General features: G+C 42.1%; 2 protein-coding genes across 7 annotated transcripts; both read right to left on the bottom strand.

Moving 5' to 3' along the window:
- Window positions 1-27,116: 27,116 nt before the first annotated feature.
- On the bottom strand, window positions 27,117-81,286 carry ebf1a (EBF transcription factor 1a). 5 transcript variants are annotated; one of them, XM_026189112.2, is made up of 17 exons: window positions 80,387-81,286; window positions 79,308-79,464; window positions 77,998-78,061; window positions 77,237-77,292; window positions 75,734-75,807; window positions 74,217-74,285; window positions 51,512-51,593; window positions 49,480-49,621; window positions 46,979-47,109; window positions 44,884-45,010; window positions 37,759-37,847; window positions 34,369-34,434; window positions 33,627-33,789; window positions 31,891-32,070; window positions 30,087-30,284; window positions 29,776-29,844; window positions 27,913-28,579 (listed from the first exon to the last, which is right to left on the bottom strand). In XM_026189112.2, the coding sequence occupies exons 1-16, from the start codon at window positions 80,518-80,520 to the stop codon at window positions 29,777-29,779; spliced, it is 1,800 nt and encodes a 599-aa protein (XP_026044897.1). In that variant the 5' UTR covers window positions 80,521-81,286; the 3' UTR covers window positions 27,913-28,579; window position 29,776. The 5 variants fall into 5 exon arrangements, with proteins under 5 accessions (XP_026044925.1, XP_026044916.1, XP_026044897.1 ...); XM_026189121.2 differs by having other exon boundaries at window positions 28,056-28,582; XM_026189140.2 differs by lacking the exon at window positions 29,776-29,844 and having other exon boundaries at window positions 27,117-28,579.
- An 8,228-nt stretch (window positions 81,287-89,514) lies between these two features.
- Window positions 89,515-92,888, bottom strand: il12ba (interleukin 12Ba). 2 transcript variants are annotated; one of them, XM_026179961.2, is made up of 9 exons: window positions 92,837-92,888; window positions 92,103-92,186; window positions 91,523-91,607; window positions 91,146-91,433; window positions 90,953-91,055; window positions 90,451-90,680; window positions 90,201-90,364; window positions 89,930-90,051; window positions 89,515-89,686 (listed from the first exon to the last, which is right to left on the bottom strand). In XM_026179961.2, the coding sequence occupies exons 3-9, from the start codon at window positions 91,605-91,607 to the stop codon at window positions 89,635-89,637; spliced, it is 1,044 nt and encodes a 347-aa protein (XP_026035746.1). In that variant the 5' UTR covers window positions 92,103-92,186; window positions 92,837-92,888; the 3' UTR covers window positions 89,515-89,634. The 2 variants fall into 2 exon arrangements, with proteins under 2 accessions (XP_026035746.1, XP_026035727.1); XM_026179942.2 differs by having other exon boundaries at window positions 92,103-92,225; window positions 92,837-92,871.
- Window positions 92,889-144,179: the final 51,291 nt, after the last annotated feature.

Here is a 144,179-nt window from a genome sequence, read left to right as displayed (position 1 = left end):
TCAAATAGGTCAAGGTTACAGCGAAAACAAAAGTTAGTCGATTAGCAGTCGAGGTGCAACATTCCTAATTTGTATGCTAATCTGGCGGATCATCATATCATGTAGGTACTGCCTGCGATTCTACATCTGCACGCACTCATTTAATTATCCAAACACAATTCACAAAAGTCATTGGAAACAAACCAAACCAAAATAAAATAATTTGCATATATTTAAAAGAGCAGATAAACTCCCTTGGGGTTGGTTAATATTTCAGAGGCATAATAATAATATGCAAAATCATTCACATTTCATCCAGCACCAAAACAAAGTGGCTTTGTCGATGTAATTAGGGTGTTTTAGAGTTGAATCACCCTGGCAAATGACCATGTTTTTCTCTCTGGGAGACCAGTGTGTGAATGTATCTAAGCCCCCCCCCCCTTCCCAAATATATGTGTTTGTGTGCGAGTGTGCGTTTGCACGTTGTATTGTCAACGCTCCTCTGTGCGCACGCAGTCTTAGAAAAGGATTGATTAAAGAGAGAGTGTCTGTCTCAGAGCAGTTAATGAGGTTTAGTCCCATGAGCTGCGAGGTTTGGGTGTGTTTGAGTGCACGCACATGTGTGTTTGCGTGTGCACATGTAGACCTAGTGGAAGACGTTGTTAATTGGCTAAGACTTACTTTCAGCAGGGGGATAGTCAAGGGCACAGTGCCTCCACATTTGTGGAGTGCCATTTGTAGAACACAATGATACATTCTCTTTCTATATTCGCTTTTTTTTTTTTTTTTTGAGGGAGTGATTAGTCAGGAGCATGAAAAATATGATTACAACGAAACCTGGAATTTTTTATGCTTATATTTCGTTTAAATTTCCAGATTAAAAAAAATCTCTTTAAAAAAAGTAAAGAAAAGAAACTGACAGAAGAAATGATATTTGCTGTTTGATCTGAAGAAGGAAGAAGGAAATTCATTTACTTTACTCTCTGGGGACATGCAGAAGAAGAAGAAAAAGAAGAGGAGAGGAAGAAGGAGAAGAATAAAAGGAAGAAAAAAGAAGCAGAAGAGGACGAAAAAGAAGAAGGAAGAGGCAAATAAAAAATAAATAAAAAATATATAAAAAAGAAAAAAAAACAGACATGGAGAGAGGTAAAGGAAGAGAGATATTCCACAAAGCACAAGATGGATACAATCTCACCTGCTCTGGTCTCCACGCAGACCTGTCCGTCTACATGTATATACAGACCTGTATGTTCTTTTGCAGTGCTACACACAGCTCGTCTCAAACAGCAGGAAGCATCTATGCTTTCATGTGGAGCACAGCCCAAAGTAGAGCAAGATCACAATGTGTGTGCATTTCTGTGTATATGTGTGTGCGCATGCATGCATGCACGCATGTGTGTGTGTGTGTGTGAAATCCAGGCTTTTCCCCCCTTGGGACCTGCACAAACACACTTCCCATCTTCCCTTTGAGTTCCACATTCAAAGGTTCCACTCGTTCAACTGTCAATCATTCTCTCAGCCAATCAAGGCCCTTCGTTCTCAGTCTGTTTATAGATCAAGGGTGGTTTAAGCGTATGTATGTGATGTGACTGGAATTTTTACCATGACTAATACTAATACTGTAAATATTCATTTTTTTTCTGCACATCACCCGTGGTGTCAATCAAAATCAACGCTATTGTGCCTATACTGTGAGGGCACTGAAAGTCTACAACAATGTTTATGACTGCAAGGTCCTGGACCAGGTGTTGGTGCTAGAGTTAGTTTCGAAAATGCATAATGGGATCTGGACCAAAGAAGGAAAAGGTCCTAAAGTTGGATAAATGTAAGAAAATAAGTTCACTGATAGGTTTAGAAAGAAACAGACATTTCTTTTAAAAGTGTGTGTGCATATGCGTGTATTTGTGTTATCAAAAGAGATTCAGCATTGTATAGATGTGTTATAGGGTTATCGCAACCCAGATATGTCACGCCTAATTAAGTGGCTAAGAGTACAGGAAAAAAAGGGGTGAAAAAAACCTACAAATTGCTGTGAAATGTACATTTAGAATAGATCTGTAAGTGTGAGTAGACTGCATCACACAGCATCTGGTCCTCATGCTATAAGAAACTGAGAAGAAAAGAGGATGAGACAAGCAAACAGACGGAGCATCAGGTGACAGCAGGCGTTATCAGACCTCACCTCTGATTACTGTCTATTATGAGGCAACAATAGTTTCCTGTGGGGCATGCTAACGACCTGAGTGTATCAGCAACGTGGGAAATTAACCCAGAGTCTGCTTTATGTCAGGAGGGAAACGGACAAAAGCGGAGTGTGAGAACAAAGAGTCATTCCCATACCTGTTATTTATTGACAGGCAGCTGCCATATGTCCATCTTCACCTACACTGTGTGTGAATGAATGGTGGTTAGGATTGAGATTAAGCCGCCAACAGAGGGCAGCAGAGGGCTTCAGAGCCAACATATCCCTCAGAGGCCAGGCCAAAGAAGCTCTGCTTCATGGTGAATCAGACTGTTTAGATCTGCATGCCATCTCCAAAATGTCCACTAAACAGTCATTTTACATGAAATGCAAATGATTTAGTTAATATTTGCATGTAAAGCAACGATAAAACCACCTCAGAGCTGCCACGGTGAGATACTTGTTTGTTTTTGTCAACTTTTTTATTTTTTTCCCCAGCTGAAATAAGGTGGGAGTGAGGTTTGAACTGCGGGGCACTGGTAATGGCGGAGCGAGTGTTCTACAGCACGTCTCAGCGAGAAACTAGCTCGATCTATTCACACTACATGCAGAGCCGTGGCCTCCAGGCTTGAGTTCCTGCTTCGGTAATGACTCTGTTCCCCTGTGGAATGTAGAACATTGTCTTTCCTCAAATGAGGGAAGCACACAGTCTCTTTGCACACATGCGCACACACAAACACGCACACAAGCATGCGCTTCAATATGCATGAAACACAAGCTTGTAAACATATACAGGCAAAACAGTGCACACTTGCATGTAAGTATACATAAAAATGCATACTTGCACCCACACATGGCCCCCACCCGCCTGTCTCCCTGTTTCCAGAAACATTGATTGGACCTCTTCTCTCAGGTTTGCTTGTCTCTTCCATGGTCAATCAGCGGGTTTATACACCACATTGTGTGGCAGCCTGTATTGCTCTTTCTCCCTCTTCGTTACCGATCAGAGAAAATCCCACTCTAAGCAGGCGCAATGCACATTCATACAATTTTAATGACTCTTAAATTAACCATCATATTTTTTTTGCTCCACTCCTTCACTGACTAAATCGCTTAATATGCATCAACGCTGGCCTCACTTGTGGGCTTGGCGTGACATTTTTATAATTCCTTAGCACAGGCATTGTGTTTATTTATGAGTGTGTAGGCTTTTTTGGCTGATAAATGGCACAATTAAACAGTGCTCAGACACTCGAGCAGGCGTTTCAGGCTGCTGACAGATTTTTAGTGTCCTCTTCTTTGGCTAACGATGAAAGTAAATAATGTCTTAACGAGGTTGCTGGAGCAGTTGTTTGAGGATTCATTTTATCTTTTACATTCGCTTTGAGCAGGAGTGGTTGAACACAACACAAAAGCAAGGTTCACAGCCTAGATTTTACACTTTGAACATGATTTAGTAGCTTGTTAACAAATTCCTTTACAATTATTACCAAGGTTACAAATGGGAATTGAAATCATTTTTGGATTTTTTAGGACTGTTTTTGGAGTAAGCAGACTGATGACATTATTCATGCCGTCTTCCAGTGACTACAGACCCAACTACTATTTTTGCTGTATTTTTCAGCTTTAAATATCACTTTTTATTTGCATAAATAATAGGACAGCAGGTTCAAATAAGACATACAACAGCAATGTTAAGCTGCAGTACGCCAGGCGCCATGGAACTTGAATCTTCCGACTTCCTGTATGCATTATTCAAGGGCTTCTATTGGCTGCTGTGGGTTTAGTGATGAAAGCAGCCTGACGCAATAGTCGGCAACAGTGTTTTACAGTATTGTTTTACAAACTATTGTAAGGCAGGGTTAGAACAAGGGAGAATATTAGCCAGGCCCTGGGAGGAGGGAAGCTTTATGAGCCCTCTGAGGCTGGTTGGGGAGCGCCTGGGCTCCTGTGCAGTTAAGCAGTAGGCTACAGCTCTACAAGCTGCCCCTACATTTACAGAATGCCCTTGGACGGAGGATGTGTGCGAAAGGAAAAAAGTGTGGGGCATGCATGCTCATGGGCTAATGAGTGCATGTGTTAATGCCTGTGTGTGTTTGTGTGCACATGTGAATGTGCACGGACGAGATGTTGTTGGGTTGAGTCAGTCTCCAGAGGGAAAGAGAAGGACAAATGCTCCTTAAAAATAGCCCCTGGGCAGCTGGTGTACACAGTCTATCAGCAGTCCGTCCCTGGGGCCAAGGAGGGAGGGAGGGGGAGATGGAGAGAGAGAGAGTGAGAAAAAGAGAGAGAGATGGGATAGATGTAAGAGAGAGAGAAGAAATGTGGAAAATAGGGTTGAATATGAGTGGAATGCAAAAAGAGAAAGAAATATTTTTTTATTATATATATATATAATGGTAAAAAAAATAAACTCTCCACTCAAAAAGGGAAGAAGATAGTAACCCCCCCCCCCCCCCCCAAAAAAAAACAAAAAACAAAAACAAGAAGTAAAAGTCAAGAAGAAAGAGGAAACACACTGATAGTCAGCAGAAAAGAGAAGGTAAAAGATGAAGAGTGGCTCCCAGTCCTAGTTGTGAATGCTCTAGAGGTCACAGTGGAGGGATAGGGTTTTAGAGAGAGCAGATTTGTCCCCAGACGTCTTTAGTTACTAATATACCAGAGAGTGGTGCGCTAAATCGCTCCCAGTCGGCAGGAATAGAGATCTTTGAGACCCACTGAGACCCTTTATGGAAATAACTCTACCCCATTTGCTCTCAATAACTCGCCGTAGCAGTGTACATGTGCACGCTGGTAGGTGTGGGTGGTGTGTATTTGAATCGAAGGTGCTCATTGAGCATTTGCGTGCATAATTTTAATGGACATGCACATAATGGATAGATGGTTTTTACAACTGTTCAATCTACTGGGAGCAACAAAGTCATCAAGCCATTAGATATTTATGGCATTGGAATGGATTCTTTTGGCTGCACTGTGTGTGTTTTTTTGTGATCGCAGATATGGCATTAGTGCATACCAGAAAAATTAGATTTAAACCCAGCAATAAGAAAAAGATTCTCAGAAGGAATTTTTGGGAGAATATAGTTTGCAGCATGTAACTGGAAGGGTTCGTGGGTGTATTTTTAACTTTAAATGAGAAATAAAGAGCTGGAAGTCATTCTATAGATGCCTGAAGGATCTCACACTCTCACAGTATCATCAACACACCAATTAGAGCCACAGACTGGGAAAGGATCAATGCGATTCCGAGTGTGTGTGTGTGTGGGTGGGTGGATGGTGTGTGTGTGTGTGCACAGATAGATGTGTTTCGTTAGTTCCTTCACTGAGCTAATTGAGCTGTTTCTCCTCAACAGTTGGGAGCTCTTAGGCTGCGGACAGATGCCCTTGGGCACAAGGTGTGTGTGTTTGTATGGGTTTGTGTGGATCTGTGTATTTGCCACAGTGAGCATGTGTTCCATCCTGCCATAGTGATTGCAAAAGTTTGTTGCTGCATGCCAAAATGAAAACTTGTGTGTGATATGTGTGTGTGTGGCATGCAGGCTGTTGGTCTGTCAGTGGCGTATTTAGCGGTCTCCAGGCATCATTAGTACTCTGACTGTCACATCAGCCAGTCTTAGTTGAGCTCTTTATAAACCTTTGTTTGGAATACTCCGGCCACATGTGCGCCACTGCGACTGATGAGCCCTGAGCGGGTGCTGATGGAGGGTGCGTGTGTGTGTGCGTGGAAGCGGGGTGGTGATGGAGCAAAGCCGTCCTGACAGAGATGTTACCCAGCAGTGGGATCCTGTGGCCCCCGCCCCCTCTCTTTGTACACATATACACACAGGAATTCTCACACACACTACCATCACCTACTCAAAAAACCTGGCTTCCAATGCCACCATTAGGGTCATGTTTAACTTGAAAGATAAGGATATACTTTGTTTATTCCAGGAAAAGGACAGTTGACCATTCCTCACATACAGGAAATACGGCTAATATGCAATCCGCACGGGGCAGCAATATTCAGGTTATGCCACAGCAGTGCTGGAAAAGTAATTTTATTTATATGTAATGGGCAAATTAATTTGGTATTTTTTCTATGTTTTTCTGAATATAGACATTTCAAGTTGCAGCACACTTTTAAGTGCACTTTTAGATATAATCATAAAAGCATTACATTGAGGCTAACAATCTATTTGAAAATGTTAAAATTCACAAGTCAAAAGCCTCGGCGGGTCTCTGTTCATCAGCTTCTGCAGGTGGTGCCAGATCCAGCAATTTGAACAACTTTCTGAAACAGACGAGCCCACATCCGTTCTCACGTTACGGAGCAATTGACAGGGTATGAGGAGGCATGAAAGTAAAAGCAAGCATAGTATTTCTCTCTCATTCTTATTTTTCACAACTTACTTTTTGTGTGTGTGTGTGTGTGTGTGTGTCTGCAACTTCGTAAATTGCAGACACAGAGAGAGAGAGACTTCTTCACATCACCCATAACGAGCCACACAAAGTCCCATCTTTGAATGTGGCTGCACGAAATAGGTACATTTTTGGCTCTGAGTGTTGTTGGAAAATACATTATAGTACATCTGAATTAGTTTCAAGAAAACCACATCGTTATTGTTGGCATTATTTTATATATTTTTTTTCTTTTCCATGAAAAGACTTTAATCTGTCTCTCAATACTTTCCATCACAACTTCTCTGCTTTGCCTATGGTTTTCAAAGCAAATTTCTTTCTTTCTAAGAGTTAAGATATTAATTTTTACTGTCATACAGCTGACTAATATATTTTCTTATAAAGCAAACATGGTCACTGTAGCGTTTGCACGAGTTGTCTAAAATGGAGTTAAACAGTGCATTTGTTGAAGACTATTTTCATCTTTAGATAAGGCATCTTTGATCTTTTGTGTTGAGGTGGCTTCTTCTTTGACATATATGGATATGGATAGAGGTTCTTATCCAGAAATATCACCTTTTATTTGTGCCAAGCAGATCCTCTGTTAGTGTGACCAAAAATCTTTGACCTTTATTCATAAATGTCTGTTCTTAGCCTGGATTCTTCATCTCATGTTCTTTTTCAGACAGTAAAAGTTTTCTCCTGGCTTTTGTGCTATGTAAAATAGATTAGTGTAATCTCTGTCTGACTGTAGCCACCTTCACAGTTGCAAAAGTTATCTCCTGTGGCTCCTGTGATGACATGCAGGCTCATTGGGCTTGAAATCTGTGTAGCTTTTTTCCCCATCATTTGATTGTGTATGCCAACTGCATACACATATGTAATAGAATAAATTTTAAAAATCAGCAGAATTGATTGATTGATTGAATCTTTATTTTGAACATGTTGAAAAAGTATAAAAAAAATAGAATTAAAAGAGACAAATGAACAAAGCAAACAAAAGGAAAACAAGCAACCACAACTCCAAATAACGTCCATGTTCAAAAAGGAGCAGGAAGAAGCATAAGCTTATTTAATCCCACCCCTTTTCCACTATCTAGTATCAATAGACTACAGAAATACCTCCTTGCAATTACATTATATGTTATGTGTAATTTATTTATTTATTTTTTAAATATATACACATATATGTTTCTATCTATCCATACATACGTATATACACACATACGCACATATACACATTTTCAATAACCCCATTAACACCTCAAGGATACACAGCCTACAATTATATATATATATATATATACCCATACCAACAAACCCGTGCATGCGCACACACATGAAAATATTAGACAAGAACACCCTATCAAATCTCTACCATTTCCCTGTACCCTGTAAAAACCATATCCTTAAACCGCTTTTTAAACTGCGCCATGCTTGGACATTGCTTCATATCTTTACTTAGTCTGTTCCACAGCTTCACTCCACACACAGAGATGCAAAAACTTTTTAATGTTGTACGGATACGAGGATGTTTTAAATTTAATTCCCCCCTCAAATTGTATCCCCGTTACCTTTTAGAAAACAATTTTTAAAATATTGTCAGGAAGCAGGTTATTTATTGCTTTATATATAATTTGTGCTGTGAGAAAATGAACCAGATCTGTGAATTTTAGAATTTTTGATTTTAAGAATAGTGGATTTGTATGATCTCTGTAACCAGTTTTATGGATTATCCTTATGGCCCTTTTTTGTAATATAAAGATTGATGATAGCGAACATTTGTAAGTATTGCCCCAAACCTCTGCACAGTAATTCAAATACGGTGCAATCAGGGAACAATAGAGAATGTGGAGTGATTTGTGGTCCAGAATGTGTTTTACTTTACTCAAGATTGAGACACTTCTTAAAATTTTGTTATGTATATGATTTATATGAGACTTCCAGTTTAATTTATCATCTATAATCACACCAAGAAACTTATGTTCAAGTACTCTTTCAATTTCCACACCATCTACATGAATCTGCACTTGTGCATTTCTAAGGGAATTCCCAAATAAGATAATTTTAGTTTTACTTAGATTTAGCGATAGTTTGTTCCTGTTTAACCATTTTTTAATTTTGCACATTTCTGAAGTAATTGTATCCAGCAGCTCCTTTAGATTCCCCCCAGAACAAAAAATATTTGTGTCATCTGCAAATAATACTAATTTTAATATATCAGATGCCTTACAAATATCATTTATATAAATAATAAATAATTTTGGACCCAGTACAGAGCCTTGTGGAACACCACAAGCAATGTCCAAGCATGATGAGGAATGGACACCCAGCTTCACAAATTGTTTCCGGTCACTTAAATAATTTTTCACCCATTGCAGTACAACCCCCCTAATCCCATACCGTTCCAGTTTATTAATTAATATGTCATGATTGATTGTGTCGAATGCTTTCTTGAGATCCAGAAATACTCCAGCTGCATACTGTTTCTGATCTATAGCATTCGTAATCTCCTCAATTGATTCGATTAATGCCAGAGATGTTGATCTTTTTGATCTGAATCCATATTGACTGTCAGAGAGTAATTTATATTTATCTAAGAATTTGTCTAATCGTTTATTAAACAGGTTTTCTAGGATTTTGGAGAATTGTGGTAGTAAAGAAACAGGCCTGTAATTTGTGAAGTGGCGTTTATCCCCGGTTTTATACAGCGGCACAACTTTAGCTATTTTCATTTTGTTTGGCACTTTTCCCGTCTGAAATGATAAGTTGCAAATATATGTTAGAGGTCCTACAATTCCTTCAATGACCTTCTTGACGATTTTCATGTCAATATCATTACAATCAGTGGATGTTTTATATTTACACATGTGTACAATGTCAATTATTTCTTTTTCCTCCACTGATGTGAGGAACATTGAGTTAGGGTTCCTATCAATCAGGTTTTCACTACATTCTACTGATGGCAGTGACTCAGGAATTTGTTCTGCCAGTTTTGGTCCAATATTTACAAAATAATGATTAAAGCTGTTGACCTTATCAGCAGTGTTTTCCATAATATTGCCATTATCGATAAAGTATTGTGGATAACTTTGTTGTCCAGAATTATTTTTAATGATACCGTTTAAAACATCCCATATTCCTTTCATATTATGTTTATTGTTGTTCAATATTTTACTATAATACTCCTTTCTACATACACGTATAATATTGGTCAACTTATTTTTGTATTTTTTATATTTATTTTCAGCATCTTTTGTTCTTTGTTTTAGGTATTCCCTATAGAGTGTATTTTTCTTTTTACATGCATTTTGTAAACCCTTAGTGAGCTATGGTCTATCTGAATATTTGTGCTTTCTGTTGTATTTTATTGTTGGACAGTTTTTATCGTACAACTCCATGAATATTCTTAAAAATATGCCATATGCAATATCAATATCAGCTTCTTTGTACACATTGTCCCAGTCCTGATTTAATAGATCGTTCTTAAATGCAGTCATAGTTTCTTCCGTCCTTACACGTCTGTATCTCAGTTGTTCTTCATGCTGATTTTTCTTATAATTAGTGTCATAAACTGCAAAAACTGGTAGGTGATCACTGATGTCATTAATTAATAATCCGCTCACAATGTTGTTTTCCATATTGTTAGTGAAAATATTGTCAAATAAGGTGGCACAATGTGGTGTAATTCTGCTAGGCCTGGTTATTTTAGGATGTAAACTCAAACTGTACATAGTGTTTAGGAATTCGTCGCTCATTTTATGCTTTTTTGGATTCAACAGGTCAATATTAAAATCACCACAGATAAACATAACTTTTTGATTTGTTTTAGAGAATATTTCCTCTATGAAGTCATTAAATACTTGAATACTAGAGCCAGGTGTTCTATATATACAGCTAATTATTACATTTTTTTCTTTTTCCTTATAAATTTCAATTGTTATACATTCTAGTAAATTGTCAATTACAGTTGTCATACTTTCTACCACCTTGTAGTTTAGGTTTTTATCCACATACACAGCTACTCCCCCTCCACTCTTGTTCCTTCTATTTACAAAATTCACTTCATATCCCTCCAGTCCAAAGTCCATTCCTTTCTCCGCATTGATCCATGTTTCAGAAATGGCAATAATTCCAAATGGATTTGTCAACTCATTTAGATATTCCTTTATATTGTTGAAGTTGGCATACAGACTTCTGCTATTAAAATGGATTATTGATAATTTATTTTCCGTGTTGTTGGTGTGCTTAAACTGTTCATCAGTGAAGTAGCAGCAGTTACAGCTGATGTTGTAGAAGAAATTATTTTCCGGGTCTATATCCTTTTCTAAGTCTAGAACATTATGGTCTGTGTATCGAAATGTTCTCAGTTCCAGATTATCATAAGGAGAATTCCAATGAGTTATGTTGATATTGTTGCCGGATGCAGATGAAGTTCTTTTGGACTGTGCCATGTGTTGTGTTGTGTGTCACGTCACATGTGTATTCATACCTCCAGAGTAAGTTGACCTCAGTATTTGTCCAGCTCTTCCATATTTCTGATGACCAACACTTTGGCTTGTTCCGGTGTTCCATTGAGTTTAATGAATACTTTGCAGTTGGTGGTCCATGTATTTTGAATTTTTCCCTGTTTCTTCAAGTAACGTGCTTTCCTGGCAATGTCCGCATTTCTTTTTATCAGATGTTCGTTCATGAAGACATCGGATCCTTTCAGTTTCTTTCCTTGTTTTAACAGTGCTGTTTTCTGTTTTCTGTTTGCAAATCTCACAATGATGGCTGGTTTGTCACTGTCATTTTTTCGGGGTAGAGGGTGGCAAGCCTCAATGTTGTTATAATCCACTTCCACACCTTTGGACCGTAGAAAGGTAACCACTTGATGCTCCGTGGAGTTGACATCTTCCTCTCCTGGCCCTCCTACATTGTCAGTGGCGACCGCCCGGGCGTATGACCGGGGTTTGATGCGAAGCCCCGTGATGATAACATCGTTCATCCGGGTGTACTGCTCCAAATCCGCCACTCTGTTCTCCAGGTACGCCAGCCGCCGATCCTTCTCGGCGTTCTGGATGCGGAGAGCCTTAACTTCCTCGACCAGGTCCAGGATGGCTTTCTGCTGCAGTTTGACAGTAGAAATCTCCTCTGTCATAAACTCCAGCGACTTCTTAATATCGTCTCCTTCCTCGGCTGACAGAACTTTTTTCGGGCCCATGCTGAGAGACGCTCTTGTAGCTTTGCCGTGACGACCGGCTAGCTAGTTGATGCTAGCGTCCTTCCTCTCACTCACCGCTACGGTTCAAAAACATCAACTTATGAGTTTTCGAGAGGTCGCAAATGACGAGCCACCACAGGTTTAGTGCGCTGATCTTCAAAAAAGTCTCGAAAGTTAGAAAGACGTCCTTTAACCCATTCACCCAGTGAAGCAGTGGGTGAATTTTCGACTTAAATGACACTTTGTACACTTCTTTTGTTCTGACACGAAAACATAGTTCCTTATTTTACCAGTGAAACTGACTAGTCAGAATTAAATCAAAGAAATGTCTGTATTCGTCACAATAAAGAAAAAATGCCACCCAGTCCAACAGTGTGGCCCATTATTGTCTTATTGATCATTTCTGTTTGCGTGGGACAGCGGAATAAACAGTGTTGATTACACAGACCAATACTGTTACTACAGTTCATTGCAATGTGGAATTCAGTAGTGCATCACTTCAGTGTGAAAAGGACTTTAATGAGTGCTTTATTTTTAATACTCAATTGCATTTTGCTGCAACCACTTCTGCACTTTTATCAGCATGCTTTGAAAATGCAGGACTTTAAATTGTGTAGAGCAGAGCATTAAACTGTAGTGCTGCGAGCAATTAAAGGATCTGCCTTCTTGCGATAAAAATGTACGAGACATGTAAGCAGCCGTGGAATCAACAAGTAGCCGATGTTATTTCCACGGAAACTTCTCTGCCGCATAGCTGGTGCTAGTCGTCTCTCCTCACTGCGGCAGCTGCCTGTGATGGTTATCTCTCATTCATTTTTAAACAAACACAAACGCGCACACACGCACACACACGCGCACACGCCCACACCCAACGCACGTTTGCACGGTTGCACACGTTCGCGCACACGAACGCGATTGTTCTTCTTCTCCCTCTTTCTTTTTTCGAGAACACAACTTCCAGCTTAACTTCCAGCAGAAGTGTGCCACTCCCTAGTCCTTCAGCACAAGTCATCACTTTGAGCTGCTCGGGAATACAGTCTAACTTTCTAGTACAAGACTAGTCGTTGAGTTTTTCTCCAGGGAGCACTGCTATATACCTTATACTCACTTTACAGGACTTCCATATCAGTGGAAGGCATCTCTCTGTGAAAGAACTGAGGTAGGAGTTGGGATAAAGCTATTTGATGTTTTGTAGCAAACGTATCTGAGGTAATGGATACTGTGTGAAAGGGTACGGCTGCGTGAGTGAAGTGACAAAGTTAGTTTGGGCCTTACAGATTTTTTTAAAATCCCCCCGGATCGCTCAAACTGCCCCCTTGTACACTCACCGCTCTACTGATTGTGTGTGTTTATGTGTCAGATGATCGGTACCTGGGCTAACAGAGAGGAGTCCCTCCGGTCCTTCTGTGGAGCTTCTCGGGTCTGGTCAGTTAACCTCCATCTCTCTCTTTGATCGCTACGGCTCAGACGACCCTCAGGGAAAACACAGCACACTCAAACCTGGATCAGACTTGTGTTAGCAGAGACGCACACACACACACACACATATCCACAGCAGACAAGCAGATTGACAGAAGAAAAACTTGTGCATATGCCAATGCATACACCCCCCCTCAACCAAACACACACACATACACTTTGCCGCACAGTCAGACCAAGGGGTAATGCTATACAGCCAGTGTCAGTGAGAGCAGGGTACTTAAGGTGCTATTACACTCCCATTACCTCTACTCTCATGTGCAATCAGAGAGAGGTGATGGCCTGTATTCTGGCAACACACACCCTGTTTCTCCTTCTGACAGCTGTGTGGACAGAAGCCGGAGGCGCTGGGCTGCAGGATCCTAAGTAAGGTAAAGTGAGAAGATTTAATCTGATGGGTGGGTGTCGAATCTAGTAGGTAGGAGAGAAGGAACGCACCGGGTAGCAGCGGGGCTAAAGTGGATAAAGCTGATACTCCGGTTTGCAGATGATCATGACGGATATGCAGAGTTTCATGTGTTTGTGAGTCTCTTGTAATGAAAGGCATGAAAAGAAAACATCTTCAACCCCACCACCCCCACCCGCCCCCATTTTATACCTGTTTTTTGTGCCCTCTCTCTCTATCTTTCTCACACACACACACACACACACACACACACACACACACACACACACACACACACACACACACACACTCTCTCTCTCTCAGCTGGCCCCAGATAGTTTTGCTCTTCCCCCAACTCCTCTGGGACCTCTTCTCTGTGTCGTTAATCAGAGCTCCTCAGCTCAGCTTCTCTCTCTCTTTCCCTCTCCTTTTTTCTTTCTTTCCAACCAACACACACACTTGTTCGTGCACAGAGACACACACACATACACGCAGCCTTACAGTCTATCCCCCCACCCCTTCCCCCGTGCATCCTCAGCCCCATCCATCATAAAACAGCAGTGGGAAGGTGGGGTTGTGTGTAAGTGCAAGTGTGTGAAAGTATGCGCTTCAGGTTGTGCGTGCGTGTGTGTTGGCTCATACGTGTGCACACTATAGGCACACATCTCAGCAAAAATGAATTGAGACTTTACAAGAAGAAAAGCAATTAGGCCAGGGCTTTGCCCTATCATTCACTGGCTAATGTATCAGAAGCTGAGTGAATATTATTAACGGACGGGGAGGGTTAGGCTGTGTGGGTTTTACAGCCAGAAGGTAGGACAAGAAAAGACTAATGATTGTGATGAAGTAACCCTGAGTTGAAGGGTTTTAATCACTCGCAGGCTTTGTGGCTTCACAGTTGACATGCTCTTTATGATAACTGCACGGCTCCCAGCTCCCAGTCTCTGCCATCCACCAAACGCTAGTGGGAAAGAATCAAATGAGCCATTATCGAACACGGGCAAGGCATGGCTGAGTACAATGAAACAAGATTACTCATTCATCAGGACGTGTGACTGAGAGCCGTTGAGATGAGGGAGCATAGAGAAAACAATTCATGAGTTGGAAAAATGGCAAAAAGAAAAAAGTACCATGAACAGAGGACAAAGAGACAAGAGGAGGAAGAGGGCACGGGAGACAAAAAGTGCATATGAAGAGAGAGGGGTGAGTGAGGTGGAGCACTGATGGACAGAGTCAAGAAGGAGCAGGCAGAGGAGTGAGAGTAGGTGAAGGAGCAGCGTTGGGTCAATGATGCATAGAGGCAAACCATTTGCACCTCAGCAGCAACTGAGCAGAGTGCTCTTGACTTCTCTGTGTGTGTGTGTGTGTGTGTGCGTGCGTGCGTGCGTGCGTGTGTGTGTGTGTGTGTGTGTGTGTGTGTGTGTGTGTGTGTGTGTGTGTGTGTGACATGGGTCGGGGGAAACTGGGTTCAGATCTAGGATAGGTCATGCTGTAATGGTGCCTTTTTTAACAGCATTTCTGTTTCACATCTCCACCAACGCTCTTAAATGTCATGCATTTTAAAAAGTCGGGTCTCCGCGGGTCACGCTGACATTGATGTGTGTGCTTTCTTCAAACAGGAACCTTCCTCTCTGTGATTTAAAGCAACATCTTGCGCTCTCTAGTTACGTTTGTTGACATCACTCAGCTCTTAACAGCAAATGTGATATGATAACTCAATCAGGCAAGTCGCTAAATATTGAGATAAGCCCATAGTGACCCTGAAGAAAAAATATGAGGCCAATCTGTTCCAGCTTGTTTCTGTGTTACAGTCACAATTACTGGAGATTACAGCCAAATCACTTCCACATGGACTCGATGAAAACTTTACAATCTCTCCCACAATACACGATGAGGTGACTTTGTTTGGACTTAAACCAATAGAGGAAAGCAGAGAAGGGCTGCAGGAAGTAAAGTGGAGAGAGCCTTAGAGCGCTGATGAGAGGGGGGTGGGGGTGGAGATTTGAGGAATAGGTGGAGGACTTTTGCAAAGAGCTTATTTTTGAACCATCATGCAACCATCAGTTTCTCTCCCAAGAATTTCTGTTCCAAAATCTGTCAAATTGGAAACAAATGTTGCGGGTGAGACCGCACGAAGATAAAAAACATTCTTGTTGTTTCACAATCCACCACCAGAAAAAGAGCTGGCTCAGAGGATGAATAAAAGAATGAGCAAGCAAAGTAAAAAAAAAAAAAAAAAAATCAAAATCAGCTTCAACATCACAGCAAGCAGAAGAGTGCTCCAAGACATACCCTTTAAAAATATATTTGTATTTAAAAAGAAAACAGAGAGGCACAATGAGGGACTGCACAGAAATTACAGGGGGTCGGATAAGTATCTTTTTGTACTTTGATGGAGACCAAGAGTCATAACTCTAAGGGATGTATGGGATCGTTTTTTTTCTCATTCTACTTACATTTACTGTTTATTTTATCCTTGTCTTGGGAGAGTCTTCAAGAAGATACACATTAAATGGCCCTTGAGTGTATTTAGCCATATGCCATGACTAATCATAATTGTAACAGACATTTTTCATTGCACTCCTAGAACAATATGAGATCCATGATGGTTCAGTATGGAGTGCTAATTGTTTCCAAATATGCAGTGCTCCATATGCTGCATGATCACCATTTTGATTATGTAGCACAAGGGAAGTAGCTGTCAACTAATTTTCAGCCAGTGATGACAAGCAGGGTGCACCCAAATGCACAATTCTACAGACTAGGTTAGAATTTGCAATTTGTATGAAGTAAAAGCACATGGAAAGGGACATGGCTGATCAGTTTCATTTGGCAAGCAAAACCAAAAAGAGCAAGCAGAGGCAAAAACCAGGAGACAAAACAGGGGCAAGTACATGGAAAGATTAGATGATCTCACAGAGGACATGGGGGGAAAAACTTATATACACGGAGAAGACAATTAGATGAAGGTAAAGAACATCAGATGGATGCAAGTACTCCTGGTACTAGAATAAGAGACAAGAATGAGTAACCAAATAAATATAAACAAAATATGCAAGGACAATACACAAAGCAAGCCTTAACTTAAGAATTCTGATGGGTTCTCTCTTATGCCCTTTCCAATAGATACTTACCAGTTTTCAATTTTTTTTGCAGCACTGAGATCAACAAGTTTTTCTACTGCCTGCTTGAGTTTTTCTTTAAAAAACTTCACACATCCTTCTCCGTCATGATTCCTTCCACCTTGTTGAGATTTCCAGTTCCAGATGGACAGAAGCATCCCCACAGCATAATACTCCCACCACCGTGTTCCACGGTGGGGATGGTGTTTTGGGGTTGTACGTCACTCCCTTCTTTTTCCAAACATAAGCAGCAACTCTGTGGCACAAAAAGTTGTAGTTTTGTCTCATCTGACCAGAGGACACAATTCCAGCATCCATAATGATTCTCCGGGTTGTCCTTAGCATACTTCAATCGGCCTGAAAGTGTCTTTTCTGCAAAAGTTAAAATATTTATTAGGGTGCAACCTCTCAGTGCATTGGTGTGCACGCTTCTAGTAATTGCCTTCTTTGAGACAGTTCCCAGCTTGGCTAAGTCATTCACTAGTGCCTTGGCACTTGTTATGGAGTCTTTAGATATATCCTTCACTAGCTTTTGTTCCACAGTCTTTGAAATCTTTCACTTCCTACCTCAGGTTTGAGTGAGGAGTGAGAAGTGAGAAGCCACACAGTACAGAATACTGTGTGGCTTCTAACTCCAGTTCTTGACACTCGCTGCGATAACTTTGTACATCCATCTCCTGCTTGGAGAGCATCAACAATTCTTTTTCTGAAGTCTAATCTGATTTCTTGCTTTCTCATGTTACAGCTCAAACTCTTGCTGGAATTTTTACACTGTGTGTAAATTGGAAGATAAACCTCTGTTTTAACATGATTTTACAAGGTATGAGCATTACAAAGTTAAAGCACATCACTGCTCATAGTATGTTTAGGAGTGTTATGTTGAAATTCCCTTGCGCTGTTAAAAAAGCATTTGGAAAGATTTTTGACAGAAACTTTAAATTACATAAGGGGTCTAATAATTCTGTCCCTCTCTATACCTACGAAGAATTCAACCACCAACGGTTTAGTGTTTGATTTAGCTGTGTTAAGGCTAGGAACACCTAATTTAAGACATACGTGAAACGATTTTGGTGAAATATTGTGATAGTGACTTTTCCGGTGTGAAAAAGCCCCCCCCCCCCCCCCCCCCCAAAAAAAATTAAAATCTACAAGGTGTAATCAAGGGGATCAGTGATGTGTGAAGAGATTTAACTGATAAAGGTACACTACCCAGACAGCAGAGTGATGTAATGCTGAAATATAACTGCTGTGTGGGTAGTGGTAGCCGCTATGAGCAGAAATATGTGCTTACCAATTGAGAAGAGGTCGTTTCTTGTTTGCTTAGCAGTGCTCTATGTTCCAACTGTCTCTGGGTGACCCACACACACAGCGACTCTAGCATTAATGTAGCGTTCTCAGCAGTAAGACATCAGGGTAACGTCACTAATCACTGGTTGTTCTCTGTCTTAATGATCTGACATTAAGTAGCATGAACTTTGTTTTCTCGCTGAAAAGATGTAGCATCGATTTAGCTTACCGCTGCTTTAGCCACGTCCTACTGCACTCCAAGCAATGTTCGTAAGACGCACTTGTATCTCGCCCAAACCGTGGTCTATTGTATGTTTTAAAATGTATCAAGCATTTCTATTTCCTACTAAATAGAATAAAGTGACCCACCAGTGACCACCCGGTCAGCTGGTGGGTAACAGGCATCTCTGAAAACGTTAGAGCACTTATGTGATGTCTTGATGAATCAAGCAGATATTAGAGGTTTACACAGCACCACTCTCGCATGAAAATATCTGAAAAGTTTATTTTGTGACCCAGAAAGAGTAATATTTCAAACTCTGCCACTCTGTGTTCCTCCGCCACTGCCTTGTTTGAGTTTTGGACGAAATGGATTCTGGGATATTGCATTTCGTCATTTCGAGCTGATTGGAGACCAAAACAGCCAATCAGATTTTTCAGTCAGTCTGTGATTGGCTGGTTTTGTGGCACAAATATAACGGTATACATAAAGAGTTGAGCGCGCATGGGCAGAAATGTTGAGAGCGCGAGCAACACATTGCGGGCGAGCGCAAATATAAAAACTGAGCGAGAGGGGCTGCTATTGTGTGTGTGTATGGATAATAGCAAACACTGAAAAACATTTTCTGCATGCAGGAATGAATTTTGTTCACTCATATTCAGCTTTTCTTTGCTCAAAATAAATTTCTCCTCAAAATGCAACACTTACACCTGCAAACTTTTTTTTACGCGCGCTCAGAATAGTGGCACAAAAATAACGCCATAGTTTTTGGCATTACGTTATCCACCTACACTACTCATGCCCCAAACAATCTCCAAGCTACCCCATTGCATCCTGGGTGGGGTCAGAAAAGCGGAGGCAAGCAACGCAGCCTTGACTTCTTGCCAACAAGCAAGCTACATTAGCACTACCGAATCTCTCGCTATGTGGGTCACACAAAGAGGTAGAACATAGGCAAAGCTAAATGACCTCTTCCCAGTGAACAAACACACGTCTCCGCTACATAGTGGCTACCTCAACCCACACAGTATATATATACAGCAAGTTGCTGCGCTGTGCTTTATTCTGTAACGCTGACATTATGGTGATGGAGGGTGCAGTCTGGGTAAGTAAAATAAATTTTCTATCTTAAAAAAACAAGTTTTAAAGTTGGTCGTAGTACCTGATACCAGTGCTGTTTGTCCATGTCTCAGGATAACTGTTTGTTTTAATATTTTAGTGGTAGCTGCATTTTTTTCTTTCTTTAAAAAAAGTTTTTATTTTAGAAAACTCTTTCCAACTTTACCAAAGACTGCAACTCCCTGTTTCAAACATTAGACAACTCCATTATTTATTTTGGTGTTTTAAAATCTTGCTCTTTAATCTTTGCTGTCTTTGCTGCAAGGAGAGAAAGTGGTGAAAATAAAAGCTAAGATTGCAAGCTATTTTGTTTTGAATCTAAACGGTCTGTTCATAATAGAGTTTGAGGGGTCATGCAAACTGAGCGAGTTTTCCAGAAGAAAGAGCAAAATGAAAGGGCACTGGGAGATGTTCCCAAAACACGGAAGAAACCAGAGACGACGAGTGAGTGTTAACCGATCTGAATGTAGCCTCAAGGTGCTAGCTAAATCTGGTAAGCAGCCTTCTTTCTACACATCCCCTGATTTTTGATGTTTTCATTTTCACATTTGAGAAGCTTGGGAATTTATCAAAGTTTAAGCAGCTCTGTCAAAAAATACCAAATTATTTATATATATATATATATATATATATATATATATATATATATATATATATATTTTTTTTTTTTTTTCCCAACCAATATGTAGAAGTATTCCACAAGACCTCTGAACACACATTAAAAATGGAAAAGCACCATTTTAACTTTTACATATACCTGTTGTAATCATTGCAAATAATGTTGCTATACAATTTCGAGATATTAGCAATAGTTAAGCATTTTTCTCTTACTTGAGAGGAGGATCCAAAAGAAAATTAAAAGTAGCAGCAACAGTGGTGGGCCTGGGCTTTTCACAAAGTGAAACATAAAGATCACCCCTCTCCTGACTCGAGTCGTTTTTGAATTGTCTCAAAGTCAGTGAAAGGAAGGGGGCAATTGTTTAAGTCATTTCTCGTTTTCCTCTTTTCCTCCATAACGTGATCTTGTTGAAATGTCCTCTTTGTCCACAGCAGCTCCTTGGTAAAACAATCCACGGTAAAGTCAGAGCGTGTGGTCGTTAACTTCCCCTGGCATAGCAGCCTTGCTTTTATAGGTGGCAAAAGCTACTAATCCTTCAGTCCAATATTTACTTAGTCCAAGTTATGCTTTCCTGGACCCTAGCTATGCATCTCTCCTGCTCCCTGCTTATATATTCTTGGCCCTTGATGTATTCCTGGCTCAGGAAACAACTTTTAGTGCCCCGCAAGGGCTGAGTGAGAATTGACAGTGTGTGCCAGAGTGAGAGCGAGAGGTAGGGGGCCTGTTTTAGTTCCACTGTGTTTGTAAGGTCACTCAGAGTACATCTGTATGGAGTGGGAACTCACTCGCTTTCACTGTCACAACCACTCACAACAGCCATCTGTAATGCTGTTATGTGGAGCACTGTGTCCCTTTGTCCCTTAAACACGCGCACGCACACACATGCGGCACGCAATCGCGCAAGAGGGCACGCGCGTGTAAGCAGGCACACATTCGAACCCGAGCTCGCACTCTGGCGACGTAGCCTTTCACACGACAACAAATGAACCAGTGCAAACACACATTAACATAATGCTAAGCTGTAATTGCGAGAGCATGTGTTTCTAATGAATAAGTTGTTTTAGGGGTTTTATTCCGCTCAGGCTGTCAAACAATTCGCCCGTGTTTTGAAATATAATTGTGGGGACTGTAAGAGTTTCGAAACCAAACCAAAACATTGCCGCGATCCCGGTTTCTAATGTTTCTAATTTGTTAAAATATGCTGAGTGAATGACAAAAGTAGAAGTCGGACCTGCCAAGAAAAACATATCAGAGGCTGGGCCATGTGGAAATACAGAGACTCTTTTAGAAACATGATCAATGTAACCTTTGTTACAGGAAGGGGAGGGAGAGAGAGAGAGAAGACGTGGAGAGGAGTGTGGGAGGCGAGGAGACAACATACAGAAACAGTAGGTTCACGCTTGTGTACATGTTTATTTATCACCATTGCCACAGTACTGTGCATATAGTTGGGACAAGCTCAGAAATTAAAGTGGACAGTCTCGTTGTGCGTATGTGCCACATACTGATGCGAGCGCTTTCCTGTGGTGAACAGATGATTTTCCGTGTGGACAGGATATGTTAGAAGGTCGTTTTCACAATGCAGAGAGGAAGAAGAGAGAGGAATTTGAGTGTTTACAGATGGAAAGTATATCTTCTACTTCTCATTTATGCTTCTTCAGTTCCAGTCCGAGGAGGAGGAGGGGGAAAGGATGTGTATCCCTCCCTCCTCATCCCACACTTCTTACCCAAAACTAACATACAGCCTGGAAGTGGGCTGAAGAGTGGATGTATAAGTGTGTGTGTTGGTAAAGTGGGGAGAGCAAATTTCATATGGCTGCAGAGCATCTTTTTTTTTCTCTTTTCCCCCCCTGCTGCTCCCTGCTTCTCTTTCGCTCTCCTCTCCTCCTCACGTATCTGTTCCTCCGAAGAATAACATACAAACCCTCTGTGAAAGGATTCATGGTTTATTAAACCAGAGGTCCTTTTCCTGTTTCAACACTGAGAAGAAAAAATAAATACCACAGTTTGTTTTCTCTCCCTCTAGCTTAGTCCTCTATCTATCTCTCTATCTATTTTCATGCATTTTTCCCCTTCTACCTTCCTGGTTGTGTCCATCAATCTTTAAACTTTGCTTTGAGAATATTTTACCCTGAACTTTCCGTGCTCTGGTGACGTGTCTACTTCTTGTTTCGAGTCTTTTTCATCTCCTGGGCACCAATCAGCCACACGGACCATTAAAGTGGAGTGTGTGACCGCTGAATGGGTCCCACTAGTTTACACCCCGTGTCTGCTCAGTCACTGTGGGTGTGTTACAATGAGGACAGACTAGGATAACTCAGGGTAATGTATTGTCCTGGCCGTGCACCCTGACAGTTCCCCCTGCCAGTGCCTGGTCATTCATTACTGCTAATTTGACATGTTTACGGACCCCCCTCCTAACATTACATACTTAAGGCAATCGACTGACCTTAAATGGAAACACCTACAGCCGCGCGGCGTATCAATACCAGATGAGGATGTTTGTATCTGTGTGCTGGGTGTGTGTGTGTGTGTGTGTACCTGTGATGCAGCCAGTGCATCAATACTGAGTTAGCGGTTAATCTCAAGGAGCAGGTAAGTTATGTCTGCAGAGACAGGCTCCAGCATTACCTGAGTAAGTGTCCTTAATGCAGCTAAGAGGTGAACAATTCAGAATAATGCAGGAAGTTTGTGTGTGTTTAAGGTAGGAGGGAAGGGAGGGAGGTGTGTGTTTGAGTGTGTGTGAAGGGAAAGGTGAGAGATTAGACCTCTAAGAGGCCATATCTGTTTTGATTTCAATCACACTCTCTCTAATTTCCCCTCTCTGTTTGTGTTTTTTTACACATTCAGCACTTAAATACAGTGTTTTGTCATTAAACGGCCAATCTTGCGTTCGTCTCTCACTGATACACAACATTAATCACCAATTAGCTTGTCCTGTGACTGGCCACCTCTCTCATTACAATATGATAGAATATAATGGTACTTAATGATGCTTAGGAAACATAATTAAATGAGTGAGCTGTAGAACATGTGGAAGAACCGCGGTGCATCAATCAAAGACGACCCTGTCAATCCAGCGCTCGCCGAATGTGTGCGCCTGGAAAAACAGAGGGGTGTGTGTGGCGTGCCGAAACCGCTGGCCTCTATCATGACCTCATTAGGGAGAAATGAAGGGTGGACGTGTCCCCATCACAAGATACCATTGGTGCTTCAAAGTGTGAATGACATTAACGTGTGACTGTCTATGCGTGTGGGTGAATGTCAGCTGGTCTATCTATCTGACTGCACCGGAACAGATGAGGGGGGTGTACAAAAAAAAAAGGGCCATCTCTCTGAGGTATCTGTTTCTAGCTCTAATTAGCATGTGAATAAATGGAATAAATAATCTATATTATTTATGGATTTGCTTTTATCATTAATCAACATAACAAAAAGCTCGTCTAATGCGCTCGCTGTAGTCGCCACTGTACTGTCAGCTGGAGGGGGGAGAAAGAGGGAGAGGGAAAGCAGGAGGAGGAGGGTGGTGGTGGTGTTGGAGGGGCAAATAGCTTATCTTTTGTTTTGGTTTTTTGCTTTTTTTTTTTTTTTCATTTTAGTAGAACAATAAAGATAAGTGTTCTACATGCTTGCTTAACACACACAGTTCGCCGGCCTCCTCCCCTCTTCCCTCTCTGTGTGCCGCCAGTGGTGAAATCCATCTCTCTATCTCTATCTCTCTAACATCCATTACATACCCCAGCCCCTCACCTCCCTACTCATTAGGCCAACGCACAGTAAATTAGCAGCAGCAATTACAGGGAATATAAAGCACGGGCTCTGCTGGGCTCCCTCTGACAGGTACCACACAGATCATAGACAGACACCCACAGTCATCGGGATAATTACTGTGGGAAACGACCACACACCCTCGCAAGCGGGCGCGCAAAACCCGACTGTGAGTACACACTTGTTCGAGGTGTGCTCAAATATGGCAGGCGTGTTCGTGCGCATGCAGGAAGGTGCGCACACGCTCAGTAAGTAAGGCCGGGGATGGCTCTCGCTTCCCGTTGCCTCTCTGCGTCTTTCAATGATGTCCATTGTGACTATTTTCCAACACAGAATATTATTAATATTCATCCCTCCTCTCCTTGTGTTTTGTTCGCTGTCTAAGCCTTGCCTCCATTCTGAATATCCCCCTACACACACACTCACATCCTCTCTCCTTTCCATTTCTTTCCTTTCCTCTTCTTTATCCGAGATCCCCATGGGGACTCCTGTTTTTCTTTCAAATACATCTCTCCGCTCTTCCTCCCTTCATGTGTCCATGCAGGGAGGAGAATGAGAAAAAAGAAGGAGGTGGAGTAGGAGAGCGAGGAATGTGTGCATTAATATATTTCATTAGGGTACTAGTAGCACAGAAGCTCCTGAACAGCACCTCTCTTGATGTGCGAGGGCTCTGCCGGCTCTATCCAGTGGAGTAGTTCTCCAGGAATAGCGTCTTTAATGTTACGTCTCCAGAGGGCTGAGGTCTGCTGGCTCCACGCTGCCCTCGGCCTCCCACTCCTATTGTCCTCCTCCCACACTGACCAGTCTATCTGGGGCCTGAAAAGCAGCTGGAAATAAAGAGCAAAATGCGTTCACCTTTTGTCTATGTGTATTTATGATTTATGAGTGTGTGCGTGTTTCAGTGTGTGTAGGTGTGTATATGTGCTGCACTGCAAGCTACATTTAGGGGAAGCCGAATCCCTCGGTGCAACGCGGCATTGGTGCTCGGCTTGCTAATCAAAAACATTAGGCTCCAGGATTCATTTTCCTCGGGACTAAGTGTGCAACCTCCATAATTCAATATCCCACCTCTTACTGCTAAATCATGCACGCCGCCACCCACTTTACTGTTTGTCAGCAAACTATCAACTCTGTTATTAGACTTAGTAGAGAGAGGAAAAAAAGACTGTGTGTTGTTATGAACCTTTAGGCAATTAGGGAGGCAAACACACACAAGCGCACGCAGTGTTTACGAGCCCTTATTTCATCAGTACTTCCAGGTCGTCTTGCTTTCCCCCCTCACCGCCCCTTGGTGTTGCGGAAGCCTCCAGTTACCGAGGAGACCCTGGAATACTTTGAGGTCAGCAGAATCCTGGGATCCGCTGTTTTCACGAGCTAATCCAATCGCAGCCTTCTAAATTAGATATGCAAAAAATAAAAAAGAAATTAATTTTCTGCTGATGACCGGGTATGCAAATGATGACTCAATTATGGTGGGCTGGTGCCTTTGCAATTAATAACCTTGGAATCATCATTAACTAATATGTTTAGGAGGAAACTTGTCAGGCTAACCATGTTCACCATGCCATCAGTAATGTATTAATGAATTAGATTCATTAGTGAAAGGAGCCGAGCAGGGGAAAGGATGCAGGCCTGTTTCTGACCTGTGGAATAAGCCGTAGCCGTTCCTCCTCTATTCTTAGTCAGCTGCCTGTCAGCTAATTGGAGAAGGCATTTTCAGTGAAAAAAAAAAAAAGCCCAGAGAAAACCGGTAACATAAAATAAATCAGGAATGAGGCATATTTTGAAATAAAAGGACACCTGACAAAGTCACAGACAAGAGGTAACTTTAATTCAACATTGTGAGATTCCAAAAGTTATCTTACAGCTCAATTTTCATCAAAAACAATAACAATCTATACAGTAGATTTTTTTTCTTCCCTTATATCATAGAGCTGTTCAGTGTATTTGCAGTCAAAGACAAACAGAGGAAAAAATAGACACCAGCTATTTGGTTTGCATCTTCTTCTTTTTTTGTTGTTTGTTACCTAAATACAAAAACTTTGTCACCCATTACTGATACTCATATTTGGGATGGAACTTTTGCTTACAAAGATGCCATTGTATGACAACAGACCTCTGTAGTTCATTTGAAACAGATATGCTGCGGCCCCTCCCGCCCTGGCCCAGACCGGCACAGGCACACAAGTGCCTGAAAAACACTCGTCTGTCAGCAGGCGCCTCTGTTAAAACTGTCCTTTCTACCCCCTTAACAAAACCAGGCTCTAGAAAAGAAAAAGCAGAGAGAGAAAAAGCCCTATTCTCTGTCCAGCAACAGCTTGAAGACACACGGCAGACACGAAAAAAAAGAAAAAAAAAAGACTACAGAAATGTCTGATGGGCCAAGGAGCTCCCTTTTGTGGTTCATCACATGTTCTTTTTAGTCTTGTTTAGCTTGAAATGAAGCTGTATTGTCCAAAGGCCAATACAGACGGTGAAGGACTGGGGGCTGGGTTGACTGTCGGATACTGGAGTCAGACCTACGACTCTGTGTAGAGATTAAAATTGTGCTGTGGCAGCGCTTGTCTTCACTGTGCGCCCCTCTGTACTACAATAAAAACAGCCATGTGTTGTCGTACTGTTGTGATCCTGTGGTTGATGAGAAATGTCACTATCATGCTGCCAAAATCATTAAAAAAAAGCTACATAATTGCTACAAAAAGTGTTTCTCCGAACGTGCAGGAAGCACAGCTGAGAAAGGCCGCTCCGACTTGTCCTTCAAAGCGTGCCATTGCTGCAGTATTATAGTACATCGGGGTGTGTGTGTGATTGTTGAATTATGGCTCTTTGTATTCTAGTCTGGCTTTACCACCAAACAGAGTGGGTTTGTGCTTTGTCCCCAAGTTCTCATGAATTCCTCTGTGGCAACAGACAATTGTGGTGAGGGTAGAAAAACTGTACACATGATTGAATGAAGAATGGGTTTGCATTGTTAAGGCATCTAGACTGCTGGTAAAGATTACAGTGACAGAAATAAAAGAAAGAGTATATAGATACAGTATGTAAGCAGGCATAAATAACATAGGGAAGAACAGAGGAGGAGGAGGAAGAGGAGGGAGGCAAAAAAGAGGAACACAAAGAAAGAAAAACAGAGCAATTTGTTTGTTCTCTTGGTTTTCCACACACATAAAGAAAGAGTCACTCAAGAGAAGAACCCATGCATATTATCAGTTCAAGAACAGTATCAATCTGAAAGCCTCAGAGTTCAAACAAAAAGATATAGATTTACAGTATATATTAATGTGTGTTTATATTCTTAAAAAATCTACTTCAACGAAATACTCTGAATAGGATGCTACTTTTTTTGCCGTACAATAAACATTTTCATAAGGAAAAAAAAAAGATTTTTTTATTAACTTACAAATAATACAAAAATAGACAATGGCATGTTTTGAATCAACAAACAGAAGCATGGCATACTGATGCAAAACAACATACAAAAAACAAAAAGGAACAAAGATTTTAAAAAAAAGTCACATTTAAATAGTGAGAGACAACAGCAAATAATGAAACGAAACACTGCGAAAAGTGTTCACTTACTGTATTAAACTTACACAACACAACTAAACGAGGGTGAGAGTCAATGTACAAATACAAGGGATAAATACATTATTTATAGGGTATTTTACAGGGATCCCCTTTTTGTATCCAAACCCATGTTTCTCATGTTTAGCAAATGAGATATTGACAAGACGCAGTAAATCTATCTTCTGTACTGAGAAGCTGCCTTAAGACATTTAATGTTTACATTTCAAACTAGAGCTATCGCAAAAAAAAGAGTAAAGAAGTGAAAAAAACCCCAAAATGAACATTTTTTTTATATATACAAAAATATATCACATATATCACGCATTTATTCTAATTTGATATTTGCTAGGCTCCTTCAGTTACAGTGCTGGCTGGACGCACACACATCCTCTGGCTTTTCAAGTCTTCACTAAAAACCTCGTCAGTTTTGGCTAAATTCTCATCGTCACCTTGTCTTCACATGTCAAGCAGAAAAAGCATATTGCAAACAGCTCTATCCTCACAGTTTTATTAAAATTCAAACAAACCAACCAAAATGAGAGAGAGAGAGATTTAAAAAAATAAAATAAAATAAAAGCAAGGCGTGATGTTTAAACAGCTTGGGGCAGTTTTGCTAGACAATTTTTAAGATTTATTGGAAAATTAGCAGCAAAATCAATGGTTGATTTTCTATTTTTTTCTGTGTTGCTGAACTTTTTTTTTCCTTCTCCATTTGGCCACTGTGTCGCTCTGCGGTTTTAGAGAGGCGGAAACGGTAAGGAAAGCTCCTTTGTTTGTGACTGAAGTTATTGTAAACTTCATGGCCAAACCAACACTTCGCTGTTGTTTGTGCGAGTTATGGATTGCAAGGCGGCGTGGGGGCCTCCAGTAATCAAACCCAAACCTTACAGGCATAAACACAAAGATAAATAAATGCTCTTTTCATGAGGTCAGTGTCACACTGTGGGCAAACTATCAGTCTCTATACACTCCATCCAACATGGTGTCAGAGAAGCTACACTATTTCAACCAAGAGGGAAATAACATCACAAAAGGTTCATATTGTCCCCTTTTTCTTTCTCTCCTATCGCCTTCAGATGAAATCCCAATGGAAAGGCCTGAGTTTAACAGAGTCCTGCGTCTTTATCTTGACTTCCTTCACTTTAGCTCTGCAGCATAACAGAGACTCACCAGACTCCGCTACTGTCTTTTTTTTCCTCTCAACATTCCCAAATCTCCAGCTATCCCAGATCCTCTACATGGGTGGAACGATCATCCCGGGAATCGCTGCTTTGTGGGAAAAGAGGGGGAGGTAGAAGGAGTGAATGGGAGATTGAGGGGTAAAGAAAGAGAGAGAAAGGTCAGTCATGTGATTGCTGGGTTTCATCTGTCATCACAACAGTCACATAACAGCAATGTGCTCCAGCATCTGGCGAACAAAGACGACTCTCCCTCATTATCTCTTCATTCCGAGGCCCCAGGAATCAAAACATTTCCCTCCGCCGCTGCCGCTGACTTGGCCGCGCATCGACAACATTGTTCAGCTTCTCACAGGCCTCCTAAACAGCTTCATGCAAGAGCTGCCGCTGTTAATTGTTAACAGCTACATGGTGCAAGCCTATTATGTGCATTATGGAGAATGACTCAAACGAGAGGGTGGGGAGAGTATGAACTGATGTGGAATGACAGAGGTGATGAAAATTAGGCTCAAACATGGAAATGAAATCCATGAGATATACTCACATCTTTACCTCCGTATAGCACCAACTATTGCACCTCCGCCTCCCCACAAGCCACCTCCCCCCATCACTCCTTCCCTCTATCCTGTTTTTTTTTCTTACACAGAAACCATCACAGATATAAATTTTTCATATAACATATTGGCTCCTTATTGATTTCCCCCACTCTTCAATCCACTAATTCCCAGGTTATTTCCTAAGTGTCTCCCACTTGTTGGGATTAACAGAATGGTGTGTGCATGTGTGTGTGTGTGTGTGTGCGCGTGTCAGTGTGATCAGAGCATAGTGGCCATTGGCCCTTAGGTCACAGTGGTCAGAGCTCATCAACGCCGACGAAGGAAGTGAGGAAGTGCTTAGCTTGGGGCTCTGATAAAGATTCCCATCCATCATTTCTCTCTCTCAGGATCTCAGCACCATACAACATCCTGCCCAGACGAACAGACCCCGTGCCGCATTCGATGGAAATGAGAGAACAGAGTGACCCGTGGTGGCATAACGACCTCCCTTCACACCCTCCCCCCGCAGACGCACCAACTAGAGGACGGGCAGGAAGCAGGAAGTGAAAACAGGAAATATAACACATATGGGGTAGCATGATGACTATCTGACAAGTCAAGAGTGACAAATAAAAACAGAAACGAGAAGGAAGGGCAGGGCAGGATGGTGCAAATGAGCGGTCTGGGATAGCGTGGAGTGGAAAGCCAAAACAGAGAAAGAGAAAAATGAAAGCGAGGAGTAACATACTTCAGGAGAAGGCCAGGCCCTGCAGAGAGCTGGCTGATGAGTACTTGCTAGAGTCCACAAAAGACTGATCTACGGTGAGGAAGGAGAGTGGAGGGAGGGCCAAGAAAGGGGGGGAAAAAAGGAGTGGAGGAAGAAAAAGGAAAATCGAAGGAGTAAAAGTGAGACGTTATCATAGGAGGTGAGGAAAAGCAGGATTAAAGCTTGAGGGTGAACAATTCCTAGCAAATATTTTTACTAAAACTTTTTACTGTGCTCATACTGCAAATTTCAAATTCATCAGCAAGTTAGCGTGAGGCTACTTAGCGGCTTACCTTGCAGGCTGTTAGCATTAGCGCTGGTGCACGTGGGAGGAGGGGAATTCTGGGGTCGGACAACGGGGGCAAATGCGCTCTTCTGCTTGACGGCTGCAGACACCATGTTAGCTGGAGAGAAGGAGAAGATGCCAGAGGAGCTGCTGCAGTTGGAGGGCAGGCTGGTCGACGACGCCATCGTCGGGCTGGACGGGACGACTGAGGGAAAGAGAGAGAGATGGGCAGGAGAGGGTGTTTTAGGAAGGGGCGTCATAGGTGTATGTCAGGGAAGAAGGACAGGAAGGGACGACGATGGCAGAAAGGGGGTTAGAGAGAGGGCCGAGGGCAGAGGACAGGCAGATGGGACGAACAGAAGGGGACTGGTCAATGGATGATGGCAGGAGGGGTGACATGTTGTTTTCAGATCAACTGGCTCAGACTTGTTTTGCTACCTGTTGTGCTGTTAAGCAATTATTTGGCAAAGAGATTTTCCATATCTTACACAAAAATGTGTTTAGTTGGAAAATGCTGAAAATGGCCTGAGGTCGTTTTTCCCCCCTTCTGATCAATCTGTTTTGATGACTCATCCTGTGCTCAGGGGATGATAAACATCTCCTCAGCAACTTTAGGTACTGTAACCTGTAATGTGTTTTCAGGGCAACTTACAAACAAAGCTCCCACACATCTACTTTATCACAGATATTTATGCTAGAGGTTTTAACCAACAAGGTTTAAAAAATTAGAATACATAAGCAATATGCTTGCCCACTGGCTCTTTGCATTTTAACTGCACATTAGGCATCATTCACCACCTTAAAAGCACTCTAAACAGTTGTTAACCATATGTCATGTAATTTAAGGGCTAGATGTGGATTTGTACTTTTGGGACATCCCCTCTGGAACGGTGGATTGAAGATTTCAAATGCAAGATAGAGAAACTTTTTGAACATATTCATATCTAAAAGAGCTTCTCAGTGCTTCTGAAATGAAATCAAAAGCTTTGTACAAGATAGCCGTTAGCTGGATTTACTGTGGCCACTGTAATTCACCCTCATGAGAGGCACACACAGCCAAATGACCCAACTCTTCACAATCCAAATCATGTCCTCTGACATCATCCCATCCATCCACTTCTCTCGGGTTTGTCTTTTGTCTGCTAATACACTAAGAGCATTTCCCCCTTCAGTGATTTTACAATCAGCTGAGCCGTATTTCACCTGCCCTGTGATATCTGCTTCTGCCTTTATTGTTGTTATTATCCAACACTTAGCTTTTATGGCTCTTCCTGACAAATCCTTGCAATAAAGTCATAATCCATTTATGAAGGGGCCTAACTAATCAATTAATGAAAATTGGACCTACAAAGGCAGGCCGAGGGGCCATTGATTGAAAGTGTCTATGTGGGGCCGATGAGCCTGTTAAAATACTTGTTAACACCCAGGAATCAAAGAGCTGAAATGGAATTGCTTCTCTAGCAATTAGTTTATTGATTTAATCAAGAGTCTTTAATGTAGAGGGTGAGTGTGTGTGAGCAGAGGTGGTGTGTGTGTGTGTGTGTGTGTGTGTGTGTGTGTGCACGTGTGTGTCGAGGAGGTGTTGGGACGTGCTAGGTGATCTCCTCCCCTGGCCAATAAAGCGGGGATTTGTGTTTGACTCTGCTCTTAAAGAAACAGATGAGCCAGCTGAACTGAAATACTTTCTCCTGTCGTGTCGATTCTTGTTTCCTGCCGTGCTTCTCAGTTCCTCTCAGAGATGTCTTCTGTCATTTACAAAATGCTGATCCCCACCCAAACTTTCAGCTCTAGTATGCACTGTATTTACTCACTAGCATAGGGCGAGTTGCCTGCAGATCCATTGAGGAAGTTGGGTGAGGTGCCCAAGGTTGCCATGCCAGAGTTAGCGTAGCCATTCATGCTAGTGGAGACAGAGCTGTAGCTACTCTGCTGGGGAGTAGAGCTGGGGACATAACCATGAGGGGACACACTGCTTGTACTCCTACTGAAACCTAAAGACAGAGAAAGAAAGGGGGATGGAGAGTGTTAGAGGTATAGCAGATGGCAGGCATACCAAAACAAGAAAGCCTACATGCAGCTGCTGCCAAATGCTCCTTTTTTCATACTAATGGACATAGCATTACAAGCCAGAAGAAATGTTTTGCTTTTTCTTAGAAAAATCTTAGACAGCATATGGGAGAGAAAAAAAGCAATGAACAGAGTGGAGGAAGAATGATATGAGAGGGATATAGCCGCACCCCCCCTCCAACGCCTGAAACAAGAGGACTATCACCCTGCTGGCTCCTCTTCAGAATTAGATATATTGATAAGGCAATTAACGGTAAAAGGCCTTGGCGGCTCTCTTGTAATTTACAAAGAATGAAGCTAGTATTTCTGACAGGACCTTTCATGCTTTACAGGGGCAGTGAACAGAAGGAGAACAATGTAAAATGGAAGACTATAAATACACACTGATCAGCTACAACACTAAAACCGCTGACGGGCAAAGTGAAAATCATTGTTTCACTGCAGTGTTTTGCTGTGAAGCCTCGGGTACTGCCATTCATGTGACGTGGTAACGCCCACCTGCACATTGCCCTGCACGACGGTGTGCCCTGCCTGCACATGAATGGTGCCCAATCTGTTCACCCGGCCTTCAAACTCTACAGGATTCAGGAACATCCCTCATACACGGATGCATCACTCCACATCACAAACTGCCAACATCCCAGTACCAGACACTACAGGGCACCCATGGGTCAGAGCTGCTTTGAAGACACAAAGTGAGCCTACACAATATCTATACAATATACAACATGATAACATAGGTGGGGGAAAAATGGCTGGAACTGAACATCTGAAATTTCCACTCTCTAGTGTGGGGATGTCAAAACGGATTTTACTGAGGTGATTCTGGCTCCCGGGCTTTATGTTTGACACCCCTGCTCTAGTGTAACAAAGGCTACTCATCACAAGTATTGTCTCACTTCTTCATCACTCTGCTCCTCCCTGATTAAGTTTACATTTTCATCTAATATGAGGGTGAAACAAACGATAGGTTAAAAATGTTTCCGGATGAAAATGAAGGGCAGAGGAAGCGCCTTGGAATTATTGAGATGCATCCAGAGGCTGGTCCATCCACTCTCCTCTGGTTCCCCCGATACATGTGATGAATCACCACTGACTGCACCCACATCTCTCTCTGTCAGACAGGGGCCGACCCCAGTCTAATATACACACCCCTAGGACCCACTCATATTTCTCCATCGTACTCCATCCACGGCTTTCTTTTTCTCCATTCTTCACTCTCTCACCATCTTTCTTTCAAGTTTTCCCCGTTTCTTACTGTCACCTCTCCTCCTCCTGTCCTCCTTTTTCACACTTTCTTATTTGCTCCATGCTCTTAAATCACTATCTCTAAATTTCCCACATGAAAAATAAAATGCCAGTTGCCCCCCCCCCCCCCCCCCCCACCCTGCTGTCATCCCTAAATGGACAACAGCAAATAAACATTTTTTCCTTTTCCCATGACAATAGGCCAGAATTGTTTCCTGGTGTGTTTGCTCACCCTGATTGGCTGTTTGTGCCACCTCTGACCCGGTGAAAGAGTTTACTGCCATCATGCCAGCATGAACAGAGCTGCTGCCAAGACTGGCTAGCTGGTTGTGCCCTCTTGGGACTGTTGTATAGAGGGCCTCCGCGATATCCGCTGCTCGTTTCAGAATCATCTCCTGACGATGAGGAAGGAACAAAAAAAAAAAAAAAGAGTGGTGGTCAGTAACAGAGAAGAAAAGAGAAGAGAAGAGGGAAAATATACCCTTGATGTTGGCTTTGTAGCCTGATAAGAATGCTAGATCTCCACTCAAGATACTGCACATGTAAATCTAGCAGAGCTGAGTGGTTTTTATCAGTTGTCGCTGGGAGTGGTGGGATTGGTTCAGTAAATGGAGGAAAGGCTCATTAAACAGACACATCAGATCTTTAGCCTGCCTCTTCCTCCCTGTTTTGGGTTTCCATTCTTCCTCCTTCAGACTCAAGCCTTAATGCCACTCCTCCTCTTCAACTGCCTTCTGCATTCCCTCTAATCTCATCTCCACCCTCTGCATTGATAAAAAGCTCTAACATAGTCTAGCGTGCATGTTTGTGGGTCCCAGATCTTGCGCGAACACGGCAGGGTGCTACATCGCCAGCAGAGATAAGCGCCTTTGATGCTGCCACTTGGCCCAAACCACAAACAAATAATAATGTCTAATAAGAGATATTGCTGTTTGTGTTTTTGTCTGTGTGTGTGTGTGTAAGAGAGAGTTTACCTGGTTATTGTGAGGCATCCCGTACAAGGCCTCCACCAGATCTGCCGCTCTCTTTAAAATCACCTCCTGCAATCAAGCGCAGACAGAGGAAGGGGGATTGATCACAAGTGTGGCGGCTCAAAGAGTTCAGTCACTTTTATTACATTTCACTCCTTGCATTATGCTGTGAATGCAGAACAGAGAGAGTGTGAGGGAGAGGAAAGGGGTAGACAGAGGAAGGGAGAGGAAGAGAAATGGGCCCATCCCAGCACTTTGTTACTAGCTGGGCAGTTTGGGAGAGCAGAGGGAAGATACTGTTATCTGTGAATAAAACATGAGCCTATATCTCTCTATCAGTCAACTATCTTCCACATCTTCTCACTCTCTCTCTCTCCTCTGTCGCTGATGGATCACGAACCCGCCGCACATGATCACGCATCAATCTCATTTAACACAACATATCATCAGGTTGACGGCTATACAACTCTCCTCGTCAGCCGGGACACACCCGTCTCCTGCCCTGTATTAACCCTGGTAATGATCCGAGTGAATAGCCCTGTATCCACTTTGTGTGATAAATGTAGAACATCATTGCTCAGGTGAAAACCGCCGAGTGGAATTTCCCACATCAAACATTTATCCTAACGCAGCTTCTCCGCACTCATTTTCCACCGCTTACAACCCTTTCCCTCCTCTCTCTGTCTCTATTCTTTTTTCCTCCCTGAGTGTATGAGTGTGTGACTCCAGGCAGTCTTTATATATATATGTGTGTGTGTGTGTGTGTGTGTGTGTGTGATGTCGACACCTACAGTCCTACAAAACCCTTTTTAAAAGTTAATGTGCCGGGGCCAGGATATATGCTGGAGGCGCGACAACCAGAAAATTGCAGCCCCCTCCCCTCCAACCTTCTCCTCGTTTCTTTCTCTTCCACTCGCGCACACTCACGCTGTGCGTTATACTCTCCTGAGTGTATCCCTCGCTGTGAACAAGCCCCGGAGCATGTGTGCTCTCTGTTCCGTGACACGCCGCCTTTCAATCAGACCTCATATTGCACACACACGCAAACACACACGAGTGTAACCGCACACGCAGCCATGCACATGTGGAGGCTGTCGAGCACGCCCAGGACATGACGAGAGGGTCAGCAAAGCAATAAAGATTGTAGAGCGCTGTCCGAGGTGCTAAATTCACTCAATAATGGGAGCGCTGCCTCTGTGTTAACCTCCCATTACTAGCACTATCTGGGGGAGGCAGAAAAGGAGGCGAGGGGAGGAGGAGGGTGAGAGCTGGGAAGAGGGGAGACCAGAAAGGAGGCCTGTTTGAGGTGATTGAGAGATGTAGAGGCCCTAGGAAGGTAAGTGGTTCTTTAGTATGTATGCACTGCTCCTCGCTTCCTTCTCTCTGCTTTTCCTCGACGCCCCATGCCTCCCAGGGATTGCTAGATAGTTAGATGGATGGATGAAGGAAAAAGAGAGGAGGAGGAAAAGAAAGCGGGGGAGGAGGGGAAATGAAGGAAGTGCGAGGCATTAGGACATGAACAGATCTGCAGTTGGAGTGTAACGGTGTTCCGGGAGCACTCGTGCAACATCAGTCTCTTTATTTAATTTTTTTTTTGCCCCTCTCTGCACCAGCCATTCTGCTCGTTCTCCTTAGGTCTATTATGTGCGTGCATCTCCTCATTTATAATTCACTCTCCCCTCACCTGAGCCTCCGAACTACTTTCACTTGCCCCCCCCCTTTAATCACTCTCTCATGCTCCTGTGCCCTGTCTGTACCTATCAGTCTCGTTAGCGAAGGGATCTGTCCAGTAGCTAAACGCGATTAGGCAGCGCTCCAGAGTCATTCTGATAAACAGATAAATGTGGTTAGCGCCATGCTGCCTCCCTAGCCCTGCTGCTGTAAGGGGAGACCATTTCCTGGGCGCAGGGTCTCTTCCCGTAAAGTCAGGCCCACAGAGACGTCAACAGGAAGGGGAACCTGATCCAGAGCAGAGCCTGGCCTCGTCTGGCAGGGCGGTCACTCATTAGCCAGCCCCAGACCCCCAGCCACACCGCAGCCTTAGCTAAACACCCTGCAGTCTGGCTACCCAGCAGTCCCCGCTCAGTCTGACTGCCTGACTATTCTACAGCACAGTATGGGGCTGTTTTCAGCTGGATCACTGGATCATTATCGCAACATACAGAGATAGAACAGGGGTTGGTATATATCCTGCCTATTCTCTGCACGCTGTATGTGTATTGGGGGTGGGGCGGGTTCGTCAAAGTGCCAATATATTGGAATATATTATAGTCCCAGTCAGTTGAATCTAGTTTAAAGACCCACCAAAGAACAGCCACACAGAGGCTTGTGCCAAGGTAGCTTTGAATGGACATTTGTAGCTCAAGAAGTTGCCAGCATATGCCCCTCTCCTGCCCCTCTCTAATGATTGAGGCCAACAGTTGAGAGAGAAGCGTGGTCAACAAACTGTTATTACCTCAATAAAGGCACAAATCAATAGAGCTGAAATGAACAACCAGGCCTGCCAGCTACCGCTGTTCATTTAGAAGTGAAAGAGACACCGCCAAGCGAGGGAGAAAGAGGAGGAGAGGAAAAGAGATGGATGGATACAAAGATATTTGGAGAGATACGGGGGGTTGATAGGCTAAAGACCAGAACTCACCGGGACAACTCTTGTATCCACCAGACATGACACACAGTGAGGACAAGTGATTTCTCTATCTTCCTTCTGCATCTACCTGTGCTCTCCATCTCTGCCTGGTGGTGACTTCCCTCCACTGAGTGTGTGTGTGCGTGCACATGAAGGCATAGAGAAGTCTGTGTGCATTTCTGTGTGTGTGTGTGTGCTGCATTGTGGATAAGTGTGTGTGTTGGAAGTAATAAAGTCCACCCGGGGTTGACTTCGATCCACTGACCCAGCAGGAGGTAAGACTGGACAGCTATGATGGATCACCTAACCTGCTTCTGCCTCTCTCTTCCTCTCTCTCTCCCCTCAACCTCCTTTCCTCTCTCTCTCTCTCTCCCTCTCTTTTCCTCTCTCCATCTATCCCCTTTCCTCTTCCCACTTTGCCAGTCCAAATGACCTTATACTCAGTGGAAGGATGAATAGAGTCGCTTGTGCATTCATTGCACAAATAAAGTGTTTGTTTGAACAGAAAATGACCATGAACATGTGGTTAAATGTTTATGTGCATAGTGCATAGTGTCATGTATGGCCTACTGTCTATAGCGCATGGTTTGTTCCTCTGTCTAAGAGGTCATGCTGTCCTTGTGCCATGTATATCCTACGTACTATGAAACTCAAGAGGTTTTCAATACATCTTTGTACCAGTGTTACCAAGACAGATTCTTGTGAATTTATTGTGCTTGGCAACTAGTGTGAGCAGACACATGAGAGGAGCAGAGGCACTGTACCTTAGGTAATCTCTCTTGATCTCCAGGGTGTCTGGGAATGACCTTCTGTAACCTCTGGAAGCCGTAGTCTATGGTTGGCTCGTTCAGCGCTGAGCAGGAAGTGGAGGGAAGCAGGCAGAGAGAGAAAAAAAACATTTACAGCTTGATCCTTAATGATGAAAACACCTAATGTTCAAAAGCACCAGAGAAGGTACGGCGGGAGAAGCAAGTGACAGCAGACATAACTGAATCCATGAATATTTCAACATTAAACTAACCACGCTGAAAAATGTGGGTTTTCTCTATTAGGTCTGGTGTGTGTCTTTGTTTGCCTGTGATGTAATGAATCTCTCTCTGTCGCCCGCTTTGGTGGTTAATAAAAAGACTGTCAGGAATCAGGGAAAGTGAATGTGTGTGTGTGTCCTGTGGTCTTGCGTTGATCAGCGACTAATATAAGCAATTACAGAGCTTGGTTCCAATATAACAAAGGCTTGATCGCTCCAGGGAACAAGCTAAACACACACACACACACACACACACACACACACACACACACACACACACACACACACACAGTCAGATCATCCAGGCAGCAGGGAGAAAGCACTCTCTGCATGCTGTGGTCGTGCTTCGGTAATTGAATATGAGAAGGTTTACCATGAATATTTAAACATTAGAATAAATACAATGAAGATCTGAGGCTTATAGTACAAACACTTCAGAGGAGGATTGTTGGATAAGTGCTCTCTCCACATAATTCATTCCTAATGTACTGTCTCTCCCTCTCCTGTCTTTGCGGGCTGCCTCGGGGAGTCAGGGCACAGTCTTGACAACTTTCCTGCGCTACAGCCTTTAAGACGCTGCTTCCGGACAGAGTTTGAAACAGTAAATGTGCGCTTGTATGGAAGAAAAAGAAAAGGCGCCATTGCACGTGAGAATCGCCTGTATGCGTCTGTGCCGTCCGTCTGTTTCCCCTGTGGGTCGCAGCTTGGACGTTTCCTGGGGGCTGATGCCCTGCTCGCCTCACATCTGAGCAGCCAGGCTGACTAGGCGGCCCCCAGAAAAAAGGCCCCTAGAGGCTATGAGTACAAGCTGTCCTGCTGGACCTCCAGTGACTTCACCACGGCTCCTCCTGAGCCCGCCCGCTCAAACACACGGACCGAAAAAAACAGCGTGCGGGAGCGAGAATGGGTGATGCTCTGTTTTGGCAACACAAATGTATTTGGACAGCTCTCCCAGTGGAGTGTTCCAGCGATCCATAAGAGTGAATGAAAGGAAAGGTGAATAGCTAGAAGCAAAGACAGCAAAGAGATGGAAAAGTCGAAGTAGAGATGCCAGAGGCTGGCTCAGCTTACAGAGAATGACACACATTACAGGGCCAGCTGGTTTGCTGATAAAATAAGCCAAAACAATGAGGCGATCACATGCAACAAATAAAGTATGAATTATTTCCGAGGACAAATATTTGACATTACTTCCCTATTCTCTGATCTCTCTAAAGCTTTAAGGAGGATTTGCCCTGGATTAGGCCTTCAGTCTGAGGAAGGGATTGTTCCGACAACATCCTCTCTTTCGTCTCAGAGGCTTTTGTTTTTATGATGAATTTTTTATCAGTTCCCCACAATGTGCCAAATGAGCCTCGAGTGAACAATAGCATAAAAACCCAAGACATACATAGATACCCCTATTACAAATAAAGAGACAATTTTGGTAATTGAGAGAGGAAGTGATATTGTCTCTGCTCGTTTTCAAGGACCATAAACCAGAAGACGAGTATGTGGGGGACAACGCACATCACTAACTATCTGCCTGTGCCTCTTTGGGGATTGTCTTATTTTTTTTATGCCCTTATATCCATGCTCAATATCTCACATTTTACACCAAGAATTAATGCTAGAAGAAGAAAAAAAAAAGAAAAAACAACTTTCCAAGTTGGAAAGAGGAGTGGTGCGCTGCTGCCCTCCAGGATTCCAAGCACACTCTCCTATTCAGGTATATTTATAATCCTTAGCTGTCGCTCTCCAGAAGAGCAAATCAAAGCCAGTAAAACATAACTGCCATAAATAAATGAATAGATGAGCAACAGCTCTGGACTGGAGGGATTCACCTAGCAATCACCCACATCAGATCAGATCAATGCTCATGGAAATTTCATGAAGCCTAGAATCCACATCGCTTCATATTTCACTATAATAACCCACAGAGCCGCAGGGGGAGTGTGTACGAAGGGGTGGGTGGGTGGGGGTTTCGGATGGATGTTTGGGGTGCAAAGAGTAGAAGGTCGAGTGGGGAGGGGGGGGGGATCAGGGATAATTGAGAGGTCAGAAGAGTGGAGTTGTCCTGGAAACACAGAGCAGGAGGAGGGGAGAACAACAGCCAGCGTCCAGTTGCCCTGTCTTCTTCTCCTTCTGTGTCACAACACTGTGAGTGTGAGGAGGTGAGTGGGTAGTGTACTTGCAGGGTTAGGTAATTGGCTCTGAGGCTTGATGTTAACACCTTAACAGGCCCTCAGACAGCGGGTAAGGAGCTGATCATATCACAACCTTCTGTTTCTCTCTCTCTCCTCCTCGCTCCTTACTCCTTCGTCTCCCCCTTCCCTCGTCTCCCCCCACCCCTGCCCGCACAGCTCCCCCCCGTCCTTCCCTCCCCTCTGCAGTCTCCAGTGCTCAGGTGTGATCTCATAACCGCTGCCTGGCGATCGATGCCGCCAGTGGCAGGGGGTTCAATAGCCCTGAATTACGGCTTCATTTCTGCTCACCCCCACCACGCCCCACCCTCTTCACACACACACACACACACACACACACACACACACACACATGAGAGCTCCCCGTCCCCCCACCTCCAACACCACCTCTCTCACACATACACGCACAGCACCCCCACCAACTACTCACAATCCAGATCAATACCTTACAATCTAATTTTTATCCATTTTTCCATAAACCCTGAGATTGCGTTTATTTGCAGAATCCGACAAGCTAAATAAAGCAACGCTTGAACATGTCAGGGAGACTAATGCATGGCTGGAAATTCATACACAGAAAACAGATGAGTAGAGCTTTTTGCTCCTAAAGGAGAGGAGAGGCTGAGCCTGAGAGAGGGCTGGAAGGAGGGAAAGAATGTGTGTGTGTGTTTGGGTGTGTGTGTGTGCAGAGAGATTCTACAAATCAATGGAGGTGTGGATACTACTACAACCTAAGCTCTAATTATCTGTTGCAAAAAAAAAAAAGAAGTGCATGTCGACAGTTAACAATACCTGACAGCATGGCTTCTCGCTGGGAGAATGCAAATTCTGAAAAATCCAGATGAAAAGTGTGCGCTTGAATTAAGATATAAGAAAACACGAGAAATCATTTCCTCCGGTGAGCGCCGCTCATTTCGGCGGGGAACAAAATAATCTACATTCGAAATTCATTTACATCATCATCATGGAGCAGATGCTCCCGTAATAAGAACGGAGCATGCTAAAGAGGCAAGACAAGCCACATGGTGCAGAAAATTAATCTCAATCTCAAATAGAGGTGTGAATTTCCTCGCAGTTAAGACTGCGTGCCGTAAACGGGAATGTATGCAGCTATCTCAGCTGGCCTTGTCTCCAGCTGTAGACCAGCCGTTTTAATCAACAGCAGGCATCCCGCCCAGGCTCAATAAAAGACAGCATTCACAAACAGGAGCAAGACAAGTAATTGACCAGCTCGTGGCTGCACCCCACTTTTATTGCCAGATGACTTCGTGCCACATTCGTGCATCTGTGTGATGTGCGAACGTGCTCATGCGTGCGGCGATCCACGTGTGTATATGAATGTAGACTACGTCTGTCTATGTTAATGTTAAGTTTGTTTATGCAGCAACATGTGCGGGAGATTTTCCCGCTGATTATCATGCACGCGTCTCCAAAATTATGATATCAACACAACCAGGATCACATATACTTAGGAATTTAAAGCACTCTGGTGATTTGTAATTAAAGCAGTGCTTCTCAGTGTGCATCACCAGCAGATTTCACCACAGTTCGGGACAGTTTAATTAGAGCTAGCACTAACTTTAAACTGCAGACTCTTGTTTGCAGCACTTACCTGTGTCACACTTTTACAATACAGTGTCTGCACTGTATAAAATGAGAGACAACTGACAGTCCTAAAACTAATTTGGAACACACAGGCAGGCGTGCAGAGACGGAGAGAGATGTCAGCAGCAGCTGGTTTAAATTCTGCTCTTGACTTTTGTCTTTTCTCCCCCCCTCACTGTTCCCGCGCCTCTTTGCCGCAACTGAGTGATGTTTCCTACACACCTAATCTGCACTGAGCGCTGAAAAACTACCCCTAATGTTTGTGCGTGCGCGGATGCGTGTCACCGTGCGCGGTGCCAGCCTTAATGTGAGCCAGCAGAGCCTTTTAATATCAGCAGAAGCTGTAGTGGAAGCACTAAGCAGACAAGGCTGCATACTGAGGAGGGAGGGATTGCCTTTTGAACGACAAGGGTGATTCATCAACTCCCCCAATCTATGGCCGGCATCCTTGTGTCGCACAAACACACACACATGAGTACAGGTACACACACATAGGCCGCACTGGTTGGGTATTATCATTTTATGTTGCATGGCAAAAAGAAAAGAGAGAGCTTCCTTGATGAATGTTACAAAGACAGCAATCTAGTAAAAGGTGATACACAACCAAACATGGAGATGCATTTGTACAGGGGGGGTGGGGGGGTTGACCTGATAATGAGAGAGAGGGAGAGAGAGCAGAGGAAAGTGAGGGAGATTAGGGAAAGCTCTCAGCCCCAAAGGTGGGTAAGGCAGAGGGCAGAGAGAGGAACAGAAGGGGGATAAGGGGATAAAAAGACAGAGGAAGAGCAGGGAATTAAAAAAAACATTCTTCTATTCTTATCAGTGGATAGCTTAATTGCCTTTGATGAGTCTAATTGGAGCTTTCTGAAGTCTAATGGCACAGGAGTCCTCAGAGACGGCAGAGGACACATTACTGTAATAGCTTCTCTTCGAATTTTCTCTGCACCAAAAGTTCTCGTCTCTTCTTTTTTTTTCATTTTGGTGGTGGCTGGTTCTAGAGTATCGATAATGATGCAGAGAAGGGCGGAGGGGATAAACCTATAGGTAGGGCTATGTGGGTAGGTTTGTGTGTGTGTGTCGGGTATGTTTGCAAAGCAGCAGTAGCAGCAGTATCGGGTATGTGTTGACTTAATTAGGTCTGTGAGCTGCTCGCTTTCCTCTCCTCAGCAGAAGTTGATTAGCAATGCCAGCTGTCCCCAATGTAATTCAGAGCGTGCATGTGTGTGTGATCGCGCATGCACATGTAATATAGGAGTATATGCATGTCTGTGAGTGTGGGGATGTGTTGATGTGTGTGTATGTGCCGGCTGCCAGCTGCCACGCAGCGCTGCCAATCCTCCATGATTAGTACCCACTGGCAACTGGGCTCAAACTGGTGCCAAACAGACCCAGGAGGGCAACATGGCCCATGGTAATCCTCCATCCCTCGCTCCCATCTTTCTCCTCTCTCCTCTTTCTCATCCACCTCTCTCTCTCTCCACTCACATCGATTGCTTTTCTGCTCCAAATGCCCTGCTCATCCTCCCCTTCTTTTTTTTTCTTTTTTCCCGCCGCTAAATGTGAGCAGGTTTCCTCCTCACTGGGAGAAAGTAAAATGACAAAAACCTATATTTGAGACGTACAATTGCCCACGGGGGTGGCTGGAATGAAGTGTGTGAAAAGTAGAACTGGGGTCTGTGCCTCGACACACTTGACTCTGTCACCGCCAGCTCTTGGCACGCGGCACCGTGGCGCATGCGCTCGGCACCCAGCGGATGACCTCTTGCTACCTCTCACCTGTTGAGATTCTTCTATGCGCCTCCACGGAAGCCGAGCATGGAAGGACAGAAAGCGGGGAAAGAATGAATTTGTTCAAAGAAGCCGAGTTTTGAATAAGTGAATGTGACAAGGTGAAAGATTGGAGGACTAGGAAGCGATAGGGCGTTTATGCATGCGGTTGCCACATGTCTGGCACATTAAAAGGCTGCGTATACACATATGCACACCTACACACACTTATACAAACACACACACGCATAGCTCTATGGGTTTGGCAGAGTGTGGGCTGTTGGACAGCTCTGGCATGGCAAAGGCTGCCCACCCATCTGCCCTGTGTCTTAGTAATGCAGTTACTTGTCAGCGTGCATGTGTGCACTTGGACTATGTTCACACTTACGTGCAAACAAACACAGGCATCCTATTGCAGTCTTCCCCACAAGAACACAAAACACAGTCATAGCTGTGACGCATAGGAACACACAAGATGCAGGAAACGCTAGCAATGTGACGCACGCGCGCTTTCTCTCAATTGTGATTTTGTCAAATGTTGGTAATTCCAGCCGGGGCTTACGGCCTAAGTCTATCAGTGGTTGAGATTACAGACAGATTTATGTGATTCACAGTCTCCCAGAGGACCTGTGGCCTTGCATTGGTTAATCACAGCTTCACATTCACTCTCTCTGTGCCGCTCTTCTCGCGGCGCCTTTTTCACTCTGCACCAGCGTGCTCTGATGTAACACTCGAGCTATTCATGCCCCTGTGCTGACCATCAAAAAAATAAAGTAAATAAATAAATAAATATCACACACTCCACACGGACCTCTTCCTTTCTGAATCGCGTCTTCGACAGGGTCAATTCTCAATAATCCCACCAATCAAAAGGTTAATCCTCCTCCTGACCTTCACCTGCTTCATAAAAGAGGGCAAATGCTTTTCCTCCTCTGATCAGCAGGCTTTTTCCACTGAATTATTGAGTTCTGTTATTGAATTTTAAGTTGCTTAGCATGCACATTTTTCACCAGAAACCGTCCAGAGAAATGACAGCTTATAAACTGAAAGACAAAACTTTAGGAATACAGATATATATATATATATATATATATATATATATATATATATATATATATATATATATATATATATATATATATATATATATATATAACAATAAAGTGAGATTTTTATAAAACTTAAAGTCAGCGTGTGAAGATTTTGATGTGCTTATAGCTGTCAATTTCTTCTACATGAGTTGTATGTAGAATTGAGAGAAACTGGGAGAAAAGCCAGCAGATTGGTAAATGTTAGTGTAAAGGTACCTGTGTAGATGAAGCGTCCAGGTGTGCCTTTGCAGAACTGTTTGGATTTGTAGGAGAGTGTGACTTCCACCACCCCGGGGATGTGTCTGGGTGGAGTCTGGACGCGGATGGCATGGGGGGTGATGAGCTACAGGAAAAGTAGAAAGGCCAGGCAGATTAATGTGATGATACTTCATATCTAAACATGTGCACCGGTGGGGGTGGGGGTATTCTCGGCTCATCTCGGACCTTTCCTCTGCAGCTTTGACTTTTTTTCTTTGTATAATCGGCCTGAAAATGATGCGCTTGGCTACGAGCCCTCAGGTGGCCTCGTAGCCTAAGGCAATGTCACTGTGAGGCTTGGGATGGTTATCGGTGCTGACATGGACTCTGTAAGAGGGGTTCAAAAGCAGTTATCTGTTTATGAATAAAACACACTTTTCCTCTGCGTACGCCTATTGAACAATGCGAGTTAATGTATAATGCGCCTGCCCCTGTCTCCGTGTCTGTCAGCTGAAGCTGCCGTTAGTCACATTAAAGCACAATTGTGTCTTAAACAGGCTCACTTAGTGCAGCTGATGAGCCCGCTCGCCACGCACGTGTGTTCACGCTGAAGGGTCTTTGAAGGAAAACGGTAACAAGACAAAACACAGATGAGACCTCGCTGAGTGCTTGTTTCCTGCACGCTGTAGTGAACGAGCACTCAAAACTAGCAGTGCTCAAAAGCTATCACTGCTGCTGCCAGCGCTTTGTGTATGTGCGCATGTATGTGTGCATCTGTGTGTGTGTGTTGTTCTAGCTGTCCTTTTCATTGCTCACTTAGCTAGGCTTTCATTCTAGCATTGTTTGGCCCCACTCACCTCTCAGCGAGATAATATAGGAGCTTTTTATAGAATTATTCCTTTACTAAAGAGAAAGCTGTTTAGCTGCGCTGCTCACTGACCTTCAATTTCACACATAGACTCCATTTACATTTTAGTCATGTAGCAGATGCTCCTTACAAAGGGATTCATACTGTACGATGTGAATATATTTCAAGACGGAAGATAGCAACGTATTAAAAGACAGGAAGAGAGGTGAATAGCAATATGACAGAAGTGAGAGCTGACAGAGAGAAATGCAACAATAGGCTTCTATTGAGATTGTTAAGTATTTCTAATATGCATTTATAGCCCTGCAAACAGTTATTTCTTATAGTATCATTTATTAATCATGACTGCGATTTCAATTAAAAAGCATTTCCAAAAATGCTGGTACTTTGTGTGAAATGCAAACAAAAACAGAATGCTGTGCTTTCCCATTCATTTAAACCCTATAATAATGTAGGAATTGCATAAACATGTGATATGATTTGTTGGAACTAAAAGGATTTACTTTGCTTTGTTGAAAAAAAATCTCAAATTTTAGATTTTTTTAACACCAGCAACACGTTTTAGAAAAGTTGGGATAGGGACATGTTTACCAATGTGTTGCATCACCTTTTCTTTTAACAACACGATGCAAGTGTTTGGGAACCGAGTAGTTGTGAAAGCCAAATGTTGTCCTGTTCTCGCTTGATGCAGGACTTCAGATGATCAGCACTGCTGAACATGACTCAACAACGACATATGCTTTGTTCTGTTCAAATAAAGGAAAATCGTTTTTTAAGGGTTCTGGTTTTTATCCGACAACAGCGTCACACACTGATCCATGTTTTCCTCCAGGTGATTTTTATTTATGTATTTGCCCAGCTTTTCCATATGCTGGAAACAACTTAACATGCCTCATTTTCAACATTTGATGTAGTTTTGGTGGAATTTAAATAAGGCTATTTGCAGATGGTTGCTCTCTGTTTAGTAATAGTGATTTCATGCAGTGTGGGTAACAAGGGTTTATCTGATTATATTATTTGTCCATAAAATAATTACAACATTATCAAAAGTGTGATGCTACAGTGTTACAAGTTTTTTTTGGCACTTTTAAATCACAATTATGTATTTAATCTAATGTAAAAATAATGGTTCCCAAATGAAGCATTTAAAAGACTGTTTGCCCACACTGGCTATATAAGAAGTGTACCAAGCCAATAAAAATAAAACAAACAAAACAACACAAATATGACTAAATTGTGACTAACCTCACTCCAGACCAGCATTGTCCCAAAGATGACCTGTAGGCCGTCAAAGAAGTTGTCCCCGATGATGATGACTGTTGCGCCCCCTGTGGTCCAGCCTTCACTAGGGCTGATGGCTTTGATGCTGGGGGTTGCTGGAAAAAAAAGAAAAAATATATATATAACAGATTAACTGCTATCCTAATGAAAGCCTAGAAGGTCTTTTGCTATTGGCAGCATGCACAGTCCTCTCTACTTTCCATCTCTCCCTCTCTTTAACACACATGCGCACACACATACACATATATCACCTATCGCCTCTCTCCCAGGGGTCGGGGGGCGAGTGAGGAATACTAATCAGAGTGATTATATTCGCCCCGTTATTAAACATCACCCCTGCCCCGCGTGTGAGGGTAGCGGCGGTGCACTTGTTTTATGACACGTGGCAAAGCGTGCGGGCGTGTAAATGTCAGGTGTGCTCAGTGTCTGATCAAAGGCCATGCGACCGGGGAACACAGCAGAGCCAACAGTAGCTCTGCCCTCTGAATACACTGCCTTCATTAGCCAAACACTTAGCTCTTGCTCAGCTGCCTGTTTCATATATCTGTGTAGTAGCCAGTGTCTCAGAGCACGACCACATGGACTCCTTCCAGCTTCTGCCCGGTACATTTGTAATGGGTTTTTCTAAGCTCCCAGTGTTTTCCTTCTAAGCATATTCTTCGCATCTTATGGGACAAAGTACGTGGGACCACAACAATAAACAGCATTTTCAATAACTGCCATTCAGTGTGCTTTTTGACCTTATCTCTTGGTGTTATGATTGCTGGGTGTGATTGAAGAAAAGAACAGCATTGGGAAAATACATGTTTATACGAGCTAAATCTCCTCTCCTTAACAGATATGCAGCTTGTCAGACATGCTGTAATTCTGTAAAGCGGCATAATCCACTTTAGACTAGGCTGACTTTTTTCCCTGCAGCCTAGCCTTTGCTCTTTGCCTGACTCCCTGTTCTGTTGATCCTCCCCAACAAGCTGGAATGATATTTAGCCCCCCGATACGCCTGCAGAGATCAGCGTTCACCAAGCAGCAATCTGTGGCCGTAATCATGGCCTAAGATGCCTCCTTTTCACAGCCGCTGATATTATGTGCGCTCGATGTGCATGTGTGTGTTTATGTGTGTATCTGTGTGTGTGTGGATTAACCAGATGGTGGAACGTGAATCCATGTGATAGGATTATACTTTGGGGTGTTCCTCGGTGCCATCTGTTCAACTCTATGCACTGCTCATCTATTACCGCCTGAAATGGGCCCCAAAGTTGCGCATCCTGCACACAAACTGAACCCACACCAGAAAGGGGGTGGGGGGGTGGGGGGAATGGGAAACTACTGTCCTCTTTTTAATGAAAAAAATTATTTCTCTATTCTTTACACTGTTGGGCACTTTCCCCCCATTCTTTCATCACATTTACATTTCTCCCTGTAACCTGTTCTGTTCCTTTTACTCCTCTTGTTCCTCCTTTTTAACTCCCATCACTGGGAAAACTGAAAATCAGAGGGGAAGAAATTCCCAAACAAATCTCTATAACACGAGAAACATCTGTTGGTGTCCTGTGTGGACTCTTCTTTATGTGCAAGATCCAAGCCTCGCTGACGTCTCCAATATGTCTCATCTTTGTGAACTTTTCTAATCATCTGTGAGACCAGTCGCAGGGACAAGTGGTCCACCTTGCCTCTGGAGAATAGTCATTAGAAAGACTTAACCATAACATTCAATCTTAATGCAATCTACTATAGGCCATCATGTAAATCCCCGCTTATTTTTTTGTCATTATCATCCCTGAGGTTGACTTTCCTCAAAGAAAAAAAAATATGTTTCTCTTATTCAATGTCTGGGAAATCGAAATGAGAAAATAACTGGATTAGGGACTTGGGAATCAGTGCAGGCTCCTAAATCATGTGCACATGTCATTATGAAGTATTAAAGGTTTGGGTTTGACTGTGCATGCGGGGGTGTGTATGTATGTGTGTGCAAGGGGCTTTTCAGTATGTGTATGGGTGTGTTTGAAAACCTGAGGGATGGGGAGTGATGGAGGGCTGGAGGATAAAAGCAGGTCTCCGAGGAAATAAAGCCAGTGTTGGCTTTAAGCAGAACAGACCTCATAAGACACATAGTGCTTATGCGAGGCAGAGTAGAAGGCCCAGAGGCAGAGACCTGAGGGGAGCAAGCCACAAGGGAGAGACAAGAGACTCACTAGCTACCACTCACTCCTCTCTTAGCTCGAGTTAGAAACCCTACAAGAGAGGAAAGTGAGAATCCAGGAGGAAACAGGAGAGAGATAAGAAAGAAAGGAGGTTGGAGGGGAGTGGAGTGGGAGACAGAGGAAGGGTTGAGTGTGGAGCCAGACAGGGGGGAAGGGGTTGAGAGAGGGAGGGAGAGGAGTGGAGTCATAGAGAGAGAAATAAAGTGAAGGAGACAAAGAAAGATGGGGAAGAGAGCCGAGGTGTTTTGTTCTCGCTTTAAATACCGTGTTCCAGGTAGGATGGCGTTCCTTCTGACGGGTCCAGCCTCCGAGCTCGGCGCCCGTGTTTTGAGTTATTGTGCACAAACATGTTGTCGGAGACGGCCAGAACGTGACCCTCCACGCTCACCGTAGTCGACACAACCACCTGAGAAAAAGGAAAACCAAAAGAAAGTGAGAAACAAGGTGTTAAAAACAACAACCAGCACCCTGTTGTGGCTGCTTACAAATCTTCAGTAATTGAACGCTGTCGTGATTACGCCGGACAAGCATTAGGAGTTCTTGCAAAATGCTATGTGGATTAACTTACTTTCACACTGAAGTAAACATGTTTATACTTCTTTTGTTATATCTACAATTTACCAAACACTTCATGAAGACTGGTTGATATATTTTCTAGGAATAAATGGGTTTTAACATATGAATCACTATTTTTGTAAAGTATATACATTTATTTTAAACATGTAAAAGAATAAAGCACAACTGACATGTATGAATATTAAAAAACCCAAATATATTAATCATCTGTATATAAGTAAGTCAAGTTTTATGCTTGAACGTGAGTAGGAAGAAGTATAAACTTATATGACCCTACTGCTCCTTCCTGTCTAATGAATGACAGCAATATCTTACTTTCACATGACCTGCCAGTCACCTGCGCTATACATACGTGTACCCTGAGATTCACTCCCACCCACACGCACACACGCTTACACACATTACATAATCTTTAACCTACGTTTAACAAATACTCCTATTTACATTATAATATTTATTCGTATAGTCTCACACGTTCATGGCTTTTAGGACTTGTTTTTTTTATGAACAGTATGTTTTACACTTTTTAAGTTTTACTTCTATTATTTGTTGTCCCAGAGGGGTTAATTTGACATTATTTTGCTTGCTTTACCATATCTGTGGTGCTTGTTTAGTAAAAAAAAAAACCCACTTTGGTCACTTAAGAAAATAGCTGGGAACACACAGTATGTGTTGGTGATGTATTAGCAAACCATAGCCTACATTTGCCTACTTACACATCCTGTAGATGTGGAGCACTCTCCTTTTAGCTATGGTTTGGTCTCCACCAACCTCTGAGAGAAATGGCGTGCTCTTTAGCTGCTAAATACCTCTCTACCTTTGCCAGCAGCTCTCTGCACTGGACACATGACACCAATGATCCGTAATAGAAATTCATAGGAGAATTCCTTGAATGCATATATGGGGGTTGTTCACATCTGGACATCTATTAGCCAGTTTAGATGCACAAATGCACGTGCAAAGTATTTTGTATTTTTATTATAACATGAAGAGTTAAAGTGTAACTTGTTAGGAAAACTTTTAAAAATCGATTCTGATTCACTGGTGATTCTACACATGCAACACTTATGTCCCTTTGAAATTAAAGTTATTGCTATTTCCTCATTCACTTAGAGAGGGGCTTCAAAATAACCACCAAATTTGTTGCCAAGATGGCTGCCAGTGGCGAGCCTTTCTTCCAGAAGGAACAGGAAGTGTGTGCACAGTGGATTCTCAGAGCTTTTTCCCTTAAAGGAGCCAGTGGCTGCCACCAAAAACAAAGCTGTGAGAGCAGTAGGAGTCATCCAAACCTGTAGAGTTGTCAAAGCAAAGAGCAGAAAGATGCTTTGAAGAGCTTTCAAATAGAAAGCTGGGTTTATCATTCCTAACGGGTTCACATCTACTTATCGTTTCATGAGGCATTTTGCAGCTTTGTTTGTGGCGTTTTCATATGTGGGTTTAGAACTGAACGTTCTTTTGTTGTGATGCTTTTCTCTGAGTCCTCAGGACATTTGTTTATTAATTCTTTTGTAACTTTCGAACATTTATGCTCTGTGGCTTCTGGACATTTTTACTAGAAAGAGATCTTTTGAATTCTTTCTGTTATTCTTTGAAGGGAAGGAGATTCTGCTGTGGTTGTGTGTGTAGCCTTAAAAGAAAGAAGAAGAAGAAGAAACAGACAGAAGTGTTACTCCTGTCCACTATAAACACTGAGCTAGGCATTCAGACAGTTATGTATCACCTGAAAACGCCTCATGTCTCGAGGGTTCCCTGCATTCTTCAGGCAGTTCTGGTTACACTTCAGGAAGAACTTGAGGAAGAACCTGCACGTGCAAGAGAAACAAACAGCAAGAGAACCGAATGAGCTGTTGCAACAGCACCTGTGAGTCACTGAAACAGTGCGAGCTCCCTTCAATAAAACACACAACACAAATAAAACAAATAAAAGAGCAGTGGCAGACAAGGCTCATACACTATCCCACCATCATCCATCAGTTGTTTATGACAAAGGCACTTTTCTATGTAAAAACAGCTCCGGGATATTGAGTAAGATGCTACCTTGTATATCCATCTCTTGGAGCTGCTGTCACAGCTTGCCATAAACTCACCAGGGCAGACGCAGACCCCCCCCCCCCCCCACCCCCCACAGCTGCACAGCCGTGTGACGGAGGTTGTGCTGTAGCTACTCTGCAGCATAGTGTTGTCATTCCTGCCTCTCTCAATCTCAGTGTGAGAGACCACATCAACAGCACCTGCCATGCATTATTAATAGGCTGAGATGGCAAGTATGGCTACCCGCATCAATACTTAATGAAGGAGGGAGGGAGGGGAAGGAGAATGGGGGAGAGAGGGAGGGTCGAAGGAGTAAAGGGGAGAGTTGTGGGGGTGGGCTGAAAAGCAGGAAGGGGGACGGCTGACAATTTATTCCCTAGCCCCACCTCAAGGCTCGAAGCCTGACAACTTCTTCTTTAACTGAACCTACACCACTGTACGTCTCGTCACTCTCCCTTCTGCGCTGTCTGTCTGTCTTAAAAAACAACAACAACAACGAAAACACACAAAAAACACCAAAATCAAATGAGCCGCGAAAATAAACAGCGCCGTGTACAAATAAACAGGAACCCTCAAAAGGGGAAAAATGAAACTACAACACACGCCACCACCACCACCGACCCCCCCCCCCCCACCCCCCCCCCCCCCCCCACTTCCCTTTGAGGTAGCTCAAAGAAGTGCTGACAGCTGAAACTGCTTACAATACAGATCTCGACCAGCCAGTGAGAGAATCACTCCTTTGCTCAGCTTTTCTTTCATATGTCTTATTTTCTCCCCTCTGTTCATTTGTTATGGCTAGGATTCTGCACTGGGCAGCGCGTTTGGAGCCAACCGCCTCAGATATAATCATGCACGAGTGAGCGCATCACACACACACGTTGCGGGCACACACAGACACACATACAGAAACATGTCAAGAAAAACACTGTAAGTAGCAGCGTGCCTTGGACAATTGCTTCATCTAGGGATACGAAAAAAAAAGAGAGAGAGAAAGGAGCAAAGAAGATAAATGGACAGGCTGGAGTTATGTCTCATTCCAAGGGCCAGCCTACTGCTGTGTGCATTATAAGCATCTGATGTAACACAAGAACTCGTGAATTTATCCCTGACAACTTTTAAATGCGTGACAGCTGGTTAGTGGTAGATGCTCCTCTTGAAGCAAAAGAAGAAGAAGAAAAAAAGACTCTTATATGCTCTCAATAACAAACTGTCTTTCTCTGATGCTCTGTTTTATTCTTTGGCTTTGTTTGTGCTCTGATTTACAGTCTCGCTGGCTCGAGCGGCCAAATCGAAATGAGAAGGGGATGGGAGAAAAAGAGGGGAAAAAACAGAGGAGGCAGAAAGTGAGAGGAGAAACTGATAGAAACATAGACAGAGAGACGAGTAGACAGTATGTGAAATCTGAAAGGAGAGACAGACCACCCTCCTGTATATTTTAGAAGCTGTAGGCCAATATCTCAATAATTCATGAAGCAGAGAGATGGAGTCCCCCCCCCCCCCTTTTTTTTTTACAGTGGCTGTTAGACCCCACAGACTGAGGGTCTCCCAACTTTCTTGTCTCCTCGAGGTCAGGGAGCAGCCTCACAGACAGCTGTGGCCTACCTCCACTTGTCCAACATACTCCACCTTCCTAGCTGCGCCTCCTGTTTAATTCATCGATTCTACGCTTTCTTCAACTGCCCTCCTCCTCCTCCTCTTGCTCCGCTATTCATGACAGATAGATGATGGATAAGTGGAAGGAGAAAAGTTAGGGTCAGCCGAGTCAGAGGTGACCAAATCAGAGGGTTAAATATTAGAGTTTGGAGGAGGGGGTTGGGTTGCTCCTGAAACATAGCGAGAGAAAGTCAGCACGCCTCATATGCTGCTCTATATGTCAGCATGCGGATCTCCCACAACCGCGCATCATCTGATTCATTATTTACATGACTTAAGGTGTCTCGAGTCAGCCGTGTGGAAACATTACAAAACTGCAGCGAGCTGGTTCCTCTGTGCTCCATCTCGTCTCCCAGGGAGAGCCGAGGGGACTGGAATCACCACTGGCACACATTTACATGGATCAACAGAGTGTGGGTGTGTGCTGTAGGAGTGGGGGGTGGATATGCATTAGCAAGGAGATTACCATACGGATTTATGGATAATCTGATTGACAGCTGACCGGTAAATATGGACAGATAGCCTGTAATTCTCTCATTTGCTCGATTCAGCTCCCTATTATACTGTTTTCTTTGCTTTTGATCAATAGGGGACCCATTTGATGTTTAACAATTGTTGCTTCTCACTCTCTCCATGCACATGGCGGCGTGTGAGAGTAGTTTGGTCCAAGAAAATGGGAACACCAAGCAAAATAATCATGGTCACATTACATCTTATCAGGCTCAGGACCTACAGAGTCAGTCCTACCAAAGTCAGTATCTTTAATTCTTTACTTTTTTTTACTATAGGGAGACGTAGGGGAATGTAGTTGTATAAGATTTATAGAAAATAATGAAACGAATAAGCTGAACGCCGAAAAGCACTTGGATAACCTGACAACTTATTTGTGTGTGTGTTTGGGGATTTTGCCTCCTTACTTCTGTATTTATATTCCTCAGGCCAGCATATGATGTTTTTTAAGTCTTACACATAGTAAATGTAAAAATAAAACAGCATCTTCTCTGAAGACATCAATTTTCAGTTGCTTTACACGCACCCTTGTCTCCCGCGCACGGTCGTGCTTCGATTACAGCCTCCCTCTACCTTGTTTGTATTTGAAACTCTTGTGGTTTTCAGCTGTTTTACTGTGCAGACTCCACAGCTACAAATATTACCAGTGCAAATTGCTGCGCCGGCTGGATTAAATGAAATAAAACCATTTTGCTTTCACGTAATTACCCCCCCTCCAAATCTAGAAATGGCTGTGGAAGTGAATTTGTGAAAATAACTGCTTGGCCTCTTGAAGCCTCATGGCATAAATTTGTAAAAGCAGAAAAAAAAAACCCCTGAACGAATAAACACACGCAGCCAGTCGGCGTAGTAATTTAATGATCTCACACTTTCATCATATCATAAGGGGCATTATTTGTCACTTTGGAGCAATTAAACACAAACTCACCCTCTGCCCATAAAAAACAAAACAAGGAAAAGCAATTATAACACAACTTTTAAGTAATCCCTGTAGCATCTAAATATTATTACTGTGGTGATAAAGATTGTCTAAGTGATTAGCTAACAGCAATGAAGCCTCCGAGGGACAATGCTGTTATATTTTCTAATAATTTTGCCACATTAGCCACAAATGAGGTAAAGAGTTGTTTTCCTTGTCAAATCTAACACAGATAACTTTGGAACTCTGGGTTTTTTATCTTCCTCCGCAGCTTTGGTTTATTTATCTTTTCCACCTTTTGTTGGACATCTCTCTGCCATTTCTTTCTCCCTCGCCCCTCCTCATGCTGCTCTCTCGCTCTCTCTCTCTGTTTTGTTCTGATGCTGATGCGCTGTAAAAATGGCTGCGGGTGATACCATAACTCAGCCCTCTCCTCTCCCTCCATCCATTTCTGCTGTACAGATCATCTCCAGAAGAAAAGCCCCTGTGTCTGGCTCCTAATATGCTTCATGAGGTGTGTAATTCACTGTGCTCCGGAGGGGAGCCATTTGTCTCCGGGGTTAACTAAGTGACACAACAGCACTTCCCCATGCCTGTTACCACCGTGGGACATGTTGAACTAATCTAGGCAGGTAGAAGGATGGAAGTTCCTGCACTTCAGCAATTAAGCATTAAGATTTGCTCAGGAAATCAATCCTAATGAAGTCAGAGGCAGATTCAAATTAAGTGTAAATATTTGTAAGCAAATATAATGTTACAGCACAAAAAAACAAGAAAAAAATATTAAAGGAGCAATAAATAGGCGACCAAACTAAAAGCGAAGTCCGGCGCTCTCACGGAATCAAATATCTTCTTCAACTCCTGTTTTGTATATTTTCTTTTCCTCCCCTCGTGTTTCATTTCTCATTTTCTTTCTTTCCTCTGCAACTCTTTCTTGCACTCTTTCCGCCATGCATCACTGACACTTCAACCGAGAGCCTGACTGGCTTGTTTTTGTGGTGACCTGTCTCCCTGCCTGCAGTATATGTTTAAGCATGGAGGCACACACACGCACGCGCGTGCACACATACACACACTAATTTAGGGAGATTTATGAGGGGGGCCTTGCACCAGGAGCCATGCAGGCTGACCCCAGGGGTGTAGTGCAGAGGAAGGGGGGGTGGCACTGGGTGGAGGAGGCGGCCTGGCTCCACGGGGTTGGGGGGACATTAATAATCCAGAACCAGGTCTGTCTCTGGGCCTGGCCCTCAGTCTCGGACACCAGCCTGTAATAGTCTGCAATGGCCCACTTTAGATAGACAGTGACAGAAACACCCGGTGCAAGATAAAGTGATGTGACTTGACTAAAAAGAGAAAATATTTAACTAAATATGTAAAAAAAATAATACTGAACACAAAAACTTTGAAGTAAATGGACAAAGAGAGGCCATTTTTCTCTGTCTCGTTCCCAAACACGCACACGCACTTCATTCCTTTGGAGTGCTACTCCTCAAAGTAGTGGTGGGCACCTCTATACTGCCCTCATGTCTATCTTAAGTGTCATGATTTATTCAAATAGAACATCTCACTGCGCTGAAAAATTCATTTCGAGCTCACTCCACGCATCGTCCCATCCTCCTCTTTATCTGCTCGATGTGTGTGCACGTCATGCCGGTTGAATTTGCCCTGTCGTTAAATATTTCTCAGAACAAATGGACCCAGGAGGAGGGAGACGACGGGTCAGGGAGCGTGGGGGGATCCACGCTGTGCCTTTGCCGCTTGGGGAGAGGCTCTGCTTGGGGAAAGATCTCTCCTCGCTTCCCCCTGGATCCGGAGCTCAAGTCCCAGCTTGGGGACAGAAGTCCCAGAGACACTTAACCAATTGTGTTTCATCCATTTCATCCGAAAAAGATCATTCAAAATTCAGCTGAGAAGTTGTGCGCCGAGCGCTTTGACACAAGGAAATGAGAGCCTTCCTGATGACGGAGAAAAGAGCGCCCGGTTCGACAACTTGTAGCCGGATAAGATCGCTACCTGTGGGCTGGCTTTACGCCACAACCACCCACAGAAAAATGCAACCAAATAAACATCTGTGCATGTGTGTGTGTATGTGCGTCTGTGTATCAAAGCCATGATGAATAGCAGGCTGTCTAGGTGATGGACAATCTTGGCAGGCGGCACTGATTGAAACACTTCCTCTGTCGGGCCTGGCCCATTAATCTGATGGAGACAGAGACAAAGAGAGAAAGAGAGGCTCCAGGCCCCCAACCACGGGAGTAATGAAGGGTCCTGGTCCCTCTCACCTCACCGCTGTCCTGCCATGCTGGGACGCGCTGCTACGCTGTCCAGCCCAAACCTTGCCCTCGTGGGACTGACCAGTGAATAATGGCCCTGTCATCAGCCTGGGTTGACACCGCCACACAGCCGAAGGGTGTGTGTGACCGCATGCATGCATGCGCGCACGTGTGTGTGTGTGCGTGTGTGTGAGACCGGGCCCTTCAGCCTGCTTTGTGTACCTCCCCGTGCAGTCATTTACCTTAACTGTTCTCCCCTCTGCCTTACTTAAAGACTGATGCATTCATATTGAATACTGTTGATTTAAGCACATGTTAAACTTAATGCATAATGCATCGACTATATATAGCTTGATAAAGAGCACTGTGTCAACCCTGGACCGGCCCCATACATTGTGGGGATGAATGTGCCGCTCGCAAAAGTTCTTTCTTTTTGTTCCATTTAAACACCACATTAAATCATAACTGTGACTGTGACTGTACACAGGCTCAAGGTTATGTTTCTAAATGCAGCAGGATCAGAAATCAGAAACATAATTAGTGTGCCATGTTTGTTCTCGGGTGAAAAGTTGTTTCCTCCAATGGGTCTTGAGGGAGGAATGTGGAAACAGGGAGCGGGGTGAGACCGAGAAAATGCAAGACAGAGAAAGAGTGTGTGACGGAGGGAGACTGATACTGAACACAGATGTGTGTGTGTGTGTGTGTGTGTGTGTGTGTGTGTGTGTGTGTGTGTGTGTGTGTGTGCAAATACGTGTGCACGTGTATGTTTTGGCCTTGCATCCTTCTGTGTTTATCAAACATATTACAGCTCCTTCTAGACTCCTCACCTGCACACCCCCAGCCTGCTACATATGGCCCACCAATCACAAAATAAGGAATCATGCATACATTAGCATAGCTAATCGCCTACCCTCTCCATTTAATATGCAAATTTCCTGAAACATTACTGAATGCCGTCTGTTCTAAATGAATAAATTTGAATCGCAATTAGAATAATCCTTTATAATTAATGAAAACTGTCAATTTTGGTTCATAAGTAATTTGATTAAAGTGGTGATGGGACACTTATGAAGTTCACCGGGCTGCAAGGGGTGCGAGCATACATTCACACGTGCGCTCAAACACACGTACATACACACATGCAAAGTATAAGATGACCAATGTTAGGGCTGCGTTATTGATGAAGATGATTAATAAAGTTTTAAGAAGGTGGATGCCACACACAAACACACACACTGAAAGAAGAGCAACTTCTTTCTTTTATCATGGTGGTGATGAAACAACAGATCAATCACGTCTTTCTGCTGCCTGACAGAGAAGGAAAAGTGAGGGAGTGATTGAAGAGGTTTCCTGGCCTTGTGGTGCTGTGTCAGTGGCCTGTCTGTCCGGTGGGAGACACTGATGGACTGTCGAAGCAGAGAGAGAGAGAGAGAGAGAGCTGCACACACACTCTCTCTCACACACACATACATGCCAAGTCATTACAGAGGGCTGAAAAGCTTTCCTTATGTTTCTAACAGTAGGATGGGCTTTTGCCAGTATCAGTACCATGTTACGAAGACCATATAGCTAACGATGAGGGCAATGTGCGTGTTTGTGTGTGTGTGTGTGTGTGTCTGTCTTCATCAAACCATTCTTCAGCTGAAACTCTTTCATGCTGTCCCGCAAGCAAATAATGATGCCACTTAAATTAGTCTCGACTGTGCTTCCAGTTGTAAGGTACATGGTGAGTACGCTTGTGTTTGTGCACCAACTTGAACGCGGGCGTGCACGCGAGTGTGCTTGCATGGCTTCAGCCCAATAATAATGGTCCAGATAGTGTAGAGCCTCGCAGACTAATTAGCCAAATCACTGAGAAAATAGCAGCCTGCTAATTAATGGGTATTATGGCATTTCAGAAGTCACTACTCTAATTGGGAGGGGAACTGAGCCTCAGATTTCCATACTGCAGTAATACCGACTTTATCCATCGATCTATCTGTCCGTCTGTCTACCTACTTGGCATGCTTGCTTTTAAACACAATCCTCCACGTGCATACAGGAAAAATAATTATCCTGCACGGGCTCAGATTTTCAGATGTACATGTGCACATCATGTGTGTGCACACAGTTGAGTTTTTTCAGTTCTGCTATAACATCAAGGAGGCGATGATGACTACATGGCCCATTTGTGTGACCTCTGACCTTTTTACCTTTTGCATTTATTCTATTAAATATCTGTATATCACTTTGAGAGCAGACGGGGGATTGCTTGATGCAGGCAAAATGGTCAGTAATATAATCCATCTGAATAATTCTCTTTTTTATATTGTGCATGTGAATGTCTCCAGCCGGCCCTCTGATACACATGCACGCATGCATATCCCCTATAGATTCCTTTTAACCCTATCAGACGGTGAGACAATCAAAATAGATTTGCATTCAAATGCCACATGCTCGGTATCAAATATCAAATCAAGCTTGAGTCACTGAGACAGGCAGACAGTCACCTCCTCCCTGCTGCCTCCGCCCTCCCTCCAGCACCTGCTCCTTTCTCCTCTCGGGGTCCCAGGGACTCCCATTCTCCCCCGGATGAGCTCTATCGAGGAGTGACAAGCTGTGGCTAGGGCTTGATTGACAGTCTGTTGATGCTTCTTTTTTTTTCCATCACACACCCTTCTTTCTCTACACACACACACACACACACACACACACACACACACACACACACACACACACACACGCACACACACACACACACACACACACAATCTCGATTCGCCTCCATCACCTCCCCCTGCTGGTGTACTGGTCTGGGTGTCTGTGATAGCCCCTGGGCTAGTGCCCTGCAGGCTGCACACCACTATACATACAAATCACAGCATGTCAGCCTTGTGAATGGGCCCATTTTGACTTTGTCCTTGTAAAGTCAGGCCCCCCTTGAAGCAGGCTGTATCTGTATCCTGCCTCTTTCTTTACTTTCTCTCTCACTCTTACACGCACACAGGCAGATGCATGATGGAAGTTGCACAAAAAGGAGCGAGCGGGAGCACAGGCATGCACAGAAATGCGCACAGAGTCGGGGAAAGGCACATCTAAATGCGGTGGTAATGGGCGGCACCGCACAGGAGTAGGATATAAATACATCAACAACAACACAACCTCACAGACAGGCCAACACTCCATAACAGCCAAGTCCCGGGGCCTAATCTCACACACTCAGCTAGTACACCTGGTTAATGTTAAGAGGGCAGTTATAGTCAATTACATTCCCATATAATGCATAAACCTCCACCCTGCCAGTGCCAGGAGAATAATTGAAAACAGGCGCAGAATGCAACTGGGCCCAGTCAAAAAGTCAACTTCCCACCCCCCTGACTTTGCTGACTTTGACTAGTGCTATATGTGCTGTCTTCCTATGCCATATTTTGGGGTCCGAGGGGGGCAAATAAGGGGAATAAAGGGGTGGGGTTGCCATTTGGATATGTACAATGAAAGACCAAGAGGATATGGAGTCATATGAGGTAGTGGAGAAGAGGACAAAAGGAGCAGGAAAAGGAAGATGGTGAGGGCTTTGTACCCCAGGTGAGGTCCAGGGAAGGGGCAGTTAGGGTCGCAGTGAGAAGGTGGTGTACGGGTGGTGAAGTTCCATGCGGATGGAGTGGGGGGAGAGTTGAGGAGGGGTGGGGGACAGCGGTTGTAAGTAGGAGTTTGAGACTGACAGGTGACATTACCCTGCGTCATGGCTGGACGGACAGAGGGACAGAGGGCGCGATGGTTATCCAAGCAGAGAAATGTCACTGTCCAGACACCGCTGTGACACGCAGACACACACACACATACACACACACACGAGCACACAAAGATCCAGGACAAAGGAGTCTGGAGTCTTTGAGAGTGAAAAAAAGGCTGGCTACAGTGGGCAAAGATGAAGAGATTACATCCTCTCCATTTAAAAAAGGAGATTAGAAAAAAAAGAGACAAAACGGGAGAAAAGGCTAAGAGTTACTGACTATAATATTACAACGATCATGCATTTATTCCAGTTGTTTGCTTTCTAACACAAACTTCCCTTCCTTTTGTGAAGCTGGTTCTTCACATTTTTTTGTCCCTTTTCAATCTGTTCTCTCCTGTTTTTCATTAAAGCCTAACCTAATTTTTTGGCAAAGCTTATAAAGTGTCCATATTGCTGCTCATTCGACCTCATTGATTTAGTGTTTGGTTAAATATTCACGACTGTGGATGCAATTAACATGCTGTTAATGAATAATTGATCGCATCTTAAGCGGCCATAAAACTCATGCATATTAATTATTGAAACAGGAAATATGGAAAAAAAACAGCCTTTCTTGTTTTGCCTCAATCAAGCTTCTTTCATTTTTTTTAAAGTCAGGAAGGCGTATTGAGAGTGTTTGTGGTAGAGAAGTGCCTCTTAGGAGTGTGTGCTTGCGCCTGTGTGTGTATGGGAAACAGAACGCGCTGTGAACACTATGCAAATGCCTCCCATAAACACAGCTTTAACAGCCCTTATATGCATTTAAGCTGCCTCTGAGTACATCTATTTCGCTCATACATACAGTACATCTCGCATGCATGTGTGTGTGTGTATCTGTATGCTGTGCAGCTCAGTGTGATGTGGATTACGGTGCAGGTTGAATGTTGTGTTGACAGCCTCGGTGTGACAGAGGCAGTAGCTGCCTGTTACAAGAGGTGAGTGTTTACCACGAGCAAACAGAACAAAAAAACCCCAATAAAACAAATCTAGTGAACATGTGAGGCCTTGTCAATGAAACGCCGGAGATCAGTCGACCAGCAGTGAGCTTCCCGCACCCTCAATGTCTCTGATAGTTTGCCATTACAGCCTGATGTTACCCCTGGCGCCTCCCCTTGGATCCCGGTGGGTGGAGAACAGTTGTGTGGAGAGGAAGACGTGGGTGGCAATCAGCCGCCTGGTACGTGGCTCACCTGTGGTCAGGTAAATGGTTGACTCCCTTCCCAGTGAGCATGTGCGCATGAGAGCGAAACTGTGCATTTGTGTGAATTTACACTCAGTTTCGGGGGGTTAAATTCATTAGTTGTACATGCTGCGCTCCGAAACCACTCTAAAATGCCTCGACATGAAAAATACACAGCCGCACACTACAGGAAACACCAATTTACATCAGTGGTTGTTATTTATTTAGCACACAAAAAGCTCTTGGAGGTGTATATGTGAGTGTATGTGTGTGTTACCCCCTCTCTATCTTACGCTCTCTAACTAACTACTTGGCGATGTTGGTGCCTGGGAGCTAAAAAGTGACAAGCCGTCAATTGTGTTCCAATATTAACCCCCCTCTCAATGTCTTTATGCCCATCTCCTTCTCTGTGATGTCGGCTTGATCAAAGCAGCAGCACTTTGGTAAAAATAACTGGGGAGAGTGAGATGGAGGACACCACACTGCTCGCAGACTGATGAACGACGGCCAGTCTTGCAGCAAAACAATGTCACGTCCTCTTTTTCTTTGTCTCTCCTCCCCAGTCTACCTCATTATCCCATTCGCTCTCTGTTTCTGTAAGACAAACATGAGGCTCTTCAGTCCCCCTCTTTATGCAGCTGAGCGGCTTGGCGGTATTTCGCGTGTTGTGGAGAGGGTGAAGCGCATGATAAAGCTTTTTATATGACGAGGAACGGGCGGCAGTCACTGACGTTCTTGCTATTCGAAAAGAGAGATTGAAAGACGGGTTGGGTGCAGGATACAAGAAAGAGGCAGACCACCGGTGAGACAGAATGTGATCGAAAGATGCTCCGCGTCTGCGTTTCATCTCATCTTAGCAGGTTCAGCTAGCGGTGAGATTCCTCAAACGTACCTTCACTCATCAGCAATGGGGAATGGGGGAGGGGGTGGAGGGGAGGGGAGGGGTGGGGTGGGGTTGGTAGGGAAAGGGACGGAGACAGAAAGAAGAAGAAAAGGGAAAAAGTATAAGCATACACACACACATGCATACAAAGAGAGAGAGTGAGTGAGAAGGAGAAATACGAGGTGGATCTCTGTGTGGCTAATTCTCTGGGTGTGGGAAAGCAGAGCACCTAACACAGGTTGGCCTGGTTTCAGTAATGAGTTTGATTCTTCTCTCTGCCTCCTCAGTCTCACTAGGGACCAAGACTGCATAATAACATCCTTCACACACACACTCACACACACACACACACACACACAGACTCCCTCCCTCCCTCTCTCTCTCACTCTCTCTCTCTCTCTCTCTCACACACACACACACGCAGCCACAAACAGGTCTATGGGGAGCTAATTATTCTCACCTGTGTTAATTATTGCTGTAAGCCAATCAGTGGACTCTGTGCTAATTAGGCAGTGTTAGGTCTGATTAGTGTTTTGCAGAAGGCCCACTCAAACTGTTATCTACCACACTAGTCCCCTCAGGCGAGACAGGGGAGAGGAGAACAGGTGGATGCTTGCCCTATGTGTATACGAGAGTGTGTGTGTGTCTGTGTGTGCTCATCCTTAATGATAAATAACTGAAGGACATCTTAAATTCACAATAAAAGAAAGTCTTATCAGTTTCTTTTCTTTTTCAAAACCAAACTTCTGTTAAACAAAACAAGGCGTGCCATCAATTCAACTAGTCTCAGCATTCTCGGTTAATTGGCCTTGGTTTGGGTGGGGGTGTGATTTCTTTTATCTGGACAAACAGTTTGCGTACCCTTTTAGTTAATGAGGGCTGATCCAGGATCAGTTCTCTCACTAATGGCTCAGTTTTAGCTAGGTTAACCTCTTGAATTGATCCGTATGTCACACATGCATGACACGGGGAGTGCTGTGTATGAGCGTGTGGTAGAAAAACAGTCTCCAAAAAAAAAAAAAAAAAAAAGTGAGAGAGAAAAAAGGGTGTGATAAAGGTATAAATGGAGCAGTGGGTGGATGACCTCTCAGATGAGGAGAATGAAAAGGAGAAAAAGGGAGAAAAGAGGAGAAAGGATGAGAAGAGGAGAGAGAAAAAAGAGGAGGAGGGAAGAAAGAGGGAGAAGGAGGCTGGAGGAAACCTTCCTCTTATGACACGATTGATTTTCTTTCAGAGGCTTGAGCCTGTCACTACTGAACACTTGGTCCCCCAGTCCTCCATGCACACTCAAACACACACTCAAACACACACACACACACACACACACACACACACACACACACACACACACACACACACACACACACACAGACATGCACTTATGCACAAACTCTGTGCCCTGACCTCCACGTGTGCCTGCTGGTCCATACTGGGTCTAATGACACCGTGGCCTCCCACAGATCAATAGTAAGCTGTCACTCAGCTGGCAAGCACACACATACACGCACACACATGCACGCACACACAACGACGCACACACCTATACACACACACAAAAGCAGCCGGACAGATGCAGACGCACATACACTCATGCAGCTTGGGGTGTGCGTTTGCACATTTGTGTATGCTGGAAGCCATGTTTTCTACAACCTCAGCAAATGCCCTCCTTCCCCCCTTTACCAACACCCCCAAGCCCACCATACACACACACACACACACACACACACACACACACTGGACCAAAGCCATATTCTCTCTCCTCAGCTGTTTTCTCACCCTCCTACTCCCTAACACAGAGAGTCTGAGTCCTGATGTAATATTGATGAATGAGTATGGAGGCTGTATAAAAACTGATAGTCCCTGTGATTGTTAAATTATAAATTGTCATCGATTTCCCGTCCCTGCCCACATATGCACACATGCATATGTGTCCACGCAAAAACACACGTATTAAAACAGTCACACAATTGCATTTGCCCATGCAGGGAGGGAAGAAAGAAAGTGCCCCCCACCTCCTCTTGACTTACTACACGTCATTCACCACGATCTCTTCCTGTTTCTTTTCTCCATTCCACCCCCTCCACCACCCCCCTTCATTCTCTCTCTCTTCTCCTCCTCAACAATCTCAAGCACCCATCCGCCTCTCTCCATACACATCTCAAGTGCCACTTAGAAAACCAGACTGGGGTTTGAGCCAAACTCTCCTCTTGGTGGTTCAGTGTTTGTATGGCTCTGTGTGTGCGCATGTATGTGTGTGTGTGTGTGTGAGACTTTTAGTGTCTTGGAGTCAAGAGGAGCGCAGAATAAAGACCTTCATTTCCCTTTAATTTCGGCACAAACTCGATAATTTATGCCTGACTAAAAATCTGTTAAAGCTGCGACGAACTCTGGTTAAAAAACATTTGTTTGTCTCTGTTAAATCACTAATTATAGCCTGGCACAACACGGGGCAGATGCGGGCTAATTCACCATTAGGCCGTTTGGTGTTTATTAAACTTTTATAATGTGATCACTCTGATAACGGCACAATTGTTTCCCTGGGCGTGTGTGATTATAGTGTACCCCTCTGTCCCCTTGTAATGTCTCCCATTGAGCGTGCGTGTGTCCGTGTATATGTGTGAATGAGTGTGTGTGTGTGTACGTGTCTTGGAGCTCGCGGAGCGGTGTTTTCCATTTCTCATTAGAGTGGCACAGACTCCTGCTGCAGGGTCAATGGAGAGGGGGGAGAGAATGGTGTGTGGATGTGTGTGTGTGTATCTGTTTGAAGGGGAGTGGGGTGGTAATGAGTGCAGGAACATAATACTACGGCGTCCATTAATGCTCTGAGGCAGTGACATTAGGCATACTTAACTAATAGAGCCAGTCTCTGCAATTACCCACTGTTATCTCTGCAGCTTTAGAGGGGAACCGGCTTTAATAAATGTTTGTAGTAATGTGATAAATGCCAGGTTTGCTCATTTGTAATCTACACTGCGGGACAAGGGGAAGCGGGTGGATCTAATTGTTTTCCTCCAGATTTGAGAATGAGGTTGAGTTCAGAGAAGTCCTCTGCAGTGGAAGAAGAAGAAGAAGAAAAGTCTTCCCTTTTTCAGAATATATTTCTCCAGGTATACGCCTCCCTCTCTGTTGTCTGTCTATCTGTCTCACTCTCAGCCTCTCAGTGGGGTACTATTACAACCGTCCTCCTGTCAAACAGAGAAAAGCATCCCATACCTGACGCTCACCGTCGCGTCCCTGCCTCTTCTTTTCTCTCTCCTCTTATCTCTCTTTGATCCGGGCCCACATCAGAGGTGCTGGCGTGATCGTGTGTGTAAACATCTTGTCATGCTAACATGGGCGTCATGACAGAAGAGAGATGCGCTTCATTAACGGCACGCTTGTAAGTTTGTCTTTGTGTTTGAACGTGCCTGTGTAGGCTATACGTCTCTTCATAGGTGTGTGCGTGTGAGGGAGCGTGTGTCATATTTACTCAGGTCAATGGAGGAAATACAGACGAATCTGATAAAGTGCTTTTATTTTATCTTTTTCTTTCTTTTTGTAAAAACGTGACCTAATTTAAGTCCTCTTCAGCTCTACAAAACTAAACTTGGCGCCTTATCTGTTTCTCTCGAAGGCTCCTCCAAACTCCTCTCTGAAAAGCTACCTCGACAGAATAGCTGTAAATTAACAAGCAAGTAATTGCCTGCTAAGACAAAAAAATATAAAAAAATTTTGCCAGTCACACCTCACACACCCCTTCATTCTTTTGGCAGTAAATCTTGTCTGTTTGTGCGAAGACAATAGCCAGAGGAAGAGGGAGGCAGGGAGGGAGCGGTGTCGCGCGAGGGGAAAAAAGAGAAGGTACGGCAAAGAGAGAGAGAGGCAGAAGAGAAAGCGGCACTGTTAATTGTTTTCCAGAGAAAAAGGTTGCAAAGGTCTGTGTGTTTGAACTGAATGTCACCTCATGTAAATCACAGCTCCTGTGTTTGGGGAAGCCAATAACTGGGGGGATAATTAGCGCGCAGTCTCTCCTGCAGCCGAGGAGCAGATCGAGGAGGAACGCGTTTGCCGAGGAAGAAGCGTTCAAAAAGCGAGGAAAATTCCAAGTGTGATTAACCGAAAAGCTTCCAGAGTTAAATCTGGAGTTCTGAGTGGGAGGACCAAAGAGAAAAAGACACATAGGCAGAGGGGCAGACAGACAGGGAGAGAGATGGAAGATAGGGGAGACACATGGATGGAGAAGAGCAGAGGGAGCAACACAGATTGCAGAAGGAGACGCAGAAGCAAAGGAAACAAGTGAACATTTCTCCGAGTGAGGTCAAGCCACTCAGTAAACAAGCAAACAACGATAGAGGCGCGCACAGAAGAGAGGGGGGGTGAAGGCGGTGTAAAACAACAAAGTGCCTCAGTCGATTGCCTACGCCTTACTTTGTCTCCCCACATGAGTTACATAAACACAAACAAAGGCCTTTAAATCCAGCTCTGCTTTTTGAGGTGGAACAGTGACATGTGCTTAGGTCTCATTTGTTGTTGATTAATGCAAAGTTAAAAAGAAAAGAATATATTAGGAATGTAAGAATATATCATCCCTTTGATCGAACTGAGCTGTTGACCATAATTGTCTGCACACTGACGTCCACTGCTTTACATTTAATTATGGCAGAGATGCTACTTTGAAGATTTCCTTTTGTCTCTTAACATCGCAGCTCAAATTAGTCAAGCTCAGTGTCACAGAACTCATATATAAGAGCAGATATGAAGAGGTTTAACTGGGAGAGGATGACATAGTAACTAAATAGCCTTTGGTTGCTTTTTCTTCTTCTTCTTTTTATGGTTTTGAAAACGCTGGACCTAAAAGCAAATCTTGCGCAGAATAATCAGAAGATGACTTTTAATATTGTAACTTTGTCGCAGGATCCCAAGGCCGATATCACAGAGCACATCTCCCCCCACCCCCCCCCCCCACCCCCCAATCTCCCACATGGCGTGCAGGTTTTCCTTCCATTGTGACATGTGAAACTGAGAGCACCGCTCGCAGCGCCTGGCCAGCGATCCATTCTTCCTGGACAGATTGATGGAAAACAATCAACAGAATATACATCTTGCTCGGGCACAGCGTGTCACAAGCGCTCATCCTGGACACCTGGACTTACATCCTGGGCAACGGCGCTGAGGTAAAACACCAGAGGAGGGACTACTGGCTGATAGGAAGTGAAACATCAGGAGGGTTGGGGAGGTGTATGGAGCTGGCATGAGACATACTGTCTGTGTCCTCACTTAGCATAAACAATCAGTAAACAATGAATCATCAGTGAGGGCTGCGATCGGGGCAGCTTGAAGCTACACTGCTTGATGACACACTGGCTCAGCCTGCTACCAAAGGATGCCCGAGTATCCTTCACTGAGAGGAGCTGGTGTGTCTATTCAATTAAGAGCAGCAACACGGGCAGCTGTGTATCACATTGGCTGTGAGAGAGCACTTAGTGGGTTGCGCACATCAGAGCACGGGGAAAACAAAGCCTCTCACACACTAACACACACAGCTTTGCACGTCCAAATGTATAGCATCACACTTGGAGGGGCACGCGCACACACATGCTCTTCACGCCTCATTTGAAAAGCAAATTGAGCGCATCTTCTAGGGCGAATCATGGACTAAATCCTGGAAAACGTTACTCTTTCCTCACTTGCAGTACACCACACACACACTCGCACATGAGGTCCTTTGCATGTGCAAATATATCTTCCTTCTATTTCACTCCCGTTCTATCCCTATCTCTCTAACCTGCAATTTCCAACACCAAAAAATGTCTTAAATAGCTCTCAGAGAAGTAGGACGCTACTCATTTGGGTCAGTTCTGGCCAGCCAAACCCCTCCATTCTGGGACAGAACAAACACTGACACAAAGGCAGAGGGAACAGCCAAGGAGAGCAGCCAGGTCAAGCGGGGAATGTCAAGCAGTAATGACAAAGCAGTTTGGAGAGAAAATAGAGCTTACAACGGTGCTATGTGGCTCCGGCCAAAAATCAAACAAAAAAATCCCAAAACCCTGGTGTTGTGAAACTATGAACTTTTCACTGTTATGACATTTGTAAATTATGTTTTATATGGACTAATAAACTGGCTGTTACCTTCATTCAGCAGGGGGGAGAGAATCAGCTTAAATACCTATAAAGTGGGATTGCAGCTCAGTTTTAGTTTATTGGGGGAAAGAATTAAGCAAACAAAAACACAAAAACACACACATGCCCACAAAAAGCATTAATAAAATAATGTGTTCAACATGTACCTAATTGTTTCCTTTCCACAAAACGAACTTATCCAGGGTTAATTTGATACGAAGTAACTCACCCCCCCAGAACAATTCCCAGGCATAAACTCTGAGAATTGCGTGGTAATTTATCGCAAATAAAAGTGAGACAGCTTTTGGGGGGAGGTTGTAGGTTTGTATGAGAGAGAAAGTGGCAGCGCTGTTTTAGAGGCTCCTCGACCTCCAAACTCCCTGCTGTCAATCAGCGTAGCTGCCCGTACCCTGGGGACATGCTTTCCTCCAATGCAAGGGGGGGGGGGGGAAGAACACAAGCAAACAGATGCAAAAAGCTGCAGGTCAGTGTACATCTGTGCATGCTATATTTCTGAACGCCTGTGGATTCCTTGCAACTGGGCATGCGCATGCCTGCATGTGCACTTGGGCTGGAGGCAGCTCAGGCAGCTCTGCAAGGCCGTTAGCACCTGAGGTAGGGGAGTTCTGCTTGCATATCGATGAGCCGGCAACTTCGCCTCTTTGCCCCCGAGCCCCGTTCAAACAACCAGATCCAGCTAAGGGCCAGTACTTTTCAAAGCCTCCCATAGCATCCTGCTTAAGACTGCACAAAAAAGAAAATGCACATTATCCCCCCCCCCCCCCCCCCAAAAAAAAAAGAAAAAAAAAAAAGAAAGGCAACAAATCAAGCCAAGGCGAGATCATAAAAGTTATGACGGAAACAAAAAAAGTCGCTGGGGAGACAGTGCAACACAACTTGAACGTGCAAGTGTCACTCCCAGGGTGTTTCTAGTTTCTCTTTCCCTCCTAGAGAAATGCCAAACTACTGATAGGTGGTCAGATGGACAACAGAAAACCAGCTGTGAGAAAAAAAGGGAAAGAAAAAAAGAATCACAATCTTGCATAAAATAAAACTGACCCAAGATGTGGAAAAGAAAAGCAAATGATAAAGACCTTCAGGTGTCAGCGTGTACAGTGAGAGGATCACTGCGGTGCAAGTGTGAGCCTTCACCTTCTCACTAACACAGTCATGGATATGAAAATGAAACTAAGCTACGGGGACGGAAGGCACTGCCAGTAAACCGCATTAGCATCAAATGCAAATGAGAAGGGGGCTAATGGCTGGACAGGTGCAGACTGGGCCTCTAAATGACACACACACACACACACACACATATTTGCAGGCACACGCACACACACACACACACACAAATGAGATGGATGAATTAAACATGGGTGGGCTCTGCTTGGGGGGCTGGCAGGGCTGACATAAAGTCAATGACATACATTATTCACTAGTGCACGTTAGCCCAGCCAAGGCAACACATGACCTCTCACCCCAGGAAGTGCATCCAAACATAACAACCAAAACAATAAGGGGGTTCCCTGCTTGCAAGAGAGGGACCTGAGATAAACTAGCCATACATGAGCCTGGAAAAATGATGTGTTTAAAAAAACGCTGACCCGATGTTTATTTGTGTTTTATTTTAAGCAAAGGTGTAGACCCGACACAGCTGATAGGTGAACCAAAACCTGGTTCACAAGTGCTAACTACCCACCGTGAAGCTGAGGAGTCAGCCTGTTCCACTGGCTCAGAGAACAGGAAGCTGTCGGCCATGACATCACCCTCCCCGGGAGGAGCACTTCCTGCCCGACATTCTTCACTCAAGACACACACACACTTGTCAGGAAATGGCCTCTATCAAAACACACACTTGCTCCTGGGGAAATAACCAACACTGATGCGGATACACAAGCACAGACACGCATGCGAGGAAATGGGCCACATCAACAGCGGGCTGCAGGAGTGTGTGCAAAGGCAAACACACCAACACACCCTCAAAAAAAGAAAAGAAAAAACAGCAATAAACCTGAAATAACATTGTCTGTACATGTAAACTTGACACCGCTTTGTGCCCGTCCTGGCATTGCAAACGGAAGAGGGATTGCGGGCTACGCATGATAACCAGTGGATTCTTATCGCTGGTCACAGAGTGTTTCTATCCCACCCCTCCAGAGAGGCTCTCCCAGCCTCGGGGACACCCTGCAGCAGGCCTATGGGAGCTGGATGAGCAGGAAAGGGCTACAGGACACAGGTGGTAAGAGGCAGGAGAGGACACATGGTGCTGGAGGGATTGCCATACCCCCTCCACTGCAAATAGGGCTGACACATTTGTCCACAATTATACCAAGTGCATATACTAAAATAGTTCAGTGAGAAGACAAACATAAGACTCAGAGAGAGGGAGGGAGAGAAAAAAAGCTTTACATGGGTGAGAGGGAAATGTGTTTGTGATTTGGGGCCCATCAGGGCACGTGATAGAGCGATCATACACTGTGGCTGAATAAGATTAACCCCATGCTAACCGAGAGTGATGGGGAGAAGTGGAAGTGGAGGTTTAGGGGTTAAGGGCTCCCCCTCATATTATCCTGCTTCTGTAAGAGGCTAAAGTGGACCACACATGTTTCCCTGGGGAGCAGAAGCACAGGAGCATCACACCTTTCAGATGCTTCTCCTGCCCAGTGTCAAGCACAGACTCAATGTGTCATGTCAAGGTCTGACTGAATTTCCAAGAACTCGCTGCTACTGAGGTTAAATACATAAAATATGGCACGAGTTGCTTTCTTCTTCTTCTTCTTCTCCTTCCTCAGCGCTGATCCACATCAGACAGCAGAGAGAGAGATGACAACGCGAGCCACGATAGTCCTAAATCAAAACAGCCAAGAAAGCGGTACAGATTGGCGTCGCGTTAAAGCGACTCCTGCCTAAACAAATACGCTTCTTAACAAAACATCTGAAGCATATTGCTCCTCGTAGATGCTTTAAAGCCCAAACAAATTCTCTTTTCAACAGAGGGGGTGGGTGGGGACGAGATAAAGAAAGGGCTGAGACTCTCCCGGTGAGCGAGTACAGTACCCAAAAGCGTTGCCAATCCACACTGTACCAGATTTGTTCTCCTAACAATCAAATAAGTTTCTCATTAGCTGACTTTATTTTTCCTCATTCCCGTGGTTTTGCTGCAGTGGCCTGTTTCTCCAATCTTAACGAGAGAGAGCTAATTAGGCAATCAGACCCATTACTCTTCCAGAAGAGTTAGAGCTAGCCCAGCTAATTAGGGCTGTAAAATCTAATCATCTCTGAGAAACAGCAGAGGGCTAACGAGCCCTTATTTAACGAACTAAATAACTTCAAGGGTGGAGAGGGGCTGCTGATGGTATTTCTTTATGAATTTGAAGGAGGGGAGCTCATGGTAATTGAGTCAGTTTCAGCCTCACAGTTGTTTGTTTGTTTATGAATCCCTGATTATTACAATTGCCAAGAATATATTGGTACTAAATGAGCAAACGTATAAACCCTCCTCTGCTTAATCCCCTTTGCCCCCCCCCTCTTTTAAAAACTAGCTACCCCCCCAACCTTTCCTAACTGCTCTCCTCTCACCTGACCTATTTTGCTGTCCAGAAAGAGTGCTCGCTGGAGAGGAAAACAGAGATATTGCTGTTGTTTTCTCTCCCCCTGTTCTAATTTGTTGTTCGTTAATGCTGCCCTCACACCTGAGCCATCAGGCGTCGGGGGAATACCGCCAGCGAGCGACCACAACACATGCTCAGTGTTGGAAAAGCTGTTGGCGGGAGGATCAGGCCGCTTCACTTAAGGCTGGTCGTGCTCAAACCGCGGCAAACCCAAAGAAAAAGTTTTCACATGGCGTCCGTGAAGACGGAGCAACGGAGCGTGCAGATGAGAAATTCAACAAGTATGCACACATGAAAAACAAAAATCAGAAATATGGCACAGAGTGATGGGCAGGCGTGTTGTCTGAGGCCACGTGGTGGGGTGCAGCTGTCTCAGGGAGCGCTGAGGTGAGGCCTTCTGCTTCAGTGGAGCGGAACAAGGGTGGCGCATGCACACACACAAACTTGAACACACATAAATATATATATTTATATATATATATATATGTACACACACACTCGCACAGGTAAAAAAGTAGCTTTCCACAGAGCAGCAGTGAGAACGGGACAGCTGTGTTCATCAGATAGCACAGGTCACTGCCTCATTAACACTCACACAAATACACTCAAATGTGACAAATTCAAATCAGACATCAGATAGACTACAATCTGCCTCATTTTACCCAATGACGCAGTGGCTAGGACATAGTTGAATATCAGAAAATACATTCCAAATTCCTTCATGGAAAGTCTCTTCAGCTCTCTTTAAGTCCTGATCAGAACCGCCTTAAATCTGCACGAACGAGAACAGCTCGAGTACGAGCAAAATACCTTCCCTCGTCCTCCCGCGTGCCACACGCACACACATGGCAGAGGCCGGACAGTAAATCTCTCTGACTATAAATCCTGCAAGCTGCTGCATCAGTCAGAGGTAGTTTATGACAGCAGAAGAAAGGCAAAAGACTGTGAGTGTGTAAAAAAAAACAACCCAGCTAACAATAGCCATCCACGAGTGAGATTTATACACAGAAATACACACACCAGAGCGTAGTAGCTGTAACCCTAACTGCTCATCAGCTAAGTCATCAGCACGACCACACAAACGCTGTTTGACCACACTTGAAGCAGAGCTCGACTGCTCCGTGATTGCTCCTCCACTTCACGCACGCAAACACACTAACACAAACATACAGCTGGAATATAATTTACTGCCGTTTCACACTTTCTGCTTACACAGACAATTATGGCTGCTCAAAACCCCCCAGAAAACAACCTGTGGCTGCTTTATTAGGCCTGCAGGTTGCAATTTCTCAGCCAAATCACATGTCAAAGACCCCTTCCAACTGCTTTCTTTCGCTAAAAATTGAAATGGCTTCTCGTCATGCTTTGTATGTTCTGCCATTATTTGCTGCTCCTGTACTTGGCCCACAGCGCTTGTTTCACACACCCCTCCACAGTTATACCTGCTGCACTTGTGTTTGCGGTGACAGCGCATCATCGTGCCGGGGTCAAAGGGCAAAGTTTGCTTACCTGTCGATGATGACAGGGTCTGATGGGGTCTCGTTCCTGTTGCCACAACTCTTCTTATCGCAGCATCGACTGCAGGGGATGGGGATGAGACAAAAAAAAGGATGGGGGGTTAGTCACCTGGATGCAAACAGCAGCGAGAGCAAGATAAGGTGCAGCATTAAGGGGAGAAGAAAGCAGATGAGCATATAGGAGAGGGATGTGGGAGTAAAGGGGGCGTGAGACTTTTGTGGAGTTCAAGAGGAAGCATGGGTTGGATTTCTGTTTAGCTTGTCAAGGTAAGACTGGGGCTTTTGCACTACAGTAGGCGAGATCAGCCGGGCGATTTTTAGGCAAAGTTTGGAGGAGAACGGGAACGAGCTTGAATGGGACTGGATAAAAACTTGAATTAGCCTCCAGGGCTCAGGTTAGCTCCATTTCTGTCAGACATCACAAAACCAGACATCTTATGTTCTCTATTTTTCCTCAGTGCTCGTCCCCTCCCTCTATCCCGCCTCTCTCCCTCTCTCTCTCGCTTGTTCTTTCTCTCTCTCAGAAGTGGGTCACAGAGTGGTCCCACTGGACCTGGAGAGTAGTGCATGCCGGGTAGAAGGGGGTTGCATACTGATGTGACGAGTCCTTTCTGAATCATTTGACTGCACCGCTATGTAACAGCGTGTTGTGTGTCGTCGACACCCCCCCTTCTGTATTCCCCCCCAAAAAGTATCATTGCGTCTACCTTTCTCTCTCTTGTCTGCTCACCTGAGCCTTTGCATGTCTGTGTGTACCTGTGTCTGACTACATGTGTGCATCTACTGTATCTGTGTGTGTGTGTGGGAGGAGATGAAGAAAGACATCGAAGCAAGTGAGAGAAGGCTGGAGAGAGACTGACCCTCCCCCTGCTTTCTCAAGTCCCCCAGGACAAGAGGACTGGAGAGCCAGATCAGATTTCTGATCTCGACCGTTTCCTGCAGCATATGAAAACAAGTGGTCTAAATTGCCTTGTGTGATAACCAGGAAGTGTCTACACTTTGCCACTAGCCATTTTTCTCCATGCAACTCTTACATGTTCTTCTAGATGGCTGGTTTTGTAAGAGACAATCGCACGCTGTGTGATGCCTTTATTGATTGTGAATGCATGCAACGAGACTGTGAGAGTCCTCCCAGCTTACTACTTTTGACTGAGTGTGTGTGTGTCTTTATTTTATGTGTAATTTGAGTCTGTCTCCCTCTGCACATAGCTCACTGTCAGGACACAGCAAACTGCATGTATTACACAAACTGAGGAGGATGGGTTTGAGTAATGAGCTTTTCCTTGTCCTAATTAGCTGAACATGAGAGGGATGCACACGCGCACATACACACCGACACATACACGCACAACAGAAATAGGCCAGGGCCCGTCTCCCCAACCCACTTTGAGGAAAATGATAAGATTTCTATTGCAATTTAGCAGCGCTCCTCATGTCCTTGCCCCCTCTTTACACCAACAAAGACATCTTCGGAGTGAGAAATGTGGTATAAAATGCTTTGCGTTTTACCTGCACATGATCTCATGGGTCAGCAGCACCCGACACATCTCTGGATTTTTGTCCTGGCCCTCATAAACAATGGCCTAAAGAAAGGGGAGGGGGAAAGATAACAGAAAGTTAAAATGATTGTAGTTTACATTTTTTCAGTGGTGTATTAAGAGAAAAAAAAAGTCAAACTACGATGCAGGGGGCAAGTAAAAAACAGAAAGATGTGTGTGCATGTGTGTGTGTCTTTCATCTGGGAGTAGTGTTTGTCTATCTGGCAAATCTGTGTATCGTGGGAATCCAGTCCTCCTGAACAGGAACTCTCTGTTCTGACAGAGACAGTAAGAGCAAAATTGTTGGTGTGTGTGTACTACTGCTCGTGCATATGTGTTTGTGCATGCACGTATGTTTATACGTGGTGTACAGTGAGCAGTTGGACTGCCAGACTGGAGTATAGTGCACCATCTGGTCCATACAGCACAGCGTCCAAAAATCTAGTCTGGTTACCCCTCCAACCCCACTCAACATGCTCTCCAGGGCTGTGATCGCCCTGCACACACACACACAAACACAATCTCACACACACTCACACACGCGTGCGGGCGCCGATAAACATGCAAACACACACGCTCTCGCACAAACAACATCTCCTCCTACTCTTTTCAATCTCAGACAAACTCTCTTCAAGCCTAATGGCACCAGAGGAAGAATTGGCAAAACAAAAGACCTGATATCAAAACAGCGCTGAAGAGGCTCACTTTCTTCGTTGTCTAATTCATCCGAGCGGTGAAATCCCTCAGTAGTGCGCCAGCCCACATGAGCTGCTCTGTATTTCTTTGTGCGATTGAATTGGCAATAACACACTCTGGGATAGTTTGTTCTGTTTCACATTGAGGAAATGAGGGTCAAGGTCCTCAAAGAGTGAGCTGGCATGCATCACTGTCTCTCTCAAACACTAACACATCGCCACGACCGAGAGATTCACACACTCACAATCACACACACACATTCATGTGAACACACACTTATATATTGCCTGTTAAAAACACACACACACACACACACACACACACACACACACACACACACACACACACACACACACACACACATTCATGTGAACACACACTTATATATTGCCTGTTAAAAACACACACACACACACACACACACACACACACACACACACACACACACACACACACACACACACACACACACACACACACACACGCCCTCACTAGCTGCTGTGCAGAGGTAGAATATGAGGACACATGTCCTCTACTTTTCTGGGCCTCTGTAAATGTATTCCACAGGTAAGACAGGTCGTTTATCAAGCAGGCTGTGCTGTGCTGAAGTTGAGGGTCCCAGACACAGGCATGCATGGGGGGGGGGGGGGGGGGGCAAGAGGAGGGGGTTGGTGGCTGGGTTTGGGTGGCTGGGTGGGGGGGGGGGGGGGCAACAGTCAGATCAACCATTGTAGAGTTCATTTTTTGTTGTTTTTTAGTCTAAGGAAGCACGTCTTACCTGTTTAGTCATAGAGTCAATGAGACGAACATACAAGTCCTGCTCCGTCCTGATCCCTGCACACACACACGTTAAAAAGTCAAAGCGTTTACGGGCTGGGGAATCTCTCTGAGCACAAAATGTATTCTTTCTGGTTTCCCCTGCGAGCCACTTCATGGAAACGATGAGTCTAAACTGTTAATAATGACTTTCAGTATTTGTTGCACGCTGTCAGTTTGGTTGGAACTTGAAAATTCAATTTGCTGTCTTTACTGTGTTGATTTTATCTGCATAAATATTTAGTATCAACTTAAGACTGAAAATAAGCACAGCAGGAGTCTACTAAAACATAATCAATACAACTTAATTGTTCAACGAAGGAAGGAAGACTTTAAAAAAAAAAAGTTTAAAAGGAAGACGTTTTATTTTGCAGCTTGGAGTTTTTTACTCCTAAAGAGAAATACACTGCGTTTATTGGTAGAAGCAAATGAAACAGCAATAAATAAATACATAAATAATACAAATAATAATTAAAAAGCATGCTTTTGTTTTTTCATTTATGAGTAATAATGCAATAATTTAAAAATATCTGAAGTTATCATCTTTCATGTTGCCTGAAAGCTAATAAATCCATAGAAGAAAACTATAAAACCTCTAAACCGAAGCTCAACCAAGTGACCACCTAAAACATTTATTTCCAGAGTTTTCTCACTTGCGTTTGACGTTTCATTGACACGCTGCTTCTGTTATTGCTCCATAAAAATTATGGAAACCAAACTCACCGTTACTGTAGAGGAGCTGAAGTCTATAATGGATCCCATTGTTGGTCTTTTCCCCCGTCATTTCCTATGAAAATTAAACCAGACCCGGTAAAAGCAAGCAGACAAGCGAGCCACCTCGTCCTGGTACTTCGACTGCATGTCTACAACTTGATATATATATATATATATATATATATATATATATATATATATATATATATATATATATATATATATATATATATATATATATATATATATATATATATATATATATATATATGTATTTTACATCAGCGAAATATCATAACTTCATATCTACAGTGAAATTAAGTTTTCATTTCTCTCTCACCTCTTCGTATCGAGTTTGCAGAGAAGAGTTAGAAAAATAAAAAAAAAGGAATCCGTAACTTTTAATGAGGCTATTTGACAAAGAATAAGAAACCCAACTTCTTAATAATTAATTGTTTTTTTGTTTTTTGTTTTTTTAAAACACTGTTTTTTAAATTTGTTTTTAAGCTTTGTAACCTAAACTATTCTACCGTTCTCCCACAGCTTCATTTTATTTTATTTCCTATTTTTAAAATGATACAACTTCCTACACATTTATTATCTCCCCCCAACACGACAACGCGCAATGTGTAACGTCTTCTTATTGGGCAGCACAAAAACATTTGACTATAATTAATTATAAAGAAGTCGTTGTTAAATGCTAATAAATGCAGCACTTATTAATAAGTAAAACATTTTCCTATATCGATGTGACTTCAAAGACTAATATTGAAAGTTCCCTTTTTAAAGAAAATTTAAAAAAACATGTGAAAATGAAGAAGCTTGTCAGGAGAGCACCTGCAGGAATGGGCTGCATGCTGTGCTGAGCTGTCACAGAATATAAAAGTCAATATGGTTCTCGGTAGATGAGCGCAAAAGTTGCTGTAAATATGTGTAATATTCATTATTTTGCAGCTATGAAGAAAGTCAGAGTAATGACAAATATAATCAGAAGTCTGAAAGTATTATATTTTTTTAGGAACCCACGTCTAAAAATCACATCAGGAAAGCCTTCGGGAGTAATAATCCCTGCTGTGTGCGTTTGGTAATTTATCACTTTGACTATATTGTCAGGCGTCAGTCGATGCTTCGCTGCAATTTAAACATTGTACTCTTTCCTTTGAATATTTTATTACAGGCAGTGAGACGATGAAAATAAATAAGAAGGCATATATATATATATATATATATATATATATATATATATATATATATATATATATATATATATATATATATATATATGTGTGTGTGTTTGTATATTTAATTTGCAAACTCACCTTTTCCTTCTCTACAAAGTCGACGAAAGTGGTTCTCTCTATTTCCACAGGCTGACCCTGTCTGTCGTACAAAGCCAGGACGAAGTGGAAGAAGTTGGACTTGCGGAGGTTGGAGGGCGGCTGTTTCTCGAAGTGTGCCCGAGCGAGACCCACTCCGCTGCGGACACAAGCACAGACCAACTAGCATCCAAAACGACGGGCATTGAAAAAATATATATACATAAAAATAAAAAAAAAGAATAAAATGAAGAAAATAGAATCACAGCACGACAGAAACCTGCCCTCAGATTCAACCTCATCGCTGGCAAAATTCGTCTCTGTGCAGTTGAATAAAAAAGCTGCAGTTTCATCAACAATAATTACAGAAATATGGCTAAATGTTAAAGCGTAAAGTTAAATTGCTTCGACGTACTATTTAATATTAACGTCATAATTTGGACACATCAGTTGCTCTCTCGATGGTAGGCCTGTCGTCCATGTTAGCGTCATTACTTTCTACTGCAGCTTTAATGAAATCAAATTCACTTTCTTTTATTTTGTGGGAAAACTGCGAAATTGTAGACCTGAAAAATATAATTCTATATGCACATAAGCTACTCGGTTTTATCACAACAAAATCACAACTACTACTAATAATATGAATAATAAAGGAGGAGTAAACAACAAAGTGAGCTGAAAAGTCTAAGCAAAACTCAGCGCTCACTTTTTCAAACTAAAGTTATGCTGAGGGAACATTTAAACCCCGCTCGCCCTGGAGTTTTAGTCACTGTTACAGCCCCTTCTTCCTGAAATCCGTTAAATAAAAAACTTCGAGGCACATACAATATTTTAGTAAGTCGGACTTTGAGCTAAAAAAAAAGAAAAAAGAAAGAGAAAAATGAGGGGAAAAGGGCTTGAAATGCCTGGAGGGGGAGCGGTGATTATCCCACAACTGCGTCCTCTGGGGACTCGTGCTGCCCCAAGTGATGCAGCCGCTCTCCCGTCTTTAACACCGCAGATCTGAGCGGCTTTTCTCCCCCCCATATCCCCGGTCTCCACGCCCCGCAGTCAGCGCACCGCCAAGGCCGCCTTGGGCTCACCTCTGGGCGGCTGTGTTGGCGTCCAGCACCCCGGCGCCCTGCATCCATGTCCGAACCGCGTTCATCCCGGCCACCATGGGCTCTTCTTTCATACTACTCCCACTCCTCTGGATGCTCTCGTGGATGCCAAACATCAAAACGCACCTTCACACTGTCTCTATCTCTCACTCACTCTCTCCCCCCTCTCTCTCTCCTCCTCTCCTCGGCTCCCTCCTTTCACTCTCTCTCTTCTTCTTCTTCTTTTCCCCTCCTGCCTCCCCTCCTCTTGCTTGTCTGTTTGATCGCGCTGTCAGAACGAGCAAAGTAGCGTGGTCTGTTTCACTCGGCGTTTAGTTGCGGCGTGTTTCTCAAAGTAAACAAAAGATGCGACATGTGGAAGGGAAAAAAAAGAAAGAAAGAATAAAGGGAGGCCGGGAGCTGTCAGCATCCGAGGTTAGCTGCACCTCGTGTCAGCGACTCCAGAAGGAAAACGGAGTGGGGAAGCAGCAGCTGTGTGAAGATGAACAGCGTGAGAAACGATGAAAGAGGGGGGAAGCGCAGGATGAGAGGCTGCACTGAGTTGGCGACAGTCCCCGGGATCAAGGTGCAGCTGACATAAACGCGAGCAAAAATGTCAGTTTCCCCCTCTTTCTCTCTCTTTTCTTTTTTTTCTTTGCAAACAAACAGTCCAAAGAGAAAACGAAAAACGAGGAGATGAAAACGCGTTTCGCTTTCCTTAGCTCCGTTTCCTTATTTACAAAGTCTTCCCCTCCTCTCTCTCTCAGCTCAGATGAATGAAACGGAAGATTACGCGCAATTAAGCGGCAGTCCCGGGCAGCAGCGGCTCAACTCCTCCTCATCTCCCGCTCGGGTGATTTGCGCTCTTTTTCCTTCCCTGAGGAATCACTTTGGACCATCTCTGGGATGCCAAACAGGAGAGAGGACTAGTAGGTGAAGGAGGCGTGGTCTGCACGCAAAGGGGAGGACTAGTAGGTGAAGGAGGCGTGGTCTGCACGCCTCAAACATAGTTAATAACGCGGACAATCATCTGTCCACCAACCCGACCACCACGTTGCCCGCCCGCCTGCCTTCTGTCCCCGCCTCGCTCCGCGCACTGTCCCGCCCCAGCCACTTAGCCTGAAGCTTTGCGCGCGCTCTCCCTCTCTCTCTGTGCGTGCGTGATGTGTGCGTGTTAAATCTTTTTTGTGTTTAGTGTTTAGAGCTGACAGTTAATATGTTCATGGCAATCAAACACCAGCTCCAGGGAGGAAGTTAGTTTGATCCATATAGTTTTCCGTCTGTGAGCAAAGAGAAGAGCAAGAGAAACTGCACGCCACGAAATATCCCCGCATCCATCTGCAAAAAGCCCAAACAGATTCTGATTAAATGTTCTAATGAGGATCATATACAAACATTTTTTTCGTTTTTGTCTCGTTATTATGTGACAAAGCATGCACTAGTGGAGTGAAACAATCCGAGAAGCACTCACCATCTGCGCGCAGATTTATGCGTATATGTCTCAGATTAATTCAACATCAAACAACCAAAAAACCAATATTTTAATTGTCCACATTCTGCACGCGTGTGCTGTGGAGAAAAAGGACTTTATTCAAACATTTATTTGTATTTTTTTTTTAACTGAAGCTCCGTCTTGTTGTTTTCACACGAGATTCGGAATCAACTGCACGGAGAAGTCCAAGTGTTCATTCAGAGTATCAACTCCGGCAGATTATGGGCTTAACAAAGTTTCAGCGCACCAAAGGAAAAAAAGAAAAAAGAAAAAACAGAGCCTGGCAGCCGCTGCGCACAATTTTGTGTTACAGCCCGGTGGTTTGAAATTAGCTTTGATTAGATGCATTACATAAATCTTGCGGGACTAAATGCTGAATCCAACATAAATATGAGGATTACAGCTAAACTGTTCTGCGTCCTGCTGCCCAAAAAGAAATTTGCAGTCACTCAAAAGCAACTGCTCACAAACAATAACAGCACAAAAAAAGAGATGAAGAAAAAAAGTGTGACAAAAAATTTGCATGGTTGCTCACGGAGCCATGAAACTGCGCGGTGAGCCCACATGCATGAAGACCGGACGAACAAATCCAGCAGCTCTAGCAGGAAATGAGGATGCTGCTGCAGCTCTCCCCACTTTGCTCGCCAGTCCTGGTTTTCCTCCGATCATTAGAGTCATTTCTAAATTGTCAAATTGAATTGTCCGGGGGAGGCATCTGCTCACTAAGTACTGTTTGCTTAATTATAATGAAATGGAAAGGATGAAAGAGTCGTTTGGTTTTGTTGTTTTTATCAGGAGGCTATATCTGAAAATTAAGATTTTATCAAAAAACGGCTCAAATGAAAGAGTCTGACACGTTGATGCTGGCGGTTGCGGGCTCAGGGAAAAAAGCTCACGTATAATTAAAACAAAATACAGACTATTTGGAATTATGAGGTTATATATTTTGGCACTCTAATAACCCCAAACAAGTTTTACTTTGTTTTTAACTATTACTTTTTGAGTGACCTTTCGGCATAATAAGCGACCAGCAAACCGCCGAGAAATGCCATAAACGGTCAAGGTTAGACACCAAACCCGCGGCAATCATCTCATCATTTTCTGTAGCTGTTTATTTATGTCTCCTGCTGTGGGAGGAGAAATATGAGCACCCTACCACGTGAGTACACGACACAATAAATAGTGATAAAAAGTCTCTCACGATTTTTTTTTTTTTGCGCGCACACACACACACACACACACACACACACACACACACACACACACACACACACACACACACACACACACACACACACACGCACGCACAAGTTCATATCTATCCTTCAGCACATTTGTTTGATTGTGGCTCCCTCAAAGTGATCTGTCTGCCTTGGTCGGCATGCAGGCCCGCGCGAACACCGGAGGCCTCCGGGGTGGCGTATATTTATATCCCCAAACACCAACGCACACGGTTACCCCAAATATCACTGTCCCAGTATCCAAAAACAGGCATGTCAGTCTGGGCCCCGATCTCCCAGCCATGCTAATACCGCGATTTACTAACTCCTTGGCACCCGGACGTAAGGTTTGCAAAATATCTCAGGTCCTTACTCGCAAACAGGAATGCGCACGCCATTTAAATGATGTAAAGGTGCGTCTGCATATGTGTGTGCGTATAGGACACTTGACGAGGACTCATGTTCAAGTGTCCACATATGGGAAGGCTATTAAAATTCCCTGCGTGATTTAGACGTTTTGAAGTAACTGATGAGAAAGGAGTTGTAGGCGCTGCAGTCCGTCTCTTGTACAGCCAGATGTTCCTGTAAATCAAAAAGGTTGGGCTGATGATAATAATGGCCTGATTGAACGGAAGACTCGTAAAAATCACTAGTTGTAAAATCAGGGCATATGCTTATGAGAGCGGAGCGTATGTCTTACAATATGCTCTCCAGTCGACATAAAGTGGACAAATATAGGTGTTTGCCTTTTAAAACGTGTCAAGCCACCAGTAGACTCGATCCATTTTAATATCAGCATAAAACATGAAAGGAAAAAACAAGTATAATTGTTGTTCCTAAAGTGCTTTTATAGCGTCAGCAAATATTGACTAGAAATTTAATAAACTGCTGTGATGAAAAATGAGTGCTGTACATTTTTCAGTCCTTTAGGCTACATATCTCTAGCAATCCCCAGTCTCGTTTCATTTCAGGTCAAGACCTATGAAAAGCACACGTATCAGGTGCAATGTTGCCATCTAGTGGGGTAAAAAAGACATCACACGACGCAAGAGGGCCATCAAGTCTCAGCAGCACTTGCATAGCATGTCCATGTGGCTGCATTTCTGTACCATGATTGTCATAGTCAGGAAATGAGTGGATAAGGTCAGTAAGACGGCAGCGATGAATGAAAGCAATTCTAATCTAATCTAATCTAATCCCGTTGTGTATTTAAACCAAGTGTTTAAAAGTTAAACTGTTCAAAATATAGAAAGAAACAATATTTTTATGTGCACACAATATACACTCAGTGTACCAAAACATGACCTTGGCCTTGAAATATCACCCCCCCCCCCCCCCCCCCCCCAATTGCTATTGATGGGCTCAGTAAGGATGACCTTGTCTTATAGAAGTCATAATCATTCCTCATTTTGCTTATAAAAACCCATTTCCGTGGATATGTTGGCCACAGTGTAAACCCCACAGAGACAATTTAAGCAATTTTTAATTTTTTTTAAAGACTAGGCGTAAGTGACACATCACATCACACATCACATGTATACACATAAATACATGTATATAAAAATGTCAAAAGTAGAACTAAGTGGAAGCAAAGAACAGTGACTCTGTAGTGGGTATCAGGCTGTGCCCTTCATGTTTTCCGACAGGTGAGACAATTATTTAAACTGCATATAAATCAAACTCTACCAGCTCTGCACAAGAATCCATCCATACACTGAAACTGAGACAGAAACCATCTTTACTTGGTTTAGAAGAAACTGTAAGAAACTGACTATGTCAGAACCAAGTATTCTATTTGTCTTTAGTCACAACCAACAGTATTGTATTTACTGTACTGACAGCTGTGAAACATACAAATTGATTTCATTCATGCCCTTTGACCTACATTAATCAGAGACACACTGTATGCTGTTCCAGTCAGACCACGTGGCTAATGTAACACGTGATGCATTCAGCATTGTGGTTAGATTGGAGCTGAGGTCATGTTCGCTGCAAATGTTATAATTCCTCACAGACGTCTCCTTTAAATTACACCTACTATAAACTAAAGCTGAAAACACAAGATTGTTTCGATGATATATTGAAGTCCAGTGTGCAGATTTGATATTTTGTTCTTTATGCAAGTCAATTAAAATCTTTGGTTTGTGGTCTGACTAGATTAGAAAGATGTCAGTGGTAAGATGTCAGCGTTAGCGTGGGTAAATCACAATTAGCCTTTGTTTTTAATAATTTTCTGATGGTTTACATCAATCAAAGAATAACTAATGGATTAACTGCCAGTAAAAGTGTTATTGCAACCAGTGAGGATCTAATTTAATCACTTATCAAAAGATCATGTCATAGCATTCATAAAGTCTCATTTGACCTCAGAGGCCTATCTACTATAACCCTAAGATACCGATTTAGTGTTTTTAAAGAAGCTTTTTAAAGAAGATTTCCACTTTTAAAAATGAAAAATTTAAGATAAATCATAGTATTCTTTTACTTTTTCATAAGCATAAAAGTTGAAACATTTCTCAAAAATGTAACAAATACTCTCTGTCACATGCAGACAACTAAAACGTAGATCAGGACTGTCATATCTTTTTTTTTTGTTTGGTATTTCGCCCCGAAAGTCATTATGTCACTTAACCTCTTCTGCTTTTTTAAGATGGGGGAAGTGAACAGAGCAGCCACCACAGCTTCGCGACAGCTACCACGGCCTCGCGACAAACAACCATAACCTACAGACCAATGCACACAAGAGTCGCTTATGATTCACTAGGTCTGATGTTGTTTATTTGGACTTTTCTTGCATGTGACATGGAAATTTGGTCCTAAATGATACTTCATTAACAATTAGACTGGAGTTTCAGGTTGTTAGGACCCTTCACACACACACACACACACACACACACACACACACACACACACACACACACACACACACACACACACCAATACCAGTAAACATTAATTTAGTGAACTGCTGAACTGAACGTTTTAGAGCCACAAGACACTAAAGTGTGTTTGCGTGCCCTTTTCATTGTATAACGGGGATTAAATAAGCTAAAAGCTATTTTTTTAACATCAACATTTGACATACAAACATATTTACAGTGGGGCAAAAAAGTATTTAGTCAGCCACCGATTGTGCAAGTTCCCCCGCTTAAAATGATGACAGAGGTCAGTAATGTGCACCAGAGGTACACTTCAACTGTGAGAGACAGAATGTGAAAAAAAAATCCATGAATCCACATGGTAGGATTTGTAAAGAATTTATTCGTAAATTAGGGTGGAAAATAAGTATTTGGTCACCTCAAACAAGGAAAATCTCTGGCTCTCATAGACCTGTAACGTCTTCTGTAAGACGCTTTTCTGTCCCCCACTCGTTACCTGTATGAATGGCACCTGTTTGAACTCATCATCTGTATAAAAGACACCTGTCCACAGCCTCAAACAGTCAGACTCCAAACTCCGCCATGGGCAAGACCAAAGAGCTTTCGAAGGACAACAGGAAAAGTATTGTAGACCTGCACCAGACTGGGAAGAGTGAATCTACAATAGGCAAGCAGCTTGGTGTGAAAAAATCAACTGTGGGAGCAATCATCAGAAAATGGAAGACATACAAGACCACTGATGATCTCCCACGATCTGGGGCTCCACGCAAGATCTCATCCCGTGGGGTCAAAATGATCATGAGAACGGTGAGCAAAGATCCCAGAACCACACGGGGGGACCTGGTGAATGACCTGCAGAGAGCTGGGACCAAAGTAACAAAGGTCACCATCAGTAACACACTACAACGGCAGGGAATCAAATCCCGCAGTGCCAGACGTGTTCCGCTGCTGAAGCCAGTGCATGTCCAGGCCCGTCTGAAGTTTGCCAGAGAGCACATGGATGATACAGCAGAGGATTGGGAGAATGTCATGTGGTCAGATGAAACCAAAGTAGAACTTTTTGGTATAAACTCAACTCGTCGTGTTTGGAGGACGAAGAATACTGAGTTGCATCCCAAGAACACCATACCTACTGTGAAGCATGGGGGTGGAAACATCATGCTATGGGGCTGTTTTTCTGCCAAGGGGACAGGACGACTGATCCGTGTTAAGGACAGAATGAATGGGGCCATGTATCGTGAGATTTTGAGCCAAAACCTCCTTCCATCAGTGAGAACTTTGAAGATGAAACGAGGCTGGGTCTTCCAACATGACAATGATCCAAAACACACCGCCCGGGCAACAAAGGAGTGGCTCCGTAAGAAGCATTTGAAAGTCCTGGAGTGGCCTAGCCAGTCTCCAAACCTCAACCCCATAGAAAATCTGTGGCGGGAGTTGAAAGTCCATGTTGCTCGGCGACAGCCCCAAAACATCACTGCTCTCGAGAAGATCTGCATGGAGGAATGGGCCAAAATACCAGCTACTGTGTGTGCAAACCTGGTAAAGACCTATAGTAGACGTTTGACCTCTGTTATTGCCAACAAAGGTTATGTTACAAAGTATTGAGTTGTATTTTTGTTATTGACCAAATACTTATTTTCCACCCTGATTTACGAATAAATTCTTTACAAATCCTACCATGTGGATTCATGTATTTTTATTTTTTCACATTCTGTCTCTCACAGTTGAAGTGTACCTCTGGTGCAAATTACTGACCTCTGTCATCATTTTAGGTGGGGGAACTTGCACAATCGGTGGCTGACTAAATACTTTTTTGCCCCACTGTAAATAGTGTTTGAGAATAATATTTTTTATCAATATATTTGCCAAGAAAGTCCTAGTGGGCATCAGTGACTGGGTACTGGTATTGCAAACTATTATAACTGCATAAGATAGTTTCATAGGAGAGGTTATAACTACAGGTGAACATTACACAGTATTAAACACAGAATTCTTTATAGCTATATTGCTTTGGAAAAGTCTTGAACCATCTCTCATTTCTTTCTATTTTGCTTGGAAAATGGGAAGTAGTTTCAACAATTTATTCAGACATTTGGACACATAAATGGAAACACAGCATATCGGGCAATAATATATTTTGTGGAATTCTAACGAGCTTGATATTTGGTATGGACACCTTTATTCTTCAACACAGCCTGAACTCTCTTAGGCAACCATTTGTGTCATTGAAGTAGTTTTTAGGAAGAGTTCTCCATGCTTCTTGAAGGACATTCAAAGATCTTTATTGGATGTTGGCTGCCTTTTATGCTGTTTGTCCAGTTTATCTTACACTGTTTCAATAAATTTGAGATCCAGGCTCTGAGGAGGCCAATCCATGACTGATAGTGCGCCACTGCATGTTTTTCAGTTCAATACTTGTGTAATTTGGCATACCTCAGCCTTTTACTCCTTGTTTCTCTTCATTAAGAATGACTTTTTGGCAGTCACCCTTCCACTGAGACCATTTCCGATGAGTCTCATTTGAAACTTAAGGACCACATGCATGTCCCCCCCCCCTTTTCTTAAGGACATGGCTTTCAGATACTGCTCATCTACTGTGGATTATTCTTTTTTCAGGCCTGGCACTGTTTTTGTCCTCAACTATATAAAAAAAGTGTGTAGGGTAAACATTACTGCCACCAGCGCTAGGCTGTTAACCAGTCATGCTTGTAGCGATGTGCCAATGTCACTGAAGAAGAGTTACTGGCAAAGGAAAATGCCAGATTGTGTTGACTAATAGTTTTAATCACATTGACAATTCCTTTGTTTAAAGGTCACTGCCGAGCTGTTTGACTAAGCTTACATTATCACATGTGCGCTTCCTCTTATAGGGGTGTTCGAAACCAAGCATGCTGAGGAACTCTGAGCTCAGTTTTGATATTACTGTATTTAGCCAAGGGAAAATGCTGCTCTACTAATATATCAATACTGGCAGAAATTGTTTATATATTGACCTTACAGAAAAGTATTGTCCTTTAGAGAATCCCATGGAAAAGTCAGAGCTGCCAGCTAGTTCAGTATAAAGCAGATGCGTGATGATTTAATCTGAAATTATAATTTTGTAATATAACCATGGAGAAGGCAATTGATAGAAAAAAAAAAAAAAAAAAGTCCTTGCAAGAAGCACATATAGGAAACCACAGGTGCCAGATCTTGACTAATAACAATTGTTTTAATGAAACTTCTGTTTTTTGTCCCAGAGCAAAGAGGAGTTTCTACCGAAAACTACACTCTCACCTAACTGGTTAGGGAAAGGACAGAAATTCTGTGCACCTGATTTCCATCTACATGTGTTATTCAAACATTGTTCTCTGCAAAATGGGGTTTAATATTACATCACTGACCTTTCTGAAAGCTGATAGGAAAACAGTGCTACAGTCATTTCTTGAATGACTTCTATAGTGTCTCCTGATTATGTCTGAAATCTGGGTGATGTGTTAATTTGATTGGTAGCTTATATTTGGTTTCACCAATATTATGCAACAGACAGGTGACAAAAAGTCCAAGCTTAGCAAAACTCAACTTTACTTGCACAATTAGAAATTACAAAAAAAAAAAATAAAATAAATAAAAAAAATTATTCTGTAAAATAAATATATAAAGTGCCACGATTCTCCTCTTTTATATTCGTTTGTTCAGGTGCTTGTTCCTCTTCTTCCTGTGGTTCCTCAGCCTGTAAACAGAAAAGAAATAAAAGAATCATTTGGCACTGTGACAGACTGAAGTTTAAGGCTCAAAAACACACCACAGCCATCGGTGAGTTATGTAAAAAGTGGAAATGACAAGGCCAAGAGACAACACGCAGTCGGCACTCTGACATGTGATCACAACCTATGGGGAAAAACGTGTGGCTTGCAAGATTTACAGAAGAAACGGATGCCGAGTGTCCCATGTTACAGTACTGAGTGGCACCAACCTTTTATGGCTCCACTCGCTCCATTGTGAGAAAGAGAAAGCATCTTTTGCTCTGACGCACACAGCCTTAGCCCTTTGCTTCACTTTGAACTGAAAAGTGTCTGTAGAGTGGAGTGTCAAAGCCTGAAATTAAAAAAAAACAAACAAAAAAAACCCCAACGCATTTATACATGTACCCTTCATGCACTGAATCATATCAATTAACACATATGGTGTATCATTATATTCATTTCTTCCTCTGGAAATATTTACAGTCTGTAAATGGCACTTACTTGATAGTTGTTGCAAGGGTTGTCACAGCTCTCACAACCATCCTTGAGCTGTGCAATCTGGAAGGTGAGAGGGAAGTAGGAGTAGGGGCTGCTCCAGGAGCTTGGGTAACTCCACTGTATCACTGTGGTGTTGACTTGAGCAATCTCCACCTTGTCAGGTTTCACTGTTTAAGACGGAAGCAAAACACCAGAGTAAGACCAAAACAATGAAAAGCCATAAAAGAGGAAGCTTCCTCCAAAGAATTCTCACCAATCTCTGACAAGTAAAAGCGCTGAAAATATTCCTCCAACAGAAAGTGCTGGCTCAACACGAACACAGTGACGCAGATCTGCTTGCTCTCCTCGGCGTAAGGGCAATGCTGTTTGTCCAGGCAGGAGATCCTGTTGTCGCTCAAGGTACAGCTGAAGTTGCCGTAACCTGAGGAGCACGTCCACTGGCCGCTGGTATCGACAGAGCACTTTGCGTTGCTGTCAGGAACACTGTAGAAATGCATGTTTTTTTTACTTTTCTAGTCAAGTGGTTGTACAAGATTCTCATGGACAAACATTTGCAGCTGTATTATTATTATCATATCTTTTTTAAACATGGAATACGGTTCCCTGTACATGACCTTTAAAAATCACAAACATGTTTCCTTTCATAACTGGGCGCTTATGGATGTCTTTCTGCAATCTCAGCTCCTACATGATGACTTATTGTTGTTATTGGTGAGCAGAACCGAAAGTGTTTCAGCAGTACAACGTGCGCTTACCGATGAGCTTTGATAAATGCTACTCTGCCACTGCGGCTGCTGTGCCAGGTCCAGGAGCAGTAGAACTCGCCGCTGTAATTTTGAGCCGTGCACTTGAGATAATCTAACAAGACGATTCAGAGAGCACAAGACAAATACTTTAAAATGTATCCAGTTTTCTCAGCTGTATAATTTGTGTCAAATTTGCACACACCTTCGTCAGTTTTCACTAGTATCTTCCGCCTTTTGCTCTTATCTTCTTTGATGAGAACAATAGTATGATTGAGAAGAGATCCATCCTCACTGTGGCAGGTGTAGTTGCCCCCCCCTAAGCTTTCCTCTAGCTGCACTCGATATGAGTTTCCCCTCTGAGCTTGATCTATTCCATTCTTCTTCCAAAAGATTTCTTGGCTCTGGTTGGCACTCCCAATGAGCTCCTCTGGCGACTCCATACACAACAGGTTCTGCTCAGCCAAAGTGCCATCCACCTCCAAAACCAGAACTATCGAGAGACAGATTCACATTCAAGGGATTGAAAAGAATCAATCATTTAAACTTAGGGTGACAGATTCTCCCAACTATCAAACTTACTGTTGGGCAACAGAGTCCAGTGCTTTGGATTCTGGTAACTGATTTGGAAAACTGCACAGATGATGCTGAAAGCAAACCACTTCATCTGAGTGAAAAAAAAGACAGAACAGGGAGGTAATCATGAAAAATCAATAAAAATTGGAAGAAGAGGGCACAAAGGAAGTCAGTAAAAATGCAATAAAAGTAGTACAGGCTCTTGGATGCACATGCTTAAAGACATTACACCTGTATTTACAAATGGCAGTAAAGCTGCACTTGTAATAACCCACTGCAATAGCAGAAATGCACTGCCATCAACTCTGATCAGTGTCCAACTGCCTGAATAAATAAATAATAAGATTAGATAAATAAAGTTATAACACACTCTGTGGAAAGAGAAGTTGATATTAACGGCAGCATTTGTGATGCTAAAAGGAATCAGTCAACTCAAAGAGCTTAAATATTAAACAAGCCACACCTACTTCTATAATACTTGTGCAATTTATAACCACTCTTATTTTGTATTATTACGTCATTATTTAACATTAACCTTTTTTGTTTTTAAGATATATATCAACAGATTTGTAAAGAACAACCTTACCTTGTCAGTACCTTCCACGCTTAACGAAGATCCTGTTATTTTGGGTGCCTTTTATCGCTGCTGGCCAAATTTCCCCTCGTCGTGCTGATGGAGGGGAAAAATTCCAGAGGAAATTCGCTTTCCCTGCGTCCAAATAAACAAACCTATATACCCATTCATTACTCACTCCCAGTCGTGTCTCATTGAACAAAGCAGTAACAGGTACGATGCACCTTAAACATCAATCAGTGTGAATGTGTCGGTAGTTGTAAGCGTGTGTAACCTTTATTTATTATCATCTTGTCTTTGCTGGCACCGTTAATCGTAGCTCCTGCTCGTTTGCTGCTCGCGAAAGTTTCACTTTCAGTTTTGGCGCCTCATCTGCGGCATTAAAACACTTCCCAGCACCCCCCGCTTGACCTTTTTTTTTTATAATAAAACCAAATTTGAACCCTAACTTTTTCACTTTTTAAAAACAAAACAAAAAAACCCCCTCCTTAGTCACATACAAATACACAATTGTAATATTTTCCCTCAAAAAAACCGAAGTTTTATTAGCTAATCTATGAATTAACGCAAGCAGAAGTACATAAGCTGCATGATGACAAAATGTCATTGTCACAGGGAGCCTGTGATCTCCAATCATCCCGCAGTGCCTTTAATCTAACTGCTGTATATTTCGCAAACAGACTATTTTAAAATCCATGGAAAAAGTTGCATAGTATTTTAAGATTTGTGTCTACTTTGTTTCTCACCTCCCCTCCAGACTACACCTGACCTCCAGCTAGCAAAAGCCATTTCTGGCCTCCTTTTATGGTAAAGTTCCTGGGAGGGAATGTGCCAAGTGTAGGATGAAGGAGGGGTGGCATTTGGTGAGGTTAAAGAATCTGTTGGTTTTAAACATTTGCAGAATTGAGGCATTTTCTAAAAATATTTTTGCTAATGTTCCAACTGTTAACTTATCATCATTATATTTGAATGACAGATTGAGCGTTATTAATTTATTTAATCCTTAAGTGGTATTTAACTGCTATTTCAACGAGTGGGAGGCCACTCTCTTGGAGGGGCAGTATGGTAGGTCATGATGTAGGTGGCCCATAGTGTCAGAGGCCCTTGTTAAAGGGGGTTTGCCCATGAAGTACAATGCTGTTTCAATTTTGTTAGGATGATCTTTAAATGGAAATGTTATCTTTTTCCTTTAAACTTTTCTAATTTATTTTGCTTTAGTTGGCTGCACTGTATATATAACAATGTGAAAGAACTAATAAAAAGACCTCATTATCAACCTTCTGAACAACTTTTTTCTGCCTCCACCCTAACAGTCGTCTTATGTCACCTTGACGACAAATACAAAAGTTAGGTTTATAGGGGGAAGAAAAAGCTGCTCTCATGTCTGACAAATACTCATCCTAAAGTGGGCTTCTGTTCTCCCTCATGTTTGTGTCCTCCCTTGCAGTCTGTTCTTGTGTCAAAGATGTGATTTTCCTGGGTTTGTTATTCATGTTATTTTTGTGCTTTAGTTTACTTTAATAAAACCACCTAATAGTTTATTCCTCGTGTTTTGGGTCCTGCATTTGCAAGACACACAGCCACTGTGACACTATGCCAGTTTTAAAGAAATGCATTGAAAGTATTATTATTTTAAATATTGAAGCTGTGATAAGGGAAAAAGACTGAATGAACTCAAATGTGGGACTTAGAATATAAGTTAAGTTTATTTACAAGCAGGAAATGTGCAAAACTCTTTGTTTAGTGCAAGCTTAGCTCCACAAAACAACAATCTAATGAAGATAATTGCTGTCACCAAACTCTCTCCCAAAGTACACCAGGATTTCTTGTACAGGAGTTGGAAGATGGACAAAAACAAAGCCAAATGTTCAGACAGGAGCTGATTATGGGGTGTTAGTTCAGCAATCATGTCCTGAATGAAAGTCTTCCCTCCTTTTGAGCAGAGGCAGTGTAATTTGAAGATGATGCACAAGTGTGCTTAGTAATGCCATACAAATGGTGGGAATCCCAAAATGACTGGAGTCCTCTCCCATGTCTCCTGACATCCATGATCCTTCTTACAATAGACAGGCCCACTTTCAATGAGGTCAGAAGGCAACAGGAACTCAATCTCCTATGTAAGAGAAGCAAAATCAGAGGATGAAAACTGACAGGTCTGGTCTTATATTCTAGGATCAGGATCTGTAAGTGATAACTAAGTTAAAAAGGGTAAAGAACAGAGTCCACCCAGTTTGCCAGACATTGAGGTGTTTGGCTGCTTTGAGGTAGGTGAGGTTTTTATGATCTGTCCAAAGAATGAAAGGATGCTCAGTGCCCACCAACCTGTGTATCCACTTTTCCAGGGCCAGTTCAGTTTCCCGATAAAGAGCTGTTGGTCACAGACATCACAGTTATGTTCTGCTGGGGAGAAACAATGAGAAAAGGAAATTTGGATGAGGTGATGAGGTGAAACGAGTGTAAGGAAGGTGATAAAAGTTAGCAAAACTTATTGGAGCTGTTTCTGGGTGGACTGATCGGGCCAGTCGACTACTGCCTGCACCTTGGCCAGGTCAGTGTTGATTCAATGATGTCAATGATGTGGCGTAGGAAAGAAACGGGATAAACATAAAATTCACATTTCTTTCCCTTAATAAAGAATTTGTTCTGAAGGATTTTTGGTGGACCTAACAGAGCTATTGTAAACAAAACAATTTAAGTAGAATTGGAAGACTGTAGGTGTGTTATTGAGGCCACATGGCATTACTGGAAACTTGAAACTGAGCTAGGTGAATGTCGAAAGCAGCCTTCCAGTTCACTCTTTGATTGGGACAAAGTGATAGGTGTTGTACAGGTCAGGTTTTAGTGAACACGGTAGCAACAGGTTGAAAGGAAGGACAATATAGGGTGTGGGGGTGAGATGGGTTAGGCCAAGTTGCATGGGTTGGCCTCATTCATTGTCTTATTTGCGGCATAGCATAGTTTGCTTCTCTGTGGAAACTCCACCAGAGCTGGGAACTCTCCAATGCAATGCTCCCTGAGAATTGTGACCCATGGGCACCAATACTCCCATATGTGATCATCAATCGTGATACACATCAAAATAAGTAATTCCAAAGAGGCAGAGAGTTCTTATGATGCAAACTCAGTCCCCATATTGTGTCATAAACCATGCAAAAATCCAATCTGAAAGGATTTTCCTCACATCTGAGGTAAGGCTGCTATTTAACATGGTTAAACATCCTGCTTCAACTGCAAGAATCTAAAAATCAGTGGATCAATCTGCAAAACTTCTCTTATCTTGGTGAAGTGAAAACAGTCTATGCCTTGTTGAAAAAACTTCTGAACTTGGAAAGAAAATCCACATATGACAGGTCAGGGTGAGAATTTAGGACCACCTGTGCCCACTGCAGCATGCGTTCTTGTAATAGTTCTACAAGAAAATGCGAGCTTAGCACTGTCAGATGAATAGGCATGGCTCTGCTACCTAAATGCCAGAAAACACTGAGTGAAGACGCCACCACTTTTCTCCAACTCACCAGAGAAGACTTGTCGTAAGCTGAGGTGGAGAAACAGTAGCAACAGAGGAAGAACTGGGATTTGATTGGGGTGAAACTGGGTTAGACATTGGTGAACTTGGCCTTTGGAGCATGGCATCCTGTTATCCAGAGATGTGTTGCAGTATTTGTTCATGTCTTTCCAATTGAGCTTCATGTTGAACAAAAGAACGTTGGACAACTGAATCCATTTCTGTGGCCCGATCGTTCTGTCAGGGGCATGGACTCTTAGAGAAAAGTTCAGTTTACTTACAAGCAGGAAATGTGCAACAATATCTGCGTTTAGTGCTTGCTTGGGTCTACAAAAAAACAACAGTCATGCAAACAGGTCTTCCCTCTGTTTAAGTAGAGTCAGAGGAAACAGACATAATGTTTCTCTTGATCACACTGTGATGTCTTGCACTTAGATGTGCTTATGAAGTGTTTTCATATTATAAAAAGACTAAGAGCTCAGTCACCAGTTATCTAGAATATAGGCGACTAGAACAGCCATCAGTGCCATTGGTTTAAATGACAGGTACCTGGTTTGTTACAGTGAGCCTTTGAGAATTCTTCCTGGGAAGTGTGGTTTCAATGTAAGTGAATAGGGCTAAAATTCAAAGCACTTTTTCTGTGCAATAAAGCATCAGAGCTTCCACAGTGGTCCCCTTACATTCATATACAGGACCGTAATACACTAAGGAGCATTTTTATTAAGTTATCAAAGTTGGCCTATCCAGGATTAATTTTAAGTATAGTTTGGAACATGTCATGGCTCAGAACAGATTTCCTCTATCATGTCTAAGGTTACAGTAGAAACATATAAAGAAGGAACCTCTTTCTGTCATGTGAACTTATATTGGCCAATACTGGTTCTTTTTGGATAAAAAAATTCAAAACAGTACAAGAAGTGAACAATAAGGGAATCTGGTTACATTCTTCCTCTGCAAAACAATAATGAACATTAAACATATTTTGAATGGCTGTTGCTACTGCCAGGCTAATTCCTGCAATTTACAGCCTCATCATCAGTACTTCCAAATTCCCCTTCCTTTGGCCACACTATTTCCTCATACCAAGTGAATCGAACTGCAACTTTGTATTCTCTGCTGTTAACGTGTCTGTACCCTCTTGTCTTTAAATTTGTCAGATAATTGTACTGTATTATTAATGTGGCTAAACAGCTAAAACTTAATCTACATTAAACCTAGCTGAAGTAAATGGTAAGAAAAATAGAACCAGCAATTTTGAACCACTAAGCAAATAGTTTTTAAATAGCTTCTTCATATAGTAAACTGCATGCCAAAAATCAGATGCACTAATCCTTTTAACCTTGTGTAACCACAGTCCAATTCAGCAAGCAATATTAGGGTTATTTATTTATTTATTGCAGTAATCAAAGATAAGTAACTTATTTTAGATTTGATTTCTATGTTCTGAAATAACTGTGCATGCTGACGTTTTTCTGAAACCAGCAGCATGCATGTTTTAGCACACTGAGACCAAGCTACAAAAACGATCCACTTGCCTGAACCTGATGGCGTCATAGTTTTAGCACAGGATGGAGCATAGGTCATCATTTTGGAGGCCCAAGCAAACCATGGCACACCTGGATCACAAAATGATTTTCAACGGTCCACAAGCCTTCTTACTCAAATCACTTTGATTTCTATTTCCTTGGAAACAAGGAATAATTTGGATCCATTTCCCCCTTGAGATGTAATTTTTCAATGATGGTCCATATATGGATAGGCGTTGGTGCTTCTTGGCACTTTCAGGCATCAGGGGAGGCATCTACTGTACTCACATTTCTTCCCAAGGCCTCAGACAAAAATACTTAGGTAGCCTCAAGCACTGTGTCGCTGACATTCATATTATTAAACCCAGTCCTTGCACATTCCCATTGAAGACATGATTCGTCATTTGCTCTCAGCTGTAGTTGTTTTGGATCATACTTGTAGCTGGAATATTTTTGACATGACAGGCTGCTCTGCTATGTGCATGTATGTCAGGTGACAAAACATTTGATGTTTGTGCATTCCGATGGTGAAAGAGTTGAACCACAGCAACTTTTCAGTAAGAAGCAATTGTGTATGTAGATTTATTTTTTAACAAATGTAATGCAACAAAAGCGAAATACACTAAATCTGGAGAACCTATTCATTAGTATTTCCAGGACCAAACACTACATTAGCTCACCATTTATTGATATGTCACTGTGATGTCATGACTTGCTAACCTGTTGGGCATGCCCAACCTGTTTTCCTAATAGGTTAGGTATCCCACTTCTATGCGAGGCTTATTTGTGGTACAGAAATTTCTCTCAGACGTCACAGAGAGCAGTCAAGTAATGACATAATATCTACTGTAACAAAATCTTCAAATGGAAACTGAAACAAATTAAAAGACACTTCCTGGTTTCAGGGGGAAACCAGGGAGTCAGAATGAAACCGGGTAGCTGGGGATTAAAAAAGAGGAGAACAAAAAAATGAACAGCCCCCAACACACATGCACACACATGCACATTCACTCACACACACATACACACACACAGTATTAGTTTTAAAACAACTACCTTCTTTCTTTAGCAATTGAGAAGTTGGACTTGTCCAAATTGTGATTTACCCATCTCTTGGTCTGTGACCTGTGTAAATCAGGTCCTGAAGAATAACAGTTTTATTGTACTTGATGGGGTTTCAATAGCTCTCCCTGTACTTTCCTGTGGAGAATCTGTACATTCTTGCTTTGTTTACATTCATCATAGCCATCATGATTTGTTTAGTCACCGGGAGGGACCCAGCCGCTGACTGACTTGACAAAACGAAACCCCAATCAGAGAAAATAGGCAGCAACCTAATTCAAACATTTCTATGGAAACAAGTCTACAGTTTCAGTAGCTGTAACTGCAGACATTGTATGATGGCATTATTAAGATGTTCTGTTCACATAGTGTATGGCTGTAAGACATGTTGGCTTAGTGAGATTTCATTACAGCTAAATCAGGAAAAAATGCTGCCTGATCATTTCCTAATCTGGAACAATGGGAGCTTGACAGCTTTATGATGTTGTAAATGTTTCCTGAAGACAGCATTTACAACATCTTTACAATATTCACTTCTCTAACCCATTCATCTAACTCGTAAACAGCCAACACAACAATCACAGCATGAATGTGATGACAAGGGTTAGTGACGTATGTTATTGGGCAGGGAAGGCCTGCGTGACTGAAAATTCAGTGGTTTCAATGGTTTGGCAGACAGAATAGCCCAGGTTGAACAGCCTCATCTTTGTGTAACCTTCTGTTTAGTGTCAGGGAGAAACGTGCAGACAATAACTGTTGGTGGTTGAATTTACTTTAAAAAGTTCTCTTTTGTGTATGATATACAAAGAATTCTGAAATCAAACTGACAGGGTTAAAAAAAAATCATCTCGGTCAATGAAATTTTTTTTGTGTGTGTAGTTTAGTGAGAAAATCTGCCAAAGAAAATCTGCCAGAGAATAATCTGCGATGGGTGTGATTCATATAGAGAAACTGCATTAAACTATTTTTTTACTGTGGCTTCTATTCTTCTGTAAATGTTAAAAGAGGAATCTGGTTATAAACTTACCATAAAAATAACCCTTTTTGTGTACTATTTATTTGCAACCACTAGATGTCCCCAGAGGGCCACAGGCGTTCAGCCTCCAAATTTAAACTTGTTTAAGAAGTTAAAGCAACCTAACATTCAGAAAGGCCACATATTAAATCTCTGTGGTTTGATCAGTTATGCCCTCAATACAATGCAAGCAACATTAGTCCATCACTAATACTGTGGCTCAACGTTTTTCCACCATGGATTGGGATTTAATTGAGTAAGACTGGTGTTCTTGCTCAAATCTCATAACTTGCGCTGCAGCTGTTAAGAATTACACAGCTGGGAGAGACTCTCTGTATAAGCCTGTGATCTGTGGCTGTGTGCTGGAATGTGGCCTCAGCCCATAACAGCTGGAATGAAATCAGTGCAATGATCTCATTTGCGAGGGATGGAAAGTAGGAAAACAAAGGGGGAAAGGAGAAGACCGTAATGACCTAATCTGTGTGGTAGAAAAACGCGAGGAACAGAGTGGACAGACGTATAGAGAAGCCACCTTATTTAAACCGCTTTCTTTTTGCCCAGAGTTCTTTGTATTTCTGAGTACAAACAACTGCCTTGGTGGCGATCAATTCGTTTAGGTACGTTTTCTGGAAATGAAAGCAAATTTTCTATTTTTCTATTAGTAGGAAGATGGATCCGTGCACACATTCATGGGGTCAAGGAGCTCAGTGACTGAAAATGTCAAGTTGCTCTTTAAAACAGAAAAACACTCATTACCAAAATTGTAGCAGTTAGAAAAAGTCAAACTTTAAAATGAAGACATTCCAACACGGAGATAGTATTAAAGTGATTAAAGACAGCAAGCTTACTTTAATCTCTCAAACTGTACCGTACTTGACTCTTTGCATCCTGTTCACTCCTACTGTTGTTTGATCCTGAGGATATACAAAAGGTCAAATTTTTTTAACGTGTCAAGTATCTACATAACCTTTAGTGGGCCATTACGCTGTACCAGAGGTATGTCGTCATGTATTTGGATTGTCCATCATCTGCATGAACAGTGAGGCCAAAGAAAAACTACCTTTAGATTACGGAAAAAAGTGAAGTGTGAATGGAGCATGTGCTGATGTTTCTGACGATGTATCCAGGCTACCTTGTACCAGTAGTAATTGGTATAACTGGGATTGATGGACTGTTCAAACACCCCTTTATTAAGATTTTTGTAGTTTTACCCCACTCTTTGTGACATTGTGATCCTCCTTCATAGATCTTCTCAGATCTGTTATCATCCACTGCTTGCGGTAAAAATCATTTCCGCTTCTGTTTTAATATCCGTGTTGACAAAACTCCCACTCATTTGCCACAGAGTTTCTAAACATATTTAATTAATCTGTTTTACAACACCACATGTTCTTCAGTCTACACTTAATCACAGGCATATTTTGGACCAAGCATTTACCAAGGGCATGTGTATTGGCCTCATAAATTTTGTTGACTTCTGCATATCTGATCACTGTTTTTATTTGATAGTAATTTCCAAAGGGTAAACAAGGGTTTCAAAATATGCTTGCGCTTTTGAAAGCATGGAAGTGGGTTGAAATTTTAACCTAATTTTGGTAGCAACAGCATACTAAGTGTTTTCAGCTTAGTTTCTGCATCCACTTTAGATTCGGTTGCACATTTTAAAGTGTAGGATACTCTGGGCACTCTGGATCAATTATGACATTTGCACTCATAGAAAAGAATGACGAGTGAAACTGAGGTGGGGGAAGATTAGGCTTTAGGCACATTATTAATGTCAATTTGTTTGTTTTTTTATATAATAAGTGCTGTGAAACTTCAGCTTCATACATCATAGTAGTTTTCAAGATATATATTCTTTGAAAACTGATCTGTTGACCTAGTTTCATTTTCATTGAAAACTGAGGCAATGTTTGAACATGAATATCCTGAAGACTATTAAAGATAAACGCCTGAAATCTTCACTGGTTTTTCTTATCATAAAAAAAAGTTCAACAGTCATGTAAATGACCATAATTGAGCAATGTTAATAAAAAACAACTACAGATAATTTCTGAATGGTATAAAGTTGATTTATAAAATGAAGATGGTACCTAATTATAACCTAGAAAATAATTTTGTTTAATTAATATGTGAATATTTTTCCTTTTCGAAACCTACGTAACTCCATCTAAAACAATTTGCATTTTTGATAACTTTTGATGTATCCATTCCAAATTACAGAATCTGGTTCGGTTTGATGATATAAAAAAAGACCAGGGAAATTTTCAGGCTTTTATCTTTAATAATCTCTGAGAACATTCAATGTGCCAAACTAAGGGACTGAAAGTGCCATTGATGGACCAGTTAAAAAAAACATCTTTATGTTCTGACATACAATTTTTATGCAACTTGGAGATGGTCAAGCAGAAAGTTTGGTTAATTTGACATGAAATGACCCAAGTGAGAAGTGCAAACTTCAGTGCATGCTTCATCCCTGTTTTAATTCAGACTTATTAACACAGTTTTGCACTCTTTTGTTTTTACACTAAAGTCTTTCAAATCGTTCATGTTTCAATCAGTGTAAGCTATCTGTTGAGGAATATTCAAAATATTTTTTAATATATTGAGTTTTAAACCAGTCTCCTTAAATGAGCCCAAACACCCCTTAAGCCCTGTGAAGGCTTGCCATATTTTTGTGTGAAGTAATGGATAATTAACGGTTCTTTATCCTTTGGCTGTGTCCCAAGATTTTTCAAGACTGTGTAATCACTCATTCAAGAAACTGGCCTCGAGCCATCTGAATGTAACAACTCATAGTTATAAAACTTTTTTTTATCAGACTTTAGTCATGTTATAGACAGCAGCTGCAAAGTGTTTTTGTCCTTATATGACAATATAAAAGTTGTGTTTTTTTCCACTCATGAGTCCACGCTACCTCTCACTGATTTCTGGAGTTCCTCAGGGTTTATGGTAAGGACTCATTTTATTTTAACCCTATATGGCACCACTTTACACTTTATACCACCAAATTACATTAAACTGACAGGTAAAAGTTATATTTATATCTATAATAATGCATCTTCTTATGTTATTATTGTCAAAAAATGACAATGAATATGTGCCCCCTAGTATTTCTTTCCCTGCCCCTTATTATTTGATGTTAATCAAAGAAAAAAACACTAAGAAGGTTGCCATGTCATGTTGCTACCATGTCTCCAACCTCATATCCAAACAATGTGTTTTAGTGACACATAACTTTCATTCTTGCTTTTATTTCTTCATTGCTGGGCTGTTATAATAGCTATTATTTCATTTCTGTTTTTTAGAATCCCTATTGTAGCAAAAAAACATCAACCAAGAAAAGTGAATATCAAATTTCAGTTTTTGCTAGAGGTTTCTTCCTGTTAATAGGGAGTTTTTCTTTCCCACTGTCACCAAGTGCTTGCTCATAGCTGGGTCATCTCTCTGTATTATTGGGGTCTTTACCCTAATACTAGGGTAAAAGGGCAGGGTATTTACCTTATAATATAAAGGGCCTTGAGGCAATCGCTGTTGTGATTTTGCGCTGTATAAATAAAACTGGACAGAATTTAATTGAATGGCCCTAGACCTGCTCAAGATTCATTTCAGTCCTGATTTAAATATTAGACTAAAACAATTAAAGCCATAGGATCTTTAACAAATGTGCTGTTATTTTTCTATGAGTGTACAGTCCCAGATCATCAGGCAGGAATCTGTTGAAGGTCCTCAACTTACCAGGGGTGTCGAACTCCAGGCCTCGAGGGCCGGTGTCCTGCAGGTTTTAGATCTCACCCTGGGTCAACACACCTGAATCAAATGGTTAGTTCATTAGCAGGCATCTGGAGAACTTCAAGACATGTTGAGGAGGTAATTTAGCCATTTGAATCAGCTGTGTTGGATCAAGGACACATCTAAAACATGCAGGACACTGGCCCTTGAGGCCTGGAGTTCGACACCTGTGACTTAGACTAAAAGACTGCAAAAAGATGCACACCCTGATTTCACAAATTGGTTCACTGACAAAAAACATTCTCTGAATCCACAATGCAATCAGAAAACTTTTGACTCAATAAGTTTTACTTATTTTAAAGGGGAATAAACGCCAACACCCCTCCCTTCACCACAGTTAATAAAAGTTCAGAGAGTTCATCTTTTGGTACAAATGAAACTGTATTAATGAAATGAACGTTCCACGGTCGTACAATCTCTATAGTCCTCTCTCAGGAAAATGGGTTGTGCTGCACCGTTTATCACCTTCTCTCAGAAGAACACAGTCAGTGAGGGGTAGCCTGCTGGAGAGCAGGGGTAGGTGGGGGATTTTCTCGACATTGTATCACCTTTTGCCAGACTGCATATAAACCATCTCTTTAAACACAACAGTAAGTCACTTTATTAAAGTTTTGGATGGATTTTGACATAAAAAACTTGTTAGAGAATAAAATGTCTATCAAATAGCCCTATGGTTTGGTTTTACAAAGAGGCCTTTTGTGTGTTTTCTTTTCTTTTTTTCTTTTTTAGTCCTAAGATTCAAGCAATGATTATCTCAACAGACAAGAGAGGAGGAAGGGGACAATCAATTTGAAGAATACAGTAATTCCACAAAATGTTTGGGACATTGATTTTTTTCCCCATTGTGTATTTTTTGAAGCAAGACATAATTATGGGGAACATCACATTGACATCTTTGTCACAAAGGCAGGAGGAAGAGGTGTTCATTATCCCAAGATTGATATCTTATAAAATACTTAATTGATATTTCTGAATTGCCACGAGGAACCGGCCAGGAAATGAAATGGCTCCTTCCTCCCGTTTCACACAATAGTGTTAATTCAAATTTGGAGGATTTTAATATTTCTAGAAAATCATATGTCGGGTTGAAACAATTAGAGCTGCATTCTGAAATGGTGACACTTGGATTATTCCAATACTGCCAAGACTTTATAGGCAGTTTCTACAAAGACTCCCTATACTGGAACATACAGGATTAATTTAAGTGTATCACGCAAGGCTATTTAATTTCAACTTTAAATGTCTTTTATTCCCAGGGAGGATGGCTTTTCCTTTCTAAGAGCTCATGGTGTGTGGGACAGAGCTTTGGCCTTTTTTTGCCTGAATCTGTGGGTGGTACTGTAGGATTAAAAGGAGCTGCTGGCTCACGCACAAGATGTTGTTGTTTTTGTCTGACAACTTTATCAGGCTGTCTCATGAGGTCATTTACTGTCTGTGTTTGTGTGTTCGCATAAAGTGCGCACTCTTAAAATCAGCTAGGATAAATAAGTGTAATCACTTCCCCTTTCTGTGTGTTTTCCAGTATCTGCCCGTATCAGAGACATCATCTGCACAAAAGGACTTGCCAAATCTGCTCCGAATGATTCAACCTTTGACCCAGCAAAGAATGAATATCTCTTTTTCATTTTTCCCCCAATTCATATTTCTTGTAATGAATCTAATTCTTTCTATCTTGGCATCCTAATAGTGGCACAAGACAAACGTCTGAACTCTTCTCGGGGATCCTGGCATTCTGCCTGGGAGCGTTTCTAGTCAGAAGTAAAGCCAAAGAAATCGGAGACAAAAAGGGCTAAGTCGTCCGGCTGTGTGTACTGTAGAACCTCCCAACCATAGCAACGTCAAATGTTTTTTTGCCTGTCCGGTCATGCTAATGAAAGGATGACAAAGAGACAAAGGGAGCTTGAATGACCTGTCATTTCTTTAGTGGCCCCAACACTTAAGAGATTTCCATTTGAAGCCTATGACAAGGGTGATGTTACTATAGAGATAACCTTTTCTGCAGCTTCACTTTTATTTGTTTACGAATCCATAAGCATTTATATAGACATGGGGAAAAATACATTTTCTTCAAATATTTTTAAACCTGCAAAATACTAAACATGGCTTTAATTGCATGCCCAAACAAAGTTCTTCCTGTTACTGGCCACCACAGTGCATCATCCATTTCCAGCTCTTCCTGTCCTCTGCATCTTCCTCTGCCACACCTACCATCTGCATGTGCTCTCTCACCACATCCATAAACCACCTCTTTGAGCTTCTTCCTAAGAGGGAACAAGGGAAGGCCATCTTCAACGACCTGCCTCTGTGCTCTTCTTCACTTCTCTTCCACATGCCCTGATTGGCTTGGATAGTTGACCCCAAGTATTTAAAAACCCATCCGCCTTGGCCATCCTAACTATTCCACTGTCCTCCCTCTCATCCATGCTGAGATCACTATGCCATTTGCAGACATCATAGTCCAAGGAGTTGTTCGCCTGATCTCATCTGTTGTCTGATCAAGTAAGAATAATATACATAAATGGAAGAGTTTAGAAATGTTTTGAGTGAAAACATAGTGCATGTTGCATTCAGCTGCCATTTTTGGTTGAAGGACTACAGAAGGAAGACAGAAAAGTGCTGACATATTGTTGGGCCTTGTTGAGCCTTACAAATTTAGCTTTGTATTTATTTTTGACCAAAAAAAGCTCTGGCTGATGTATATTTGTGTCTATGATTGTAATTGGGTTTGAAAGAAGGTGTGCTAGTTAAACATCAACCTTCAGAAATATAAACAGGAATGACTCTTCCGTGAAATGTTGTGTGTTATTCCTGTCATTCAGAGGTGTTGAGTGATACTGAGCAGCTTCCTTGTACAGGCAGTTGTGTATGACAGACAGAAAGTACTCGTACATTCTCTGGTCTGAGGCATTTGTTTGTCTGTACATTTGATTAAAGGTGGTACGTCATATCTCAGAAGCATTAAAGGGTAATTTTGGATCAAAGAGGGTGATTCACAATTAGTGGTAGTGCAGCTAACAGCGGTCCAATGTAATGGTCTATTTTGGTCTGGTTACATTGTATTATCTGGGCTGCACAAGCTGATATGTGGAGAAGTAGACCTGTGATGCTGTGCCAGTGGAATGTCAAATGTCCAACAAGGCAGCCTCTTCAAGCGCAGTCATGCCAAAACTTTGCTTTCTCTTTCGTCACTCAATGAACAGCTTGAGCAAGTGTGAGAAAGACGTTCAGGAAATGGAGAAGCTGGTGGATCACGTCCAACCGTCAAACTGCCTTCCAGGAACGTAAGAAAATAATAACATAGTTACTTCAGTGACTAACTGCACCTGACATGTTTACATGTATAGTTTACTCGTCTGATTTGCAATGTACTCTAGAAAAAATACTTAGATAAAGTACAGATCAGAATCAGAATCAGAATCGTGTTTATTGGCCAAGTATATGTGCAGACACATACAGGGAATTTGGTTCCGGTAGATGGTGGCTCTCAAGCACAGCAATGTAAATCACACACACACACACACCACACACACACACACATCTCTATATATACACATTACACATACATACACAAAGCTGTGTAAACCAACTATAAATAACGAATCTAAACTTATATACATAAAATACAGAAATGAATGAGGTGGAATGAATACTACAAAATCTACATAAGGTGCAGTTGCAGTCTGGCAGTGGGAGCAGTGTGACAGGTCAACTGTTAAGAAGGGAGATGGCGAGGGGAAAGAAACTGTTCCTATGTCGGGTGGTCCTGGTCTGCAGGCTTCTGTACCGTCTGCCAGAGGGCAGCAGATTAAAAAGTCTGTGTCCAGGGTGTGAGGGGTCTGTGATGATTTTCCCTGCCCGTTTCCTGGTTCTTGAGAGGTACAGATCCTGGATGGAGGGCAGGGGGGTGCCGATGATCCTTTCTGCTGCCTGTACAGTCCGCTGCAGTCTGCTCCTGTCCTGTTTAGTGGCTGCTCCATACCAGACTGTGATGGAGGAGCACAGGACAGACTCAATGACCGCAGTGTAGAACTGGATCAGCAGCTCCTGTGGGAGACTGTACTTCCCCAGTTGTCTCAGGAAGTACATCCTCTGGTGGGTCTTTTTGAGGATGGAGTTGATGTTGGTCTCCCACTTCAGGTCCTGGGAGATGGTTGTACCCAGGAACTTGAAGGTCTTCACAGTTGACACAGGGCTGTCTGATATGGTGAGGGGGAGCAGAGTTGAGGGATGTCTCCTGAAGTCCACTGTCATCTCTACAGTCTTAAGAGTGTTCAGCTCCAGATTGTGCTGACTGCACCAGAGTACCAGCCGCTCAACTTCTTGCCGGTATGCAGACTCATCACCATCTTGAATGAGGCCAATGACAGTGGTGTCATCTGCAAACTTTAGGAGTTTGACAGCCGAGTTCTTGGAGGTGCAGTCGTTAGTGTAGAGGGAGAACAGTAGTGGTGAGAGGACACATCCTTGAGGGGCACCAATACTGAGGGACCGGGTTTCAGAGGTGATCTCCCCCAGCCTCACTTGTTGCTTTCTGTCTGTCAGGAAGCTGGTGATCCACTGACAGGTAGCTGGTGACACGCTGAGCTGGGAGAGTTTGGAGGAAAGAAGTTCAGGCACAATGGTGTTAAAAGCCGAACTAAAGTCCACAAACAGGACCCTGGCATAAGTTCCCGGGCGGTCAAGGTGTTGCAGGATGTAATGCAGCCCCATGTTCACTGCATCATCCACCGACCTGTTTGCCCGGTAGGCAAACTGCAGAGGGTCCAGCTGGTGGCTGGACTAGAATAGATCTAGGAATAGATCAATAGTGGAGATAAAAATGCAAAAACTTGGTGCATGTTTAAAAAAAAAAAACTACAAACAACATGCAACAAGAGATCAGCTCAATAGTCAAGTAAGCATTTCTGATTTGTATATGCTTACATTCTCAAACCAAAGATTACAGGCTATAGTATCACATGTAATTCCACAATAGGTACAAGTGAGAAACAAACAAAAAAGTTTGTGATTATTGGGGTTTATGTCAGCACTATGCCAGTGGATACAGAGGTTTCTTGTGTGATGTCACGCACATGATGCTCAAGAGTTGTCTACCATATTGGATTTGATACAACCACCAGTTAAAAGGCAAAAATGGAAAAAAATGTTGGGTGTCGCTAAGAGGTGCTGCACCATCAGCTACTATCATAGCAGACTGCCACAGTCAACTGTAATTTTCATGGAATGCACCAACTTGTATGCAAACTCTCACCAACAACCTTCTAGGCATTAGTGAAACTGTGCCCCATAAACCGGAAACTGAGAACATCTGCCTTCAAAGTTAAAGTTAAGCTCAAAAGGCACAACGTTTACTTTGAAGACAAGATTTCTCAGTATCTGGTTTATGTACCACATGTCTGCTATTGTGGATCTGTGGCAATATAAGAGGCAGCACGTTGGCAGCACTTTTACTACAACCAGACACATTGGTGTCTTACATGAAAACTACAGGTGACCATGACAGCTACACACCGACGCAATCACAAACGGGTTTTTGGTGTAGCACCCATTAGCAACAGCTAGCAATTTTTTCCCCTGCAACCGATGTTTGTATCACATCCAATATGGCGGATAACTCACAAGCAACGTGTGCACATGTGTGTACACATCTGTACCAATGGCATGGCACTGAGAGGAACATTAGAACTAAGTACACAGGGTTGGATGGAACTCAAGAACATAGCAGAACTTAGCACAATTATGAAAGATAAGGGAGAATGTCCATTTGATATACTCTGTGGCTGAATATAATGAAAACATTAAAAAAAGAAGGAAAAAAAACTACATGACAAGTGTGTGTGTGTGTGTTTGTTTACTTGACCTGGTTATAGATAGAAGAAGATTTGTCATAAATAAACATTAAGTTAATGACCTTTTTAACTCAACTGGAATGCACAAGATGCGGATAATCTAGTAGCCTTCATAATACAGCAACACTGTGGAATTAGATTAAGTACATTTTGTGCGTGCAAACACACGCACAAAACTCATCTGAATTTGGGAATAATGTGGAGGGTGAAAAAGTAAATATTTCATTGTAATGAGATGTTTTTCCCCGCAATTAGGACGTTTAAGTCAAGTGAAAACAAAGAAAAAATGTTCCCATGGTCATAACTCATGCAAGTTCTGGTGAACTTATTTTCTTCCCTTACGTAACTCTGCTGTTTGCTGTTTCAGTCGATTTCCATGTCATTTCTTTCTTTCTTTTTTTCTTACCGCTTCCCTGTCCTTTTTAAACATTTTTTTTTCAATTTACCACCATTCATCGGTGCAAGTAACTTCACACAGAGCTAGAATATCTTGGGAAACTTGTAACACACACTCTGGTGACTGGTAGAATTCTGCAGTGGGTTCTAATGATGTTTTGTCTCAGCTCAATGCACTCATCGGCATTCCCTAGAGAAAGAACAGCTGCACTTATACCCTTAAGTACACACATGCTACGAGTGTGTAGTGGTGGCTACAACGCAGCATCAGAGGTACAAATGTGTCTCTGTGTGATTAATTCCAGATGAGCAATCATTTTTAAATGTATGTAAGACTAAACTGGTTTCTAGTGTTTTATAAGCTACACAGCCACATTGTCTTCGCAAACACATGACCTAGTTTTGTTTTTGGATCTGTTCCAAAACCTGTTTGGGAGCACAACTGGTCCGCAGGTGTTTACATCCAGGTTCTGGGAATTTAATGGACAGGGTGTGAGACAGTCTGGATAATTAAATGCTTAAATATCAGCTCACGGTTCGGAAAGAGTTACATACCAGGTCTGGCAGAGCGCTTGCTGGTATGGTGTAGTGTTTTATGTCAAAGTCACAGTTTCTACACCTGCACAGTGACAAGGGACTATGCTTAGATGTCGCCATCTGCGCTTGACGGCTAATGTCCTTGCAGACCAGCAGCCCATGATCTATAGCAGTGCTGACAGCACATATTTAATGGGTAATGAACTGTGGATTTATGTACTGTATTATGTAGCCTCAGCCCTATTCCTGTTGTGTAGTCCTACACACTGTAGCTGTTGCTGTTTTACAGGTTAATGTCAAGCTCAAACCAACCATCCAATCTTCTTGCCATTAAAAAGGTGTCACAGTGCTCTCTAGTGTGAGAGGTATGCTATAAAGGAAATTCAACACAACCAGGTTTCTTTGCGTTTTTCTTGCTTTTTCTTTACAAAATCTAAAACCCCAGCCAGTGATAATGGGTATCATGACAGTTGTTATCTGCTTGCTGTTAAACCAGTCTTCCTGCTTTGGGCTCTGTGCATGCTCACGTAAAAAAAGGAGTCATGTGGCTCTTCTGACAGCACTGTCAGTGAATATAAAATGGTAATAAAAACCTATAAAGAAGAACATAAAAGCAGTTGAAATTCCAGGAATGTAAAAGAGAATTTGCAGCCGATTAGAATCAAGAATAAAAACATATTTATATATTTTCACCATCAGCAACTGAACACATGCAATTTACAGCTGCAATGTCACATACTGCTTGCACTCACGTGACTTCTTTGGGTGGTTTTGCTTAACAAATTGCATGAATAATATTTATTTGTGGAGCAGAATCTGTATTGCACTTAAAACCATGTGCAATTGTAACCCAACTTGTGAATTATTATTAAGAATGACCGAACTCCCACTAGCCAGTATCAGAAGATCTAGGATCGGCAGGAGCCCAAGGTATAAACACCAATAAGAAGAGACCACACCACAATATACTGTTCACAAATTTGTTATATTTGACACACAGCAGCTGCAACAATGTAATGAAAAAACAATAAAATAAAATACAAAATATTTCCCCCAAAATAACAAACTAAATAAAAGTGCGCGCATACAGCTTTCTCTGAGTCAATTATATGAGTGGATAATGTCTGATAACTGATGGATCGTTGGGGCCCGTTCAGTTTGTTTAATGTTTGTCCTACCACACTCCGATGAAGGAAGAAAGTTTGTAGTCCTGCAGGTATCTGAAGCTTCAATGGGAACGAAACTTTGGCTTCAATAAAACCTTGGCAAATCCTTTTCAATTTCGGGTTGGCTCGCCATCCAGTTAACTGGAACTGTGGAATCGCTGCTCCTCGATGGGGCTTGCTTCAGACTGGGTCCGTCTGTCGAGTCATCCTTTTACCAGATAACAAAAAAAAACCTGACCGTTGACAGGGTGAAACTCTGAACAACCAAAAACAACTGCAGCAGACTTGCTTTTAACTCCTAGCGATTCGACTTCGGGAACATTAGTTTCTCTGGCACATGGCATTATATGAACAGGAACGAAAAGGCAACACAGGAAATCATGTGATCAAGGTCAACAGCAAGGGTCACTGGGAGCTCATTGCTGATTGGCCAAGTTAAATGACAACAGATAATCTTATTGGTCCACATCTTCCTTTAAACATAAAAGAAAAAAGAAATGACTAAATTCTTTACATTATACATGAAAAAAAACTACTTTCCACTGCTCTTTTTTTCTAGCTGGGCTACAACCTCCCCCACTGAACTCATGCACGCCCCGTTGCATGGCAATGGTTGGGTAATTACTGTCTGATGGGTCTGGACAGGGCAATCTAATGGGTGATAACCCTCATCCAAAATGTCTGTAAAAGCCGTGGTTAAACCCTGGAACAGAGATTGCACCACCGCTATAAGTGGATGCCCAAGTTTCACATACTGAAGGCGTTTAGGCGGTTCTCGCTCCCTATTTGATCGTCTAGCAGAACCAGGTTGGTCTTGGCTTCCAATCAGTGTCTGGTCTACTGAGAGCTCTTCAGGAGATTCATCTGTTGGTGACTCATTTGACAATCCCATTTCAGTTCGACCTGCCGCCTCAACATCCGTAGACAGGTTTGGAGCAAGAGAAGATAACCCGGGATTCAAGTCATGATAATCACTTCCAGGTGCAATCCTTTCGGTCTCCATCTCTGCTGGTGGATTTTGGTCATCGCTCACGATTTCTGTGTCATGACAGTGACTCTCAGACACTGGAAGAGTTGCTGAATCTGGACTGTCAACAGGTAAGTTACATAACTGGTCAGTCTGTGGATTGCAGCTTGGATATCGAGCAGTAGAACCTTTAACTGAGGGACAAAATTCTGGAAGTTGTGCATCTTCCCCAGAAGACACTGATAAATAAGGGTGCGTTTCTTGATGAATGGTGACCGTAGGTATCTCAGAACTGGGGGCGTCTCTGAACCAGTAATTGGGGAAAATCTCATCCTCAGCCTCTGAGAATTGATCGGAGTCTGCAACTGGACTGAGACGTGTTGCTGGCCTGCGTCTTTGTGTCTGCCCTACAGGCTTGTCACTACTCTCGTTGGGGAGATAGCCACAAGGGAGTAATAGGTCCCTATGCAATGTCCGCAGTGGACCATCTTTCTTCTCAGGTCTCACAGTATACACTGGAAGGGATCCTGCTCTGCTTACGACTATGTAGATGGCTGCCTCCCACTTGTCTGCAATCTTGTTTTTTCCACGAATGCGGACATTTCTGACTAATACTCTGTCCCCTACCTCCAGATCTGAAATAGTCACACGCCTGTCAAATCTGGATTTATTCTTTTCTGCTATCTTGGCAGCATTTCCAGTAGCTACCTTGTAACTCTCTTGTAAGTGGGATTTCAGATTTTGCACGTACTGTGAGTGTGAAATCTGTTGCTCCTCTTTCACCGGCAGCCCAAAAGCCAAATCCACCGGCAGGCGAGGCTGGCGACCGAACATAAGCTCGTACGGTGCAAATCCAGTCACCTCATTCCTGGTGCAATTATAAGCATGAACAAGGGGCTTCACAAAATCACGCCAGTGAGACTTGTCTTTGTTTTGAAGAGTGCCTAGCATGTCCAGCAATGTGCGATTGAACCGCTCCACTGGATTTCCTCTGGGATGGTAGGGAGTAGTTCTAACCTTCTGTATGCCAGCCATCTGACAGAGCTCTTTTATTGTGCGAGACTCAAAATCAGGTCCCTGATCACTGTGCAACTTTTCTGGGAACCCGTAATGCACAATGAAATTGTCCCATAGGCACTTAGCTACTGTGCGAGCCTTTTGATTGCATGTTGGTATAGCAATTGCATACTTAGTAAAGTGATCAGTGATCACAAGGATGTCTTTAGCTCCACTTTTGTCTGGTTCGAGAGAGAGGAAGTCCATACAAACCAGTTCCAGTGGCCTTGTGGTACTGATGTTGACTAACGGTGCAGCTCTGTCAGGCAACGCCTTTCTGCGCACACATCTACCACAGGTCTTTATTTTCCTCTCTACATCCAAGGCCATTCTGGGCCAATAGAATCTGGCCCTAACGAGATCTAATGTGCGCTCAATGCCCATATGACCTATATGGTCATGCAGACTGCTCAAAACAGTCTCTCTGAGCTCTGGGGGCAGTACTAGCTGGTGAGATACCCGAGACCCGAGCTGGCGTCTCCGGTATAAGATGCCATTTATAAGCTGAAACCGACCAACCTCTCGAAGTAGGAGTGGAAGATCTGGAAGTTCACCCCTTAAAGTAGGCGGTGGGCTTACCCCATGCTCAAGTTGGGATATGACATGCCTTAGACATTGGTCAGCTCTCTGTTTATCCATCAACTCAGCCTCAGTCAGTTGAGGAATAAGAGGCAATCCTCCAAACTCATCTTCTTGTCCATAGCAGTCAGGCACAGCATCAGAGGACATAGCAAGAGTTTCAACAAGAGTAACACAGCCATCCAAACTCGGATTAACAGAGCTGGCGCTATACACTGACTGTCTTTCACAAATGGCTTTCACAACCGCTTGGTTGGCTTCCTCGAGATTTTCAAGATCAGCGAGATGACCCTGAGTGAACTGGAAAATGCGCTCCCTCTCTTTCTGGGATTTCAGATCATCCACAAGAGCTCCGTGGGGTCTACGGGATAACCCATCCGCATCCCAGTTTTGCTTCCCAGGACGATACAGCAGCTTGAATGTGAACGTAGACAAAGCTGCGAGCCATCTGTAGCTCGTTGCATCAAGTTTTGCAGTCGTCAATATGTACGTCAAGGGATTGCTATCAGTGACAACAGTAAAGTGATTCCCATATAGGTAGTCACTAAACTTTTCTGTTACTGACCACTTAAGCGCCAAAAACTCTAATTTGTGCGCTGGGTATCGAGACTCGCTATGCGACAGCCCTCTGCTTGCATAGGCTATGACACGTAACTGCCCTTCCTGCTCCTGGTACAAGACAGCACCAAGGCCTGTAGTGCTAGCATCAGTGTGGAGCACATAAGGCTTTTGAGGGTCAGCGAACCCTAGGACAGGGGCAGTTGTCAGCTTTTCAATAACTGACTCAAATGCCTGCTGGCAAGCTGATGTCCAACGGTTCCCAAACGGCTCTTTGGGATGGTGATAATGCTCTTGGCTGTCTCTTGATCTACCCCTTTTGGTTGATTGAGGATAGCCCTGAGTCAGATCATTGAGGGGCTTCACAATGCTGGAATAGTCTTTTACGAACCTTCGATAATAGCCAGCGAACCCAAGAAAAGATCGCAATTCCCTGAGGGTCTGAGGAACTGGCCAAGTACGAAGGGCAGAGATTTTCTCTGGATCTGTCTCAACTCCATTTCTGGACACTATGTGTCCCAGGTACCGCACTGAGGTCTGGAAAAACACACACTTTTCAGGTGATAACTTCAATCCAAACTCTCTCAACCGAGTGAGCACCTCCAACAACCTTGTTTCATGTTCTTCCAGGGTCTTTGAGAACACTATCAAGTCGTCGAGGAAAACTAGCACCTCTTTCAAATGCATATCCCCCATGCACTTCTCCATTAATCTTTGGAATGTGCTTGGCGCATTTGTCAGGCCTTGCGGCATGCGGTTAAATTCCCAGAAGCCCAAAGGGCAGACAAAGGCCGTCTTGGGTTTATCCACTTCATCTACCTCGATTTGATAATATCCAGACTTTAGGTCAAGCACAGAAAACCACTGGGAACCAGAGAGAGCCGCGAAGGTGTCTTCAAGCTTAGGAAGCGTGTAAGCATCCTTTATTGTCTGAAGGTTGAGTTTTCTGTAGTCTATGCACAACCGGACCTGGCCATTCTTTTTACGGACTACCACAATGGGCGAAGAGAAGGGAGACTCGGACTCTCTGATTACACCTGTATCAAGAAGCTCTTGAATGTGCCTACGGACAGCCTCAATGTCTTGAGGGTGTAGCGGACGAGCACGGTGTTTGAAAGGAGCCTCGTCTGAGAGCTTGATGTGGTGAGTCACCTTGTCGGTTCTTCCAAAGTCCAAGTCATGTTGCGCAAATACATCTGGCATGTTGTTAAGGAGTCGTGTGATACGACCCTTCCACTCGGGAGGAATTGGGGACTCTCCAAAGTTGAAGTTACAATTGGCCTCTTGAGTGAGATCTGCCTTTTGCAAGTTAACCATACTCTGCTCCTTTGACAAAATACATTGGTAAGCGCTAATGTCAGCAATTTGACATTTAGCAGGAATGACAATGTCATGTTCAGATTGGTTGGTAATCACAACTGGAAGCCTAAAGGGTCGTTGTTTGGACAGGTCAACCAGACAAGTGTTCACTAGCAGACCACCAGGTAGAGAGGAACTGGAAGGCTGCTCAACAACAACTGATTGTTCATGCCGAAGACCGCTGGCAGTAGAGACACCCTCCAAAACCACTGTGGCCCCTGCTGGGACAACCTGAGAGATTCTGCCCTTCAGTTTTACAACACCATGGTGACTGACGTTAGACTGATTGTGTCTGAGTTCAAGCACCTTAATGACCGCTTTGTAGCCGTGAGGAAATGTCTTGGGATCTCCTGGATTAGCTTTGCAATAAATGTCATACAACACATCAAGTGTATTTGTCCCTATGAGTAAGTAGGACCCTGAGGTAGCTCGAACGTCAGGAACTATGAGAGCTAATGTGGGCACCTCAATAGACATACCAAGAAATTCTTTTGGAAAAGTGACAGTAGTTTCAATGTAGCCCAAATAAGGTACAGCCTGTCCATTCGCCCCTTCAACCTCCAAGAGGTCATAGAGAGGCTTGATGTCCTGCACTGACATGTGTTGTTCATAAAAGGATTGGGGGATAGTAGTCACTTGCGAGCCGGTATCTAGCAGACAACTAAATGTTTTATCTTCAATTATCACTTCAGCAGTGCTCCTGGTACCAATCAGACCCTTTGGAAGCCTGAAGGATTGCTTTTCACTACTGGAGTGCTCTAGATCCACACACTTGCCTGCTTTGCTGACAATCTTTACGTCTGTGGGACGCTGCGTATGTTCTTCAGCCTCTGTCTGTCCCACAACAGAGACTGGATCTAGTTTAAAGGTGAACTGGAGTCGCTGGGACAACTTTGACTTTCCCACGCGTGCTGCCTCCTCTCCAACTGCTTCTTCTTTTCAATAACTAGTGCAGAATTTGCAGGGTTTGTACAAGAAGTGGCAATATGCCCATCTTCCCCACAGTGAAAACAATACCAAGGCCTGGGCCTGCCTGTCTGTTTTACTCCGGCTAATCGATGCACTTCTTGATGTGTGTTGTCCATTTTCGATTTACAGGTTGTCTTTTTAACCGGTTTCTTGTTGGCACGCTCACTTAGCTTTTCCTGTGATGCAAATGAGGCTAGCTGACTCTGCAAGCTAGCTATCTGCTTTTGAAGTTCCTCAATAGCTTTCGGACCACACTGTGGGCTTTCTCTTACGCCTGCACAAACACAGGAACTCTGAGCATGGACAGATACTCGTTTTGATGAACCAATGTGCTTTTTCATCCTATCAACCTTTGCAGCTTGTCTATCTTCTTCGGTACGCAACATTAGCAAGAGCTCTGAAAATGACGGTGGACAGTTTTTCTTGTGTTCAAGTTGCAGACTGGAGAGCAATCCACTATCCCAACACCCCCTACAAAACTGCTTGAGGAGATGTTTGTCTACATCATCAAGTGGAATACCCCCCCTTTTTACTGCTAAATTTAGTGCTAGCTGTAAACGATGGAGGAAAGCTGATGGTTTCTCGCCTGGGTCCTGAAGGGTATTCATGAACTGAGCAAAAAGCTCCTCACCATCCTCTACAGCGCCGAAGGCTGAATCGAGCAACTGCAGATAGGCTACTGGGGGTGCGCTGGGACTCAAGCACTTCACCACATCAACTGCAGGTGGAAGCAAATTCTCTAAAATCTTCCTGGACACCTGCAGATGGGTCATACTGGGGTCACTTAAAAGCAGCTCAATGTGTGAGCGCCAAGTCTCATAGTCTGTCTCATTGTTAGGCCTGGGAGTTTTCCCTGAGAAGGAACGGATGCGCATTGAAGAATGGATCTGTGATCCAATGTCATCCTTCCTTAAAATATGCTCAACAACGACCTTCTGAACTTCAGGGGGATTTACATCACTAATCACTATTGAAGGCTTCTGTACACGCAAGGGTGGAACTGGAGTTGAGACACCTTGGTCACTGCTTACCCTTGAGGGACCTGAAAGCAACTGGGGCTGTGGTATTGGTGTCTCATCAACAATGCTATCATGTAAGACAGAAGGTGCCTCATCTGTATTCTCAGTTGTCTCACAGATTTGTGATATCATCTCTTTCAATACTTCCTCATAGGTTTTGCCACTGAGCTTAGCCAAGCCCTTTAATTCAGCCAAGTATGACTTCGTGACACCTTCACCCACCTTAGCAGTGTAAACGCTTGCCAAGGCCCTCACACAGTAAGAGACATTTGGTTCACCCTCTGCAACATACTTGTATGGCATAAGAGGCTCTAAAGCTTCTACAGCTGAGCCACTTGAGTACTCAACAATCAGGTTTTGATGAAACTCTGAGGTAGCATCATCCACTGGCAAAAGGGTTTTAACACCACCATACTTTTTCAAAAACTCTAAAACTTCTTCATCTTTCTCTGATTTCGTGATCCCACTCACAATAACTGCATTGGGAATTTTTACACCTGAGCGCTGGACAAAATCCATGTCAGACACAATTTCTCATTACTGATGTTTAAAAATTCTTAGGCTCCTGGCTGGCTCGCCACTTATGTAACCCAACTTGTGAATTATTATTAAGAATGACCGAACTCCCACTAGCCAGTATCAGAAGATCTAGGATCGGCAGGAGCCCAAGGTATAAACACCAATAAGAAGAGACCACACCACAATATACTGTTCACAAATTTGTTATATTTGACACACAGCAGCTGCAACAATGTAATGAAAAAACAATAAAATAAAATACAAAATATTTCCCCCAAAATAACAAACTAAATAAAAGTGCGCGCATACAGCTTTCTCTGAGTCAATTATATGAGTGGATAATGTCTGATAACTGATGGATCGTTGGGGCCCGTTCAGTTTGTTTAATGTTTGTCCTACCACACTCCGATGAAGGAAGAAAGTTTGTAGTCCTGCAGGTATCTGAAGCTTCAATGGGAACGAAACTTTGGCTTCAATAAAACCTTGGCAAATCCTTTTCAATTTCGGGTTGGCTCGCCATCCAGTTAACTGGAACTGTGGAATCGCTGCTCCTCGATGGGGCTTGCTTCAGACTGGGTCCGTCTGTCGAGTCATCCTTTTACCAGATAACAAAAAAAAACCTGACCGTTGACAGGGTGAAACTCTGAACAACCAAAAACAACTGCAGCAGACTTGCTTTTAACTCCTAGCGATTCGACTTCGGGAACATTAGTTTCTCTGGCACATGGCATTATATGAACAGGAACGAAAAGGCAACACAGGAAATCATGTGATCAAGGTCAACAGCAAGGGTCACTGGGAGCTCATTGCTGATTGGCCAAGTTAAATGACAACAGATAATCTTATTGGTCCACATCTTCCTTTAAACATAAAAGAAAAAAGAAATGACTAAATTCTTTACATTATACATGAAAAAAAACTACTTTCCACTGCTCTTTTTTTCTAGCTGGGCTACACAATACAGATTCAATAAAGGAACCAGAGAAAAATGCTACTTTCTTTCTAATTTTAAACTAAAACTCTGAACAAAACCTGGTTTTGATGAGCTGTGTGCTCAGCATAAGTAACCACGAAGCTTTTTTTCCCTGACACAACTAAACTGACTTTTAGCTCGTTATGGCTCAGTAATCCATTAATCTGGCGATGTGGTACGCCCCCGTGATCTAGTGCCTTCACCCACCGATGTTTTCATTCTAGGATGTAAAGCTTCACTTATTATGTGGGTGTTGATTCTTATTTTACATTATTTTCTTCTCATTCCTACCACTCTTACCTTTCAGTAGTTTTCATATGTGTTTTACTGGAACAGAGTTTCTTCAGTTCCCTCAGCTGTTCCCTTGCCACTGTTTTCATGTTAGTGAGAAGTCTTTTCTCTTCTGTAGGCCAGTTTCTTTTATCTCCTGTATTAGTTTTACTTCCTGTCTGCTTTCCTTTGATTCCCTGACTCTTTTCACCTGTTGTTACTTTCACCTGCGTCTCATCTCCGAGCCGTTTGTCCTCCCTTGGAGTCAGCCCTTAGAGTGTTTGTAGCTTGTCTCTCCTCTCCTGCTTTGTCAAGATGTCAGTTCATGTTCCCTGATGTGTAGCCCCGATTTCTCTTTGTGCCCTTGTTTTGCCTGGCTTCTCTTGTGGATTTTAGTTTTACTTTGCATTTTTGGACATATTTGTGGACTTTTTGTACCAGCCTAAATAAAGCTCTGTTTTTCCATTTCATTCCATTATTTCTGTGTCTTGCATTTGAGGCCTCAGCTCAGCAAAATCAAAATGCATCCTAAAGAAAAACCTATGACTCAAGCATCCTAAATCTATCAGTGGAGGATGTTATTATTATTTATTTTTATTTTTTGCAATGTCTCGAACACACTAAAAAGGCCTTTTATTACTTGTTCAAACCTATTCCGGGTGCTTGGACATGGCATTTTTGGTCATAATCATTCAATTTATCTTTTTTACCTTTAAGAACAGTGTCAACCTGACCAATCTCATGGGGATAGAAATGTTTTATTTTGATTACCGAGAACAACATTGTAACATTTTGCATTTGATTTATAACCATTACCTCTATGGAGACAAGTGGACCAAGTCATAAAAAAGCCCTCCACAGCAAAACAGAGCAACCACTTGCAACCACTAGAGTTGTGCTTTCTTTCAATTTGATGCTAATCTGTACACAGCAAAATCCTCACAAAGAAAAAATGTGAAAATTTACATAATAAAATGATTAAAAATATATGTTTTTTTTTTAAAAAATTGGGACTCAGAATGAATACTTGTTGCTTGTTTTGATGTTTTTCCCGTTTTCATTTGCTTCCTATTACTGGAAGGATTATCGCTGCTGTGCTCCCTGACTATTGTCTGGCGAGAGGACACAAAACAGCCTTTTTTCCCAACCAGGACTTAAAATGCAGGTGAAAATAAGTTTTCATCATCCTTTTGTGTGCATGTCACATTTTTAAGATGACAAAACCACATCTTTTGATGTGAGAATTAACTGTGGTCTACAGAGGCTGTTCATTCATTATATTTTCTTCACCCAGCACACAATCTAAACCAGCTTGAACAAGGCCCACAACATTAACAAGACCTACACAGAACAGCCACAAACATTAAAGCAGCCTTCCAGTCATTGTGTGTAACTGATAGATGGAGGTTAAACATCCATTCTTTTGACACTGATTTCACAAAGAAAGAAAATTGTATAAAAGTCTATCAGAAAATGATTCTACTCCAACCATGAATTTTGACCTCGGAAGATTCGCTTTAATGAACTTCAAGTCTTATTTCAGCCAATGTGTTTGTTTTGTATATTATTGACATCATTAGTGTCCAAAAGGAGGATAAAGCAGGTTGTGCTTTACGGCTAACCTGTCGTTCTGTAGTGTTTTCAGGCTGTGCCAAAGTATCGGGATCCTTCTTGTGTTCCTCCAAAGCACTTCTTGTAGCTTAGCAGGCCACATTGCTATGGAGGGTGGTACAAAACCATAACATCAACATAAATAAAAACCATTGCAGTGCATTGTAACAAGATGATCAATGCTATTCTTCTGATTGTAAAATGTGTATAGGTTTTAGTCACGCACCAGATGTCCTACAACTGGTATCACCACCAAGTCGAGTAAGAGTAAGGGTCTGTTTTTAAGAATCCTTGATGTTACACAGTCTGCTTTCATTTCTGTTTTAGTTTTAGTTTTAGTTTTCTTATATACAAAACGTTCTAAGTGGGTACATCTGCAATCTTGCTGCTATAGCAACCGCTGTCAGGAAGAGGCCAACATCCTGTATAATCTGTGTTTAAAAAAACACAATAAAACATCAGACAAACTCTGGAGTAATTTACCATAATATTTGCAGCAGCCCCACCTCGCACACAGTTTCTTATCTCTGTGTGCCGTAAGTCACAAAGAATATTAGTAGCAAAAGCATCATCCAAAGCCAGAAATACTGGACTTAACATTTGGCTTCTTCTTCTTTTTTTTTTTCTTTTTTAAAAAAAAAGGTTCAAAACCTGTTAAGAATGAACATCTTCCAGTTCATTGGTTATAATTAGATGGTTTGTGGGAATAAAAAAGATGAAGAAAAAAGAAGAAAAAAGGAGGTCCTGGAACATCCTGCCTCTTTGTTCTTGTTCTCACTCACAGGTTCTTTGGGATTCAGTTCTGCTCTTGCTAAATATTCCCATTTATATGCAGGTGAGTGATCAGGTGCATGCCAGTCTATTATGCCTTTGATTCGTATTTCGTAAACAACACGTCAGAGATGATGGCGAAGATGGAGCGCAATCAGATTCTATAATTATATCCACTCTCCTCCGGAACACAACACTAATATAAGAGATTGTGCTAATGCATCTTTTAGTTAAATTCTGAATTAAAAAGATACATTATTCATCACTCCCAATCTTGGAACAGAACCTGGGTAGAAAACCCAAAGCCTATCATGCATTGGTTAATAGCAGCCATTTGTCTGTGCTTCAGATAAACTGATAACTCAGTGCCCCTCTTTTATATGTATAACCGGAAAATTAAAAGGAAAAAAAAAACAGCAACAAAAAAACAAAGCAAAAATCATTTTGGAGACAAATAAACCAGGTCTCTGAATTGTTAGACGATAAATAGTGCGCCTTCAAAACAACTTTCCCAGTTTAAAACTAGCACTGAAGATAAGCAAGTGCTCTTAAAAAATTTCCAGGCATAATCTTAGGAACAATTATGTGTAAAACAACACAAGTAAAGTTATCTAAACTATACAGTGCAATCACTGATGTTAAAAAGTTGTGTGCAAGCTGAATAACGACACAAATGGCAAGTTAATTACAGGGTTTAGAGTAAAGAGGGCAGATGTCATTAGCTAAGCTAGCACGATGGGCACATGGAATGAAGGCACATACAAAAAGAACCTCTGTTATGAAAGACATGTTTAGTTATTCTCTGTCTGCCCATTTAATCAGGGGTGATGTTTTAGTATAAACAGTGTACATGGGCAAGCTTAAAATATTTATTCCTTACCGCCTTTGGTGAAGTATTTAGCTCTTAACTGATGCAGTATAATAAATGTGTATTTGCATATGTAATAAATCCAAGATTTGTGTTTATTAACTGGCATCAAATATGAGAAAACCCATTAGTGAACAGTGTAAGTGAGCTTAGACTGGAAAAGTGAGGCTTCTTTCTGAAACCTTTTGTCAAAACGAGTGTGGAATGTGGAAAAGTTTCTAATTTTGTTCAAGTCCCAGCAGAGCTTTGATATAAACTTTGATGGGGTTAACATCAAATAAACAGTTTATTTAGCCGTGTTAGTGTCATGGCACAAGTAGAGTACTGCACTTTTGAGAGGTTTAAAATGTTTCCATCGGCATGCCGATACTTTCTCTACTTCAAACTAACACATATTTTCTCTATTATACTCTCTGCTTTACAACACAAAGCACCTTGATGTGACCGGCTCCTGTCGCATTCTACTGTCTCCCTCATCCACGTACGCTTATGTCTCATAGAAGTACACTGTGGCCAGTCATGCTAATTTTACTATGTCGTTGCTACAAAACAAGTTCAAGAGCAAAGCCAAATGATTTTATGATTTAACAACTTTTGCCCTGATGATCTTGAGTCATAATCTGTTAATGAATAGGCTGGAATCTGCTGGTAAAGTTAACACTGCATGTCCTGTCCTCAAGCAAGACTGGAAAGTTCATCAAAGTGATCCTCGTTTCGGTCCACTGTTATCACAGCTGGCTTTATTTAAAATTACAGACAGGCACAAAGTGCATGTAAGGGCTTCGATTGCTATCTACTGTATTATATGTGGACAATAAGAGTAACACTTCATAATTATTTCAGTACAATCGAGCAATGTTTTTTTCTGTAGGTGGTGCTGCTTTATGAAATGTTACTATTACTCCTACCTACCAGTACTTACAATTCATCAGCTAGATAGGGGCATGGGTTGGGTGATAAGGTCCTATTTTTCATGCTTAGTCAGGGCTCTAATGACGTCTCTTCTGTGTGTGTTATGCAATTATTTTAAGTGGCACTAGACTGCACAAAAAATGTATAAATCCAGACGTAAACCAGGCTTTTACAGAAAGATTAGTACGCCAGTGACTAAACATTTAACTTTCCAAAAGCTGCAAATCCTCTCAGCAACATTTCCTGTCTTCATTTTATCCATTTTCCTAGTGTGTGCTGTCTGACTTTGGTTTATATCACAAGAAATGTAAGTGTTTGTTTTATTATTATAGTTGCAGCAGCGTCTGTATTCTTACAAGACACTCTGGTTTTTCTGTTGGATTTTTTTTCGGTATTACTTCTCAAATACAACAGGGCTCTAAAGGAGTGTGAATACTATTCCTCAAGAAAAAATGTTCTTTAATTTGTTGTTTTGATTATGGTGTTAGAAAGTATTAGCTAGCACAGTGGTTCCCAAAGTGGGTGGGCATTGCGAGGGGGCAATAAAAGAAAGGAAAGCCAAATATGTTTCCAAACCAACTTCTTTCCAAGCGAAAGACTACAAAATGTGATGAAACATATCTTCCCTTTGGCTTCACCTGCACAAGTGCCAAGGTAGGTATCCCCAGGAGAATTTGTTTTCCCTGCGTGGGGAGCACGCGCTGGGCTGTGCAAATTACGGACAAATAGTATCCCACATTCTTGATTTTACTTCACAAACACTGAAATTTTGGCAATGTTACCTCTTTATGCAGTCAAGTTACAGTGAGATACAAATAATAACTGTTTGGGAAACAAACAGTATCCCATAGGTTTTTTTTTTTATGTTTTTGAACCCATTTTGCACAGAGAGGCATTTTTTGAAAAATATATTGATAGCGATGTTGAATATTATTACACAGGAAAAAGACAACTACAGTACACGTAAAATTATTACACTGACGCCTCTGCCTTTCTAAATGGAGAGACAGTAACTACGTGTGAATATGTAAGCGTGTAAAACCTGCAGATAGTAAATTTAACAGCAACAGTATTTTGTCTTCAAAATACTTTGTTTTCAAAAATCTCCACCCCAGCAGGAGTTTTTAAAATCCCCGTTTTCGGTTATCCAAAACGCCATTTATTGTGGACGAAAGGTCCAAACGCATAGAAAACGCTGGGTTTTCAAAAATACTCGTGTACGTAAAAGAGTTAGTGGTTTATTTTGTTGCTACCTGTAATTTATTGCAGTTTACTTTTATTTGTTTAATTATTCACTAAATGTTTGAGGAGTGAAATAAACTGCAATAGAGTTTGAAAACAAAGAATGGTGAAGATTTTCTTGTAAAACAAAGGGGGGCCTAGCGAAAAAAGTTTGGGAACCACTGAGCTAGCATGTCTAAAATATACCAGGTTGAGATGTGTCGACTATGAAGGCTATAGCATATGATCCACATTGTTTTCATGCTCTAGCCATTCAGTGACCAATCAATGTAAGCGTAACAGAGAAGAGACAATGTCTGTGATGCTGTATAAACTAAAAACATCTGTCAGGAAATTATACACCAAGTCTAGTCAGTACATTTGTTCTTAGTGTTGTGGAAATACAAAAAAAATAAAACAGTGTTAGTTTCAAAATGTCAGAGGTTGTGCTAACTTTGTTTTTTTTAACCACTGACTGGGAATGCAACCTAATGATCTCAATAATTTGTTTTTTTCCTCCTCTCACTTCCAACTGGTCACAGCAGATCGCTGAGACTGGTTCTGCTGGAGATTACTTCCTTTTAAAAGGGAGCTTTTCCTTCCCACTGTTGCCAAGTGTTTGCTCATTGTTGGGGATTTCTCTATTACTGTAGGTTCTGTACCTTACGAAATAAATCATGCTGAGGTGACTGCTTTTGTGATTTTCTATTATATGAATAATTGTTGAGTAGAATAAATGTTTAAAGATGTAGCCCAGACATTGTTTATTTTAATTAAAAAATAAAACAACAACAGAGGAACTTCTTGATTTAGAAAGATGCAATTCTGAATTATTTAGACACTAGTAATGCCTGCCATTTTGTGTTTCTTTACATAAATATATAAATAACATAACAGCTGTTACAAGCTATTTTGGATGTGCTACCTCTTTATAGTACATATAAAGAGAGCAATAATAAATAATAGCACAGCATACATTATAGTAACACAGTTACAGTACATCACCATCTGTACTTACTTTCAATGCAGTCAAACACTGGAGGCTGCTGCTTTAATTCTGACATATTGTGGTTCAGATGTGGTGGCTATCAAGGCTATGACATATAATCCACATTGTTTTCATGCTCTAACCTTTCAGTGACCAATCAATAAAAGCGTAACAGAGAACAGAAAATGTCTGTGATACTATATAAACTAAAAACACATGTTTGGTAATTATACACCAAATCTAGGCACTACAGTTGCTCTTAGATTTTTGGAAATATGAAAAAAGGTTTCTTCCTGTTGAAAATGATTCCCCCCCCCCCCCCCCCCCCTTGCCAAGAGCTTGCGCATAGGGAGTCATCTGATTATAAAGTAAGGAACCTAAAAAATGGAAAGAAAACTCCAACAATATAACACAACTTGAGGCGTAAATAAAAGACACAACATAAAGAGAACATAGTCTATTTGGTAGCACCATTTGAGTACATCACCGGCTATACTTACTATGAACTTATTTAGGTAAATGTCATTGTTAAAGGATTAGTACTTTGATAATATGATCATGCACTGAAAAAAAACCCTATTAACAAGTGGTTTATAACTGACTTTAAAAGGTTACACTGGGCTAATATACACGATAATAAGCCCCTATTTAATGCTGCATGTATTATAATATAAATATCTTGTAAAAATGCAAAAGAAGAAGCCAGTGCTTATCGCAAAAAATAAATACGTAAATAAAGCAAAAGCAAATTTACACTAAAAATATATCAGCATTAAAAGAAGGGTAAAATAACCATTGTTCAGTATTATTTTACTTTTGTGTGGAGTTCTTACTTTATTCTTTTATATAATTTTTGAAAAATTGAATTAAGTTATTCACACTCTTATTGTTTGCCATTTTGTATTTCTTTAAATACCCATCTAAATAACATTATTTGCTTAATAAGATATTTCAAATGTGCTATCTCTTTATAGCACATATAAACAGAAGCACACAATAAAATATATTTCATAATAGTCAGACAGCTCAAGTACATCACCTCCTGTACTATCAATGCACAGTCAGGCACAGGTTATTGAGGTAAAAGCTATACTTAAACGATTAGTACTATAAAAATATGATGATGCAGAAAAAACATTAATTAGTGGTTTATAATGACCTTAAACGGGCCAAATGGTGCAATAAAGCACTGGTTAATGGTTAATATCTGTGCTGTAATTCTAAGTATGTCAGTGATAGCTATCTTTTTATGTATATGTTGTTGTTTCTAAAAGTAGGCTGATGCTACTCTTCACAGAATTTGTTTTATGGTGTTACTCTCTGATTAAAAAAAAAAAGAAATAGTACAATAAAATAAATAATTTACTGTGAAAATATACAAATATTGAAAGAAGAACATCTAAAATTAACTCTAAGACATATTTTCTAACTTCTGTGAAGAGTTCTTACTTCAACTGGAGTCAAATGTTATGTTGATTTTATGGTTTGTGAAGTTTTGTTTAAAGGGGGAAAAAGTCACTGACTGATGATTTTAACCACTCATTTAGAAACTCAGTAGGTGTTTCCGTCTTTGGGTCAAAAGGGATTATATTAAAGATTTTGTATCGAAAATAACAAAAAGCACGTTCCCAGTTGATATAATGTGTCAGTGTGAGCACTAAGTCTCAGGATCTGAGTTCTCTGTCAGAAACATATTTTGGCAGCATATCAAAGCTGGGGAAAACTGCATGACTTAAAGACAGAAAACAAGGTCTTTAACTATATTCTTACTTTAGGCCAATTATCCAACCAGTTTCGGCACCACTGCTAAACTGCCCCTCACAGGCAGCTCCTTCACGCAAAGCCGGCTGCCACACGAAACCTCCAGACAGCAGCTCCTGTCTCACCAGGTTGCGGAAGCTCCATCAAACAGCCACAGCAGGTTGTGGTTGTTTGATTGTTGCTACAGTTTGATCTCGCTGTTTTCAGTATTGACAAACGGTTAATATGATTGAAGTTAGTTTTTCGCTTCCATCGACATACCTGCAGCATCAAACAACAAAACCCACCTATGGCTCTTATAAAGAAAGGGTTGGATGAAATGTTATAGGACACCAATTAATAACCATCCATCCATCCATTCGCTTCCGCTTATCCTTTTCAGGGTCGCTGGAGCCTATCCCAGCTGTCATATGGCGAGAGGCGGGGTACACCCTGGACAGGTCGCCAGTCTGTCGCAGGGCCCAATTAATAACTTCTAATAAATTATGTTCCACATTGAAAAATGACTGATTGGGATGTAAAAGCAAATGAACAGACAGGTGAGCTGTTCCTAAGGTGCAGATTAAAAATTCACTGATTAAAGTGTATGGATACATTTCCATGGTGCAGTAAGCAGCTTCTATAAAAATCAAAATATAAGATAAGATAAGATAAGATAACCTTTATTAGTCCCACACGTGGGAAATTTGTTTTGTCACAGCAGGAGTGGACAGTGCAAAAGTTATGAGGCAAAAATTAGAATACAATAAGAATAAATACAGTACACAACTGTACAGAATAGAATAAAATAAAATACTATATACAGTAGAATAAAATAAATATACAATAAGATAAAAATAGAATACAAATACAAATACTATATACAACTGAGTAAAAATACAACGATGACAGAAAGGATTATTGCACTTAGTATTATTGCATATGTATGGATGTGTGTGCTTGATCAGTTAAAGTCTTTATTATGGAGTCTGACAGCAGTGGGGAGGAAAGACCTGCGAAATCTCTCCGTCCCACACCGTGGGTGCCGCAGTCTCCCACTGAAGGAGCTGCTCAGTGCTGTCACAGTCTGCTGCATGGGGTGGGAGATGTTGTCCATCAGGGATGACAGCTTAGCCGCCGTTCTCCTGTCACTCACCACCTCCACTGGGTCCAGAGGGCATCCTAGAACAGAGCTGGCCCTTCGGATCACCCTGTTCAGTCTCTTCCTGTCCCCAGCAGAGATGCTGCCGCCCCAGCAGACCACACCATAAAAGATAGCAGAAGCCACAACAGAGTCATAGAAGGTCTTCAGGAGTGGGCCCTCCACTCCAAACGACCTGAGTCTCCGCAGCAGGTACAGCCTTTGTGCCTTATAGCTGCCAAATGAAAAAAACTCTAACCTCACGCATTAGATGTCAGTTGATGTAATGTCAAATCTTGAACACAGTACAAGGAATTCTGTTCCTAAGCTTGTTTTTTTTTTTTTTGTAAAATGTCAAGGTTAGATACTGTAGGCCAACTGCAATCCTTTACTTATTGCAGTGCCACTATCTGTTTGCCTTATATGATGACATTAAAAAAATACAAAAAAATATAGTCTGCACTTATAACATCAAAACATGTTACTGTCATTATTTTAACCTGTGTAACTCAACTGACAGATGGAAGACTTCAGGGCAGAACGACCCAGTTTAAAGCCCTGATCAGAATGAGCCAAACAGAGGCCTGTACCAGAAAGCAAGTTCAGCATATCCTGGGTTTGAAGCTACTTTGTGGGAAATATAAGAAAAGGTTAAGCACATAAAACAGACTGAAAGAGAGGTAAAGCACTGTAGAGTAATATAGCATGAAGCGTCAGCTTTAAGTGCTTTGGTCAGTAAAACTGGAAAAGTGCGGCTACATTAATGAAGTTTAGCCGGTTGGAAGCCAGGAAAGAACGCTGGTGTTGGACCAAAAAGTGATCATCTGCCAAAAAGTGATTGCTGGTATTTAAACTGTTGTAAATGACTTGTTGACCTATAATCTGCCAAACACATCTCTCATGCATGATATGAAGCCATTTGGAAACCAGAAAGAACATTTCCATCACAAGGTAGAATCTGCAATCAGCTTTTGGCAGAGGGATTTTTTAGATCCTTGTAAAATGTCCCATTGAGATTAAAAATCTCCTTATAACACAGACCAGGCCAAAAAAGGAGCAGACATTGCAACAAACACAAAATACCAGCTGTATAAATATATTTGAAGTGGCAAAGAAGGGCAAGATCGATAATAATGTAGAGTAGAGAGTAGGGACAATAAAGCAGTCATAAGATAGCTGACAAAACAGATCATTTCTGCATTTTATGTATAAATGCTGTTGACTACAACTTATTAAGAAAACAGGGCTATAAGCATAAAGATCATTGATGTGATCCAATACTTTGGTACTATATCTTCATGGAGCTGTTTTTATAGTGTATATACTATTTATTATTGCTACTACTACTCTGACACAGTGTCAGTGTTACTTTTAATGTTTTTTAACTTAATTTTTACTTTTCTTTGTTTATTACTGTTGTATATATGTTTTTTTTTTCTCTTTGATCTCATAGTACAAAGCCCTTACTAGACACTGCTGGCACTTTTTATTGTGTTTTTGCTGTTTATTGTACACAGTACTATTTTTAAAATTGATCATGTTTGTGGGATCAACAAAGTATTGATCTATCTACAGTATCTCGGACACTGAAAATACATTCAGGAACATCAAGAATAACCTTTTGGCAGATGATCACTTATCAATTTTGAAACTGGAAAAGGAAAGAAAACATGAAGTCTCAAGGAAATCACTCAATGCAGGGCAAGAGAGGGCATGAGGAGGAACACAAAGGCCTGATTAGCCAGCCTGAGACAGGTTGCACAGCCCCCCAAAAAAATCAGTGCAGGTGAAGACTTTTAGGGTGGGGCTGACAAGAATAAAGGTGGGGAAAACAGAAAGCAAAACCAAAGCAAGAAACAACAGAAAACTAACCTTCAAAGTGAAACAGGAAGTAACCAAAAGACAAAGACATAAAAATATAATAAACAAGACTCCAAAAATCAGAGATACAAAAGCCTAGGACCCTGGAGTATATGGGATACACATAGAAATCCTGAGTAGTATAATTACAAGGAAACAAACATTCTTTTCTTCTTGCACACCTGTGAGACATTTAGTGGATTTCAGTTTGTTTGCAGGAGGAGGAAAATGGTGGAGTGGTCTACAGCCTTTAAGGAGTAAATATATAGAGACACTTGACTCTTATTTTTACTGCACATAATGACAAGAGCATGACAGTAAAGTGTAAACTCAAGGACAGAAACAATCACATTATACTGCTAACACAACTTCAGCTCTTTGCAATCATGTGCACAGAAACCATGCTAACACAAAACTAACCAAGAACACACAGTGATGATAAACCTGTGTCAGCCCCAGCCCAGTACTCAGACCTGTAACAAAGGCAGTGATGAGCAATCATGCTTGCAGCCTCCATTTCTACCTGTTCACAGTCGCTGTGAAGTCTTTAGTGTGGTTTCATCATTGTGTTGTGCTGTCAGCTTAGTGATTTGTCTTAGTGTGTGGAAATGTAGCCTGAGGTTGATATTGTTAACTGGTAAACATGAGAAAATGTGATTCAGTTCATTTATTGGAGTAATGAGGTGGTAATGTAATGATTAGTGTATCACATTACTTTCAAATAATTAGGTAAAGTGCTGTGTTACTTTTAAGGACATTAACGAGTATTTGTTAATACTGAGTAATGACCCCAACACTGGTTAAAAGAAGAAATCTTTATTTCACATTTTAGCATAAAGAAAGAATAAAAAAGTAGACATGTTTGATCAATAAGGGCCTGTGAGAGATAGCCAAAGATTAGCTTATAAATGCTACACAAACTGTAACTCAGAGGTTTTAAATGTGTTTAGCAGTGATGACACAGTGAGATACGAGATCAGTAGATTTTTATCTCCTCTAGTCGAGTGAGGTAGTGGTGTGTTTTGATGTGGAACTCTTTCAAGTCGCACCCCACACCAAGTTCTTGGCCTTAATCTCCGCATGGGTCTGATTGGCTTGAGTTGGAGGACCGAGGCTGCGTATGTACTCACAAGGTAGCCAATGTTCTGTGTCTGCTCCCAAAATAGGGCATCTGCTAATTGCCACTCTACTGGGATATGACTTGAAAATGAAAATCATTATTGCCTTTGATTACAGTTTGGGTAGAAAAAAGAAGTCCACTAACTGGTTGTGCAGCTTACAGAGTGGTGTTTCAATAATAATAATAAACATCAAAACATTTCAGAAGCAGTTAGCAACCAGGAAGATGAGATATATTGTGCTCCTAATGGCACCATTTAAAAAAAAAAAATTCCTTATTTTTAAGAAATGCTATGTTCTTTTCAAGCCTTTCACTGAGTGTCTTCTCTGCCCGGGAAGCCTTTAATTGTGGCTCTTTTGTCGTTTTGCTTTTAGGTTTTCTACTAAGTAAAGGATGACAAGGCCAGATCGTGTCTTTTCCTAACCCTTTGCTCTCTGTGTGCATTTATGTGGGCATAGCAACCAGGCAGAACAGCAATAAAGGTGAGTGAAAAAGAGCGGAGTGAGTCATCCTCATCCACAACTGAATTCACAAATCAATTGAAAGGGGGGAAAAAGGGGATGTAGGGGATGCTTTTTACTACCAAATCAAGCTAAATCCCAAACCGGTCCAAACACACTCATTTAGGACACTTTCCATATGTAATGAGCGGATATAGTGCTTCTAATGTGCACGTGAGAGAATGCAAATGTACTGTAAGCAAGCGTTGATATGATGTTTGCACTGTGGCAATAATGATGCCTTCAGGAAAAATAGAATTGCAAAAGGCTGGTTGCCATCATTAAAGATTAAAGTTAAGACTTTATGACTCATATCTGTACAAATGAACACATCTATTAGTGTAACTTGCTCTAAGTTTTAATGTCGATGCTGTTCTCATTTGGCGAACTCCTTGGCTCAGGTTGTTAGTGAAAGAGAAGTTGTATAATAGAAATGTGAGCAATTTAAGGCTGCCTTGACACCTGCGGGAAGAAAGAGTATGTGGTAAAAGAGCATCTCGGTAACACAATTACCAGAGCACTCTCCAGTTAAAGAGTGTTGCTCAGGCACATGTTCACTTGGCTTCGTTACATTCAGCTTTCCAGTGCAACCTTACCTTTAAATTCAGAGTTGTAAGTTAGAGCTGCAGCTGCCTCTTTTCCTTTTGAATGTTTAAAGTAATTTAAATTTCCCCGGGTTTCAGAAATGATATACACTGTGCATGCTAAGCCCCAACACATGGCCTACATACGGCTGCCACGTGCGCAGATAGTAGAATTTTTTGGAGGTGTCAGGTATGGAAATCTGTGTTGTACTACTTCACAGATTGGTTTCCGACTACAGGAGCCACTCAGCAGACCAGCCAGACCTGTTGACACCTTTCTATTGGTTCCTGTTGGCTCGTGCTAGGTCATAAATACTGGAAGAGGTGGTGACTGACAGATGTATTTTTGCCAGTTTAAACACTGATAAAACTGCTAAAGACAGGGAACTTTTGTTGTGGAAAAGCACATTAAAAAACTCCATATGCTTGAGAAAAATGAGTAAAATAGCACCTCGAAGAAAAATAAGCAGTAAAAATGTGATATTGACATGCTGAAGAGACAAACAAACTAGGCCCTGTGACATTGCTTTGCCACACACTGCTAAACTTTGCTTTTCCTTTTTTCCCCTCCAGGACTTTTCGATTTTTTATTCCATAGCTTTCCTTTTTTCTTTTTTTTTGCTTTTGTTGTCAGTTGATGAATAAGACCCTTGAGTGAGTGAATAGCTTTTAGAAATCTCTAGCAGACGGCCTAGCTCTTAACTCCTTTTTTTTCACCATTATTCTAAACCTGACGTGGTCAACCTGAAATACACCAACACTAGCATAAATGTTACATTTTACAACAACTTTTGCTTTTATTTATAGGAAAAGTACAACATTAAACGTTTTTAATGCAAAGTATTGTAAAACAAGATCTCCATAACCTGAGTATCGTATGCCCACACTTAAAACTAAGTGATTGTAATTTCTCAAGTTCTGCCATGTGATAAGAAATAGCTTATGGTATAAATAGTCTCCCTCTGGCCCAGAATAATTTTGGCCCCGTGCTGTCCTGGTCTGAACTGCCAGCTATCAGGAACACTCAGGCGTACACGGTTTCATTTGGTGGAAATGCATATGGTGTCTGCTTGTAACTAAGAGGTATCATGTGCCCTATGGAACAGGGAGATAAAGTGCTATACGCGGCACAAATGCAGGCATAAGACACAGAGATGCCGACACCTGACCAGGACCCAAGTACACCTTCATGCGCACACCTGTATGTTGTGACCCCCCTAAAAAAACCAAAACAACTGTGACACAGTTCAGTCAGCGCCTTAAATGCAGCACCTTGCATCACATGTGAAATCCTCCCCTGAGCACCGCCATCTATCAGAAAAATATAAATTTTTGTTTGATGCAGTTCTTGGAAGGATCCACGATCAAGTCATGTGGCAACAGCGTGGGTCATGGTTGCAAACAAGCTTCCACTGACTTTATACAGAGAGAAAGCTAACCAAGACGTCAAGTGTTCTATCATATTTAATGTTTGATTTTTTAAATTTTTATTTTTTATTTTTGCATGACCTTAATTCGCCTGTAAAATTTGCAACTCCTGAAGCATCAGTCAACAGTTAGCATTGAAACACCGCCTGTGCTGTATCTGGTCATTAACTGTTTTGCGTCAGCTGGCCTTGTACTAGGAAAGAACTGAGCTAAATCCACACAAATTCCTGCACACAAGGAATTCCCCTTCCTTTTTAAATAGTCAGTAGGACACATCACATCCAATCTGCTTGTAGGGAATGAACAAACTGCATTTGCCCCCTGCATCTCTGTTCCTCACTCATTCTTTCACTTAACAGTGTTTCTTTCTGTTCACAGCTTGAGAACTTTCTGAGACCAAAGAGGTCTGTTCATTGCTCAGTCAGACTCACTATCCATGAATTCCCTGAACAAAGCTTATTTAAAAGCCCTGGGACCAGAAGGAAGATTCAAACTTCCCATCCGTTTGACTGCATCTTTTTAAATGCTTGTCATGCCTCACACTAGCTGCTTGGCACATAGTTGTCATCAGTAGTTCATCCCCTGGTTAGGCTGCAGCAGCAGTGTAACTTTTTAGCTGTATTTAGACTTTTATGTCAGTCTCTCACTCTCTGCATTCAGCATAGAAACACCAGTGTGATTCTGAGCCACAGCAGTAAATCAGCATAACCAAACTGAACTAGGAGAGCAGAGTTATTCAGTACTTTGATCAGACTCTAATCAGTTGCAGTCCTTGTACTTTTGGCATCATGTAGGCTGACAGATATGACCTGTGCTCACTTACTGTGCATTTATGACTGGGAGCCATGTTTCTTTTCATTCCTGTTCAAGGTTTCTGTGTTCCTGTAATGATGAGCGACCACTGGAAACCAGTGTCACAGAGGGACCTGGCAAGGTATTGAGCGGCCAGTTGAACACTTCCACTAACAGCCAAGGCGGCTGTGATAATTATATCTCCTGCGGGGCAATCTGGAAAGGTCATTTCCATCTGCTGAAAGGCTTGTGGGTGGGCTTCCTCTTGGCCCTTGTGGAAAAATGGTTTGGGGAGAGAGTGGCAGACATTAAGGAAAGACTCTGATATACACCTAATATTTCTACACTGAGTAATCAGCTATAGTGAGATTGGGGTATTTAAGGCATTTCTGGAGATCTGTTATTACACAATAGGCTTTTAGATTTATTCAGTTGACTTAAGGAACCTGTTAGGCTCATTTTCATCTGGTAATCCACTAGAATGCCTTTACTTGAATCAAAGAACAACAGACAGTGAATGTCTTAAAAACAAACTGTTTCAGCTTATGTCTATTTAGAGTTCCCTTGTTAAACGCTCAGTTACTTCTGATTGGTTAAACTTGGCTGATTGATTGTAAGGACCACCTCCTCTACCTCCTGCCACTGCGGGAGATCCAAAGGAAAAACCTGTTAAACTGAAAGTACTATAAGTGAAAAGTCTCTTCTTAAAAAGTCTTCCTTTGATGCACACATCATTCCTGTATCTGTTAGCAATCCATCTGTTTATATATGTTTATTCCACTGGATCGATCAGTGAAATAAATGTCTACATTACATGTCACACAAGCTTATGTAATGCCTTTAGCCTACTGTTACGGCATAATATTTTTTACCTATATAACAACAGGTAAAAGTTACAATTATATAAAACAAACCACAAGCGTTCCACTCTGGTTGCATTTTGTGACCTTAGTCATTTGGAAATATTATCCTATGTTGTCATAAAAACAAAATACAAAGTTATGAAGTCCTTACCAAAAGCTGTGTTCCATTTTGATGCGATGTAGTAAGAGCTGCTAAAATCAGGGAACTGAAAAACCTGTTTTTGTGTACATGTTTTAAATCAATACCCACATAACTACTGTTTCTAGTAATTGTCAGAGTATCACTATAATAGTAGGACAGATTTGGTGTCATTCTACAATACATCAAGACTGAAACAGCTGCTGTAAGGAAATGGGTCTTTGTCAAGGGTGAGTTGATAACGCCCACAGCACAGAGTGAATGCACTGTGTATGTAACCATGTAACTGCAGTAGTAACACTGCAAGCTTTTAATTGCAGTTTTGCCCTGTTATTCAAACTTCACTATCACTTTACTGATAATGAGGTTTAAATCACTGATAGTGACTTAAACAATAAACTTTATGTAATAATTAGTAGATATTGAAACTAATACGCCCAATAGGATGAGTACGTTATGCAACACATCCTGTTCTGTCATGGCTAACAGGCCAAATATAAGAAAATGTCACCTGATGAATCTGTAAGAATCCATTTCATAACAATTAAGAAATTTACCACGAAACAAGCCACACCTTGTTTAAACATCTTAAAATGCTTTAACTTAAATATTAATTGATTGTTTTGTGTTTGGTTTTTGGTTTTAAACATAACATAATAATACTAGGTATACACTTCATAACTGCACATTTCCAACCCCAAAATTGTTAGTGTCACTGCACACTTTTTACAACTTTTCTAAGGGCAATAATAAACCCTTATGTTGACTGTCCTATGGAGGAAGGTTCAGGTGCTATTAATCTTCACGTGTATTGACCAAGCGTTTCCTGCATCATTGTGAATCTCTGGCATTTGGTGTTCAACTAGTGAAAAGGTTAACGATATATAAAACTAATTGTACTGTACTTGAGGAGGCTATGGCATTTGATCGGCTGTTTTTCTGATCCCCCAACACAATTAGTATTTTTGATTCATAAAGTTGACTTGAAAATACCAAGAATGACTTATATGGGCAGATAATGAAATGTCAGGATATGCTGAAAATCCTTGAGCACCGCAGCCACACCTACATGACACCCTCTAACCTTAGATGTTCGACACAACACCTTACCATGTATTTCTCATTCACCCATATGAACACACACACCAATGGTAGCAGAGCTACCATGCAAGGTACTTGCTTAACATCAGGGGTAATAGCTCCTTGAGGCAACTCTTGCTGTGAATCTGTGCTATATATATATATAAAATTAAATTGGAATTGAATTAACTTGGGTATCAGTGTCTTGCCTGAGAACACGTAGACATGGGGAGGGGCTGAGCATCTTGACAACTAATGTGGAAATTAGTGCACAGCTTTGACTTCAGCCACAGCCAGCACAGGGAGATGCTCATTACATAAAAAAAACGTGTGTTGCCTGTTTTTGCGTTAAAAAAAGAAAACTGATTATGTCCTCCACTTGAATTAATCATGTTTACTGGCAGTTTAATTTTCTTCCTCCAGCGTTGTTCTCTTACTTGCTTCCTCTCAAGTGTGACATTGTCTACACAATAGCTCCTCTTGTAATTAAATATATCCGACGCAATGCTACGCAGAGTGGATAATTGATTATAATCAGCTGTTTTAGGTTTCCAATGAACTAGGAAGAGCTTTGTTTGCCTCGGTACATCTTGGAATTCTAATCATTCAGTCAGGGACTATAAAACCTGTAGGAGCAACACAACTTCTGACCCTTGCCCTCAAGGAAATAGGGTCATGAAAAAGTTATGAGAAAATGGTGGCGCTATCAACAGGGTGAACACATTACAAGTTCACAATAGCACATTGTATTCTTGCCCTTTGAATTTCTGACCCTGGGAGATTTAAACGTTATCACTGATACATGTTCCCCCTTTGGCCAAAGCATACCATATGGGTTGAGTTTTTTGTACTTTTGCAAAAAATAAACCACTTAACAAATGTAAAAAAAAAAAAAAAGCTGAAATGCAAAAATGAACAAATACAAATATATCACAAATGATAAGTCTATTGTTGGTTGCAGGCACATGCAGTCCACACACAAAGTGAAATTGTCAGGAACAAACGCTTTACAAAATGATGTGATAGCTTGAAATGTCACTTTGTAACACATGTTGGATACCACTTTTTCATAATCACTCCATGTTTATGAAGTAGTGGTTCTATTAGTTGACTCCCACCTTAGGAAGGTGTGGTTCAGGCCTTCCAGTCACCATTATGCTGGTATCTGGAATATGGTTTATGTTATGACATCCGGCTGTTTTTCACATATGTTCATGCATTATATGGATATGGTTACTGTTGACCATATAGTCATAAAACTCATTTAACACTTTCACAAACACTTTCATTCAGTGGTGAAGGAGAGCATATGTCGTATTTTACCTTCCTGATAATATTGTATACAAATTGAGGTTACAGTGAATGTGCAAAATACACAGCATAATTTACAAATGATGTACACATTCATATTTCTACTGCCTGATGTGTCATGAGTTTGGGCTGGAGGTAAAAAGCTTGACCAGAAAGATAAAGCCTAACAGGATGAGAATCCCTCTGAAGTTTGGTCAGGAGAGCAGCAGTGATGGCAAATTCTTGAAAATTTGCCATCACCACATGCTTTACATTGAAAGGTAGACCCTATAAGAATACATGCAGAGAAAAGCCTAACAGTTGTGACTCCATATGAGCAAGCACTTTGATGACAGTGGGATGGAAAAACTCCCTTTTAGCAGGAAGAAACCTCCAGCAGAACCAGGCTCAGGGAGTGGTGGCCATCTGCTGCAACCGGTTGGGGTGAGGAGAGGAAGACAGTACAAGAACATGTTGTGGAAGAGAGCCAGAGAATAATAACAGGTAATCATTCAATGCAGAGAGGTCTATTAACACGTAATGAGTGAGAAAGATAACTGAAGAAGAAATACTCACTGCATCATGGGAATCCCCCTGAAGTCTACATCTATTGCAGCATAACCAAGGGAGGATTCAGGGTCACCTGGTCCAATTATTAATTCATGTACTAACCAAGACTTGGAAGAAAGAGACCAAATGTTTATTAATCCACATTTCACTGTGTTACTCTTGGGTGCAGATGTAGATGCTGTAGAACTATTGTTCTTTTTATGTGTTTTTTTTTTTTTTGTTGTGTTGTTTTTTGCACAGAGGAATGTAAGACTGCAACTCTGCTTCCTGGTCCCAACTCTTGATAGTCATGTTTTGGGTGGGTTTAATAAATTGGGCCAGTTTTCTAGAAATGAGAGCTGTTCCATCCAAAGTGGGATGGATGCCTTCTCTCCTAACAAGACCAGGTTTCTGCCATAAAGGTGACCAAAGTTGATCTGTTATCTATAAAGCCCACATTGTTTTTTTAGACACCACTCAGACAGCCTGCAATTTAAGGAGAACATGAGGCTTAACATGTCACTCCTGGTCCATTTGGGAGGGGACCAGAGAAAACTTTCAGACAGACAAAAGACAGGACAGAAACATTCCCGAAGGAAGATGAGGGATGAATAGAAGGCAGAAAATCAAAGCAGCTGGACTCCAACTGAATCAAGTGAGGAGCCATTAAACAACTCTGATATCTTGTCAACTTACTCAGGAAAAGGTGAACAGCCTATGTAAAGAGTCAGGAATATAGGCATATGGGTGCCATCGGTAGACACAGATTAAGTTAGCATTGTGTCTGTAAACTGAAACTAAAATACTGTAGACTCACTACAGTCTTACAGTTGGCCAATAGAGAAAGAAGGTTGGGCTTGCTGACCACCACAGGTGCAGAGTGGTGTCAAAGTCCCAAGCTAATGTGGATACTGGAGCATGATTGTGAGAGACAAGGGTGTCAATTTCCACCTCCCTCTGGCAAAAACATGCTGTCTAACTCCTCACAAAGGTGTTTTTACTGAAATCAAAGTCCCTGAAATAAAAAGGCAAACTGACCAGGAATTTGCCAATTGGGCCTTTGCTGTACTGTTAGAAATTAGGGTAAAGTTTAAAAAATTGACCCACATGCTGATACAAAAGAGACAATCGGGCTGGAAAAGTAACAAAACTGAGGACACAAGAAAATCCAAAAGAAATGATCCAACTAAGAGAATCCAAAAACGTAAACATAATGAAGTCCAAAAAGGTAATGAACTAAAAACCATAACTCAGGGAAGACAGGCAGACTGTGAGACATGAGAAAGTCTCACAGTCTTCAAAAATAGAGAACAGGACATGGACGACTTGACAAACTGACAAAGGGATAAAACACACAAATTAAATACTCACATGGAAGAGTGGGGTAACAAGGAAGAAGTAAACACAATCAGGCCGGAGCAGGCAATAACAAGGGCAGGAAAAGCAAAAACACGCATGAAGTAAAAACACATGTCAAGCAAAGTAAATAACCTTCAGAGTACGAAAGGAAGCAAGTAAAAGACAGACATGGAACACACACATACACAGGAAGATGTGGAATAGGAGGCACAAAAGGCATTGAGAGAAGGCAAAAAAGAAGTCTTTCATTACTTTCCTTCCTTTTTCTCAAATTCTCATGTGTGAAGATAACTCTTTTAGCGTTTACGGTAACTTACACAAACACATCTGACTGTTATTGTTCATAAATCTTAAAGAATACCTGCTCATTTGTAAAACAGCTCTTGCAGTCATCTAATGTTTGATTAACGGCAACGCTATAACCAATGAGCGAAAAGGCTCAACTATCGCAGGCAGTTTTTGTAATGAGGAGAGATGAGTTTTGTAACAGAAGAAGGGAGGACAAAATGCCAAGCCATCACAAGCACATATTTGTATTAAAGCTGTGTCTCATAGAGCAGCATTGATCACGTCAACACGGTGTGACCATAAGGCTTCTCTATTCCTCACAAGACCAGGCTGAACTTTAGTCCTGATCTCTTCAAACCAAGGTCAGACAGATCAAACAATGTGTAAAACAAGTCAAAACAGAGCAATGTGTAATTAGTTTCTCAGTTTGTTTGGCCTTGCCCATAGTAACTGCACATTTATCTTCATGCAAATTAGTTTCTCATTGTAATACCAAAATATAGAGGGCACACATCTCCCCTGGCAACAGTAGTGGTTACTTGAAGAGCCGGGATTTGAAGCCCAAGTAGAACACGTTGCCTTTAAATAAAAGTGCTGTAGCAATTGCATAACTCTTATAGTGCACATACATTCCAGTACATGTGGCTGAACAGCCTTTAAGCAATCTCTCCTGACGCTTCTCCAACAGAACTGGTTTACCTTTTGTCCTTTATCTATCTGTCCCTTTATGAGTGGGTTTGCAACACTACAAATGCCTCAGAGAAGAAACTACATGAAAGTGCGCACCATTACCATCAAATTGCCTATCTCGTCCAGAAGAGCTGGCTTTTCAACTCAACTTTGAGTGCCTTGGAACACGCTCCAGGACAGTTATAAAACCAGTTACCTTTCATCATCATTAGAAAGTATCGTGATTAGTCATTCTTTTGGGGACAAATAAACCTAAGGCACCTAAGGCCAAGTTGCATACACACATTACAGTGTGTGCCTGTCGTTCATTAGGCAGTACATTTTATGAGTCCTGTTTGTTAGGTATTTTTCCACTGTCATCTCACACTATTGCAAATAATTGGGTGTTATTTAGGACAAGATTGGCTGTGACATGATGTAAAGGACTATTGATATTTTCATGTGATATATTTCCAGGAAATTAGTCTCATGCAAACAAACCCATGCACCAAAACTGAAATGGTTGAGGGTTTTGATGTAGAACTTTTACAAAAGAAGAAATTACCTCATTTTAAATCACCTCTCAAACACGACCCTGCATGAGGTCCAGTAGTAATAATTCAACCACTGTAGAAAATTATATCTGTTGGGCACATTGCATCTGGAATGAAGTAAACATGCACACCAGTTTTGCTGCCTTCTTTACTCTTCATGAGCATGGTCAACAAGACCACAGCTCTTTTTGCTTGATATATACACGAAGACATTTTAAAACCCTGTCTAAGGTTCTTATAAATGCATTGCTCCAATGCCATTCTCCTCACCAGAGCTAACATTAGTAGCTAACTGTGATCCTTGGGGAGGATTTACAACATTTGTCTTGGCAGATGCATGCCCATGTGTTAATATTTACAACTCCTAGCCACGTGACTGTTGTGCATCACTTTCCAGCTAAATGAGGTTTCCAATTACCAAGGATACTGGCTACAGTTAGAGTTTGCCTCTGAGTGTACTCTGTCTCTCCCCAAACAAGGAAAATGCTGTGGTCACTGGGCAAGAAGATGAGATTCTATGACAGAGGGGGAAAAATCTGAATAAAATCAAATCAATAAAACGATTAAATAAGATCTGAAGTGGTACGACAGTTCTTCAGCTCTTTCTCCAAAGAATAATGAACAAACATCGCTTTGTCTGTCTGCTCATACCTAACATGAGGATTAAGTCTCTTCAATCATCTCTCCCCATCTGTCTCTGTATTTTTGACATGCACAAATGTGGCACCACCCCGGAGTCCAAATCCACCTCAGTTCCAAGATCTTCATTTCTGTTTTCTAATGCCAGGGCACATCAGACTGACTAGTTTCCTGTTCAGAGAGTAAACAGTCAGGGAAAATTGTAAGGTTGGAGAGATAAATAACTGAGACTTATACAAAGGAATCGATGACACAGTTTATCAATACTGAAGTGGCGATGTTCTCCCTTCAAAAGAAGACACTGAAGAAATGATTCTGACGATAATAAAGCATGAACTTTTTATTCCATTCTTGTTTTTGAGGACTTGTTTCCTCCAACTTGTGGGAAAGCTATAAATTTCTGCAAATCGTGGGATGTATGCTCAGACACATTTTTGTTTTGAATACAGAATCAGCCTTGTTAACATGTGCATTTATAAGGCCCTGTGTCCATTTAGTTTTGCCAGATGTCCTTGTGTAACACTTTAAATTATCATCAGCCATGCAGACCCAGTTCTCTCTTTGACTGGGGTTGTGACAGTGAAAGTCACATAATGAGTATAATAATAAGCGTGACAGGTATAACAAGTGAGTGTTTTAAATGCTACATGAGTATGGTATTAAATATTGTTGACCTTGCTGCAATTTATTACACATTCAATGAGCTCATTAATGACTTAAACACATTAATGAATTAAGCATGGCTCAGTTTAATAATGACTATCTGGATGATGTCTGGGGAATGCTCTTTGTTCCCAATAAAAATCTCATCAAAAAACTCATACACACTGTGTTATTTATGACAGAACCAACTTTTGAATTTAGATTCACAATGTTCAGCAAAACATGTCTGACTGACACCAGCCGAGATATACCAGCAAGTCACTGGCCTCATTCGTTTCTCTTCATTGGTTACGCAACTTAAATTTGCTTCTTCCTCTGATAAGTGTTCAGCGCTGTGTTTTCTGGCAGCAGAAAAGAGGAACCAGAAGTGAAGGTAATACAGAAAGGACACCTCCCTCTGGTATGGTTTACCAAGCTAAGATTAGCAGTCAATACTTCCTTTCTTACCCTTTAGAAAGAAGAAATGTTCAAGTACTGTTTTCTTTTTGGGAGAAAAGAAATCAATACTACAGTCTCCTTTACCAGGCATAATAAAAAAAAAAAATAGTGAACATAGTGTCATAGGTAAGATCACACTGTACACTACACTGAACTTTGATATGAGGTGTTATGTATTTAGTAAAAGCAATATGTTGTTTAGTGGTACTACTTTGAGTTGTAAAGTAGAGAACACCAAGTGTGGTGAATGTGCGCATTGATATGCATGTGTCCTTCCACAACATCTTTAATAATGTAAGTTACTTTCCACAAAAAGGTGTTGTTGCTTAAGTGGCTAAGTTATAAGAGAGAACATAACATGAGGGTTAAAGAAAAAAATAAAGGATTGCAGGACTGCAAATGATGACTATCAAAGCAGCAGCTCAACACACCATGTTTTGGCATGAGTGGCTGTACTTACAAGCATGAACACTGCTTAAAGAAGAAGCTCCGTTTTTTGCAAATTGCATTGCATTTGATCTAGTTTACATTTTCATGAACTGTAAGCCTGCATGGTGAGTCTGTGGGTGATCTTTGCACTAGCTGTAATGTTTCAGCTATCTTATAAAATGCAAAGTGTTCTGTATCCACAGGGTTAAATTTTAAACGACTTTGGTTTATGATACCAGCACGCCAGATACGAATGGTGTAACTGAAAAGATTAAGGACATTTCCACCATTCTGAGCTAATGCTAATTATCTCATTTCTATCTGTACTAGCAGACACTCTGGCCACACTACCGCTCATTATCACAAATTATCATTGGTCTTATCAGCCAATTATATTGAAGTAACTCAGTGCATTCACACAGGCAGAAATGGTCAAAAGGACCTGCTGAATTTCACATCAAGGATCAGAATGGGGA

This window comes from Astatotilapia calliptera, chromosome 2 (genome assembly GCF_964374335.1).
Source record: "Astatotilapia calliptera chromosome 2, fAstCal68.1, whole genome shotgun sequence".
Lineage (NCBI taxonomy): Eukaryota > Metazoa > Chordata > Actinopteri > Cichliformes > Cichlidae > Astatotilapia > Astatotilapia calliptera.
Note: the sequence above shows the minus strand (reverse complement) of the source record. Positions and strands in the feature narration are given on the sequence as shown.

Bases quoted from the DNA above. Each gene is read 5' to 3' on its own strand.
- ebf1a (XM_026189112.2), bottom strand. From the start codon at position 80,520: ATGTTTGGCATCCACGAGAGCATCCAGAGGAGTGGGAGTAGTATGAAA. The intron at 78,062-79,307 runs GTGAGTTTGCAA...TAATTTTCATAG, and splicing joins ACTTTGTAGAGAAGGAAAAG to GAAATGACGGGGGAAAAGAC. The intron at 30,285-31,890 runs GTGAGTAAATAC...TCTTTCCCTCAG, and splicing joins AGGCAACTCGCCCTATGCTA to TCGTCCCGTCCAGCCCGACG.
- il12ba (XM_026179961.2), bottom strand. From the start codon at position 91,607: ATGAAGTGGTTTGCTTTCAGCATCATCTGTGCAGTTTTCCAAATCAGT. The intron at 91,056-91,145 runs GTGTGTGCAAAT...TCGTCTTGTTAG, and splicing joins ACTAGTGAAAACTGACGAAG to ATTATCTCAAGTGCACGGCT. The intron at 89,687-89,929 runs GTTGGTGCCACT...TTCTGTTTACAG, and splicing joins AGCGAGTGGAGCCATAAAAG to GCTGAGGAACCACAGGAAGA.